A 114,489-nucleotide genomic window follows, 5' to 3' on the forward strand; every position below is an offset into this window, starting at 1 on the left:
TATACATAGTGTCTGTACAATTGTCCGGATAATCGAAATGACATATTACTGAAGATTTGTCTGATTTTGTATTAAAAAAGCATTTCAGAAGGCAGCACCGGAATGCTTTCCAGATTTTTTCAGAGCTATATATGTATTTCGACATATTTAATACATCATATAGAAGTTCATCAGTTACTGTGTCTCTACATTACACACATTGTGTGGTATCATCACCCTTTCCATCTCTATGAATACCTTTCCCTCTTTTGATCTGATAGTCATGTATTGTGTATGTTTCTTTTTTATCCTCACTATAATTAGTGCAAAGCAATTTTTATGCGATAGAAACTCACGCCAACCAGACTTAATCACACAGAGAACACACACTTATTGTGAACAGTAATTTGCGATTGTTAATAAAGACAAAGTGGCGATCTTACCACAGCAGTCGTACATGTGAAAGCGCTGACCGGGTATTGTTTAATGCAAACAAAATCTAAAGCTCTTTTTAAACACATTTCGTCCATTTGGAGTTGTATTGAAACTATTCATCTTTCGTGAATTATTATTTTAACTTGTTACAAAAACGATAAACACTTTTCAGATACCCGTATCAATCATTAAACACATTTCATGAATCATAACGATAAAGGTAAATCAGACAAATCACTACACTATGGTATTTTCTAATTGCCCCTGTATGTTGTCACAAAATCACTATGCTAATGTTATTATATTTGCGAGCAACTATTCTGCCCTTTTTTCCCATTATGCAGGCCACCAGGTATAGAAACTGAGATTAAAACCATAATCGGTCTTATCAGACTTAATCAAAAGTATGGGTACCATTCAATCTCGATACATTTATGAATGATACCGAAGAACAAAGTCAGAACTCGTATAATTTAGATTTATAACATTAACTTTTGTTGTATTACCGATGTTACTTATATGTTATCTGTCCGAATACAAGAATATCTCAGGTTCCATCAAATTTATTTAATAACGCTACATGTAGACATGTGTTCGGTACAATAATGGCGATATTCTGGGTGTGCAGACAAAATCTCATTACAGTGTGGAATTAGTTTTAAAAGGGTAAGGCGGCCTAGCATACATATCGCGTTATATATGTATATATAAGTAATTCAGTGTAAGAACCAGCTGAGCAAATAAATCGCATACTACACTATCCCACAGAAAAGAAAATTGTTCGGGAGACCCATAATTCACAAATAAATAAATGAATAAATTTGATATTCTTAATAGATTTAATAATGTTCAATACTGGATTTAAAAAGAACATGATGGATATATGCATATTATGAATCGTGATAGTATTCGAACTTTATCATACATTTGGATTGTCAGTATCATCTAAGATGAATAAGAAATTTGAAGACATGAGCAGTAATAATGCATACACACCGACTTCAGATTTGTATTGTTTGTCGATTTTAGTACAATATAACCACCTTTGCTGCTTTGCAGTATTTAAAGTGAATATCATTTGAAGTTATTGATAATTATTATGTCAATGCAGGTAAAAGTAAAATTCTTACATCTTTAATAAATTACTATTTCAGCAACAATTCTATGCTAGGTTGTTGTTTGTTTTACATATAATGTATTGAATGACATCGGCAAACAAGTGACAGGCCACGCCAGGCTTACTTATATATGACACACGAGACATAAATATCAGTGATCACACCAGTAAGTAGTGCAATTATACATCTACAACAAAATGTCTCTGTCTGCAGATTATATACAAAATGTCGACGTTGAAAGCAGCCATGTATATAAGTTACATTAAGTATAACATAAATTCGTTGATGAGTATGTAGATGTTCTGTTTGTTCTCGCAATTGTAGTCGATTGTTAACATTTGCGTTAGTTTTTAGCCCATCATCTGATGATTGTTGGCTTTTCAAGCAAAAATCAGCCAAAAAGAATCCCTCTTGCATCTGATGTTATTTCCCTAAACTTCCTTTTGAAGTTCCAATATTTTCGTCCCTAGATAAATAATCTCTAGTCCTCAAAAAACGAAAAACACATTAAAAAGAAGGTTTATATTCATTATTCAAAATATAGCTAATGTATTACTAAATTTACAAAAGCTCCTACTCACTTGTGTTTTACTGTTATGTATTTAAAAAAACGCATTACTCTAAAACATAACGTACTGATTATATCAAATGTATTAGTTTTTATGTCACTATGTACTTGTCACCATGAAGTGATAATGTCCCAATACTAACATTCGATGACTTAATGAATTGATGTAGTGATATTGACGTAAGAACATTTTGTTATCTCCTTTTTATATTAGCAATGCAAAACAAATGAATCCATAGTCAGCGTAAGTCTGTTTTAAAAACATTTCGTCCATTTTGAGTAGTATTGAAACTATTCATCTTTCGTGAATTATTATTTTAACTTGTTACAAAAGATATAAACACTTTTCAGATACCCGTATCAATCATTAAACACATTTCATGAATCATAACGATCACTAAACTATGGTATGTTCTAATTGCCTCTGTATGTTGTCACACAATGACTATGATAATGTGGGAGCCTGAAGTTGGTTCCGAGTTCCGAGTTCCGAGATGATGCTGACAATTCAAAGGTATGATAAAGTTCGAATACCAGCACGATTGAGAAAATGCATATATCCTTCATGTTCCTTTTTAAATCTAGTATAGGACATTATTAAATCTATCAAAAATATCAAATTTATTCATTTATTTATTTGTGAATTATGGGTCTCCCGGACAATTTTCTTTTGATATATTTTGAGTTTTGATTTTGATCGATTCCTATCAACACTTTATTCCCTGTCATTGTCGAGTCATTGATGGAGGAAACAGTGGTATAGTGCAGTATGTGATTTATTTAACACTGAATTACTTATATATACATATATAACGCGATATGTATGATAGGCCGCCTTACCCTTTTAAAACTAATTCCATACTGAAATGAGATTTTGTCTGCATACCCAGAATATCGCCATTATTGTACCGAACACAGGTCTACATGTAGCGTTATTAAAAATAAATTTGATGGAACCTGAGATATTCTTGTATTCGGACAGATAATATATAAGTAAAATCGGTAATACAACAAAAGTTAATGTTAAAAATCTAAATTTTACAAATTCCGAGTATGTTCGTCGGTATCATTCATGAAATCGTAATTGAACGATACCAATGGCATTGATTAGGTCTGATAACACCGATTATGTTTTTAAATTTCAGTTTCTATATCTGGTGGTCTGCATAATGGGGAAAATGGGCAGAATGGGTGCTCGCAAATGTATTAATATTATCAGGGAGCTCGAGTTCCTAGTTCCGAGTTCCGAGTTCCGAGTTCCGTTTAAGTAAAACGAAACTACAATGTAATAGCTTTACGGGTTTTGGTCCCAGTTCCGAGTTCCGTTTGAGAAAAACTGAAATACTATGTATCAGCTTTATTAGTTTTGATCCCAGTTCCGAGTTCCGTTGAAGAAAAACGAACTACTATGTATAAACTTTGCGGGACTTGGTCCAAGTTCCAAGTTCCGTTTAAGAAAAACAGAATTACTTTGTATAAGCTTTACGTGTTTTGGTCCCAGTTCCATTTAAGTTAAACGGTACTAGGAACCAGTTTTACGGGACTTGGTCCTAGTTTTCAGTTCCGTGTAAGAAAACCGAAACTAGGAACCAGTTCCGAGTTCCGTTTAAGAGTTCCGTTGAAGAAAATATTCTATGTACTTTCTTTCAATATGAGATAAGAATCTGAAGAAGAAAAACTGTATGTGTCAATGGGTTCAAAGTCAGTTATCAGTCACGTATACATTTTACAGGACTTGGTCCTAGTTTTCAGTTCAGTGTAAGAAAACCGAAACTAGGAACCAGTTCCGAGTTTCGTTTAAGATAAACACGAGTGGTGTTGTAAAGTTACGATAAATTAGTGTGTTGTAACCTCTAAGAAAGAATATTTCAACGCAGTTTTCTTTCATGGTACATTTCTTTATGTTTCCACTTTCGTAAATGAAAGTAGCTTGTAAACACAGCTTTCTAGATATCGCGAAATGTGAGTCCATGGAGGGAGATATGAGGTTTTATTTGTAGTTGATGTATCAATATATGTGAAATTAAAGTACACAAAAAAAGCAATAACTGCAAAGTATATTTCATACACCATTTTGTTTTTTAATATGGCTTCTACTGTTGAGGTGAAATGTCTATATGACGACTGGGAAAACATCTTTAACTGGTATTACTGAAGTTTTATTCAACACAAATATAAAAATTACAATTTCATTGAATAATATTGAACAGTTGTTTCATTGGCATTTGGAAACATAGAAATACGCGGGGTAGCAGGAAACTTCTAAGGAGCTGTTGCCAAAGGCTTTACTTGTTATTCGCTGTCAATGATCAGACTAAATGATTAGATTATATCTACAATTTGTGATATCACTAATTCGAATTGATGGTATCATTAAATGATATAACGATATCATTTAATGAATAAATTATATCAACAATTCGTATTGATATCACTTTATTCCTTGAATTAATGATATTGCTTTGTTTCCCGCGAGGCGGGGGAATCTTTTGATTGTATTTGAGTTTTGTAAGTCAGAGCTCACATGATCTGCTACTGAAAATATTAAATTTATTCATACGTTTGTTTCCGTGCGATAACTTATATTCTTGTTAACAAATCGTCTCCATATTTGGTACAGAGGTTCCCTGAGAGGAGGGGATGTGCAGGCTTGTTTTTGAGGTCCACAGGTCAAAGGTTACATGATCTGTTACTAATTTCTTTTTCATTTTCTTTCTTACAGACCAATTTTTAGACATCCTTAGTCTTACAGATACTATATGAGGAGTGAGGACGCATAGACTTGCATTTTAATTCCGTAGGTCAAAGGTCTTGTTTTATGTTACTTTTATTATTATTTTCATTTTTTCCGCCTGAATCCTGTCCGATACATTTCATGAAATCCGTCAGTGGGAATCCCGATGAAACTTTGTAGGAATATTATTTGGCAAGTGTAGATGTGCCTTTTGGCATTCGTCTTTTTCGATCCCCCTACCAATATGGCCGCCTTGGCATCTGAGTGGTCGAAAAATTGGTATGTAAGAATTTTGAGGGAACAAAAACGAAAACCTTTTACTGCGCGTCCTCCAACCCGACATGGCCGTCGTACGATCTGACTGGCCAACATTTTAACACGGTCTAATTTAGATGGCATTTCGTGTGAGTTGTATTAAAAGACTGACTTTAACCGCAACATTTCTGTCTGGCGTTTTGTGAACTTTCCGTAACAACTCCCGTTCCAAATAGACCTTGTTCAATTATTTATATCATGAATTCGAACTAATGATCGACATTAACTCGATTCATTCATAACGCTTATTCAATTAATCAGATAATATCCTTAATGCGAATACTTCGAGATAATAACAATTTGAACATGTGAATTTCTAGATCATCCCGGTATTATCCCGCGACCATCAGATCAGTCATAGGGACTTTGATAATAACATTAATTAACGCGAGGATCAACATCATGTTACAGAGGAATTAATGATATCACACATTAAAATTAGTAATATCACTAAATGCCCAAAATTCTTGATATCATGAATTCAAATTAAATTTATCACTTATAGTATTGCGATATAATGATATCAATATATTGATGAATGAGTCAATATTGTGTTTGTGATCGAAGCACCCAACTGCTGATAGTTTGATCAGCATTATTTCATAACTGTTGCAAGGCCTCGACTAATTACAAGACATTATCTTTGTTTTTAGAATAGAACAGTAAAATGTTGTTACCATGTTTTACAACTTTATCATTTTGCATTTGAAATGAGCATTAAACTGGTCTATTAAGTCCAATTAAGATTCCGACCCAGTGGTAGACTTAACAGCGCTTTGTACAGTTTCACAATTGATCTTAAGATTTCCTCAATCTTCAGGAGGGCAAATGGACACAGCAGACATGTGAATAGAATGTTAAAGAATTGAATTTGAATTGATACCTAAGTTTTGAAGCATTGCTGTTAATTGAATCGGTTTTAAGGAGAATTGCTAAACGTTGCCTTCTTTAAGTTAGACACATTTGATCAGATTCGTTGTGTAGCCGGGCTCTGTTTCAAAGTCAGTCAAATATATTTGTCTTGAAGCATATTCTTATGCATGTAATTAGGAAGTTGTCAATTAATATGTCTGATGTAGGTAATTGTCTCTGGTACTCCGGTCCCTTCCACGACTCAAACTGGTTCCTTGTTCTGTATAACTTAAACGGAAATGGAATTGGATGCTATTTTAATACAGCTAAAACGGAACTCAGAACTACAAACAATATTTTCCTAAACGAACTTATTCTAATCCAGACTAGGGGTTCATATTTAGGTGACGTACATGCAACATTTACTTAAACATAACTGGGAACTTTATCCTAATCCCTTAAAGCTTTAAACGGAACAGGGAACTATATCCAGTTCGTAAATGGACCTCGGAACTGGTTCATAGATAGAATATTTTAAATGGAACTCAGAACTGGTTCCTAATTCCGTTTATCTTAAACGGAACTCGGAACTGGGACCAAAACCCATAAATCTCCCTCATAGTAGTTCCATTTTTCTTAAACGGAACTCGGAACTGGTTCCTAGTTCCGGTTATCTGAAACGGTACAAGGATCAAAACCTGCAAAGCTTATACATAGTTGTTCCGTTTTTCTTTAACGGAACTCGGAACTGGGAGCAAAACCCGTAAATCTGCTACATAGTAGTTCCGTTTTCTTAAACGGAACTGGTTCCAGTTCCGTTTTAGATTAAAAGGAACTCGGAACTGGTTTCTAGTTTCATTTATTTTAAACGGAAGTGGGAACAAGTGCCAAGTCCCGTAAAGTTTATACCTGACTGATAAGTGTCCTTACTCTCATTGACATATCATTTTCTTTGTCAGATTCGGGTCTTATATTGAGATAAAGTACGTAGAACATTTCTCTTTATGAAATTTGGAAACTAATTCCTAGTTCTGTTTTTCTTAAACGGAACTCGGAACAGGTTCCTAGTTCCGTTTATGATAAACGGATTTCGGAACTGGTTCCTATTTCCGTTTATGATAAACAGAACTCGGAACCAGTTATCTTCAACGGAACTCGGAACTGGGACCAAAATCCGCAAAGCTAATACATTGTAGTTCCGTTTTACTTAAAACGGAACTCGGAACTGACTCCTAGTTATCTTAAACGGAACTCGGAACTGGTTCATAGTTCCGTTTTACTTAAACGGAATTCGGAACTGGTTTCTAGTTTCATTTATTTTAAACGGAACTGGGATCAAGGACACAAGTCTCGTACAGTTTATACCTGACTGATAAATGTCCTTATACTCATTGACATATCGTTTCTTTTTCAGATTCGGGTCTTATATTGAGATAAAGTACGTAGATTATTTTCTTTATGGAATTTGGAAACTAATTCCTAGTTCCGTTTTTTCTAAATTGGAACTCGGAACTGGTTCCTACTTCTGTTTATATTTAACGGAACTCGGAACTGGGACCAAGCCCCGTCAAGTTTATACATAATAGTTCGTTTTTCTTAAACGGAACTCGGAACTCGGAACCAACATCAAGCTCCCTGATAATGCTATTACATTTGCGAGCACCCTTTCTGCCCATGTTCCCTATTATGCAGACCACCATGGCCAGATATAGAAACTGAAATTTAAAACATAATCGGTAAATCAGACCTAATCAATGTCCATTGGTATCGTTCAATTACGATTTCATGAATGATACTGACGAACATACTCGGAATTTGTAAATTTACATTTATAACATTAACGTTTTTTGTATTACTGATTTTACTTATATATTATCTGTCCGAATACAAGAATATCTCAGGTTCCATCAAATTTACTTAATAACGCTACATGTAGACCTGTGTTCGGTACAATAATGGCGATATTCTGGGTATGCAGACAAAATCTCATTTCAGTATGGAATTAGTTTTAAAAGGGTAAGGCGGCCTAGCATACATATCGCGTTATATATGTATATATAAGTAATTCAGTGTTAGATACAGCTGAGCCAGTAAATCACATACTGCACTATACCACTGTTTCCTCCTTCAATGACTCGACAATGACAGGGAATAAAGTGTTGACAGGAATCGACCAAAATCAAAACTCAAAATACATCAAAAGAAATTTGTTCGGGAGACCCATAATTCACAAATAAATAAGTAAATAAACTTTATATTTTCAATAGATTTATTAATGTCCTATACAAGATTTAAAAAGAACATGAAGGATATATGCATATTCTGAATCGTGCTATTATACGAACTTTATCATACAAGAAATTTGAAGACATGAACAGTAATAATGCATACACACCGACTTAAGATTTGTATTGTTTATTGATTTTATTACAATTAACACCACCTTTACTTGCTTTGCATTGTTTAAGGTGGATATCATTTGAAGTTATTGATAATTATTATGTCAATGCAGGTAAAGGTAAAATTCTTACATCTTTAATAAATTACTATTTCAGCAACAATTCTATGCTAGGTTGCTATTTGTTTTACATATAATGTATTGAATGACATCGGCAAACAAGTTGCAGACTACGCCATACTTACTTATATATGACAGATCACACCAGTAAGTAGTGTAATTTTACATCTACAACAAAATATCTCTGACTGCAGATTATATACAAAATGTCTACGTTGAAAGCAACCATGTATATAAGTTACAATATGTATAACATAAATTCGTTGATAAATATGTAGATGCTCTGTTCTTTCTAGCAACAGTAGTAGAATGTTGGCTTTTCAAGCAAAAATCAGCCAAAAAGAATCCCTCCTGGACCTGATGTTATTTCCCTCAACTACCTTTTGAAGTTCCAATATTTTTGTCCCTAGATAAATAATCTCTAGTCCTCAAAAAACAAAAAAACACATTAAAACAGCAGGTTTACATTCATTATTCAAAATATAGCTAATGTATTACTAAATTTACAATGAGAGCCCCTCCCCACTTGCGTTTTAAACAAAACCCATTACTCTAAAACATAACTTACTGATTATATCAAATGTATTAGTTTTTATGTCACTATGTACTTGTCACCATGAAGTGATAATGTCCTAATACTAACACTCGATGACTTAATGAATTGATGTAGTGATATTGACGTGAGAACATTGTGTTATCTCCTTTTTATATTAGCAATGCAAACCAAATCAATCCATAGTCAGCGTAAGTCTGTTTAAAACACATTTCGTCCATTTGGAGTAGTATTTAACCTATTTTCATGAATTATTATTTTAACAGTTACAAAAGTGATAAACACTTTTCAGATACCCGTATCAGTCATCAAACACATTTCATGAATCATAATGATAAGGGTAAATCAGACAAATCACTACACTATGGTATTTTCTAATTGTCTCTGTATGTTGTCACACAATGACTATGATAATGCTATTACATTTGCGAGCACCCATTTTGCCCATTTTCCCCCTTATGCAGACCACCAGATATAGAAACTGAAATTTAAAACATAATCGGTGTTATCAGACCTAATCAAAGGCATGGGTACCATTCAATCTCGATTCATTTATGAATGATACCGAAGAACAAAGTCAGAATTTGTAAAATTTAGATTTTTAACGTTAACTTTCGTTGTATTACCGATGTTACTTATATGTTATCTGTCCGAATACAAGAATATCTCAGGTTCCATCAAATTTATTTAATAATACTATCATGTAGACCTGTGTGCGGTACAATAATGGCGATATTCTGGGTATGCAGACAAAATCTCATTCCAGTATGGAAATAGTTTTAAAAGGATAGGGCGGCCTAGCATACATATCGCGTTATATATGTATATATAAGTAATTCAGTGTTAGATACAGCTGAGCCAATAAATCACATACTGCACTATACCACTGTTTCCTCCTTCAATGACTCGACAATGACAGGGAATAAAGTGTTGATAGGAGTCAACCAAAATCAAAACTCAAAATACATCAAAAGAAAATTGTTCGGGAGACCCATAATTCATAAATAAATAAATGAATACATTTGATATTCTTAATATATTTAATAATGTCCAATACTGGATTTAAAAAGAACATAAATTGTTATATGCATATTCTGAATCGTGCTAGTATTCGAACTTTATCCTACATTTGAATTGTCAGTATCATCTAATATGAATAAGAAATTTGAAGACATGAGCAATAATAATGCATGCACACCGACATAAGATTTGTATTGTTTATTGATTTTTTTTACAATTAACACCACCTTTGCTTGCTTTGCATTGTTTAAGGTGGATATCATTTGAAGTTATTGATAATTATTATGTCAATGCAGGTAAAGGTAAAATTCTTACATCTTTAATAAATTACTATTTCAGCAACAAATCTATGCTAGGTTGTTGTTTGTTTTACATATAATGTATTGAATGACATCGGCAAACAAGTTGCAGACTACGCCATACTTACTTATATATGACAGATCACACCAGTAAGTAGTGTAATTTTACATCTACAACAAAATATCTGACTGCAGATTATATACAAAATGTCTACGTTGAAAGCAGCCATGTACATGTATATAGGTTACACTATGAATAACATAAATTCGTTTATATGTATGTAGATGCTCTGTTCTTTCTAGCGACAGTAGTAGAATGTTGGCTTTTCAAGCAAAAATCAGCCAAAAAGAATCCCTCCTGGACCTGATGTTATTTCCCTCAACTACCTTTTGAAGTTCCAATATTTTCGTCCCTAGATAAATAATCTCTAGTCCTCAAAAAACGAAAAACACATTAAAACAGCAGGTTTACATTCATTATGCAAAATATAGCTAATGTATTACTAATGGAAGCTCCTCCCCACTTGTGTTTTACTGTTATGTATTTAAAAAAAAACCTCATTACTCTAAAACATAACTTACTGATTATATCAAATGTATAAGTTTTATGTCACTATGTACTTTTCACCATGAAGTGATAATTGATATGTCCTGATATTGACACTCGATGACTTAATGTTGATGTACTGATATTGACGTAAGAAAAGTTTGCTGTCTCATTTTTTATATTAGCAATGCAAACCAAATCAATCCATAGTCAGCGTAAGGTAAACACTGTGTCCCAGGAAAACTCCTAAAAGAGAGGCAAATAATTCATGAATGAAAAGACTGCACTGTATCCCCGAATACATATAATCCAAAATGTAGGGAAGATACCACATTGGATGTTTCTGATATACACAACGTAGCGTCATTGTCACTCTTAAAAAATGATCGACAGTGTCTAGAATGTAACTGTGAAGGAATATAATACTCATATATATGATATTAAGTTCGAAATACACAAATAATACATGATGAGCTGAATGAGCAAGAACAAAACACACTAGTTGTACAACAAAGTCATGGAGATAGGAAAATTGGTAAAGGGACTAACATTATCCTGACAAAAATCTTGAAACAAATAGTTTCCTTGAAGACGAATTCGTCCAATAGTGTTTCCTATAATATTTCAACGTATTTCTTGTCCGGACGAGATGTCTTCACTAGCATGCAGTGCTTTCAGAACTTTGATCTATATGAAGATTTATGGGGGGTTGACTAATAGAAGTTGCGAAAACGAGACAAAATTCGATAGTAATCGGGGTTTGAATTAGACAAAATGCCGTTTAAACGTGCATTCAACTTTATGAGAAATATCATTTTTTATGTTTGATGTCAAATTTCACAGAAACTAACGAAAAGATTCATACAATCGATATCCGATTACGTTGACCGATATATAAATGTAATTTTAGTACAATTTTCCTTACAAACAAATAGCATTTTGACCTTATAAATACTTGATAAAGTGTGCTTGTGAGTATTTACGACTTTGGTACAAAATGGCCTCGTTCTGGCATGTCCGGAACGGAACAAGTTTTTCATATGTACTATCAGGTACCCCATGGATATGTCTATCCGGGCATTAGGTAAAGGATCGATTTCCTTCATGGGCGGTTTTAGAGCATTCCTGCAACAGCACCTTTGCATCTGATTTAATACAATATCATCTATATCTAGAGTATACTTGTAATTCTCTTAGTTTCGAGCGAAGCATGGTGACGATACACGAGATCAGCGATATCCCCTGTAGCAGCTAATTACTTTATTATGGGATTATAGTCTAGAAATTAACATGAAAAATGTATTCTTTTATAAAGTTTCTTTGAAGTCAAAAAATGTTGCTTGTTTAGCCTCAAGGCTAAATTACCAGTTACTTCAGCATTCACAATATAAGATTATCACCTGAGATTTTCTTTACATCAATATTTAACCAATCGCATACACCAATATTTAACCAATCGCATTTCAGAAAGTACTGTTTAGAATGTTGAGGCTGATATAAAACAAGCGTGGTTACTTGTATACATTCATATGCTGTAACTTATATTTTCCAAAGATATATTAACTATGACGCCATTACTTTTTCGTCTCCTCCTGTTGGGGACTTTATTGCTGAGGGTAGCTGGGACTAACTTGCTAGGGAATGGTGACCTAGAGGCGGCTAGCCTAGGGCCCTACTTGAGTACATCTGAATGCTCTGTGGCAATTAGTACCACGGAGAAACATGGTGGAGCGCAGAGTGTCCACATCACCGGAAGGTAAAATTAGTTTCATCATCGTTTTTCGTTTTCTTCGCCTTCTTTTCTTTGCTATGGTACTTAGAATATTCATATTTATAGCGAGTACTACTTCATGTTTAAATTAGTGTCATACGTGTTATTTTTTATTAGCATTGTGTATTGTAATGTTGTGAGAGGCCTTTGGTGAAATAAAAGTCAATCAAATGTGTTTGAATATATAGCAAAATAATATGTGTTATATAAGTTTTCTTGCGTCAATTAACACCTATTGTTTTCTACCGGTCCGGCCTCCCAAAGTTAATGTTGCCGCCTTTCCAGTAAATAATCCCTTTGATTTACTTCGGCTGTAATAAGTCGTGAGGTGTCGCTAGTCTTTTCTCAGTATCTGTATTTCCTTGTATTTCACGATAAATTGTTGACTTGTAGTATTTAAGGTGTTCACGCAGTTGTACTAATATTCCTTGTCATCCTCAATTTTCAAATTTCTTCTTTGTTGTTTTGTTTCATTTCCGTTACTTGATTTTGTTAAGAAAAAATATGTTACTATTCACAAATGAAATATTAAAATATTTACAAGAAAATCTTATCACGCCTAGTGCCATAATTTGTTCGCCAGGTAAGTTTAACACCTGGCATGGTGTTTACGTCACCATAATCATGTTTGCGGATGTCACCGAAACGCCTTGTGGCATTAATCGTACTGCTGGGTTTTGAACAGGAAACAGATTGATAGAGATGAGAGTGATTTAATCTGGTGTTTATATAACAGCGATCAGTCACTAGTCTGGATATTGTTATGATATATAAGCCTGCCAAGTGCTACTGTTGTTAACAAAAGTGAATTGCTAACTATTGGGCTTAATTTGAATTGAACAAATTATTTTTTATACGAGGCTGATGTGAATTGCGTCGGGTATTTCACTTTTTGCTGAGGGTCCGCTTTTGATGGAATTTCTAAAAGTGGTTTCTAACGAATACAGTATATGGTTGGTAACCTTTATCATTCATATCTTTAAGGTTACAGTCTAATATACTAAAACATCCTATAATGTTTAAGAAGTTGTCAGTATATATAAAGAATCATGCTAGATCTCTGCCAGATACTTAAATGCTTTTTTCCACTGCAAACGTCGATTGATACAAGAATTATGATAGCTTCCTGACGTACCTAGTACACTTGTACTATTGATCATTTTGGCAACACGGATACAATCACAGGTAGAACAAATGAAATGAAATATGTATAAACAATACGCTCCAAAAAGGGAAACTTATACTTTATTTGCAACGCAACAATACAAACATGCACTAGCACTTAACGAATGCTGGTCCTAGGTTTGTATAAATAACATATAAAAACATATGTATTGTAATAAAAGATGAAGAAATAAATATAATGATAAATAAAACGGGGAAAAAAACCCAAGAATGTTATTTGGTGAGATCCTAAAGCGATATGCTGAGATTATAAAAACCAAATATTTAGGTATGAGTATGTATTTCAAAAGGTAAGCCTTGTATTTGTACCAAATTTAAACTAATATTCACATATACTAATATTAATAGTTGCTATCTTAACCAGGCCTAAGCAAGAAAAAGAAAAGAAAATTAGAATGAATTGTTTATTTATTGTACAATATAAATCACACACACTGACAATTACGCCGATAACAGTGTCTAATAACGATCGGGTATCAGAAAGTAACATACTAAAGACAGAGACATAATTCGACACAGTTTCTTGTCACACCTTTTGTTAACACCAAGCTGTGGTTTGATTGGACATATATTTCCATTGTTTTGATCGTAACGTATAATGTTCTTGGCGCAATGTGATGCCGTTACCAACGAAAAAAACTGTATTTCAAATGTTAGTACTATAAAATGATATTCTTTTACTGTATGGAACACATTATAAGCAAAATCTTACTTTCGCTTTCATTTTATATGGACTTTATTAAACTCAATGAGAAGTTTTCATTTCTCCTCAGCCAGTTTCTTGAGCAAATGAAATGTTACTCCTAGACTCTGTTCATCAAGTCATCATTGAGTAATTATATTATATTCCATTCTGACAGGACTGCGAAATGGGCCGGCCTTGGATATAAACTTGGCCTCAGTAATGGCATAGCTTCAGGAAAAATATATGCATTTTCGGGATACCTGAAATTGGAGAATCTGGCTCAAGGATTCTCTTACCATAATGTAACAACGACCGTCAAACAAACATTCAATGATAGTAAGTATGCATCCGAAATGGACAGTTCGTAAATTTGGAATCTATATTCAATTTCTACCTAGTAATTATATCATTACCTCACTACACACCATCACTCTATCACAGCATTTGGTAATGCGTATCTTTACTTACAGACAGCCAGAAGTTCGAAATGCTGAGTTTGCAGCCTCTTGTCCGAACGGGATCCTGGATAGAGATAGGAGGCGACTTCAAACTTCTAGTGGTAAGATTACAGTCAATTAATCATATATTTATTGATTAAGATATCTATGAATAAGTAGTGTTAATACATATTAACTTTCTGCTTATATTCACAAGTAAAACATTTATAATGATTAAAATCCTCGATTTTCTAACAAACGGGTGGCGGCATCAATGATATAAGAAATGTTATACACAGAAAAAGATAAGTCGAAAACACCAAAGAAACATTAAAAATGGGCCAAAAACGATAAAAGCAATGTCAAAAAGAATGATCAGTATCTTTAAACTTTTTTATCTGATAATGTTTAATTAACATCAAAGAAAATCATTGTAGAAGGTTTTTATAAGTTTGATATAATAAAGAAATTATGTGGAGATGATTCGCAAGTTTGTTAAAAGTTTTCCAATATTGAAATTATGCTATTTTTTTCATTTTATTTTTTTATTATTATTTTCATTTTTTTTTCAGATATCAAGGAGATCAGGATTTACATACAGATACAGCAACCGGAAGTCAACTACTTCTTTGATGACGGAAGCCTTGTAGAACTCCTTCCTGATCCTAACTGGCGGGCTACCGCGGAGGAAAACATTGACGCCAATCGGAAGGCTTCACTAGAAATTATGTGAGTTTGAAGATTGATGTCTATTTTAACTCAAAATCGATCGCAAAAATAACGGATAGTAGAAACGGAACCTAATCGTTAATTTTGCCAAACCTGTTATAAACATTCCTGCTTCAAAGTTCTTTTCAATTGCATCCATAGACAATTACCTCAAACCTGCCTGGAATGATCCTGAGATCGTCTTGAATATGTATTGTTATTTTGCGGGTCGGGCTCAAATTCAAGATGGTCGTCATCTTGAAAAATACATTTTAAATTCCCCCAATTTCACTAGTGCCATTGAGCTAAAACCTAGTGAGGATGCTTAGGAAAGAAAGCGTGCAAAGTTTTTTGTTGTTGTTGTTGCTGCTATTTTACGTCAAAATTTCACAATTGCGGCAACGCCGGTTATTTTGTAATGTAATGCAGAATCACTTTTCCCTGAATAATACCTGTTTTGAGCTTCTCAATCGCTACTATTAGGATATAGCCCTAACTCATCTAAAGTGATCCTTGGATGGTCTTGACCAAATATTTTTATATTGGGATCGGTTTGGAATCTAATATAGTCACTATGGTCATCATCTTTAAAAACAACACAATTTAAGCTTCTTCTCCCGTTACACCAGTGGGATTTAGTTAAAACTTACAGAAATGATCCTAGGTAGTACTCACAAACTATTACTAAACTGTGCTGTTACATAATCGTTTGTTTAAGAATTTGAATATGTGTTGGTATGCAATACTGGGATCATTTATGTTAATTGCGCAAGTCCAATTAGTTACATTAAGCTGACTGACTTATAGATATGTCACTGTCTGAAGGCAAAGTGTTGAATTATATGATAATTAGGTAAACTGTGTGCATGATGTGGACATTCAATTTTGATAACAGAGGTGTTAATATATAACCTGTGGGTGTCAAATAAGTTAACGAAAAAACTTATGAGTATGAATGGGACACTCCATTATGATAGATGCACCTTACCTATAGGTGTCCAGTATGTTAACACCTGCACACCGAGCAGTCCAATATTAAGAGGGCTATGTCAAAGTATGTTATAAGCCTCTTCACGTCCAATATGTCAGCCTAACGGCCTCCAAACGTTCTTTCTACCAACATATTGAACTTCTATCAGTTAATCTATAGTTAATTTTCAAACTGGTCCAAAATCCGACATGGATACTTCTGTCGCCATTTTGTTATACAATACGCAATTTCCGAGTTAGTCTCCCCTTGCGAGCTCATTGTGAAAAAGAGATAAAATAGGCTTTCAATTTGCTGCTAAGTAGGACCAATATATATACACACCGTTAATACATTATGCAAGGATCAGTGGAAGTAAAATATTAGCTTGATGCGTTTCAGACTTGCGTAGCATATCTCAAATTTACTTGAAATATAAGTACAGACATCTTGTATACAGAGAACTAAACAATATGAAATTATCGATGATTAACAGTTTATCTTGAAAACCCGTTACACACAACAATATTAAAAAATAAATAATGGGTAAATATTGTGATTTTTTAATACAGTGTACATATAGGGTCACTCCAGCTAATGTATAGGAACAACGTTGGGACGGGACTCGTACAAAATGACGAGAGCAATTTGACAAATCTTGCTCGAAGCCAGTCACGACTTCGTCTGATCAGCGATCTACGAATATTGATATTTTTCCTGCTTGACAACTGGAGAATTTTATACTTCCATCCATAGATATTTGGCGAATTCATTATTTTTCCCCGTGCGCATTGCAGCCGGGCACACAACTGAAATGCGCCAACAGCATAACCGCAAAGAAACAACAACTAGCCTACCGATTCTAGTCGTACCACCCATGTTGGAGCACTGCCTCCACCAATAAAAGATGGCTACATGTCCGGGATGATACCTCCCGCGGAAAGTGGAAATTAGAACTCGGAAATGGCGTATTGAACAATCATAGTCTTCGCAAAATATGCACATTATAAACTACTTTTTGATTCTATCAATTAGATACAATAACTACTAGGTATGAACCCAAGGTAGTAAAATCACCATTCCTTGTTATTTGTTTGGCAAAACATACACCACAATTATTCTCAATACCTTACTGCTGGTGATGATGTATATTCCGTACACTCGCATTAGGGCCTTATAGTCTGATGGACGTATGCTATATATGTAACTTCTCAGCGAGCGGAGCGCTTTTGAACGTGCAATGTTTCTGTAGAATGCATAATGTGACCGATCATTTGATCTTACTATCATGTTAAAAGAACAGCACCTTTAATTATGACATCACCTCATTTGGTTCTAATTTTCCAAATGTTAGACAATATAGCATGAAAACGGGAAAAGAGCATTAATAAATAGAAAACATTGGTTTATAATTTTTTTGGAAAAATTCATAAACATGCTCTTCATCTACAAATATAATGCTATATATTTCAGATCTCTTACGGAACCTGGCATTTCTCTCAGTGGAATCGACATAGAGGTATGCTTAACAAAACCTTTCTGTTTATGTGTCTGAGGGGTACTTATCATATAGCTGTTGACCTATTATAAAAAAAAACATCAATTGGTATATTATATATGCAGGTGTTATATATAAAGTATACAATAACATACAATTTAATAATAAATGAATAGATATATTAAGTATACTGTAAACACGTTCCTACGACAATACACTGTTATTCAACTATCGGACCATTGTGTAGACATGCTGACAGTTGAATAAATATATCGATATACAACTAATTCTATGTTACATTCAGGTATTTTGATTGGTTGAAATTTTGAACTACTTTTTCTCTCGCGTGTCTCGTGTCAGCTCATCTTTTTTGACGTCATCTGCCATCGCTTCGACGTAATGCAATCTTGTCCAGGTTGTTACTGATATACAAACTGCTATTGAATCTTGATCTGTCGTGGTATCGGAACCTGGTACGTTCACCTCACTCATTGTAAAATATTCATGATCCATATAATAACTTGTCGGAAAGGTAATTTTAAAAAATCTTCATATTTATGGTTTATTGTATCAGTGTTAAACACAAAAACCGTCGGTGATGTGAAGAAAGTCGAGATTGATTTCAAAATGCTATCGGAACAAGTTACCGAACCTCCAAGATCAACTTTAACTCTGCCACTAACGGCGATTAATCGACAATATTTGGCGGGAAGCAGATGGCAGCGCGCCACATACATACTTGCGTATAGTCCGCGATTATTTATAGTCTCTGTACTACAGAATTACAGACATTACCCTCGGTTTGTTATAGAGTTAGTCTTTTGTGTTAGGCAGAGCAAAATAATTGTGAGTTTGGACATGGGACCGCTGTCAAGGCTAGTCTATGGACGGATGCATCCTACGGTTTCTACCGAGACTTCGTTACCAAAACATTGAAATCGGAGTGGGCCGTTATAGAGAATGACCTCAAGTGGAGGGGTATGGAGTGGACCCAGGTAACTTAGATCTTATCATTTTCTGTTTCGTTGTGCATGTACCTCACATAATGACAAGGGCCAGATTGTATATATAAAGTCTACAATGACTATCAGTTAACATTTCCCACAACCAAAAGACAATTATGGATAATTATATTGGAGACACTCGTCGTTTAATGATACCATTTAGTGACCTTATTATGGAACGTTCTTGACCCATTTAAAAAGAAACTAAAAAGAAAACCTGATGTCGAGTGGCAAATGTCTGCCGATGCTATAGAAAGCCTACATTAACTGCCAGCACGGACCAGATGAATGTGCTATATCCGATGGCAACTGCGTTCATGCTACAATATACGCAGTGAAATTGACGTTCTCTTTTTTTGATATAAAATCAACAATATTTGAAATATAAAATGATACAGAAATGCATTCAAACTACTCATACTAATATTTCATTTTACAAATGTTTTATTATTTCTAGGGAACCATTAAATTTACTGACGCTAATGCAACCATAGATGATCTTTTGAGTAAAGGGTAAGTGACTGTTTGATATATACTTATCTAAGGCTTTTTTATATACCAAAACAGTTGATATGTTTAATTAAATTGATGTTTCCTCACAAAAATATCTGTTTTAATTGATATTTCATCACAAAAACTTTATCTGTTTTAATTGATGCATCCTCATAAAAACATCATCTGTTTTAATTGATATCTTGTCTCAAAACATCATCAATTTGTATTGATGTTTCCACACAAAAACACCATGTTTTAATTGATGTAACTAATCAGTATATACTGAACCTTGAATATTATGCGATTTCTGTACTCTGACGATCGATAATTATCATCGGTACGATGATACGATGATAATGAGTTATCAGAAAATCGTCAATCTCTCCTTATTACCAAACCAAGATCAGGTATTGTTTAAAATTCATTTATTCAACTTGAGAGTCGTTTCTCTCAAACGGGACATGATTTTTGTTTCACGAGAATATCGAATATCATATGACATTTAGACTCGATGGTATATGTTTATATTTTAATGTTGCTTCCAAAAAGCATTCTTTGGTATATTTGACCGATTATAGCATATGGCATTGCCATTGGCTCTCATTTCCAAACATGTGTATGAGAGATGTGTACATCCTTAATCTTTGAATATATTCAATACCAAGGTTGAATAACAATTTTGTTTGTAATCATAGAATATCTGTTCGTGGTCACAACATGTTTTGGAGTGTAGAGAAAAGGATTCCAAAATGGGTACAGAGCATTACAGACAAGGACACAATGAAGACGTTGATACAAGAAAGGATCTCAGATGCGATCAGCTTGACCAAAGGGAGGTAAATAGTTAACTCAAATGAGACAGCAGTAACCACTCACTATAAACAACTTAGGTTTGAGTTCAAGAATTGCACTTTATTTGTTCATGTTTGTTATTGGAAACAGTTCACAGAATAACGTTTGTGTAATGATATCGTAAGTGAATGGTATGGGAACCGCCTGTCAAACTTCTAAAAATATCTTTTATTTTACTACCATGCATTATCAGTATCACATGATTTTCGATCCATAAAAATGCAAACTATCTATCAGACTGGCGCATTGGGATGTCTGTAACGAGGCTCTTCACGGTGACTTCTACGAAAGGAAGACCGGAAACGTAGATATCACCATGGATATGTTCCGGGAAATGCATAAAAAGGAGCCAAGCACACAACTGTTTCTCAATGACTTCGCTGTAGTGAACTCGGGGACGGTACACGACGGTATGTCAGTTATATCAATGGCTAGTATAAACGACACAGAAGTTGATTATGATAGATATTAGGTTCTTAAAGAGGGTCGAACATATCGCACTTGATATCGCACAAGAAAGTAAAATATTGTCAAACGAGAATATAATGACTTCACATGTATATATATATTTTTTAATTTGAAGTCCTCGTTTATAAAAAGTATGGAATGTAACATAATAAATTATTAAAGGGAAATAATTAAAGTTGGGTGCGTTGTGAGCTGATTTTGGAACGAATACAAAATACAAATAAGTAACTTTTTTTTTAAATACTATTATTATTAATCTTATCCGAAAGTTTGTTTGCCGATTATTTTTAGGCCTTAAGTAATCAAGCTAAGAGTTTCCTGGACGCCCAAGTTCCACTCCATGGAGTCGGACTACAGAGCCATCTACCTCCCAGTGATATCGACATCACCCAGCTGAAGGTAAACTGCCTCACCTTTGGTTACTTGTATTCCAACAACTTTGACAATTCACATTTTCATTTCAATTCTGTATAAATGTTATTCAGTATGAATAACATACATTGTTTATATACATACATGTATATGTTTATTACCCTAAAATGAAGATACCTCACGAAATATATGTGATTGTAAGAATTTGAAACATACACATCGAATCCGGTAGAAGTTATATAACTCAGCCTATATGATATTTAAGAGTGTGACATGGCGATGATTACATTGCAACCTTCTTCAGACTAATGACCACTGTAAAGCGTACTAGCACTGACAAATGTAGTGTCTGAGATGGTCAATAGACCCGATTGAGTGTTTAGGATGTTTCGTCTCTATCATGATCATATCGACACCAAATTCGAAAATAGTATAAGTCTACAGAATGATATGATGTACTGTAGTTGTATCTCGGATACGCTTTGTTTAACACTTGGTCATAGATGTGCGAGAGTGTATAGCCCCCTCTCGTCCCTGTTTAGTACTGGACCGCTGAGAGGTATCCATACGGCCTCCCTGGCCAGCTGTCAGGACAGGTTGTATTCCTTGTCGACAATTTTTGAATTATTCCAGTCAATTGCGTGATTTTGCTGTATACAATGGTCTGTCAGTGCCGATTGATTGAGCTGGGGCTGAGATTACTTTCTCTATAATCTGGGTTTTTTTTCGTCTTTGGATTCCATGTGTTTCTGATGTTCCAAATATAGACACTGAATCATTCTGTTTATATTGCATGCTCCTTCAGTATCGCTTAGACAAGATTGCAGAGGCTGGCCTTCCTATGTGGATCACGGAGATGTCTGTTACCAACACTAACGACACCGCTAAGGCCCAGACGATCGAGGACGCTCTCACTCTGTACTTCAGTCACAAGATGGTGAAGGGCGTGATACTGTGGGGATTCTGGTCAGGGGCCATCTACGACACAGAAAACGCCCTGGCAACAGGCACAGATTCTATAACAGTAAGAGATTGATTATTACGGTGAAAATCTTTAACAATCAAGACAACTTCAGGACAGTGTACCATAATATGATTGCACTAACGCTGGGAATTCTTATTGAAAACCTTTAATGGCATGATAATGTCATTAATGCAAATTAATGTAAGGCGTTAATCACTACGTGCATTTTCTGTTTGAAACGATCACTTCTAAACTAAATATTTTCGGTTAAAACGTTTTAAAAAGAGTAAAATATCACTAGAGTTTATACCTGTTTTTGTTGAAACGCCAGTATAAATAGTGTTTGCGAGTCGTTATCACACCGACATTGATAGATAATAGTCAATCAAATATTGAGCCGAAAATTTACGATTTCATTAAATACAATGAATACGCCTTCAACTGCTTCACATTGTTTAAGTTGAACGAAGCCGGGCAGAGATACGTGGATCTTGTGAATACAAAATGGAGGACAAACTGGATAGATCCTGTCAGGGCCAACGCCTCATGGGAAAGGAAGTGTTTCAAGGGAGACTACACCATCAGTGTCAAAAAGAATGGAGAAACACTGAAGACATTTGACTTAAGTCTGACAACAGACAGAAAACTCATACTTTGGCTTCAAGGAACAAGTACGTGAGAAAAACAAAATAGAATGAAATGCATACATGCTTTTGTATTATCATAATAATGAGAATACATATTTTTGATATATACACACATACAACGAATTAACACAAATATCACAAAACAAGATGCAGGCAAACAGCATACTATACGCTAGCAAAATGGCCCAGCACCTATTTATTACTGTGAACGTTATTATTATGGCATTCTTCAATTTTATGCATAACAGGATTTAAACAGATAAGCGCGATAATGATTTTGAGTACATACATTACTTATCATAGAAAACATTTTACAGAAACTATCATTTGTACAATAATTTAGCGGGATGCCTAATGCGAGGAATATATTAGTATATATTATATTATATATATTTATTTTTGTAAAACAAAGATTAGCCACTCGACGCGGACGTGTAATTTTGGGTCCATTATACAAAACGTATGAAATATTCAATAATGACAGAAAATAAGAATCATATCAAAGTTTAAAATATCAATTATCGTACTTTAACAATTGCTGTAATAAAAAAATTGTAATCGGTGCGAAGCTTTACTAGTTGATTATATGTATTTACTTAGATTTTAATTTCTCTGTTCACAGCTGGAAAACCCTTGATAAAGGAGTGGATCGTCTGAGGGTTCATCGCAACCAGAACGGAATCCTACCAAAATTACAATTAAAAACGTAATAAACAGCTGGAAAACCCTCGATAAAGAAGTGGATCGTCTGAGGGTTCATCGCTTCCAGAACGGATTCCTACCAAATATTACAATAAAAAACGAAGCAAACAAGTTCTAGTGTATTTCTTTCATTGATACTCAGTACCATAACGTTCAAAGTCATTTTCCTAAACACTGTGTCTCTTTTACTCTCGACACTGCTGGATAACCCTTTACCTACCGTAGTCAAACTGATAAAAGCATGTTTTATAGAGGTTATCAATATGGTTTAAACAGGTTTTGAAATCTTTATCTCTAGAGATGTATAAGATAAGCGTAATATCTTATGTATACACGATTTTTTTTCTTCTTCTAAAAGTGCAATGTACGCCACAATACTATATGCAATGTATACCAATACAATAATAACTGTTGATTTATTCATTAATTCAACGTTTGTCATACTCCGTCGCGCTTACAATTATTATTCGTTGTAAATTGTCTATCAATGTAGGAACAAGACTCTAAATTGTAAAACTGTTCAACACCTTCAGTTGTACGCCTATAAACATTCTTCCTTAGATATTTGTTCCGGGCTTGGTCGGATGAGCTCAACTTTTAAACATTTCTTTTCGCTCCTGTAGTCTTTTCGTTAACATGCTTGTATTCACTATGGCAATATTTGGTCAAAGCAAATCCAAAATTCTACTCTACCACATGAACTAAACCTACTGTTAAACTTCAGAGCAGTAAACACCTGAATCAGAATAAATACCTTGTTGATCCATAATGATAGTTTAAATATTACCATCTACAACTCATCTACTGGGGTTTCTGCTTTGTGTGTACTTAAACTCTCTATCTATGACGAAATTGTTAAACATTTAGATAAAGGTAAAGAAGCAAGAATGGTATTTTGCGATATTAGTAAAGCTTTCGATAGGGTTTGGCATGATGATCTAATTAATAAATTAAAAAGATATGGTATAAGTAACAATATTTTAAAATGGTTTTCATCTTATTTAACTGATAGAAGACAGAGAGTGGTCATTGATGGATTTAAATCTACATGGAAAACTCTACAGGCAGGGTACCTCAAGGTTCAGTTTTAGGTCCTTATCTGTTTCTACTATATATTAATGATGTATGCGATAATTTAGTGTCTAAAGTAAAACTTGTTGCTGATGACACTTCCCTATATGTTTTAATTGGGAGGGACAGACAAGAGGCTTCCACCATTCTTAATCAAGATTTGGAAACAATATCAGTCTGGTCGAGGAAATGGGGTATTATATTCAATCCTGATAAAACTGAATCTGTCTTATTCTCGAGAAGGTTAGACTCTGAGACTTCACACCCTGATTTATACTTCAATAACTCATTGATAAAAAATGTTCGTACTCATAATCATCTTGGTTTAGTATTTAACAATCATGCAAAATGGTCTGACCATGTTAACCTTATTGATGAAAAAGCTTATAAAAGAATAAATATTCTCCGAATGCTTAAATATGAAATTGACAGACACTCATTGCTTTTAATTTATACAACATTCATTCGCCCTATATTAGAATATGACGACGTAGTTTGGGCAAATTGTACTGAAAGAGAGTGTGAGCTCCTAGAGTCGATCCAACTCGAGGCTATACGCATCATTACTGGTTTGAGACGGGGATCAAGTCATGCTATTTTGTATAGAGAATCTGGTCTTATTCCACTTTCTAAGCGTCGACATCTTCATCAACATATTCTGTTTTATAAGATTTTTAATAGATTATGCCCTGCTCATTTTAGTGAATCTATTTTACCTGATGAACACTAATAATATTGCTTACCCATTACGTCATAATAGACTTTTTGATGTACCTCAGGCTAGAACAAACCTTTATAATACAAGCTTTTTTCCTAAAATCATGTCTGAATGGAACAATCGAACTTGTCTGTTTCCCTCAATGTCCTCTTTAAATACCTTAAAGCGTGAATTCTTACAACATCTTGACTTAGATCGTGATACACAATGTACTACTATTCTAAAAACGGTGGAGATCGAAACATTAATATAATTTTATGTCAGTTAAGAAATTCTGTGAGTAATCTAAATGCAGATTTATTTAATTCTCAAGTGATCACATACTGCAGAATACACAATTATTTTTATTTGGTTCTTTTGATGTGGATATTATTTTAAACAAATCCGTTCTTGACTTGGTTCAGAGATTCATTGTCGATACCAGACGATTTTCTTGACTCAATACTGGAAATTGTAAATTTATCATAACTGTTTTTTCTTCACTTTTATAAATATAGCACAGGCTATTGATTGTGAATGGACTGTTTTTTTTGTCTGTTGCTATTTTTTTTAAGTGATTACAAAGTATGATCAGTCAATATCATAATGCAATTTCCCGCTTGAATTTAGTAATATACATGTATTGGAATCTCTTTGCAGTTATTAGTTATAGCATTCATATTTATTTTTGGTATGTACATTATGTGGTATATATATATCATAAGGAGAGGACTTTTATAGGCTTGTCCTCTTGCCCAATTCCCTTTGTCTGTACATTCTTGACAATAAAATATTCTGAAATCAAATCAAACTCTTGCTGTACTGGGATTTACGTTGCGTAGATATCTGATTTTCTGCTTTGTGTCTACGAGGGTTTCAGTTGTGTGGATAACTTGGTTATCATCATTCAGGTATCTGATTTTCTGCTGTGTGTATACGAGGGTTTCAGTTGTATGGGTACATTGGTTGGTATTATTTAGGTACCTGATTTTCTGCTGTGTGTATACGAGGGTTTCAGTTGTATGGGTAAATTGGTTGGTTTGATTTTCTGCTGTGTGTATAATAGGGTTTCAGTTGTGTGGGTACATTGGTTGGTATTATTTAGGTATCTGATTTTCTGCTTTATGTATACGAGGGTTTCGGTTGTATGGGTACTGGTTTGTATTATTTAGGTACCTGATTTTTAGCTCACCTGCCCGAAGGACAAGACGGAATGAAGGGCTGCCAAGTTTGTTCAAATACATGAAATTAATCTACATTTAAGGTCACATTGGTCAAATAGGCTCAAATCTTTTAATGGCTTCTTCTCAATAACCAAGGGGCCCAGGGACTTGGTATTTGGTCTGTTGCATGCTTGAGTAAAAGACTGTTCAAATGAATGACCCTGACCTGCAATCAAGGTTACAGGGGTCAAATAGGCTAAAATCTTTAAATAACTGTTTATCAATAACCAGGATTTCCAGGGACTTGCTATTTTGCCTGTGGCATGTTTGGGTGAAGGATCTTGTCCTACATTTAAGGACACAGTGGTAAAATATGCTTAAAATTAACATAATCTTAATAACCAAGATGCGAATGGAGTTGATATTAGGTCCATGTCATGCTGGGATGAAAGACTATCACGTTTGGTCCAATGAATGACCTTGACTACATTCAAAGTCACAGTGATCAAATAGGCTTAAATCTTTTATTGACGTGTACTAAATAAGCAAGAAACTCAGGAATTTGATATTTGGTCTGTAGCTGGCTTGCGTGAATGGCTACAACATTGTTTGTCAAATGAATGACCCTACATTCAATGTCAAAGGGTTAAATAAGCTAACAACTTTTACATCTTCTGAATAACCAAGACGCCAAGGGAGTTGATATTAGGTCCGTAGCATGCTGATTTGAAGAACTACCAAATGTGTTCCAATGAATGACCTTGATCTACATTCAAAGTCACAGTGGTCAAATAGGATAAAATCTTTAAGCAGTAGTTTCTCGATAGCCAAGAGACTCTAAAGACCTGATATTGGGCCAATAGTACGCTGTAAAAAGGCTTACAAAATTTACATGAATAAACCTAGCTAACCTTCTCTAATTATTTAATGAAGTGACAATCAGCATTAGTTAGTATCTGCATATGAATAACCTAGATCAACTTCAAAGTTGGTATAGAAGCAGGTGAGCAATTCAGGACAATTGGGCCTCTTGTTTGCCTTATGTGTACGATGATTTCTGCTGTGTGGGTACCGATGATTCTTTTGATTGCGTACAGGGGGTATTGTTTTGTGAACGTTAGTTTCAGTTGGGTGGGTACCAATGTCTATATATTGTAGGTGAGTTTCCATTGCGTAGACACCGATGATTCGTTTGATTGCGTACAGGGGTACTGTGGTGTATGCATGTGAGTTTCTGTTGTGTGGTAATCGGTGATTCTTTTGATCACGTACAGAGGTACTGTGGTGTATGTACGCAAGTTTCTGTTATGTGATCACCGATGATTCTTTTGATCACGTACAGAGGTACTGTGGTGTATGTACGTGAGTTTCTGTTGTGTGGTAATCGGTGATTCTTTTGATCACGTACAGAGGTACTGTGGTGTATGTACGCGAGTTTCTGTTATGTGATCACCGATGATTCGTTTGATCGCGTACAGGGGTACTGTTGTGTGTACGCGAGTTTCTGTTGTGTGGGTACTAGGTTTTTGATGTATAGGTTTTGAAGACGTGATACATAATTCGGGACATACAAAGCATATGAACTTGCCTTCTTGTTAAGTTAAAGAAAAATTGTTTAAAAATTAAAAAAAGGGCAGGTAATTCTGTATTCTCATTTTCCATTTGGATATTCCAAAACATCTGGACAAACAGATTCATTACACTCTATGTGTTTGTCTGACGGGTTTGAATTATAAGATTACCAATTTTGTTTTTTTAATCTTCCCAAAATATCATTTGCTTTGTTTCAAGCAGTTATCGTGATTAAATTTGAAGAAAAAAAAATACACTTCAGGTTCAATGATAATCTTAAATAGAGTGGTCAGTCTACAAACGATATAGCCTTCATGGTCTGTGGTTAGTATACGGTAAACACCAAGAATAGTAATGTGTAAATATGTATTTACCCTCTAAGCATGCGTGGTCAGATAAGCAAAACAGCCTTCGGGACTCGTAAGTACGTACGTACTGATACACGAATGACTGACCTCGTCCCCTAAAGCAAGCCTGAGATGTGGTCTGGAAACAAACATGCTTAATAGGCGTGATGTTCTCATAACAAGGTACCCAATATAGTAATCGTTTGAAATTTAAATGAAAATGTCCGACCACAGGAAGACAACATAAAAGTGTTTTAATAAATATAAAGGAACTACCCTGGCATGGCATCTATTTCCCTCCGGACAAAACATTAAATGACCTTATAATCGAACTTTGTGTGGCAGTATATATCCTGATGTTGAACCAATCAAATTACAGCAAGCAGAGACAGTCCACCACAGAGGTAGTAGTATCACATAACTATCTCCATTTACAACTATTTGCTGTACCAACGTATGGCGTCCATAATAGTACAACTACTTTTGTTGGGGATTTTAGTTCTAGGCGCGACTGGGACAAATTTATTACAGAATGGAGACTTGGAGGCGGCTAGCCTAGGGTCCTACTGGAGTAAATCGGGATGTTCCTGGGCCACTAGTACCACGGACAAGTATGGCGGGGCGCAGAGTGTCCACATCACCAACAGGTATAACAGGGTTGCATTACACTAGGTTTGTTGTACAATGGAAGTTTACAACATAGTCCTTGGTAGTTAGATATTGTATACCTTTTCCTCATTCTGGGGGGCTTTGCTGCATCAAGCATGGTGTTTGAAGCTTGAGGGTATTTTGCTCCACTATGCTTATTATAAAAAAATTCTTCACGTTTTAGGTTTGTGTTTAGGGTTTTATTTTAGAGATTGAATTATAGGTATTTTCCTAATCGAGTTTAATTTTGTGGTCTAGTTTAATTCATATTTGAAATTTAGATCGATTTCAGTAAGTTATATATGTTTTGAATCATTAAGTTCTCTTGACGTGATTATTGTAACACTGGTCTAAGTGAATATAATTTATCAGCACCCATGGTGGAAAAAAACCACCCTTTTTTCTCTGTTAGTCAATTTGTTAAAGAAATAAAAAAAAAAAAAAAAAAAAAAAACCACATGAAATGAATCTGAAAAACAAGTCTGTATACAGTACTGTAAAAAGCATACGTACATGTGTTGACGTAATCCTGTTTCGCTTTCTGCATCTGCCTAACGGAAAACAAATCCGTTTTATAATACAATTATTATAGAATATCACCGCGCACCGTTCACAAACACCACATGGCCACAAATGGATAGTTTTCATATATTTAGTCAACATGCAAGAAACTAACATTAATAAAACAAAAGTATTAACACTGATTTTGAAATGAAGAAATTATATAAATTGTCCGTTATTTTGATAAAATAATATGCAAAATAAGGCTTCTAATTCCGGGTGTTCTCGCGGGTAAAGCTTTATATTTATTTATAAACTATTCGCTTCGATATCTACGAAATGGTATAAACTGAAAGATTGTGACATACGTTTGCATTATATTAAACAAATATCAACAACCTTCTGAAGGCAGTTAATATTGTATTGGTTAAACCAAACACATACAACATATATGATACAATAGATACGTTTGTTTGTTGCTATGTTTGCTGGGGTTATCGCCCCGTGAACAGTCAGAGTCATTTTGAGGCGGGGTCTCCTTGTAGTGGTTGATGACTACCTCACTGAACAACATACAGGAGGCCCGTCGAATGCCATCCAGAGCAATAAGGATAGAATGTCTTGCCGAGAAACAAAATCCACATGGATGAAGAGCGTCAAACCATGCATATCGGATCTTCAACGGAGGTTACGTGGCCAGTGTTGTATTAGACTGAGCTCTCACGGCCACCGCAATTGGTACATATAATAAGGATTTGAAAACAGCACTATATATCAACACGTCTTCTTTATTAAAACAGGTCCGCAAAATGGGCCGGCCTTGGATACACACTTGGTCTAAGTGATCACATTGCTGCCGGAAAAATCTATGTATTTACTGGATACATCAAATTGGAGAACCTTGCTCCAGGATCATCTTACCATAATGTACAAGTGACCGTCAGACAGACATTCAACGACAGTAAGTATTTAGAAACTAATTGATAATACCTTAGTTCCTAATATATAATAATGCATATTAAGTGTTTACGTGCTGATTTGTCTACTTACAGACAGCCTGAAGTACGTAGGTTTGAGTTGGCAGCCCCATGTCAGACCAGGATCCTGGGTAGAAATAGGAGGGGACTTCAAACTTCCAAGTGGTAAGTTAATGGTCACACAGACATATATAGGTAAGAATTTGACAGTTTGTCGATCTAATATGGGTTCTCTCAATCAACTCGTAGGTATCATCACTTCAGCACTAGTCACTGGCAGGTCCTAAGTACATCCTGAAGGGGGAGTGCCAATACAGGCCATTCTGTCCTTTAGTAATAATTTTAGTTCAGCTAGGGGAGGGGGGAGGGTGTTGAAAAAGAGGGCAAAAATGACAAAAAATGTCATAACTAGAAAAGTTGTAGGTCACAGTGACATAGTTTAGCGTTTGTCCTATTTTGATATGATATCCTTTGAATTAACTACTGAAAACTTCCATTTCTCAATCCCATAATAACTCGACAACAATGCTTATCAATGTATGGAGATCATGATCTGACATCCCTCCTTAATTAAGCTATACTGTGTATAATTTGTATATAAAGGCGATAACATATACCGTATGTGTCTTTTATTCATTTCTTAACCGAGATATCAACGAAGCTATATTATTAATAATTCACAAGTAGCATAAGGAGAAAATATGGCCAATCTCTCCCCTTCTTCAAAATCATAATCAGTAGCAATACCGCGTCTTACAAAATACTATTAGTCGGTTGATTCCAGTATCACAGACAGATTAAACAATGGATATCCTGAGTAATATAGTTTATTTCAGATATAAAGGAGATAAAGATTTACATACAGATAGCGGAACCGGAAGTGAACTACTTCTTCGATGATGGAAGTCTGGTAGAGCTCCTACCTGATCCTGACTGGCGGGCTACTGCAGAGAAAAATATTGACGTTAATCGGAAGGTCAAACTAGCTATAATGTGAGTTTCACGGCTATTTAATAGATATTGAACCAATAACGAAAATGAAATGTATTGGTAAAGAAGATGGTCATGACAAAATAGCACGTGCACAAAATGTAATGCTTCGAAAAGTATGACAGCATTTCGTTTTTGAAAACAAATGAATTAATAAAGACGTATCGGATCCACAATGTAGATTTAAATCATAAATATCTAGTTTCATAATATTTCAGAACCCGTAAAAAGAAAAACATTTCTCTCCAGAATTTCACCATAGAGGTATGTACGGCAGCGTTTGTCTTTAAACACGTGTCTGTAAAACACTTATTTTATGCCCATAGAAATTTGGTTATTTATAAAAGGAAGTATGTCTATATAGACAATTGATGTTGGGTATATTGCATGTACATATGCTGTATCAATTATTAGATCAATTTTGAAAGTGTTAATTTGGATGATAAACTCTACTGGTGGACTGAACATCTCATAGAATGTGTCTGAAGGACACTTATTTTATATGTGTCGATCTTCGTTTATTCATAAGTAACTATAACCATGCGAGTTTATATGCATGATGAAACATCATATTATGATTAAATATAATCTAAATATAAGGACCTCGTGTAATAGGTGGAACAACGTAGAAGTGAGTTTGGACACGGGACTGCTGTCAAGGCTAGTCTATGGACGGATGCAGCTTATGGTTTCTACAAGGACTTTGTTTACAACACACTGAAGTCAGAGTGGGCCGTTATAGAGAATGCCCTCAAGTGGAGGGGTATGGAGTGGACCCAGGTAACTTAGACCTTATCATTTTCTGTTTCGTCGTGCATGTCATTTATAGTTTTAAAATGGTCTTCCGTAGTAGTCGATTGAACACATTAAAACAAATATATACACACTTATAAAATCATAGGTTAAATGAAGGACAAATAGCCATATGGTGCAGTTCTCACTATTTGGCATATACTGTATTAATTATCAAATTGATATATACAGGTGCTCTAAACACTAATGTCTTTTGTACAATACCTTGAGACCGTAATACCTTGAGACAATAGTGCTGTTTCGCTACATGATAACCGTACGGTACACCTTTATAGGATTGCAATTCACTGTGAACAGATAACGGTTTGCCACAAATCGGCTCATAGTCCTATAATTATCTATAATCGAGGCGGGGGTCATTGCCCGGACACGCATACCCGATTGACGGACGTCCAGACGTATGACAGAACCCGATTCCCCATTAACAAATGGTATACAGTATATATTCAATCCAAAATAATTATATAGCGATCAAGAAACCATCAAATTATCATTTTCTCCAATGTACGATACTGAACGAATACAAATCACATAATTACTAATTGATAATGATATTTTTTGTTTTATTGTTACAGGGGAATTTAAGATTCGACGACGCTAATGCCACAATAGATGATCTGTTGAGTAATGGGTAAGTGAATCAATTATTTAAAAGACTGAAAGTTGTATTTAAAAGAATGACATTATTAAAGACCAAATTTACAACAAGTTCCGCTTCTTCTCATAACAAATGCTAACTATGGAATATCTAAACACCATTCAAAATTCGTCATATTTATTTATGGTTAATTGACTATGTTAATTCGTCCGTATATTAATTCCAGATTGGACAAGTTTCTTGACAGTTCTACAGTTTGATACTATTTGCCTAAATGTTTTACATGTAAAACTATAATAACATTATCCAATTTGTGAAAATAATCGTGTAAGAAACAAAAGGTTTTAAAATTGTAGAGTGTCAGTTCGTGGTCACAACATGTTTTGGGGTGTGGAAAAATGGGTTCCAAGCTGGGTACAGAGTATTACAGACAAGGAAGTAATGAAGGCGACGATACAAGAAAGGATCTCAAATACGATCGCCATCACCAAAGGGAGGTAATTATTGTCCGGGTAAATTTTGTTAAAAAAAATAAGTAAATAAAACAAAACAAAAACAAAAACAAAAAAACCCACTCATATTATAGATACATGACATTTTTTTGTTCTTGTTTTGTTTTGTCTTTGTTTTTGTTTTTTCATGATTATAATTATATTATATCTTGATCATACTATTTCCAAGTATCCTTAAATGTATTGTTATCCATATATAATCTATCAGATTAGCCCATTGGGATGTCAATAACGAGGCTCTACATGATGACTTTTACGAGAGGAAGACCGGAAACGTAAATATCACCATGGATATGTTCCGGGATATGAACGCGGAAGAATCGAACACAAAACTCTTTCTTAACGACTTTGCTGTCGTGAACTCAGCGCCGTACACAACGGTAAGGATTACACAATAAAAGAACATTATCTCTTCTTCCAACTAACATCCTTCTAACATATTTTGCGATGCATTCGACATCCTTTTGTTTTGCTCACAAACATATCGTTTTTGCAATTTATTTTATATGCTGAGATACATGAATATTAGTAATGAGAGATTTCCAAATACGCCTAGAAGCCATGAAGGTGGTCGGTATGGTTTTTGCCATGATTTTCATCTTCCATATAACGTCATTGGGGCTATAAATATATCGTATTACCATTAATTGTCGCTATTTCGCGGGCTATTGACGATCCCTGAAATAATTAGACACGGAAACATTATTATCCTTGAACAATCCAATGTTATTTCGACAGTTATGAATCTTGCTCTATCAGTTCGACATCATAAGCAATATTCGCGAAAAATATCTTATAACCAGATTGTATACTTTAATTTTTTTTTTTTTTTTTTATTCTTTTATGAAAATCGCGAAAATTTTGACCCGTGACACTAACCGGCTATATGGTATATTCCATTTACGCATAGTTCATTCTAGATACTGACCAGAGTACATCAAGCATAAAAGTGAGGTTTAAATCACGCCAAAGCTTATATCGCAGACGTAAATAAAACACCTCTATTAGATGATAATGGGTAGTTCAAGTTTATCCTCACCCTTCACATATCTCACCCTTTAAAATATACAGAAACATAAGTCGGAAAAGAATTGAAATTGATATACATTTTGTGACATTTAAATTAACGTAGCATCATTAAATTAATATCGACTTTCTGTTTCCAAAATCTAGTATATAAAGATAATACAATGAAATACGGACTGGAACGTGGTCACAAACTGCATGACCAATAAAGGATCTAGAAACGCTGAGCGCATCTCATGACATTGGGGTATACCTACTCTGTCATTTTTGTTTGTATAGAACATGAAAGCCAATTGGGGTCATTTTATCAATCATCAAAACGTCACACGAAAAGGCAAAACAAACAGAATATAAAAGAAATGTCTGTATAATATTAAGATCCTGGAATCGTTTTGTTATATTTCGCGAATAAGCTAGTGATTTGGCCAGTATATTGCAGGATAAAACATGTAAATCATGAAAAACAATCATCTAACAAATCATCGTTTATTGACGGTTTTTCTGTTGATGTTCGAATTTATAGGCCATAACGAACCAGGCCAAGAGTTTCCTGGACGCCCAGGTTCCAATCCATGGAGTAGGCGTACAGAGCCACCTACCCTCCAGTGATATCGACATCACCCAGCTCAAGGTAGTCTCACTTAATGTTTGGGAAATTTGAATTCCTGCCATATATATTTATATAATTAATGCAGTTTGAAAACAAAGTTTTAACATCTTCCTGTTTCGATTTTTATTTGGACTGATTCTACATACATGTAAATATTCCATGAAATGTAAATAATATACGGTGATTAGTGTGATATAAATGCTAATGAGTCTTTAGTACGGGGAAAACCAAATTAGAGAGAGGGAAAGATATGTATCAAGAAAAGCATTTAAGCTGTCCAAAAGACAGGTGTGTCAGGTGGCACAACCAGTTTATAGAGAGGGAATATACTCGTGTACTTTTAGAAGAGTGTTGACGCAAAACAAAGTGTCATTGAATTACTGTGTATGTTTTTTTTGGCCTATATAGATAGAAATTGGAAATTTTAATTGAAAATAACACGATTATGAGAAAATTTGGTATGATTGTGTTCAAGTGAGTCTTTCGGAGAGGGACGAAAAAATTGAAAAACTCCGTGATATGTCCAAACTATATGCACATTATTTTAGTATGTAAAATTACTTCTATAACTGTAAACATAATCTGCCCATCAAATCAACATTATTCATGCAAGAAAAAACTATACTAACTTGTGAAATGCATGTCCTTCAGTACCGCCTGGACAAGATTGCGGAAGCTGGTCTTCCTATATGGGTCACGGAGATGTCTGTCACCGACACTAACGACACCGCTAAGGCCCAGGCGATCGAGGACGCCCTCACTCTGTACTTCAGTCACAAGATGGTGAAGGGCGTGCTACTGTGGGGGTTCTGGTCTGAAGCCATCTACAACAGAGACAACTCCCTGGCAACAGGCACAGATTCTATAACAGTAAGGCCATCGTGAAGTCAGATCTAATCACAGAACGTTTTTCTATACCTGGGTTCAATGGATAGCTCATTGGGGTGTTTTTACGTCAGATTCTGCGTCTGGGTAAACTCGTTTTATTGGACATAAAGATCAACGAGGGGGTGTAGATTATACAGAATGTTGATTAAAATTCTTATCATATCTAACAATCGCTTCACAAAAACTGTAACAACCTGTCTCTGGTATATCTGTGCTAGGGTAAACCTAGGAGGGAGATCATGCTGGTCGCCAGGCCAAGTCATGTGGAATTTGTCGCCAGACGCCCCCTCTATTTTCGATTGTTATCTTCATGGTCACAACTAACATTGATTTGCGATTATTAGATTTCCTGTTAAACTCTTTTTTGGAGCTATGTGGGATATTTTAAGATTTTTGCGAGGACATGTACACGTGTACAGTTACATACTTTGTATATTTGCACTTAAAAAGACGTGATGGTTGGAAGGTAACGAAATTGTAGTATGCTATAGAATAGTACCGTGCAACAGTACTTACCAATTTATCACTCGACAATAATAACATACATGCAAAAAAATAATTTTAGTTGAACGAGGCAGGCCAGAAATACGTAGATCTTGTGAATACCGCCTGGAGGACTAATTGGACTGCAAAGTTGAAATCCTACAAGAATAAAAGGTATTTCAAGGGCGACTACTCGATCAAAGTCAAGAAGAACGGTGTGACACTGAAAACAACTGCAATAAATTTAACATCAAATCGGAAATTGATACTGAGGGTTAAAGGAACAAGTAAGTATGATAAAATACAATGAAAAACAATAATATCATTGTATCATATTGTTGAGTTATTTGGCTTTTGTACCTTCCCTGCAGATTCTGAAACTTTACCTATTTTATTCCATCGATCCTCTAAGGTATCAACACTTTAGGGCTGCGAAACAGCAGAATGATTCAGTTTATTTCATTTTGTCTCTATATTTTCTAACTTTTGTACAGGACGCTGCATTTACCTTGTATATATATTGATCCTTACAGAACATATGCATCTAACATACACACCTAACATTCTCGAATCGAGCACACAAAACTAACACTTACTGTTTGAGCATTGATCTCATACACATCAATATGAAACGAACACACATATCTGTAATAACAACCACACATAACAAACCTAGTACTCATGTATACAATAAATGCATATATTTAACACATTGCCTTGATATATCAGTTGGATATTACAAAAATACATCACAGGAAAAAAACAAGTATATACTCATAAACGAAACTGTAACCAAAGCTTTCATACATACATACATACATACATACATGCAGGCAGGCAGGCAGGCAGGCAGACAGACATTTTATCTATAAAATATAAATATATCTATTTATTATAATGGATGTGGGAACTTCTGCATTGAAAACAACACAACAATCTATATTTATGTTTTATCGTTTCCTTAACAATTCTACATTTATTTTTATATCGTTTCCGTAACAGTTCTATATTTATGTTTTATCGTTTCATTAACAATTCTATTTTTATTTTTATATCGTTTCCTTAACAATTCTAAATTTATTTTTATATCGTTTCCGTAACAGTTCTATATTTATGTTTATATCGTTTCCTTAACAATTCTAAATTTATTTTTATATCGTTTCCGTAACAATTCTATTTTTATTTTTATATCGTTTCATTAACAATTCTATATTTATTTTTATATCGTTTCCGTAACAATTCTATTTTTATTTTTATATCGTTTCCGTAACAATTCTATATTTAGTTTTATATCGTTTCCTTAACAATTCTATATTTATGTTTATATCGTTTCCTTAACATGTAATTATTTCTCTATTCACAGCTGACTCTCCAAAGATAAAGGTGAAGATTCGATGAGTACTCACGCAGACCAGCACGGATTTCTACCACATTTAACAATAAATGTCTGATATCCATATTTGGGTTTTGTATTTCAATTAAAACACGGAGACATTACGTCATAATAGCTTTCGTCTGTTGATCTTGCATGTTATATCGGCAATGTCTTCTTTGTCTTTTCATAAGAATTATTCTTTATCGAAACAATATATATTAATTGCAATACAACTAGGCTTGAATTAACACAATGATATTTGTATTGACTAAATGAATTGCTATCTACATTAGTGAAAAAAAACCACAGGCATGATACAGGTAAAGTGAATGGTGAATGTTTATTTGATAATTATTTTGTAAACAATGGAAATTTAAGAATTTAAGACCACTATGACTTAAGTGTTGATACAACATAAAATTAGAGGATTGTACCTTGATTTTTGGTTTTTGTTTAAACAAGAACAAAAGGTGACGCATTTTTGTATAATAACATCTCTGAAAATTGGCAGTGTACAAGATAACGAAGAATGGCGACATGATAACGAAACAACATTTTCAACTCGAAATCGGTCATACAGACCAGGGGCTCTGAGAGAGTGAGCGTCTTATGCTTTATCGACCTTCCCGCCATATAAATCTATGTCAAATCCGGGTTAAGTCACATTCTCAAAATGAGAACTTGAGAGGTGACAAAGAAACCACTGGACATATCAACAAGTATTGAACAAGTCTGACTTCATATCGTATGAAGAAATATCTGTGGTCAGTCAGAAATTTAATCATCTCACGTTTTTTTTCTTCGGAGTGTTTGCTTTGGGCCGTAGCCGTACAGCTAAACATAATATCCTCCGCCTTTCCTGGAAAAAAATATCTCATCACAGGAGAACGAAGATGTTCCTTAAATTTGAAATGGAGAATGGTAGTATAAGAAGTGGGAAAATATAGCGTTTTGATTGAAGAAAGGATGCAATGTTCAAGATTAATAAACAAAATCTTTGGGAGTTTTTCAACATCCATAGTCTATTAATTCAACTTCTGAAAGAAACAGTGACCAACTAGGACCTCGCGCCTTACTTAATTGTACTATGAATATACAAACAGTGTACAATGCCACTAAACACTTATTGATATGTTGTTAAAAAAAAAAAAAAAAACTAATGACGTTAATGCATATCGAAAGACAATCCAGATGCAAGATAATATCAGGTGATGGAACTCGTGTCACAGAAATCAAAACGCAAAATAAGTTTATGGTTCAAAGTGTTTTATTAGTAAATGTGAAGTAAGTGACAAACTGAATGCAATGTCCAGCTACTTTTCTCTATGTATACGAGTACGGATATTGGTGTGCAACATATGTCCATGACACAAAACGTCATACTCTGGCAGTGTCGAAACTGGTAACAATGATGTAAAATTATACTGGGTGGAATAAACGCAGTACTATGATAGATAAAGAACAATCAAACTAGATATGAAACAGACAAAACATATTTTAATGCATATCGGTTGGTCAAAAGGCAGTACATGTATATACTATTTCATATGGATGATAGTGAATCGATGACATAATCCAAGATAAAAACAGGATGCCGTGTATGTTGTATGAATTACTAAGAATAAAAGGGAGAATTTCGAAATGGAACACGAGAAGGAAATTGAAATAATTGAAAAACTCGGTGGTGGTGATGATGATGATAATCATCAACGAAAATTTACAGTTAGGAGGAAAAGGGTATGAAAATGTGAATTTTGAAACTCCTCGTTGCGAGTTTTAAAATGTTAATACAATTTATTTAATTATGCACACGTTAAAATGTATTTATAAATAAGTACCAATAATTCAGTAATATTCGAAGGAACATTTTTTTTTTAAAATAAAGAAAAATGTTTTTACTATACAGTGATAAAATGGTGAATTCAGGAATAAGGAAACTCTGAGAGAAAAAATCATCTTCATAAGTTAAAAATAATATTCGGATATTACTGATTTGTTATTCAAGAATACATTGTTATGTACATTGTATGTAATGTTTAACTCGAAACAAGAGATGAGGTAACAATGTATTGCAGCTTAACATAATGTCAGTTTCCGATTAGGCGATATGACAGTATGTTAGCTTAAAAAGGAAATGCACCTTTGTATATGTGTTTGAAGTCAAATTCGACAATCTAAGTATTAGAATGTGTCATTCAAACATTTCATCAATTCAAAACGGTGGCCGAGTGGTTAAGGTGTCCTGTCAAGTGTCCTTAAATGACCCTGGCTGTTAAAAACGTTAACAAACCAAACCAAAACAAACGTTGAACTTCATTGATATCGTTTTTTTTAATAAAGAAAATGGCTTTAAGATAAGATAAGATCAGTTTATTTCTGGTTCAGGACATGTTATAGTCCTCTATACCAGACTAAAAAACACCTTAGAGTTTCCTCTTCCTCTGTGTCTCCGTGACGCGTCTTCCCATAACACCACGGTATTACAACATTCCTTGTTGTATATACCATTGAGTATTTTGTATAACTCAATCATATCTCCTCTATCTCGTCGATAGGACAGTGTTGGAAGTTTAAGTTTTTTCAATCTTTCGCTGTAGCTGAGGTTTTTCATCCCCGGAAGACACTTTGTAGCCCTGCGTTGGACGCCTTCTATCATATGTACAGATATGTTTGCTTCGGTATGGATACCATACTGGGCTAGCATAATCAAGTTGGGAACGTACAAGGCATTTGTAAAGAGGAACAATTGTTTTTGTATACATAAATTGGAATGTTCTTCTTAGGTGAGCAAAGATGGAATTTGCTTTCTTTTTTTTTTTTTTTAACTTTTTCGCTTTGTTCTGAACATTTGGAACATCTTTTACAAATATCATCTGCAAGACTTTTTGTGACAATTTTTGCAAACTCTGTTAAAAACTATTGGAAACGTCTCGAAAGGGTTGCCAATTGAATAAGAACTCCTCGCAGCGGAGTGAACGTCTCAATTTTAGTAATGAGTTCGATAGAAAGTCCTTCGCCACTATGGAACATTTTCAAAACTTGTGAAAATATCGCAAAGCTATGGGGGTATTCCGCCTAATCGGGAACTATCATGTTCCCATCAATGCAACACCTTTGTAGACGATGAAGTTGATCGTTGTATGTTTTTCACCAAAATAGTCAATGGCTATTCGGTCCATGTGTATGCTTTACTTGCTAACTCGTGCCGGAAGCTTCAAATTACAACGAGACTGTTGTATATTTATGCTGAAAACGTATCCCTTCTCACGTTTAATTAACGAAGATAACTTGGCAGACTGTATATAAAACCACATACGTATGTATATCGTTCATCCTAACAATTTGACAATCCTATCGATATTTACTTACCTGTTTTCATATTTCCTTATATAGCTCTTTGCATATGTGTGAACATCAAACATGTAATTTCTTTCTTGTTTGATCCCTTTAGAAATACTTAATTTCATTATTACCATTTATTTTTTTGTCGTTTTTGTATTTATCTCTGTAGCCATTTTTAAGTCTTCAGAACTGGGGTAATCAAGATTTGAATGAATGAATTAGTTACGAAAATCCAACCTGGGAACTGTGTTGATGTACTGACATTGAGTTCCCTATGACACGTAGTGCTGTATTTGCGCCCGATCCTGAAAATAAAAACATAGTAACAAACCGTTGTCACAATGGCGGCTCACTGTTGATACAGAGAAGTACATTTCCTTCCAACTTCTAAAATCATTACACATTTTGATTTTTAACGTGGAGGAACCAGACAGAAATTGCACTTGCAAACAAATATGTAAAAGTGGATAGCATATGGCACCTTACTATAGCACATAGCGGTATAATGTTTGCATTGAGAGCCAAAAGTCGCTAGAGTTCGAGGTCCAGTGCAGGTAGTGTACTCTTGGTGCCGTTGACCACTCCAAATGAAATTAAGCTATAGGGGATTGAGAGGCTTCATTGGAGCTAAAGAACCTCGGATTGTGAATGTCTTCGGGGGCGAAGGCTCTGAAGACTGTATTGAATGGGGGCGTAGTATAAACATCATGTGGAGTGTAGGTCACTTTACTATAGCTGCTGGGGCCGCGGTGGCCGAGTGGTTCAGCTGTCCCGACACTTCAACACTAGCCCTCCACCTCTGGGTTGCGAGTTCGAAACCTACGTGGGGCAGTTGCTAGGTACTGACCGTAGGCCGGTGGTTTTTCTCCGGGTACTCTGGCTTTCCTCCACCTCCAAAACCTGACACGTCCTTAAATGACCCTGGCTGTTAATAAGACGTTAAACAAAAACAAACCAAAATTACTATAGCTGAGGCTAGCGGGGATTTCCTTTAGACTAGTGGGGTTTTTTTGTCATGAGAGCGAAAGGTCTCTAGTTCGAACTAGAGCGGCCATTATTAAAACTTATTATAAATATATAGGCATTCATTACCGTGGGTCAATAGTGCACGGACGTATTTAATACAGACCTCATGCTTTTTATAATCTACGTATTTCTGTATCGACTTTTAGTTTTATGGTTTCGTCATTATGTCGGTATTCTTTGCTTTCTAGTTTTTATTATTTGTGTAAAATACTAAATGACAGAAATAAGCACTTTTACCGGGATGACAAGGATACCGTGGTGAAACAGGATACGCCTTAATATTGTGAATTAATGATCTCATTCGGTAGTAAAGTCAGTGATATCAATTAATGTTGTGTCACATAATTGAATAATGTATGAAATCTAACCTAGTATATCTTTCATAATAGTATCTGGACATATATTTCAGTCTACTATTGAGTATTGGATGTTGAGTGCAGTTGAACAGATAATGAGTTCGTCGCCATTTTCTCTTAAATCACCATAATTACAGTACATATTCTATTTTCACGTGGAACAGGTAAATTAGCCCACCTTCATGTACCACCAGTACTTACGGTAACTTAGTATAGGATCTACATATGTTCTTTTACCAATTGGTTATTACAAGTAATAGTTCGAGTTCATGCTCTCAGCCAGAACATTGTCAAAATTGCATTAATTATCAGTGTTTTTTTCTCGAAATCGCGGTTTTACCCACAGGACTTGATACGTACCCTATGATCCGATCCATATATCACTTACATGTACTTGTACATTGTATATATATAAGTGATCTAGGGCCGGATCGGACCACGTCTACGCATTGGATCGGACCATGTTATTTTTTTTTTTATCTTAATTTTATTTCATTTATATATTTTATAGAAACATATCAAGCTCTACAATTTAACTGGTTAGTTACCGATGTTGTCGGAATTGGCCATGTTGAAGAATCTTATTATATACTAGAACGAATATCCATACCCTGCCTACACTGCTCTCCGGCAGGGTATGAAGTCCCTCCCATTGCCGATAGTGTAGCAAGCCCCGATGTGATTCACATCGGGCAGTATTAGCGGTGGTAAAAATTTTCTCGGATAAAAAACCACATGTAAATTGATGATTCTGGTATCTATTATTAATATTCAAGCCACAAACCTGCACATTACGTCAATTGTTTGACAATAAATAGTAAAATCCAAAACGAGCAAGACACACGGAGATTTCAGTTCAAACATACCGCCATCTTTGATACAAGTGTAAAGGTCAATTTCCTTATAAGGAAATCAAAATAAATTGATGCTAATGAGGTTTCCCGCGAGATTTCAACAGAAAAACATATTCGGAGTAATATATCTCAGTAAGGAAGGTCAATTCATTCTGAAATTATTTAATTACGCAAAGCAGAGACCTATATAGGTCTCTGCGCAAAGTAAGATTTGCTTTCTTCACAAGAGTTACAAAACAGAGGTTAAATATCTCTGATAATGTATTTATTTATCGTAGTAGCTTCATCCATATATGGTCACGGGTTCCATATTTGGGTCAGCATCCTCGCGAGAGTTCTTCGAGAAGTAACATGGCGGATCACGGAGACAACTCCAAGCAGTGTGATATCAGAATATGTGAAATAAAGATTTCCAGATTAGACGGTAGGTTAATACATTGCAAAATTGTTAGAAATGTTTAATTATACCAACTATTACTCCAAAGTTAAACGATATCCGCTATTTGTAGCATTTTCGAGGTTCACTGTTTTGCTACATTACGAGCAATGGGAGGGAATCGTAGCTCTGACGACGACCATCTGTCAGAAATTGTCCGTCCGTCGTCCAGAGCTACGTTATCGCAGCTAATTAAATACATGTACCTGTATGTACAAAATGTACATTAAATTCCTAATTTACTGTATAGTAAGATTAGAATTCACTGATAAGAGCACAGCTCTTACGCGGCCGAAGGCCGCGTAGAGCGAAGCTCTACTAACCATAACACGTGTGTAAGCAATACAGTCCAATACAATCCTATACCCCTTGGACTTTGAAATTGTGTCCCGCGGGAAAAGTCTCGCGCCTCCATGCAGGCAGCCATGTTTTAATTCTCGTTACCTGTATGGTGAGACTTGATCCATTTCTTTCTGATCGACATACCTCACCGATATTCACTAAAAATTACCTCATTCTTTACATATTGATATAAAAACTGCCTAACCGCCGGTATACCGACTATCTTCCATTTCTGTTATGACTGATGACATGAATGTAATCGGCGAATTTGATTGGATGAAAATATTTGGTTTGTTACCAAAAATAGGAACGCTAAGTGCAGACGACTAAATTGTGATGCGCTTGAACTGCCATTGTCGCAAAAATAAATTTTATGATAGAATGGAAATTTTAAAACACTTAGATACATTCTATACTTTTATTTTTACTTTGCACACTAAATTTCCTGTCGCAGACGACAATATTCGCCAGACGACTGCAGGTTAACCCAGCGTCATAGAAATCTACGTCGGGCCTATCCCATAGCATATCAAGTGTAGTAAGTTCATGCAAGGTGTCTATATACACGTACATGTAAACAAAATGGAGTTTTAACTTACAATCAATACAGTTTAAATCAATAATAACAACAATTATTTTGCCAAATTTATCAGGAGAAATGGCATAGAATTCTAGTAGAAAATATTCACTTTCAAAGCTTAAAATTTTTAGACTAACTTTACTGCCGATCGCGCGGACGGCTGGAGATTAAGCTTACAATGCGTGTAGCTAGTCTATAAGATATGTAGGACCTATGTACTGTACGTAAAGATGAAAATTCACGTGATCATTTGCCCAGAATAGACTATTGTCGAAAAAAACATTTGTAATTTTCACTTTTAAAAGTTGAATTTAAAATAATAACAAGGCCTCCCTTTTAATTTGAAAAAAAAATGCAATGTAGGCTAGATGTTTGATCTAATTAGAGGTAGATTATGAAATAAAGCCAGTCTGTCTTAAACTTAAAACCGGGTATAATATTAATTCTAAATTCAAGCAGGCAGATTTAAACATGTAAATATTCATTGTGTGTTTACTAGACTTTTTTGGCGCCAATTGCCTGAAAATGTCCGGATTTTTAAGTGACCATTCTTATTTCAAAACTCTGTCCAAAGTGAATTTCAGGTTGAATTCTCATAACGACCATTCTTATGTAAAGTCGAGTGTGGAATCTGAACAGCGACAAATAATATCTATACAAAGAAATGCAAAAAATAGTAATAGATCTACCACTGAGAGACAAAATGACCAACGTATCGTCCAAATACAAGACAGTAGATTTACAATTCAAAATGTTCCTGGGGATGGGAATTGTTTTTTCCATTGCCTTTGTCTGGGTTTGTCATCCAATCATTACCCTCATACATACAGGCATGAAATATGTACATATGTCATTTCAAATTAGACACAATGGAAAGATCTGGTGTCTATTTGCCATGGCTCTGAGGTTATACACCCTAGCCAATACCACAAAAAAATGATACAAAACAATGGATGGGCAACAACAGTCGAAGTCAAAGTTGCATCAATCATTTTAAACACAAACATAGAGGTGCATCTACAAGGTACAAAGTTAGACGAAATATCAGGTCAATATGTTCCATGTTACAACACGGAGTCCTACACCGTAGATGGCAATTCAAGCACTATCAACATACTACTTTCAAACAACCATTACATGCTCATGACAAGACAAGATATACCTGAAAGCAATCTGAACGAAAACACACAAACATCTCAGACTCGGACTGTAAGTAGTAGAACCATAAACCATAACGAAAGGAAACGGCCAGCATTACAGAAAAACGATAAAATCGGTACAAAAAAGGCAAAAACAGCAGGTAGGCCTACATGTATTTCTGGTTCTGACAGTAGCAATGCAACCCTGTATGACCCATTGTTAGAAGATTTGCAGTACAAATGCAGAAAACTGGGCATACATTATTAGCTCGGTACAACAAATAATGCTCGTGTTTCACAAAGACAAAAATATGCAAAAGTCCTGAAGAGGACGGAAACAAAATTAGGTATAAAACTCAGCGATATCCCCAACCCCCCTCCGTTAAGTGACGATGCACATTACAATTTGGCAATGGACGCCACAAGAGCGTTTGAGTTACAACAAATGGCTTACAAGTTCACACTCCGTTGTATTTGCAATGAACGGAGACTGGAAATGAAGATGGGCGGACCTGACGTATGTCGTCGTTGCAGTAAAGATGTAAACCGAGTAAAAATGTTCTCCATGCAAAACAACATGGACCCTGGCCCAATTCCACCGGAACTGAAAGGATTGACCGTAGTTCAGCAGCAACTCATCTGCAGAATATCACCTGCAATAAATGTTCACCTATTAAAACATGGTGGGATTGCAGCAAATGGCCACTGCGTGACATTTCCGCAACAGGTGAATGAGCCTGCCCAAATACTCCCAAAACTACCTTCAGAAATCAATATCATTAAGGTAAAGAAGCAAGGTAAAAATGGATCAAACAAAGACTATCGCGTCAGGCGTTACAACGTCCAAAAGGCTTTAATATGGCTGAAACAGAACAACGTTGCTTACAATGACATCATCATCAGCAATGAGCGTTTGGACACTCTTCCACTGGATGGCGATATCGACCTGCAAGACTTGGACGTGGAATCCCCGCATTGCAGTGACGATAAAGGTCAAGCTGAGGATCAAACAAACCCAGGCTAAACAGATGGACTAAGTGATTCATGTGTTATGCTTCCAGAGCCAGCAGTAGACATTCAATCTAAAGTGGAAGAAGTCTTGCAAGAAGTCATTGGTCCCGACCATGATCCCGTCAGGATAAAGAAAAATGTTATCAATATACCTTGGCCTTCAAGAGGGGATAAGCCGATATCCGAATTTACAACAAAATATTTCTTTACACTAGCATTTCCAAGTCTTTTCCCGACAGCCTCTGCAGATTTTTACATCAATCGTCCTCACACATGCCACTCCATGTCTGAATGGGCGGATCATCTTTTATGGTACAAGGATGGTCGTTTCGCACAACACCAATATTTTAAATTCATTGTGCATAACATCATCATGCGAAAACGCACACTAGAGAAAACTACCTCCACTATGTCTTGACACCTTGCATGAACTAAACTGTTATATACATCATGATAGACCCATGTATACTGTCGACGGACTCATCATCATGAATCAGAAACCATTACATAAGTACTGTAAGTATTTCAACAGAATCATTGAATTTGTTGTTATATCAGTTCAATCACAGGAGTTTGACGACTTGTTTTGATCATGAATTAAATATAATGTAACAAACCAAACCATTTTAATAAGTAGAAAATGTCACACTCCTGTTACTAGTGTTAATGTTATTACTAATATCGTTACTAAGTTTGTGTCATTAATTATAACTAGCTGCGCTCTCCCAAGGCTTTGCCTTCATTCATATTATCATACCAACAGTTAAAATTTCATATATTTACAAGTTTGTTTCATGTATTGTTTTTTTTTTTTTTTTTTGTCAAATAGAATCTCCATGTGTTACCTAAATCAGCTGATGAGAGCTTTGGGGGTGTGAGCACTACAACTTTGTAACACTACCTGCCATTAGTGAAATTGGAGGTGTGTCAATAAGAATAAGCCAATCAGAATCGTTGTTGCAAACGGTAACAAGGAACACGTTCAAGGACAAGATGGTGAGTGCTGGCATTTTTACTGTCTGGTGTTGACACTGGATTGATCATGAACTTAAGTTTAATTTGCTAATCTATTTCACGTTTTTCTTTTTCAGACTACATATACAGACAAGGGCGAAAAGGTATGTGACATTCGATAACCTTCACAGCAGATCTTAGTTCAGCTACATGTAGGCCTATCGATATCTGAATTTGGGTCAACAAAACACAGACGAAACTGCGTTAGAGAGTTAACTCGTGCGCTGCTTCTGTTTTCACAGATTGGCAATCAGTACAGTTGATCATATATGTAGTGAACTGTTCTTTTTTTATAATTCTTGCGTGTACAACATTAGCCCGCTATTATAGGAATGGACACGTAGGCACGTGTCACATCATTTTGAGGGAGTTGTTTCCCTTGTTCCATGTTTTGTAAGTTAGACCTCAACAGTCCAGTACAGACAGAATATTGCAATGCAATAAATTAGTTAGTTGTCAAGTGTTATGAATTCATTATCAACAACTGAATATGAAAACAGGAATATACCGTCAGTCCATTAATAAATCATGTCATAACAGTGAGTTATTTCTCTGTTTCTGGCATTATTTGTATAAAATTCAAAAATTGTATAAATGATTTGTATTTTCATACAACTTACATGTAAATGTGTCAGGGACATTTCTGTATAAACAATTATTAAACACATCACCACTTCCATTATACACACATTATACACATTTTTTTTTTTTTGCAGCCTGAATCAGGCAGATTTGTCAGCTTTGACCATGTGACTTTTTGGGTTGGAAATGCCAAACAGGTAAGTATACATGTAGCCTAGTATATGTGCATTTGTCAGTCCAAACAGAAAAAAGGTTGTTTTCTGTTATATATGTTTAAAAAAAAATGGTACTGTAGGATGTTTAAGAAATATAAAAATATCAGAATGTATTTTGTTATTACATACACACTGTACATTATATATAGGAGTAATAGGAGGGTGAAAATGGTTTTGACAACATTCTTTGAAAATGGTATGTTTATATTAAGTGTATAATATAGGCAACATTATATAGGGTCTGTACCTACTAGGAAACAAACGCTGTGGTTCACTATGCCTTCTATTGGCTATGAGATAAGATGCAATGATTCCTGACATTTGATTGATATATTTATCATACTGTAATATCACCAGGTGTTACAGTGAGTATTTTGATAATACAAGTAATAAAAAAATAATAATGGAATAATTTTCAAATATTGTGTATCATCAGAGTTTGTTTCCCATGACGTATAACAGATGTTAGAACAAAACAATTCCATATTGTACACTACAATAATGTGATTCAGGACAAGACAGTGTCCCACTATTGCATTTTTGTGTTGTAGGCAGTGTCCCACTACTGTAATTTGTGTTGTAGACAGTGTCTCACTACTGTAATTTGTGTTGTAGACAGTGTCCCACTACTGTATATTTGTTTTGTAGGCAGTGTCCACTACTGTATATTTGTGTTGTAGGTAGTGTCCCTCTACTGTATATTTGTGTTGTAGGCAGTGTCCCACTACTGTATATTTGTGTTGTGGACAGTGTCCCACTACTGTATATTTGTGTTGTAGGCAGTGTCCCTCTACTGTATATTTGTGTGTAGACAGTGTCCCTCTACTGTATATTTGTGTTGTAGACAGTGTCTCACTACTGTATATTTGTATTGTAGACAGTGTCCCACTACTGTATATTTGTGCTGTAGACAGTGTCTCACTACTGTAATTTGTGCTGTAGACAGTGTCTCACTACTGTATAATTGTGTGTAGATAGTGTCCCACTACTGTATATTTGTGTTGTAGACAGTGTCCCACTACTGAAATTTGTGATGTAGACAGTGTCTCACTACTGTAATTTGTGTTGTAGACAGTGTCCCTCTACTGTAATTTGTGTTGTAGACAGTGTCTCACTACTGTATATTTGTATTGTAGACAGTGTCTCACTACTGTATATTTGTATTGTAGACAGTGTCTCTCTACTGTAATTTGTGTTGTAGACAGTGTCCTACTACTGAAATTTGTGTTGTAGACAGTGTCTCACTACTGTATATTTGTATTGTAGACAGTGTCTCACTACTGTATATTTGTATTGTAGACAGTGTCTCTCTACTGTAATTTGTGTTGTAGACAGTGTCCTACTACTGAAATTTGTGTTGTAGACAGTGTCCCACTACTGAAATTTGTGTTGTAGACAGTGTCTCACTACTGTAATTTGTGTTGTAAACAGTGTCCCTCTGTTGTATATCTGTATTGTAGGCAGTGTCCCTCTACTGTATATATGTTTTGTAGACAGCGTCCCTCTACTGTATATTTGTGTTGTAGACAGAGTCTCTCTACTGTTTATTTGTTTAGTATGCAGTGTCCCACTACTGTGTATTTGTGTTGTAGACAGTGTCCCACTACTGTATATTTGTGTTGTAGGCAGTGTGCCTCTACTGTATATATCTGTGGAATAGGCAGTGTCCCACTGGTGCATATATGTGTTGTAGACAGTGTCCCTCTACTGTAATTTGTGTTGTAGACAGTGTCCCACTACTGAACTTTGTGTTGTAGACAGTGTCCCACTACTGTATATACCAGGTATGTGTTGTAGACAGTGTCTCACTACTGTAATTTGTGTTGTAGACAATGTCCCTCTACTGCATATTTGTATTGTAGACAGTGTCCCTCTACTGTATATTTGTGTTGTAGACAGTGTCTCACTACTGTATATTTGTATTGTAGACAGTGTCTCTCTACTGTAATTTGTGTTGTAGACAGTGTCCTACTACTGAAATTTGTGTTGTAGACAGTGTCCCACTACTGAAATTTGTGTTGTAGACAGTGTCCTACTACTGTATATTTGTGCTGTAGACAGTGTCTCACTACTGTATAATTGTGTGTAGATAGTGTCCCACTACTGTATATTTGTGTTGTAGACAGTGTCCCACTACTGAAATTTGTGTTGTAGACAGTGTCTCGCTACTGTAATTTGTGTTGTAGACAGTGTCCCTCTACTGTAATTTGTGTTGTAGACAGTGTCTCACTACTGTATATCTGTATTGTAGGCAGTGTCCCTCTATACTGTATATTTGTGTTGTAGGCAGTGTCCCACTACTGTATATTTGTGTTGTAGACAGTGTCCCTCTATACTGTATATCTGTAATGTAGGCAGTGTCCACTACTGTATATCTGTATTGTAGGCAGTGTCCCTCTACTGTATATTTGTATTGTAGACAGTGTCCCACTACTGTATATCTGTATTGTAGGCAGTGTCCCTCTATACTGTATATCTGTAATGTAGGCAGTGTCCCTCTACTGTATATTTCTGTGTTGCAGGCAGCATCCCACTACTGCGCCCGGCTTGGCTTTGAATTAATGGCCTACAAGGGTCTTGAAACTGGCAGCAGGGAAGTAGCCGCACATGTTGTCCGCCAGAACAAGATCATCTTTGTCTTCCAGTCCATGTTACAACCAAACAAACCAAAAGGTCAGCTTTACTTTTTCTACTCCGTCAAAACATCCATTTTATTTGTTATTGCTGACAGCTGGCAGCAATAATTTTGGCATTATTTAAAGCAAGCCATTGAGATCAAAAAATAAATACATTGTATGTATGTGTTTTTTCATATCTGACAAAGAAAATTCACTTTTGAGAGTCACTTAATTCATGTGGTCGCTAAGACAGGTTTTACTTTTTCATGTATATATAGAGAAGGGGGGGGGGGGGGGGGGGGGGGGGGGGGGGGGGGGGGATGTTGGGGAGGAGGAAAGTCAAGGGGTTTATAGTAATTATAAAGATTCTGTGTAGGTTCCGACAACAGTAAGTCTTAGATTGTACTTATTCTAAACATATCAAGAACAAATCTTAACATTATTATTTCTTCCTCTCATTTACTTTAGACTCGGATTCATTCCTGCCTTGGCCAACCTTTTTTCTATATTTGTTTTTTAAATGATTAAATTGAACTGCCCCATACAGCTTTTGTCCTTCAAGTACTTTTCATTGTGAAGATAATGGGGAAGATATATATTAAGTACATGTATTGCACTATAATCTATATCAGGGTATTCTAGTAATTGTACCTGTAAGATTGATAGGGTTGCATTCTGTGTACCATTTCTACCCATGAACAAGGAAATTAAACTCAGTTAATTAAAACAAATTTGAAAATTTGATTACAATTGAAGACCTGCTCAGAAGTTAAATACAATGTACATATGTACATTAAATATGAAACACAGAATCAGTGACTTTGTTTCCATTATATGTAAAACATGAAATTTAATCTCAATGAAAATAAGTGTATTGAGTAGTAGTTGTTAACATCCATTACCTATCTTTGTTTTAGAGATGGGTGATCATATAGTAAAACATGGCGATGGCGTTAAGGATGTGGCCTTCGAGGTAGAGGATTTGGATGCCATATTTGAGGTGAGATGTTTCTCATTTCTCTAACTTATCTATTGTGAGCGGAAGGTGAAAAAGGTATAGCATCAAGTAACAGCATTGCCTGCATAGTAAATATAAAGTCTGTTGTGGTTTTCTATCATTCAGCTAATCCGCTAAGTTCAATTAATATTCTTGCTTGGATGCTTTACAATGTTGTTTTGCCTGTCGAATGAACATCCACTTATGAATTCACAGAATATTGTAAAGCTAGTTTTTTTCGTGTGTCAAAAATTTTGCAATATTCAAGATAATTACATTTTAACAAATTTAAATTTCATGATCTTGCTATAGGAGGTTATCTAAATTTTTTTAATCGGAATACACTTGTACCAAATATTTTATAGTTTATCCACCTATGCTTTATTTAGTCTTGGACACTAATATGGTTCAATGAGATTCAATAACAGTTTATGCTTATAAGCACAAATTTTATGTATAACCCTGTTATATTTGCTATACTGTGTCATCATCTGTCCTATGTAGCATTTGCTATATTCTGAACAACTGCCCAAATAATCTTGGGTTAGTGAAGGCGGCCATGTCAGCTAATGATGGTACAATACATCTTACCCGCAATTTATTTTATTGAAAATATGTACCTAAGTCTTATTATTTCAAGGATCAAATTTTCATGACCATGTCTATGACCCGAAAATTAGGGAAATATCATCCTTGTGAAAAAAACTAGTAGTCAGTAACTCTGAAATGAATTTGATTTTAAATAATTACTTGTTTGTATCTGACAGAGAGCTGTACAGCGAGGTGCTATCGTTGTGAAGGAGCCCTGGGAAGAGACGGACCAGGGCGGCACCGTAAAACTAGCCATGGTAAAAACCTATGGAGACACGACACACACCTTTGTGGACAGATCTAAATACAAGGGTGTCTTTCTTCCAGGATACCGTGCTGCCACTTTCAAAGACCCACTCCAAGATCTGCTGTAAGTAACACCTCTATCAACAATATCGTCAATGTTTTGACATTTCAAGCTCCAGAAGTATATTGTAAGGATAAAATTATTCAAATTAGATTTGTGAAATCCAGTTTTCCTCTAAAGGAATTTATATATTCCTTGTTATTAATAGAGAATAATTAGAGAAAGCATGCTTTAGGTATATATATAGACAAACACTAATCATGAATGTACGAGTTTAAATCAATCCATTTATATGTAGCCCTAATAACCCCTGATTAATCTTTCCCTGCAGGTTGAGAAATTTGTATTGATTGGCTCTGACTCAGAAGCTTTAATGTTTAATGTTTTGATGTTTAATTAATTTTGATACACATACCTGTGGGAACAAACATATATGCTTCATTCTTGCCAAACCTTCCTACTTACGAGTGAGAATCCTAAATTTAGACATAGTTAATAAAGGTATAAGATATTCCGCTTCTTGTAATTACATGTAGCTGCTGTCCTTACCGAGTCACCTCTAGTCATCTTCGGCGGGAGGACTTTTCTCCTTTATTTTAATCCCTCTTGCACAGCACAGGTTGACCTTGGCACTATGATTTTATAAAAATCTCATTGCTTAAAAAAAAAAGCAACTTCAAATCTGTAAGTTTATTGTGTTGAATAGCTATGTTTCCTCTGGCCCTGTCAGGACACCTATACCAGATATCTATCTGTCAAAATGTCTATAAGTCTGGTGCATGGCCAGAAAAAACACAGTCTGGGTGTTGAATTGTCAAAATGTCTACACGAAAATTTGGAAAAGGGATCTTTATCAAACTTCACACCATTATAAAGGACAAAAATATCTCGGACACGCTGGAGTTTCAGGGTTGTTTGATCAAGATCAAGATCACTGTTACTATTTTTAGAAAATCCTTTTCAGCTCTCTAGCACCTGCATTCTTAAAGAATTTCCGTCAAATCTCACATTCTTATTTAGGAGATCAAGACAAGTGTGAGTGTCAAGGTTGTTTGGTCAAGGTTGCTGTTAATTTTTTGTAGTATTCAATATCAACGCTCTAGTGGCTCCTAGCCTGGAAGGAATTTCGTCAAACTTTAGGCACTTGTTAAGGACCATAATATCTTGATCAAGTTGAGTTTCAGGTTTAAAAGGTCAAAGTCATGATAATTGCTATTTTTAGAAAATCCAGGTGCATTTTATATAATTCCTTTCATAATACTAACATTTCACTTAAGTGGCCTGTACATATGGTTAAGTGCAGTCTCTGTGTGAAAGGAACAAATCATCATTACATTGCAATCGGCTGCAAACTAATTGTATACTTTTCATTTTCACAAATTAACACCAAAGGTCACCATCTTTATAAATCATAAGAGCTATAAGAGGCCATTAGGGGACATGTATTGCTTCATCAATATGTTCCTTATAATCATTATTTTCAGTCCAAAGACAGGTCTGAAGTTCATTGACCACCTTGTTGGAAATCAACCTGAGGAGGACATGGTGTCTGTGGCAGAATGGTAGGTCATTCAAACATTGTCATGTATACACTGATGCAATATTGGATTTTGTATAGAATGCTATTAAGATTTGGAAATTTTAAAAACAATTGATTAACACAGATTCTAAATCAATGCATATAAAATATCAATGTAACAGATGTTCCTGATAAAATCTTAGCGTGGATATTATAAATTTAATATTGAAGAATAAATCATTCAAGATATAATAACAACAAAACCTATACATTGTCGCTGCCTAATTTAGAATTCCGCTGCCATAAAAGTATCCCAGCTTCACAAATTTTAATTAATAAATTTATATCCACTGATTTGATAAAAAAAAACACTCTGCATTCTTACTTTAATATATATGATTTTTTTTTATGTATGAGGGTTTCTGTTGATGATCTCTTTGTGTGTTTTGAATTATTTTTGCAGTGCTGTATGATTTCTTCATAGACGTGAAATGCACGCTTAAAACTTACAACGGAAATGCAATAATATCATATTTCATATAATATTGATAAGTTTAATACATGACAACTGCTGTTCCCATACATTGTTATTGTAGTGAATCACAACTACATTGTACCATACACTATGATTCTAACCACCCGTACAGTCACCGGCAACCGTTTTTGACCACATGTTTTCTCTGATTCAAAGTGGTTTTGCATGACAATGCTACAATGTATCTCAATGATTGATTATTTAGTTAATGGAGATACATTTATTGACTTTAAATATTATATGAAACAAAAGCACTAGCGAAAATAAATAAACAAAGAAATAATGATGATAGTTGGTTGTATCATTAATGAAATAAAGATGATTTTAATAGTTCATGCTTGAGATTAAAACATACATGTAATGTAGAAGGAATATTTTAAAATTGAAGATCAACGTCAAAAGTTTCTCTTTAACCTTAACTACAGTATTTGTTTACACTTCAGGGAAAATCTTTTACATTTAAGTGTCAAAAAGCACTTAATTGCCATTTGGCTTTTTTTCACTTCACTTAAGTGCAAAAGATTTTTGCAAAAGATTTTTGCACTTATGTTGTTTCTGTATTTTGTCCTCGAACAACCGCCTTCAGTTGTAAACATTGCTTCGATAATAGCAACTTCCGCAAATCGTAGAGTTGAGTTTGACCACTTTGAACTTACGACCTTTGAGATAAATATATTAAGGAATTGATGCAAAAGAATTGTTGTATGTGTAGCTGATGTGTTTTTTTTTTATATTTTCTCAACTCAACTTTCCTTCATGCTTGTAGGCAACGTATTTACTTTCCTCCGCCTACAAGGGACTTCAACTATACAATTCCGTATGGTGACTTCAATCTCTGACATACAAAATGTACTACAATACAACTTTTTTTTGTTTGGTACAGGTATGAAAGAAATTTGATGTTCCATAGATTCTGGTCAGTGGACGACAAGCAAGTTCACACAGAGTACTCGGCCTTACGGTCAATCGTGGTGACCAACTACGAGGAGACCATCAAACTACCAATCAATGAGCCGGCTGCAGGAAGGAGGAAGAGTCAAATCCAGGTATGTTAACCTGATGTTTACAGGGTATGGAAACACAGCCGTACATTGAGTAGTAAAAAAAATGTCAGATCATAAGCCACTACTCTTTCATGTTGACATTTTTTTAAATCTGAATCTCCCATTTTTCTGAAGATCTCTTTCGGAGTTGTTTCTTGAATCAGCACTATACTGAAAGTGTTATGTACATTTGTATAGCTCAAAGTCGCAGATTTAACCTTTTTCAGCTTTATAAATGAATGCTAATCAGCTCTCTTATATATTTCTACATTAATTATAACAGTCGATTTCATTGTTGTTTACTCTTAGGAATATGTGGATTTCTATGGCGGGGCTGGAGTACAGCATATAGCTATGAATACAGACAACATCATAGAAACAGTAAGTTATTTAGAATTGAAGCTACACTTATCAGTTTGATTCATAAAAAGAGTACAATTCCGACGTTTGGATTTATTAATTATATTTCAGATAACTAAACTTAATGTATGAATTGGTCAGAGAAGTCATGCCCAAACGTCCCCCGGGGGATTAATGATGCTTTTAAAAAATGCATGTGGTTAATTTAAAAGACAATGAATGCAGAATCAGGAAAATTTTCTCATTGATTCTTGTTTTTTCTTATTCATTATACAGTAGATAATAAGTTAAATTCCATACAAGATGCACTTTTCTTACTCTGTAAAGAACTATTTACAGTGGGGCCCAAAGTTTCACCCAAATCCCTTATCATGAGGAAATTCCTTATTATTTTTCCAAATATAAAGGAACGAATCATTTAAGGAAAAAAAATAGTTAATAATCAACATCTGTAACGTTTTTCTAAGGGAAAATAAGTTAAGCAATTTCCAGAAGATAAAAGAATGGTGATGAAACCATGTTGGTTTACCCGTGTACAATGTAAATATTATACGTATTGTACGGTTATATATAACTTATGAATAAAATTTGAATGACTCAATAATTGAAATGTTAATTTCCAGGTTACACGCATGAAAGCAAGAGGTCAAGAATTTCTGGAAATCCCGATGAAGTATTATGATAATCTTAAACAGAGGTTAAAGCACTCCAAGATCAAGGTCAAAGAAAACATGGAAACAGTACGTACTGGATCTCTTTGGGAAAGACTATCTGAAATCTAACAGTAAAATCATGAATACAGTAAGATGATAATATCCTTGTCAAAAGGATTGCACGATGTAAACACTAGAAAGAATAAATCCGGTGAATTAACATTTCTTTGAATATTTGAGGTTTTGAGAAAATTTGGTTTGTTTAAATATTACAGCTACAAAAACTTCGTATCCTGGTGGACTTTGATGAGAATGGCTACCTTCTGCAAATTTTTACAAGGATGATGCAGGATAGACCAACTCTTTTCTTGGAGGTGATACAGCGGAACAACAATCATGTTAGTATACCAGTATATATATATATTCTATATATTTAGTTACTGAGCACATTTAGGGGAAAATCTACTAGTGTATCCTAGTTACCGAGGACAACCATGAAAAAATCTACTAGTATATCCTAGTTACTGAGTACATTGAAGGAAAAAATCTACTAGTGTATCCTAGTTACTGAGTACATTGAGGGAAAAATCAACTAGCTTATCCTAGTTACTGAGTACATTGAGGGAAAAATCAACTAGCTTATCCTACTTACTGAGTAGTGAGGGAAAAATCAACTAGCTTATCCTAGTTACTGAGTAGTGAGGGAAAAATCAACTAGCTTATCCTAGTTACTGAATAGTGAGGGAAAAATCAACTAGCTTATCCTAGTTACTGAGTACATTGGGGGAAAAATCAACTAGCTTATCTTAGTTACTGAGTACATTGAAAGAAAAAATCAACTAGCTTATCTTAGTTACTGAGTACATTGAAAGAAAAAATCAACTAGCTTATCTTAGTTACTGCATGAGTACATTGAGGGAAAAATCAACTAGTATATCCTAGTTACTGAGTACATTGAGGGAAAAATCAACTAGCTTATCCTAGTTACTGAGTACATTGAGGGAAAAATCAACTAGCTTATCCTAGTTACTGAGTAGTGAGGGAAAAATCAACTAGCTTATCCTAGTTACTGAGTACATTGAGGGAAAAATCAACTAGTATATCCTAGTTACTGAGTAGTGAGGGAAAAATCAACTAGCTTATCCTAGTTACTGAGTACATTGAGGGAAAAATCAACTAGTATATCCTAGTTACTGAGTACATTGAGGGAAAAATCAACTAGCTTATCCTAGTTACTGAGTACATTGAGGGAAAAATCAACTAGCTTATCCTAGTTACTGAGTAGTGAGGGAAAAATCAACTAGCTTATCCTAGTTACTGAGTAGTGAGGGAAAAATCTACTAGTATATCCTAGGTACTGAGTACATTGAGGGAAAAATCAACTAGCTTATCCTAGTTACTGAGTATATTGAAGGAAAAAATCAACTAGCTTATCCTAGTTAATGAGCACATTGATTTGGAAATCCGACAAGAATATCCTAGTTACTAAGGACATTCATGAGGAAATATACCATTATGTCCTTGTTACGGAGGACAATAATGCAAGAACAATGATTGGGGATATCTACATTGTACATGGTAGTTACTAAGCACATTGAGGGGAAAATCTACCATTTTATTCTAGTTATTGAGCATAATTAGGTCGAAAATCTACGGGCTTTTCTAAGCTACTTTGATGTTTATTATTAATATTTCATATTCATTATTAATATTCAAGGAAATTATAGGTATTGATTTGCTTAGTAAACCCACATACAGAGACTTGGCATGATTTTCTTATCTATGGTCCATATGTAGGCATTTAATATGTACAATGCATATATTGTATACATTTATATGCACCGTGATTTCACAATATACATATAACAATTATATATGTACATGTATCTTTGGTTGGGAATTTGTCCATGTGAGGAAGAAGTATGTTTAATAAGATTTTCAGATGAGTGGTCATGTTTATTACAGATAAAAAGTAATATTTATTTTTAAAAAAGGAACTACCTAATTGTCTACTAGTAAAGAACAGATGGGTATAGGCTAGAAAATGGAAGTGAATAATGATTCCTACTACAAAATTATATATTTACCTACAATTTATAACTCCCTACCGCTGAAACCGGGGGAACTATTGGTTTCCTATCCATCCATATTGTATGTACATGTACGTAACGCCATCAGCGCTCTGGCATCTTCATTCCCCAAAAGCTTTTGATTACATTTCGACAATGATAAAGGACCATGATATCTCTGATAACTTCGAGTTTGAGGAAATTTGATCAAAATCAAGGTCACTTGCTAGTCTCGGCCGGTAGGGGGCATTGTTGCTTTAGCAATACCCACTTATCTGCTTAAATAAAGCAATACAAAAGTAACTTCATAAGGAAGGGGATGGAGGGGTTACTTAAATTTAGGTTCAAAATTTAAATGAATCATCAGATGGTGGGCTATTCAAATCGCCTTGCGTCCGTGGTCCTTCCGTCTGTAAACAACTGTTATCGCTATTTCTGAGAAAGTACTGAAGGGATCTTTCTCAAATTTCATAGGTATATTCCCCTTGGTGTGTAGTTATGCATATTGTATTTTGGGACCGATCAGAAAACAACATGGCCGACAGGCAGCCATCTTGGACTTTGACAATTGAAGTTTGTTATCGCTATTTCTCAGAAAGTACTGAAGGGATCTTTCTCCAATTTCATATGTAGGTTGCCCTTGGTCTGTAGTAATGCATATTGCATTTTGGGACCGATCAGAAAACAACATGGCCGACAGGCAGCCATCTTGGATTTTGACAACTGAAGTTTGTTATCGCTTTTTCTGAGAAAGTACTGAAGGGATCTTTCTCAAATTTCATTTGTAGGTTGCCCTTGGTCTGTTGTTATGCATATTGCATTTTGGGACCGATCAGAAAACAACATGGCCGACAGGCAGCCATCTTGGATTTTGACAACTGAAGTTTGTTATCGCTATTTCTCAGAAAAAACTGAAGGGATCTTTCTGAAATTTGATCTATAGATTGCCCTTGGTCCCTATAGTTATGCATATTTCATTTTGGGACCAGTCAGATAACAACATGGCCAACAGACAGCTATCTTGGATTTTGACAACTGAAGTTTGTTATCGCTATTTCTCAGAAAGAACTGAAGGGATCTTTTTCAAATTTGATATATCGGCTGCCCTTGGTCCCTTGTTATGCATATTTCATTTTGGGACCAGTTGGATAACAACATGGCCAACAGACAGCCATCTTGGATTTTGACAACTGAAGTTTGTTATCGCTATTTTACAGAAGGTACTGAAGGGATCTTTCTCAAATTTCATATGTAGGTTCCCCTTGGTCCGTCGTATTGCATTTTTGGACCAATCTGAAAACATCACCGCTGAATCTCAAATTTCATACATAAGTTTCCCTTTTTTGAAAAGTACTGGAAGGATGTTTCTCAATTTACACAGATTAGTAAGAGGAAGGAAAAAATAGAGAAAAGATCAATCTGACATGGAACCTATAAAGATCATTCAATGGTGGGCGCCAAGATCCCTCTGGGATCTCTTGTTATTAATGTATTTTGCAATACATTATCAACAGCACATTTTCTGGAAGAGATTTTTATTTTCATTTTCAGGGATTTGGAGCTGGAAACTTCAAATCATTATTTGAAGCTATTGAGTTGGAGCAAGCAGAAAGAGGCAATCTGTGATATTGTTATGGGGCCAGAGTGGGGCACTGAGGAGGTCACAGTGAGGTCATGATCAAGTCAAAATGTCCTGTGTGAAGGATGTGCTTCATCTTGATAAACGAAGGAGATTAGATTGATGGAAATAAGACACATATGTATGACATATCTTTGTACAGACTTCAGTCTGATGTCTTATGCAGTTATCTATTCAGAAATCAAAACATTCAATATTTTTATGATGAATCATGTTTATTTTGAAATCAATGTTATCAATGTGAATTAGTGGATGTTTTGCTGGGAATGGAATCATGGTATTTTATAGGTACATCATTAAAATGATGTTTTCTTTGGGAGAGAGAGGAAAAAAACTTAATTAATCATGCTTTTCATTTTTTTTCTCTTTTAATCAGTGTATGTGAACCACTCCAGTATTACCTTTCGGATTTTTTGTAGTTGACCATTGTATGTGTACAGATTTGGTTCTTGTGTTAAATCGGAGTTAATGTGGGTAGTTTTTCACCAGTATAATTATGAAGAATGAAAATAGTATTCCGTAACCTAGTAAAAAAAAAACACCCAAAGATACCTACATGTCATTTATCAAGTCAACCAGAATTACTTTCTATATTTACTGTGATACCGGTAAACTTCACTAGTAATGATAATCAGTAGTTCACTGGTGTCATAAGCAATACAAGAAATCCATTATAAAACGAACTTTTATCATGTTTACAGAGAAGTGTGCCTCTAGATATCCAAATAATAACGTGAGATATTGATACAAAAGTTGTTAATGCAAAACTATGAGACTGATCAAGGATGAAAGTTAAGTATATTTTCTTATTCTAGTCAAAATAATATAAACTGTTCATAATAACATCCATATACCTTGTCATTTATCAAATACTGTTGCCATTTTAGTGAGATCCTACTTAAGTATATGATAAAACTGGTCAATTGGTCATAATTCTGTAGTATAAAGAGACAGATTTGCTTGATTTATCGTAGATATCACATTCTATATACAATTTTTAACATAAATTTAGGTCATTTACACTTAATTGGAATGTGTAATCAAAATGTTTTTTTGTACCTGGAAGTTCCATACAATTAAACATTGTATTACTTTACAACGTTCAGAGTATTACTATTGAAGAGCTATGTACAATGACGATAAATCCTTAATTTAGGGAAAGTCATATAAACTATATAAAAGAAATGGCAATACAGGAATGTTAAAATTAAAATAATCTTCTTACAATTAAACAAAACAGATAAAATGATATAAATCACCAGGCACCTGTAAATTTGATTACCGCTGTCCTTTAAAAAAAGTAAACTATATCTTTGAGTGATGGCTTTATACCGTTATATGTAAATATAGATACTTTTTCAAACAGAAATTATGCTTTACCTACTTTAAGAAGGTTTGTGTGTTTACGTTTACGATGAGGATCCAGTCATGTCAGGTTTCTCGGCTTAGTGAACAGTAAAATGTTAAATGTTCTGTATCCTCACATACTGATAATCAAGTAAGCATCAGTGAATCTTTACAGTTAAACTGGCGATGTTTCGTATTTTGAAAATATTCGATTAAGCTTGGCATCAATGCAATATGAAATAAACTTTAAAAAAAAACAAAAACAAAAAATCAGGGAATCAAGATTTTTTTGTTTGTTTTGGTAATGTTAACTTTGGAAGTGAAAGGACATTTATTGATTAATACATTATATTTTATTATGAATTGCAAAGGGGGAAAATCAGATACGTGTATTTCATTTTCAATGCATTGTTGCGACAGTTCCTGCTGATGAAACTTGATATAACTGAAATCTATTCATCCTCAGCCCTGAGGCAGCTTGAAAGAGATGGTGTATAGTACTGTAGGCCGGCAGCCCTAAGGCAGCTTGTAAGGACTGATGTATGTAGACCTCTGTCTACTAGGCATTCCCGTGAATACGAAATTAAATGTATAACTTATTATCGTATATAGCCCTCTACACTATATCCATCCCGAACAATCTTTGAAATTCAGTGCATGATATGAAATGATTGACCTAAGTTGAATATGATAATTAACAAGAGGTGTCAACGGAGGATAATTTGCATTATAAATTACCCAGCAACACCTGTGTCCTGATGTATTTGTTTATTGGTTGAACTGATTTTAAAGCACAATTATCTTTTGATGATGGAAGCTCAAACGTCCTTTGACTGTCGTGCTGTCTTGTATTTTTTTTATATCTAAAGAAGGGCTAACATTTGACTATGTTCCTCATAAGGACGTTTTTCAGAATTATTCATGTATATTGATACATTGATGTCATGTTTAATTATATTACTTAAATACCCTTTGTTAGAGACATTGTAAATTTGCGGTTTCTCTTATCTTGTATTGCACTGTCTATATATCCCCAACGCTATGACTGATCTATAATCAAAATCCAAACTGCTATTGTATTAAGATCTCGGTGAACAGTAAGCAGTGAAACGCGTTCTGTAAAATATATCAATTTCATTCTGCACCAATTTTAAATTGACGAAAGTTCTTAAACTGCAATTATATTAAGATCTTGGTAAACAGTAAGCATTGAAATGTGTTCTGTAAAATATATGAATTGTATTCTGCACCAACTTTAACTTGACGAACGTTCTTTATGAAATGTACTATATCTTTAAGAAATGGTTGTGATTTTTTTTATGTAGTCATCGAGTTCCACGACCTAATCATTCTTTACTTTTTTTCACTGTACACATAAAACATTAAATTCAGCTTGATAGTTAGTTCGAGTTTGTTGCAAAGTAGGCTGACTTTTCTTAAAATAAGCTAATACTGACAAGAACTTTGTTGGGACAGTGTACATATATGTTATAGGACTATTATGTTATTTTAATTCCTTTTCAATCAAAGTTTTAAGAATCTCGGTTGTTTCTTAGTTTTTGTCTGTAATAAAGTATTATTTTTCCTTGAAGATTTGTTACGGATGTATATATATATTGTTAACAACAATTATTGTGCATTGCTATTTCCTTTTATCATTCCATATCATATTTCGCTGTTGTCGCAAATACACGTACATGTTTCATTATCATTTCACACCTCTTCATCGTCTGTATATAGTATGGAGATTAATTCTACATTCTACTCCAGTAGGCAGAATATGTTGCTTATTTTCTATTCCTCGTATAGTCGTTTTTCCTTCTCTAAGAATTGAAGAGTCGAAAGAAGACATTTGAGTTGCAAAATTAAAATAGAACAAATATGATACATGTCGGATAGAGTCACCGTATTTGAAAGTAAATACAACACTCAAGAAATATTTTTTTAAAGTCCGATACGATACAGTTGTGATTTCAAGGAAATGTTTTTTATGATAATTGCATTCCTGGCCTTGCGTCTCGCTATGTGGTATTGCTGGCCTTGCGTCTCGCTATGTGGTATTCCGCACTTCCAACACTTCTTCCCAATGTTACATTATGTACGTAAATCGTAACTCGATATTTTTCAGTATCACACGAATCTGTAACCTATGTCACTTTATGATATTATACCTAACAATCAGAACGGTTTCCTGTTAACTTCCTTAAGATGACCAAGACTATAATTTGAACTATTTTGTTGTGTGAAATAAAACCGGAGATTATCATGGACAAATTATAGTTCGTTATTTGTGTATATAACCATTTTAAAGACACCCATTTTTTTTTTATATAATAGCGTCAAAATGTGAATGCTAAATCCACGGTCCGTATTTGTTTTAAAATTATCATATAATACATAATATTGGCGGGTAATTTATGTAGTCTCATAACCATTCCATCGATTTGGTGTCGACCACATGTCATCACCTGTACATATGTATGTGTATATCATTATATTTTCCAATGGCCGACAAAACATGAGAACCCTTCGGATTAACCATTACAGAGATCAGATTTGTACGACGTCTTTGAGTCTATTCTAAGGTAAAACATCTTTTATTAAATATTTTTGGTTAATTCTAAGGGACGTGTTGCCTGGAATCGGTATGTAGATTGCATGGACGTAACACTGTTAGATTGTTTAGGTAAATGTTCCTACCTGAAATACGGCCAAGTTCGCAACAAACTGTTATTAGTATTCTCAAAATTGATTATTAAAAAAATCACATAGATTTCCGATATGGCAAACTGTACTCGTATGTCAGGTGCCACAGGTATATCGTTTTTACAAAATACGATGTTATTTACGTATGTTTTCTCCATAATATGCAGTGCTATCCCACTCTTCCCATTGTGTAAACGTGTTTCCTGTTGGATAAATATTCTTAATCAATTTGATTTGAATTAAATCTAATTTAACTGGAAGCTCCTATAAATGGTTGGGATTCAAAAAGCTACAAATGGTGAAGCTGACCCACCAGGGGGTGAGGGGCGGGGCCAAAAGGGATCAATTTGGTTATATTGCTATTAAAGTATTCTTCCCTGGAACTAAGCGATTGATGTCGCTCATATAGGACTGATATCATCTTAAGTTGATGGGGATTCAAAAAGCTAGAAATTGTGGGGCTGATTCCCAAGGGGACTGTGGGGCCGTGCCAAAATTTGCCTTTATTGCTATAACCGACTTCTTCTCTGGAGCTAAGAATTAGATATCACTCATATTTGTTAAAATGATTGATGGCTTAGAAATGTTTGAGCCCTCTTCCCAACTTCTCCTAAGTAAGCTCTCACACTTCTCCCTTATATGAAGGCGCATGTTAACTTTCGCAAAACTTCAAAGCATACGTACAGTATTGAATGGAAGATCAAACACCAGGAAACAGTATTTCTAATGTACATGTAACTTTTGTCATAATGACTCATGGCGGGAACTGTTTAACGTAATCAAGAATCCCTTCGACGCCCTACTGTTTTGTCCAAGTTGTGGCTTGATGTGCAGATTGCTGCTGAACCGAGATCTGTTACGGTGTAGGAAAACCATGTAACGACTTGTTTGACATGGATTTTCTCGATGATTTTGATATTGATGACCTTATCGCATCAGGAGTTCACAAAACATCTGACGGTTTCGTGAAAAAAGTAGAGATTTCATTCGGGGCTGGTAACCGTTTGAATTAATATATGTCGCAAAGATTGCACTTCTGTTATTATTCAGACCTATATGCGATCGCACATTTACAATAAGCATTGATAAAAATACCGTCTCGCAGAAATGTCAAAGACCAAGGGTTTTTGAACACACCGACAGTGACTGTGATTAGTCGATGATGTTGATGATGGCAGCGCGTCACACACGTACGCACATGTACAAGGTAGTCCGTAACTATTTACTTTATGGATTAAAGAAAAACGTTTGAAAGACGTCTGACTACCATTGGTTCGCCAATATACTTTTTCATGATAAAATGAATTTGAAAATAATAATTACTTATTAAAATCTAATTATTGAATATTAATGAGTGACCTTTTTACATATTATAATATCACCAGCCTTACCTGCATTTGCCAAACACGTGTGAATCAAAATGCCTTCCGCCTTATGGTTATTAGTATGGTACTTCATTCTCATTAGTTTTTTTCTCTAAAACTTACAAAAGACACTGACGTTTTGTAGCGTAAAATTACCATCTCGAGTGAAATAACATCTTTATTTCGTACAATCTGTTAAAGGTTGTACGATACAGGAACTCCTTTTATGAACAAACTCCAAAATCCATGAAAGTGTTCCGCTCGTTGGAGGCCGCGAGAGGGAAATATCTGCAGAAGTGTTTTCTTAAGGACACTTCACGCTTAATTCAGTCTAATATATATAGATACTGTCCGAAAATAAGTTAAACCACAGACACATTACTAATAAGAAGATCATGAATAGACACATTTCCCTACTCTTTCGAGTTCAAAATATCAGTGTGTAAGACACCTAAATTATGTTCTTACACTACCTGGATACCTGGATTATCGAAGGTGCTTTCATACCGGTGCAATATACAAAACTAGCACATTATTGTATTGCTATTCATGAATAACTGATATAATTTAAGAACAAATAATCTATTGTATACATATGTGAATTGGGGCCTTTTTGTACTCTTTGTGTTGCAGAAAATACTGTATATGACATTTTATCTATTGACTACGTTATACAGCGTTTACGTTGACATAGGAATGACATTCACAGTAACAAATTACACAAGTGTAGCTACTGTAAAATCTATAAACTTGTTCATCAAAGAAACTTTACAATTTTACCTTACAGAATATATACCTTAGAAACGCTGTATTTGTTAAAATGGAAATTGAGTGTGTACACATACGTTGGTCATCAGAAAGTTAAGATTATGTACATGGAGGGACGCAGCTCTCCATCTGTCAGAGAGAACGAAAACCTCAGATCACGTTTAATCAAAAGATATTATTGGAAAACCACCTGTTCAATGTCATTCAGTTATCAAGTGTTCATAATATTAAAGATAAATGTTTTTTTAGGGAAATTCATCTTTGAGGCAAATAAACAAGAGTATCATAAATGAATAATAACATAGTATTCATTCTCGGTGCATTGCCCACGAGAGTATATATATATATTATACTGACTGGCCAGTGGCCTATAATATGAAGTAAACTTGAAACTTGAACATGTGTTTAGAATTAGTCTATGAACTGTATGGATTACGTTATACTTGATTTTTGAACTGGTATATGAACAGAAAGGAGTGTATATATTACCTTATTTTTTTTTTTAATTTAGTCCATAATCAACATTATGGATTGCAGAATACTTTGGAAATGGTTTATCCTCTTGGCGTTTTGTGACGCAGATATTTTCCGCAAACACCTGTTTGATAATATCACTTTATCCAATGGATCGGTGTTACGTATTTAGGAAATGGTCGTCATGGGTTCTAAATAAGCTCACGCGCAATGATAAAGCATGCCCTTTTCAACGAAAGACCGTCGTAGAATGTGGTTGGCGTTAATGAGCTGAGCGATTATTTTTAAACACCCCTTCTCAAAATTGATCTCCATCAAAGGAAGCCGCCGTCTGCTTAGTAATTAGAAGGACGATAAATTTTAATTGAAACATTTCTTGTGGAGACACTGATAGGAACGAAGGTTTTCAGACAAGGCATCAGGAGGGGGAAATCTGGGGCTAACCAATTACCAATTACTTTGTCATTAAAGTGAAAATACAAATATTCCAAATATTTTTTAGGTTTATCACTCGCTGTCTGTGTTTTGAACATGATTAAAATATGTTCATGTATTCTGTTAAACAGGCATTTGGCCAATTATTTTAATGTTATAATAACATATGATTTTTTTTAGATAAAATTTTATCTTAGATTTAAAATGCTGCATCATTTTTATGAAGTCGTGTGTGCAGTTACGAAGTACATTTCAGCAGATTGGAATATGATTAAGAACAACGAAACGAATAACCAGAGTGTTGTGTCATTTCCATTCATTTCTTTGTACAATTAGTAGTTAAAATACAAATTGAAGTTTCATTGTTTCAGGATTTCGTTCTTCTCGTATGCTGCATTTTGACAATGGTACGGTAATTGACATTTTACACATTCTTAAATTCAGTTGAATATTTATCGTAGTATAATAATGTGCTATTCTAATTTAGATGGGAATCTAAATATGTTAGCCTGTCTTAATTGAAATGAATGCCATTAAACAACAATTTGTTTTTAAATTTTGGTATAGAAATAACACTAATGCCATCCACTGCTGAGTTTTCAAGGGAGAATAAGTTGAACTATTTGAATTATCTAACACACTAAATATATCCCTTCTGTACCAGAAGTTAATCGGTACCAGAAGTATCGTATTGTTTATATATCCAGTTCCCCCATGATGTATAATCAAAATGTCAAGGTTAAAATAAAGACACAAATATTGCAGACAAACATCGTTTTAACATATTTTATTATCTAAACGGAAATGGCTGCCTAATTGTTGTGATTATGGGATTAAAAAAGCATTGTTGCTGATTTTCATGTCCTTTGGTTATTGCACATTGTGACAAGAAAAGCTTGAGCCACCCGCTAATAACGAATTTTGTGAGGATAGTCATTAGCGTTGGCAATCGTTATTGGGAAATCCCGATGGTACTTGGCAATGATCACTTGTCTGACAGCTCTCCTTGGGAATCATAAAATAACGCGTGTATTTTTCCTGCACTAAAACAATAAACCTTGACTTCGTTAAAGTGATTGATACGTGAAATTCCCGGGCCTAACGGAAAGTTACAATTAAAATCCCATTTCCTGATGTCAATTTATTTAAACGTTTCTAGCGATGAGTAGAAAGGAAGTGAAATGACCAACGATTATGTAATGGGAGACACCAGGGGAATGTAAACATCCTATGTATGTTTTAAGATTTTACTTCATTTACTCAAGATTGTTGTTCGTAAATGTACAAAACATGACACAATGATCAGATAATGGCGTTGACAGTATGATATCACTTATGTTAAATGATTCTTTTACAAATTAGACACACACATATACAATAATGTTTATAAAATATGGGCTTTTGCAATATAGCTTACATAACAGCAATTTCCCATTGATAAATCAATTATGTTATTCGAATTTTAACAGTCTTATGGACCGTTTTGTCTTGACATTTGGACAAATCATCGTATATCACAACCAGTATTGCTTTATGAATGACGTTTTGTTGACTACACTCTGTCACATAAATCTGACAAATGACCAATAATGGATGTGTACACCTAGGCGGGAGAAGAAGACATGCTCCTATATAGAAATGGAAAGTTATATTAGGGACTTTTCATCGATATTTATAATAAGCACAGTGTATAAACTAGCCTTAAATGAATGATGACATGTAGGCAGCCGGGGCGAGATTTCTGACGATTCAGTTGACCCTGTCATGAAAACGTTGACTATCATAAAGGGTTTTAAAGCATTGGATTGCTGTACAGACCGCTGCAATGCCTGCACTTTTAACACCGCCAGACGTTTAGTTCCTTAACCTAACAGTTGTTTTTGCCAAACATTTCAACAAAATCTCGGGAATATATTTGTTTTATATTCTCCACAGCCATCATTTGCATTTCAAGGTCAAAAGAGTATCAATGTTTATGCTTTTATAAAGTCAAATCTGGTCAAACAAACGCTCGCACTACCTACTATATACACTTGTGAGCATAACGTCATGGTTATTTCATTGTACGTGCAATATGTCTGTTCCACGTGAGCTTTCTGTGTTCTCTTGGGATTTGCATTTTACGTTGCATGTTTTGCCGAAATTAACAGGTAATAACTCAAATGCAAAAAGCAAGACCCATGGATAGTCATGATACATATTGACAATTGGTCAGCTTACTTCCAGAATAGTGATTTCTAGGCTGGTAAAATATCACTGGATTTGCTATTTACACGAACCTTAAAGCTGACAACGCAAGTTAAAAAGCTTTCGCTTTGAAATTAAAAAAAACATAATTTTTGAAATGGTTTGGAGATGTTCCCTATGATGAATATATATCTTCCGGTAACCGTTTCAAAGGAAGTGGCAGACACTTTATAATTAGTTGAAGTCTGCTTGAATAGGAGACTAGGGATATGTGCCTATTGAAGCGCGATAGCCTTAGCTAGTTAATTAAGTATTCGCATATACTACGACAAGGTATCATCGCGATCAAATCTATTGTCATTTCCGATGTCTATACATACTGTAGTTTTCTTAAAAAAAAAAAAATGTAATATCAACATTGATATCAAATCCTCAACCACGCAAAATGGTTTTGTCATGAATATGCCATATCAAAATGGGTTTACAAATATCCAACTGTCTGCCATATTGTAGAACGCCACATTTGCATTCGAATCTCTCCGATTATATTTTATGTATATAAACGTAACTAAACGGTAAACTCCATTGAACTGTTACATCCTTGTTGTCTGAGTGTATCAAACGTACGGATTGGTTCAATAGTTAATATCAATAGTTGACAACCGCTGAAATTTATGGATTTGTCTCCTCTCCTGTTCTCTAAAACACACTTTAAGGACCAGATACCATGATGGATTCTACTGAAATGGTACACCTCTATACTCTTTGGTGTTCTTATGAAAAAATCATTGCCTATACTAAGATTTAATACATTATGATGGTTTTAATCTCGAATATTCACCAATATTTTCCAATATTTTCCAATATTCGTTATAAAACGTATCTCCGTACAAGAAAAAACAAACAAGAATGCCATTTATTTGTAAGTAATATTTAGTGCTGACTACGCTAATTATTGTTTACTTATCCGATAATAACCGAAACTCGCCATTAATCGCCAATTACTTGGTTTAATTGTTGGGCAAAGCTATATTTCAATATATTAAATACTTGTGTGAATTACATATAAATAAATGACAATCGTTTTGTTGTGCTATTAAATGTTATTTGTTAAAATGTGGTATCAATGACGCCGATATGTGTCGTCTATTAAAACAAGACAATTTAAATACACCAAATTCAATACCTGACGACTCAACAGACGTCATCAAATATGATAATGTTCAAGTCCGAAAGTTGTTGCTCGGATACAAATTATCGGATTTTTCAGGTATTAAGCAGAAATGATTAATCTTATCTCTTATCTTAGCATATCATAATTGCCAAACAGCAACATGGCATCGATCGAATTGGCTCGGCCATTATTACTTGTGACACCTTTTATTGTAAAAAAAAAAAAAAACATACTAGCCTAACCCCGTTCACAGGGTCCCCCGTCACCTCACAGGTGTCGTGAGGCACTGACAAGTCCTAGAAGGACAGACCTGACAAGTCCTAGAAGGACAGACCCTGACAAGTCCTAGAAGGACAAACCCGACGTATGAAGCAGTAAATTTAATTCCATTGTCCGCTGTATCTAACTCTCAACCTGTATTTACAGTCTTCACAGTTATGAAAAAAATACATGAGTAAAATGTTTCCTACTTTAGACTTTGTCTATTCAGCCCAATTCTACAGTACGTACGACACGTCCTGGTTATATTATAAACGTATCTATAATGTATAATTCTGTGTTAAATGCGTCTGAAGATTGGGCTGGGGAAGACATGTTGAGTAGACCAATAATAGACTAGTGATAAAATCTCGTACATCACATCTGATTTACATGTAGCTGTTAATGTTAATACTTTCGGTTGTTGTCTGTGATGCATTTTGGTCACATGGCAGTAATGCATTCGCCATATTGACCTACATCACATGCACATGGCCGCCGATAATACACGAAATATCCTTGTATCAATCTCTAAGCGGATTATGATTAAGAATTTATGGCTTTTAATTAGAAAGGGGCATATTTTCATTAATCTCTGAAATGTTGATTCAACTACATTTATCTGTTAGATGACATATATGTCAGGAAAACCTAAGGTTTGTCTAAGATTTATCCCCCTTTGTTAGGTAAGTTAAATCCCATTGCTATATTGATTTATCAATGAATACTAAATAACTCTATTGATGTGAAGGGAGGAAAGCTTCTAAATTAACCCAATGGCCCTGATCCGTTATTGTTCTGCATACTAGTTAAGAGGTTTTTTTACTAGTTAAAGGTCCTACAAAATGCATGTTTTGTTAAAAGTAAAAATGATATGATATTTACCTTGGTATCAATTAGTTGATTAATCGAATAATGATTAACAATGATATTATATTTCGGCTGATTTCTCTGCTTATTCAATTAATCGTAATTGTTTGCATAAGCTCAATGGTTTTATATATTCTGAAGTTGTTGTTTGAAAAGCACCTCAAATGATAGTAAATATAGTGCATTTCAAAGCGACAGAAGTCATTCCATCAAAATATAATTTGAAGTTCAAAATACGTTTTGGAAAACCGGTAAAATTCGCCAGTGACTTAAACTGATATTTGTAAAGCTGTTTGTGAGAGCAACATCCTTCATATCTGACGGTAGAAAAACACATCTTAATATGTTTATCGATACAGATATTGGAACGAAAGGAGATGAACCCATTTGGTTTAACTTTTGTCTTTCTTGACAATACTTACGCATTGTATGGCCTTTCCTATTTTATTGATGTAGTTTATTCAGTCGTAAGACGTTTGGATGATTTTGCCCTAGTTTTGAGTATAGAGGACAGTTTTGTCAGCGTGATTACTTTTCTTTTGTCTTTACTTTAGCGTGACAAGTTTAGACTTCTACATTGTATACAACATTGCAATTTTTTTAGATACTTCCATATTAAGTACGCCATCATTTGGCCGATATCCATGATTCCATATTAAGTACGTCATCATTGGGCCGATATTCATTCTTCCATATTAAGTAATCCATTCCTTGGCTGATATCCATTCTTCGATAAGAAAAAAAAGTATGCCATTATTTGACAGATATCCATTCTTCCATATTAAGCACTTCATCATTCGGCCGATATCCATTCTTCCATATTAAGCACTCCATCATTCGGCCGATATCCATTCTTCCATATTAAGCACTCCATCATTCGGCCGATATCCATTCTTCCATATTAAGTACGCCTTATTTGACAGATATCCATTCTTCCATATTAAGCACTCCATCATTCGGCCGATATCCATTCTTCCATATTAAGTACGCCTTATTTGACAGATATCCATTCTTCCATATTAAGTACGCAATTCCTTAGCCGACCTCAGCTACTCCAGATCAGGTACGCCATTCCTTGGTCGATATCTGTTCCTTCTTTTTATGTCTAAAGTACGCTGCCATTTCTACTTCCTTTTTCCCCACAACTTAACTCGCTTGCAGATGTCAGAATATTGACACTTGTAGAGCTAGTTGTTGTTGAGAATACACTTTTCCAGTCATTTGGCGGATACGTGTCCTGTTTACAAACTATACGGAGAAGGAACATAAACACGAAGAACACTACTGCCCTGGTATGGTGAAAACAATATGACATTGACAAATGTGTCAAAAAATCTGAGACGAAGCAAATGCGTACATCGTAATGTCAATGTTTTTGTCTATTTTATAGTATTTAGGTTTGAAATGAAACAACCAAGTTATACAATTAATGTAAGATTTTAAAGCATGGTGTGTGTGGTTGTAGTCTGGGGACAGCTATAATAATAACATTCTTCAACAAAGTTTTAGTCTACATTTAATAGATCAAACTAATCTGATACATGTAATTGTACCGCGTGTCTGTGTTCATATGATTATTACGTACTCACAATAATAGCCATGCATAAACAAGATGTTTAAGTTAGGTATCTCAATTTTATTCTCATCTGATCGACGTCAGCCGAGTGATCTCCGACAATAAACTCTCTATGAGTAGGAATCTGACAGTAACTATGAAGGAGATGGGTGGAGACCTTAGCGCGAAAAGAATTCTAGCCTAATTCAGGAGCAAAATATATAAAAAAAAAGTGAAATCTGGGTCTTATTCAGTGACTCCGTGCTGCATCGACCTAACTTCAAACCGAGGCGGGGAAGTGGTACCGGCGGTCCATGTAGCCACGGGACATTAATCACTTGTCTCTGCCATCACGTCACTTGACGAACGGCAGTAAGCTTCTCATTTCTCCCTGGATCATGTGCAATGTACGTGTAATCCCATCACGGATTGAAGTAGGAATCACCTAACCTTTGTAAATTACGTAATGTAAGTCTTGTTGGGAAGTGATCAAACACCGTATCATTAGGGATAGGTGTGTTTTCGTCTGGTCCATGTGGTCTTAACAGACAACCTCTCCTCTACACTATATTCGTACATACTTATTGATACATTTGTCAGACACTCAAATGCACGTACATGTTTACCCCATACAGCGACGAATGTTTCTTGTTAAGCTCCTGACGTGTAATTCTAACCTTAACAGTTAGTTAAATGTCTAACTCTTACTCTTCGTACTTTTAAAGAAATTAATAGAAATACATTAACAGTCATTTCATTTTTTTCAAATTTGGCAATTACCAATTATCAGAAAATGAATATTATTACTCAAGAATATGAACGCCTCGGCAGGTATCTTGCAATCATATAAGTTGGACATGCCTCGTATTCTTCCGATCTTTCATTGTGTACTCTTTTTAAAATCTTTGAAATAACGATAATGGCATTGAAACACCTGTTCAACTTGACATTGCGTCGTGGAATAGACGTTCACGTTCACGTTGGCTAAAAATAGACAATTAAGTAGCGAAATCGTTTCATAACAACAGGTTACATCGGCTATGAAAGGGTTTGGATTTCTAATTCGTTGTTGGCTCTTCAAATCATAACCCACTTCATTGCAAATAAAACTAATTCCGTTTTGAATGTAGAGCATGTGATCATCTTAGCTGTATCTTTGTGGGTGCTCCTCCGGGAGATAAAACAAGTGGTTTACTACACTCAGACGTTTTTGTCTTATCTTGTACAGATAACCGTGTACTAAAACTCGTGTTGTAATTACCCCGCCCGAGTTAATGGGACAGGGTTACTTCCGGTTAAACTGGGGAACGAACCTACTCAAGGACGTGAAGACGACTTGGACACTCTAGATGTCGGAACATCAGGCAACAAATGGTTTGAGAATTAGATCTTCATTACCCTTAGTTACTGCATTATCAGAGCTACATGAACTTTAAGATATTAATGTATTTTCTATATCACGTATGTGTATTTTATGTATGAACTATAATGAAATATAAAACGAGCCCTGCTTCATTAGGGTCATTTTTAAAACGAGGCCGTCTTAAAAAAGCACACTCACAAGTGTAAATAAGTGTATACACAGACATATCGACAGCAAACTTTGAGCGTTTTAAGATACAAAATAAAACATGATTAAGTTTACTCATGTATTGAACCCGTCCACTTCCGTCTACGTGAAAGGCATTCCTTTGAGATCCGTTAATGGTATAGTATTTCTGTACCTCTCACAATATCAATATCATGTGGAGTCAGTACATTATCACATGTTTATGAAATGAGATTTTATCAATGAAATAGAACAGTCAGAAACTGTAATTATACCGGCGGGCATGTCTATGGCGTTGTCGATGGTCCCACTCTCAATCATCAAACCTGTAAGCGTTGAGTCATATGCATTCGAATGTTGATGTTACAATGCCGATTATTTGGATCAATTTCCATATATAGGTATCCCTACTGTCCTGTGGCCAGTGAAGCTGTCCCTATCACAAAGCTCGCATAGTGCATATGTACTCTAGTTACATTAAGCTGTAAATCCATGAGTTTTAAAGGACTTCCTCACGATACAATTATATAATTGTAAAATTGTATGTCATATCCATCAAACCAATGTCATCTTTTTGAAGATGGATTAAGAGGGCTTACGAATTGTACATGCCGTCCCAATTACATGATCGTCGAGGCGACTTAATCTGGGATTATCTTTTCTCTTCATTGCAAACAACTTTTTTTTTCCTCTTCTCTCTATCGACACTATCTCACATTTTATGTTTGTGTCTCTTTTTCCCTTTTTTTCGTTCCTTTGAGGACGGTCTTTAGTTTTGTTCGCTGGTCGAGATAAAATATGGCCTGGGGTTCTGTTCCCTGGTCGAGATAAAGGAAGGCCTTGGGTTCTATAAAGGAAGGCATTGGGTTCTGTTTCCTGGTGGAGATAAAGGATGACCTGTGGTTCTGTTTCCTGGTGGAGATAAAGGATGCCCTTGGGTTATGTTCCCTGGTCGAGATAAAAGAAGATCTTGTCTTCCATTCCCTGGTTGAGATAAAGGAAGGCCATGGGTTCTGTTCCCCGGTCGAGATAAAGGAAGGCCATGGGTTCTGTTCCCCGGTCGAGATAAAGGATGGCCTTGGGTTCTGTTCCCCGGTCGAGATAAAGGAAGGCCATGGGTTCTGTTCCCCGGTCGAGATAAAGGAAGGCCTTGGGTTCTGTTCCCCGGTCGAGATAAAGGAAGGCCATGGGTTCTGTTCCCCGGTCGAGATAAAGGAAGGCCTTGGGTTCTGTTCCCTGGTGGAGATAAAGGATGGCCTTGGGTTCTGTTCCCTGGTCGAGATAAAGGATGGCCTTGGGTTCTGTTCCCTGGTGGAGATAAAGGATGGCCTTGGGTTCTGTTCCCTGGTCGAGATAAAGGATGGCCTTGGGTTCTGTTCCCTGGTCGAGATAAAGGAAGGCCATGGGTTCTGTTCCCTGGTGGAGATAAAGGATGGCCTTGGGTTCTGTTCCCTGGTGGAGATAAAGGAAGGCCTTGGGTTCTGTTCCCTGGTGGAGATAAAGGAAGGCCTTGGGTTCTGTTCCCCGGTCGAGATAAAGGATGGCCTTGGGTTCTGTTCCCTGGTGGAGATAAAGGAAGGCCTTGGGTTCTGTTCGCTGGTCGAGATAAAAGAAGATCTTGTCTTCTATTCCCTGGTTGAGATAAAGGAAGGCCATGGGTTCTGTTCCCCGGTCGAGATAAAGGATGGCCTTGGGTTCTGTTCCATGGTCGAGATAAAAAAAAACAAAAAAAAAACGCCTTACAAGTGTTCTGTTCCCTGGTCGAGATAAAGGAAGGCCTTGGATTCTGTTCCCTGGTCGAGATAAAAGAAGATCTTGTCTTCTATTCCCTTGTCGAGATAAAAGAAGGCCATGGGTTCTGTTCCCTGGTCGAGATAAAGGATGGCCTTAGGTTCTGTTCCCTGGTCGAGATAAAAGAATATCTTGTCTTCTATTCCCTTGTCGAGATAAAAGAAGGCCATGGGTTCTGTTCCCTGGTCGAGATAAAGGATGGCCTTGGGTTCTGTTCCCTGGTCGAGATAAAGGATGCCCTTGGGTTATGTTCCATGGTCGAGATAAAGTAAAGCCATGGGTTCTGTTCCCTGGTCGAGATAAAAGATGGCCTTGGGTTCTGTTCCCTCGTCGAGATAAACGAAGGCCTTGGGTTCTGCTCCCTGGTCGAGATATAAAAAATGCCAAAAGAATATTATACGGCTATGCCGAAAAACAAAACTTTTCTGTTCATCATTCGGGGATGTATCTCGTCGTACGCGGTGTTAGATGACGTTCTATTTTTAGATTTTTATGACATACAATTGTACTTTGCTTATGAATTGTTGACGTAACTGAGAAGATTTGGAGGAAATTAAATGAAGATAAATCTATAGCGGAATATAAAGTTTAGCCTGTTGAAAGTTGTATATATAAACAAAAACATAGCGAGGCTTTAACAAATGATGAACAAACTCCGGCCAATTGATACATAGCAACTAACGAAAAACCTAATCCAATATCGCGTGATTAATGAGTACGAGAAAGAAATCGAATAACTTTAAAAACACTCGACACACATATATATGTATCGGTATATCTTCTATCAGTTTAAAAATATTTCATTACATATGTCATATATATAGTTTACTTCTTTTAGCTTCTATTACATGAAGCTGTTCAAAGAAAAAATTAGTATTTCCAGGCAAAATCTTAACATTGAAATATGTGTGCTACATGGTAACATTTCGGCCACTACACACTGCTGATACTGGTGTGGTCTTACCCTCGGTCAACGTTAACAACAGCGGTTGTATCCCTTGACCCGCTACAATTACATTACACAACTTACAGTACACTGGTTGGTTTGGCTTGTTTGGTTTGTTTTTGATTAACGTCCTATTAACAGCCAGGGTCATTTAAGGACGTACCAGGTTTTGGAGGTGGAGGAAAGCCGGAGTACCCGGAGAAAAACCACCTGCATACGGTCAGTACCTGGCAACTGCCCCACGTAGGTTTCGAATTCGCAACACAGTGGTGGAGGGCTAGTCATAAAGTGTCGGTACACCTTAACCACTCGGCCACCGCGGCCCACATGGAATCGCCACTCGGCCACTGGTTGGTGTTATATATTAACTTTATATATTATCTTTTGTTGACCTTTGTTTTTTTTTTTTTTTTTTTTAGAAAGAACAGATATTGGTTTGGTTTGGTTCATTTTGTTTAACGTCCTACTAACATACTTACAGCCAAGGTCATTCAAGGACGGCCTCCTGTGCATGTGACATGCATGCGTGTGGCGAGTGCGTATGTGTGTTTTGGGAGGCTGCGGTATGTCCCTGTTAAGTCTCCTTGTGATAGGCCGGAACTTTTGCCGATTTATAGTGTTACCTCACTGAAGCATACTGCCGAAGACACCCAGTAGCACACCCCACCCAGTCACATTATACTGACAACGGGCGAACCAGTCGTCCCACTCCAAATATCCTGAGCGCTAAGCAGGAGTAGCAACTACCATTTTTTAAGACTCTGGTATGTCTCGGCTAGGGGACAGAATCCAAAGCCTTCCTCACAGCGGCGAACGCTCAACTAAAAGCCAAAAGTGAGGCATTGTCAAGGGAGACATTAGGAAGAAGAAAGTTGTTCAGAAAGAAGAGAAAAGATAAGATCCCAAATTTAGTCGACTCTTACGATCATGCAATGGGGGCAGCAGGTACAATTATTACGCCCTATACCTGCAGGGCATAGAAAGAACAGAGATAATCTCGATAGAAGAGATTTTTATGCAATGAAATACTGTAGTTGGATAATGCGCTCTAATAAAACAGAGATTTAAAGTCAAACACAGAAATTGCTCCTGAAATGTTCTTGTGTACACCAAACAGCTGTTCATGCCAAGCTTCACTGTTGGTAATCTTCGTGTATACCGTATATAAATGATAATCGTGCTGTGATTGACTTTTATCGTGGTTATCTTTATTCAATTCGATTTGGAAAACAAGTGGAGAGTATAACACTCAGTGACCATATAGTTGTCTGTCTCAGGTCGTATAGATCTCAAGTACTTTATACAAACGCAATTCCGGAATTTAGTGGTCAAATGGGTACATCCTTGTTATCGGTAGCCTACATGTCGGGATCATGACCTGATGCGTGTCAAGTAGTTTTGTTTTGTTTTTTGTTTTTTCCTCTTCATCTGAGTCCACATATTGGTGGATGAATCCTGGGATGACGAATTATGACGAAATAGAAAGGACCATGATGAGACAATACCGAAGATTAACAAAGGTAAACATTGACCATGACGAACTCTCTCGGAAAAGAACATGTCCGCGCGCCATGACGTCATGGCGAGATTTATAAGAATCAGATGTTGTTTACGTCACTTGGACGTTAGGGTAAGCGACCATCATATGATGAGGCTTTGTTTACTTTGGCGTCCTGTTATTATTATTTGCTCAGCCTTCAAGGTCCTTATAACTGGCCAACTAACAACAGAGAGTGTGTCCAGGGGGTCAAAAGAGGGAGACTCCTTACTGTACAGAAATACTTTGTAAGTAATCACAGAACCACTTTGTATTCATAGACTTTATACAGTCGCTGAACATCGTTAACTGGGGTATCTATTCGATCTGTTTCTATGTGTACGGGGTACAGCGATGCTGAACCCCGGTACCGCCCCTGTATATATGCGTTTCAACTCACTAGTGACCTTTGCTAGCCCCGATCGTACACTGACGATAGAGTTTATTTTCCTCGGCCATTATCTCTGCCCTGTGGCTTTCAACCAAGGTCTATCAGCAAGGCAACAGGGCGCAGTGGGATTCATCTGGTAAACAAAATATTACCTCGAGAGCAATAACATTACTATCCCTTCCTCAGACGGATCATGCAACAGGTGACTAGAAAAAACTTAAACGTTCATGAATTTATTACTGATTCATTGCTTAAGGTAATTTTACTCAAATCCTTTATTGACATACATCTTGTATTTCAAGTGTCTTTTCGATTTGTCAGAGATAAAAAAAACCTTGCTCTTTTCAGTGGTTAAGTAATAATTAAATACGTTGATATACTTAGTCTGTCTCTAACACAGGTGTGAGACCACCTATCAACTCCTCCTCGAGGTCATTACCCCCAATCAACTTTTCGATCGTGTTTTAATCCCGTTCTAATTAGAGATGATGCTGATTAAAATTAGACAATTTCTTTCTAATCTTCCTTAAATACGAGTTACGGTCGCAAAGCTCCTAGATTTCCCTCTAGTGGTTCACTTTGGCAAATTAAGGCCTCGACCTCAGTACTTACCAATGAATCCGGCGACTGAATACTGATAGCTCATCACGAGCTCGCGAGCTGCAAATTATGTATTTATAAAAAAAAAGCTCAAACTCATTTCAAATCTTTTAATCGCATTTGATTTTATAAGTCTAGAGATGCATTCACTTTGTTGAGAATACAAATTTTGAAAGTGCGTTCTCCCTAATTTAATGCTCTCTGTCACAAATATCTGGGTCGTGTTTGTTTCGTTGTGTCTGAAAATAGGCTGTCCCTCGCGCTCATGGTTGTTTATACCTCTAGAAGGTCCCACCGATCTTAATAGTTTTCACTTACAAAGGTGGGGGGGGGGGGGGGGGGGATCTATGCTGTTTATAGAATGACGTTTAAAGTGACCATGTGCCGGTAAGTGATAATGAAATATAAAATCAAATTCAGATCTACTGGGAGACACCAGATTTGTGTTTGACTTTTTATTTCATTATTATATATATATTATTATCAAATTCTTATTTCTTTATTCATGCCTTTTTATTGATTATTTTCAATTTTAATTTTCCGTGAAAAATCGTTTTAATTTCACTTAATTACAATTACTAAAATTCTTGTGAACGTTTAAAGGTTAATACGCTTCTTGTATTATATTTCCTTCTCTTGGAAATATTTCTATTATTTCCCATCCGGGAAATTTCTGTGGAATTGTTCATACCTTAATGGCTTTATTCGACGGTTTTTGACATTTACAGAGTTACTGCCTCTTTTTATTAGCATTTTAATTTGTTCTCGTAACTCAAATTCCACCGGCCACTGAGAAACAGTACTATTGTTTTCTGATTTGTAGATACAACCTCCGTATAGTGGCGAGGCAAGCCTTCGTATAGTGGTGAAACAGGCCTCCGTATAGTGGTGAGAAAAGCCACCGTATCGTGGTGAGGCAAGTCTCCGTATAGTGGCGAGACAAGCCACCGTATAGTGGGGAGACAAGCCTCCGTATAGTGGCGAGACAAGCCTTCGTATAGTGGTGAAACAGGCCTCCGTATAGTGGCGAGACAAGCCACCGTATAGTGGGGAGACAAGCCTCCGTATAGTGGCGAGACAAGCCTCCGTATAGTGGTGAGACAAGCCTCCGTATAGTGGCGAGACAAGCCTCCGTATAGTGGTGAGACAAGCCACCGTATAGTGGCGAGGCAAGCCACCGTATAGTGGCGAGACAAGCCACCGTATAGTGGCGAGACAAGCCACCGTATAGTGGCGAGGCAAGCCACCGTATAGTGGCGAGACAAGCCTCCGTATAGTGGCGAGACAAGCCTCCGTATAGTGGTGAGACAAGCCACCGTATAGTGGCGAGGCAAGCCTCCGTATAGTGGCGAGACAAGCCACCGTATAGTGGTGAGGCAAGCCACCGTATAGTGGCGAGACAAGCCTCCGTATAGTGGCGAGACAAGCCACCGTATTGTGGTGAGACAAGCCTCCGTATAGTGGTGAGACAAGCCACCGTATAGTGGCGAGGCAAGCCTCCGTATAGTGGCGAGACAAGCCACCGTATAGTGGTGAGGCAAGCCACCGTATAGTGGCGAGACAAGCCTCCGTATAGTGGCGAGACAAGTCTCCGTATAGTGGTGAGACATGTCTCCGTATAGCGGCGAGACAAGCCTCCGTATAGTGGCGAGACAAGCCTCCGTATAGTGGTGAGACAAGCCACCGTATAGTGGCGAGACAAGCCTCCGTATAGTGGTGAGGCAAGTCTCCGAAAAGTGGTGAAACAAGCCTCCGTATAGTGGTGAGACAAGCCTCCGTATAGTGGCGAGACAAGCCTCCGTATAGTGGTGAGACAAGCCTCCGTATAGTGGCGAGACAAGCCTCCGTATAGTGGTGAGACAGGCCTCCGTATAGTGGTGAGGCAAGCCTCCGTATAGTGGCGAGACAAGCCTCCGTATAGTGGTGAGACAAGCCTCCGTATAGTGGTGAGGCAAGCCTCGGTATAGTGGTGAGACAGGCCTCCGTATTGTGGCGAGACAAGCCTCGGTATAGTGGTGAGACAAGCCTCCGTATAGTGGCGAGACAAGCCTCCGTATAGTGGCGAGACAAGCCTCCGTATAGTGGCGAGACAAGCCTCCGTATAGTGGGGAGACAAGCCACCGTATAGTGGGGAGACAAGCCACCGTATAGTGGTGAGACAAGCCTCCGTATAGTGGGGAGACAACCTCCGTATAGTGGGGAGACAACCTCCGTATAGTGGTGAGACAAGCCTCCGTATAGTGGTGAGACAAGCCACCGTATAGTGGGGAGACAAGCCACCGTATAGTGGTGAGACAAGCCTCCGTATAGTGGCGAGACAAGCCTCCGTATAGTGGCGAGACAAGCCTCCGTATAGTGGCGAGACAAGCCACCGTATAGTGGCGAGACAAGCCTCCGTATAGTGGCGAGACAAGCCTCCGTATAGTGGTGAGACAAGCCTCCGTATAGTGGCGAGACAAGCCTCCGTATAGTGGTGAGACAGGCCTCCGTATAGTGGCGAGACAACCTCCGTATAGTGGTGAGGCAAGCCTCCGTATAGTGGCGAGACAAGCCTCCGTATAGTGGTGAGACAAGCCTCCGTATAGTGGCGAGACAAGCCTCCGTATAGTGGGGAGACAAGCCTCCGTATAGTGGTGAGACAAGCCTCCGTATACTAGCGAGACAAGCATCCGTATAGTGGCGAGACAAGCCACCGTATAGTGGTGAGACAAGCCTCCGTATAGTGGGGAGACAGGCCTCCGTATAGTGGCGAGACAAGCCTCCGTATAGTGGCGAGACAAGCCTCCGTATAGTGGTGAGACAAGCCTCCGTATAGTGGCGAGACAAGCCTCCGTATAGTGGGGAGACAAGCCTCCGTATAGTGGCGAGACAAGCCTCCGTATAGTGGGGAGACAAGCCTCCGTATACTAGCGAGACAAGCCTCCGTATAGTGGCGAGACAAGCCACCGTATAGTGGTGAGACAAGTCTCCGTATAGTGGGGAGACAACCTCCGTATAGTGGGGAGACAACCTCCGTATAGTGGTGAGACACGCCTCCGTATAGTGGGGAGACAACCTCCGTATAGTGGGGAGACAACCTCCGTATAGTGGCGAGACAAGCCTCCGTATAGTGGCGAGGCAAGCCTCCGTATAGTGGGGAGACAACCTCCGTATAGTGGGGAGACAACCTCCGTATAGTGGTGAGACACGCCTCCGTATAGTGGGGAGACAACCTCCGTATAGTGGGGAGACAACCTCCGTATAGTGGCGAGACAAGCCTCCGTATAGTGGGGAGACAAGCCTCCGTATAGTGGGGAGGCAAGCCTCAGTATACAGTAGTGGGGAGACAAGCCTCTGTATAGTGGTGAGACAAGCCTCCGTATAGTGGCGAGACAAGCCTCCGTATAGTGGCGAGACAAGCCACCGTATAGTGGCGAGACAAGCCACCGTATAGTGGCGAGACAAGCCTCCGTATAGTGGTGAGACAAGTATCCGTATAGTGGCGAGACAAGCCTCCGTATAGTGGGGAGACAAGCCTCCGTATACTAGCGAGACAAACCTCCGTATAGTGGCGAGACAAGCCTCCAATGACAATGACAAGACAATTTGTTTATTCTCGTAAACAGTACAGTGTAGAGAATAAGAATACAGAGAAATGGATAACAACGAAACATGGTAAAACAGGGTTGACATCAGTATTCGTATAGTGGCGAGGCAAGCCTCAGTATACAGTAGTGGCGAGGCAAGCCTCCGTATTGTGACGAGGCAGGTCAACGCGACAAATTCATAAAAAAAAAACAATTGTCATGTTGATATCGCAACCCAAACTGGGAACATGTATTTACATATACTTTGGTTTTCTATGGGTTATTGTACATATAGTCGAGAACATTGAAGGCCATTTTTTCCTCTCCTTTTTTGATACATTATGTCAGTCTGGTGACCGATGTTATAAGTGTCAATTAATTAAGCTGAAGGGGCTGGAAATTTCCCATTTTTTGCTGATCAAGTACTTGTTTGTTTACGGGTTTATCGCACCTTGAACTGCCAGGGCCATATTGAGGCGAGGTCTCCTTGTAGTAGTTGGTGACTGCCTAACTGAACAACATACGGGAGACCCGTCATATATCATCCAGAGCAATTAGGGTAAAGTGTCCTGCCCAAAGACACAACCTTAACAGAACAGACCGGCCTGTTCTGTAGGTTCCAGAGAAACACAAACCGACAAGGCCAGTGAGAGTCGAACCTCGCACCTCGGATCCTTCGTGTGAAGTGTCGTGGCCGACACTTTAGCCGACTAAGCTATCGTGGTCCCTAATCCAGTACAGGCGGTGTCCTAGCTTTATACTATGTGACGAACTTTTTCTATATTTGTTTTTTCCTCTACCAAACCAAATATTAAACATATGGTGGCTCGTTAGGGCCAAGTATCAAATCTCGCATTCTCGCACTCTCGACCGTATGTCGAAAACGCGAGAAAGCGAAAACGCGACGGCGAGGGAGCGAAAACGCGAGAATGCGAAAACTCGATGGCGAGTTGTCGCATTCTCGCGTTTTCGACCTAAGGTCGAGAGTGCGAGAATGCGAGATTTGATACTTGGCCCTAACGAGCCACCATAGTTTTATAAACGTTTTTAACCTATCGCGTCAAGTTATCGAATGCATGGACATGTTCCCTCGTTTTAGGTGCGTTCACTTTGAAATGTAGAGGCAAAGGCCTTCATTTGTCCTTCCAAGATAACGCACAGAAAAAAATCTCAGCTTTTGTGATAAAATCGTATACATCTTCTAACAGTTTTTAATGTATAACTCTTTATACATAAAGGACCATTTTTTTTAAATGTTTCATTTTTTTGTGATATTGCTGACTTAGTTACATCATATCAACGAGAAAGTAGTGATTCGACTTATTTGTTTTAGAAGATGAACCACGGGGATACCACTAGGAGATATTCATATCAACGTAGGGAGTTACTAGCCAGAAAAATAATCAATTTAGACAGAAAAAAATCTTCATAACCAGCACCGCCTTATACTCACCTGTTCGTTATACACTCCCCCTTACCATTAGATGTGCGATACACGTCTTTGGGGTTCTCATTGCATCACATCCGTCCTGTGAATGGTGGACAGGCGTACATACTAATATCTAATAAGGTACATCAGTGTGGATATACAAAATGTATATACATACAAGGTTTATCTTTACACTAACCGTACACGTAACAATGCGTGCGAGTTTCAAGACCCGACCGGTTTCTTTATCAACATCTGACTAAATATGTAAGCGAGACTCATGTTTACCTGTATGTCTTTGTGACGGAATGGTAACTATGTTATCACTTGCCATGGCACATTTCGTCTATCGACATAGAGTGTATACACTGTATCGAATAGACACTCATGGCCACATCAGTGATAGGCAAAATGCTAAAATATTGGAGAAAGAATAAAATAACAAAAATCAAAGAAGCCATCAATATCAGGAAAACCAAAAATACAAACAGAGATGAGGGGGCCCACCAGTTAAGTTACATGTACGACCCATTACTGTTTACACCCGATCAGTAGTCTATCAGATATGTGTGTATAGATGTAGCTACCATCGCTCACAGTCAGTCAGAGCTTGACAGTGAGACCAGTCGGTCTTGAAACGTTGAAACGAAACTCGTGCTTATCGTTACGTATACTGTTTGTGTAAAGATAAACCTTGTATACTGTACATACTGATCACTGGACTGGGGGTATACACAATAAAACGTAATTAAGGTCCACGGACAAAAATGTAAACAATGGTGCTCTTTTTATGTAACAATGTATCAAAAATAATAAATAGAACCCTTACATGTTTAACAGATTCCATGGATATTGATATTATAGCACATATTAGTTTAGTAACTTTGTATTTTGTTATAATTATAGTTATCATCTCGATTTTATAGCCAGAAATTAACGAGTTATTACGGTTTCTTTCCTACGTATCTAGTGTCTTGAGCTAGCCTGTCTTCAGATTCCTCGCTAGCCCTCTGACCTAGTGTCTTGAGCTAGCCTGTCTTCAGATTCCTCGCTAGCCCTCTGACCTAGTGTCTTGAGCTAGCCTGTCTTCAGATTCCTCGCTAGCCCTCTGACCTAGTGTCTTGAGCTAGCCTGTCTTCAGATTCCTCGCTAGCCCTCTGACCTAGTGTCTTGAGCTAGCCTGTCTTCAGATTCCTCGCTAGCCCTCTGACCTAGTGTCTTGAGCTAGCCTGTCTTCAGATTCCTCGCTAGCCCTCTGACCTAGTGTCTTGAGCTAGCCTGTCTTCAGATTCCTCGCGAGCCCTCTGACCTAGTGTCTTGAGCTAGCCTGTCTTCAGATTCCTCGCTAGCACTCTGACCTAGTGTCTTGAGCTAGCCTGTCTTCAGATTCCTCGCTAGCCCTCTGACCTAATGAGACCACTGGCCTCGTTAAGTACACTGAGAGGACACTCCATTCTTTGTTGTAAACCCTCAGATCACTGTGTAGACAAAGAGTTACAAATAATCCTATACGCCATACAACCTCGTAAAACATATACGAGTGGATTTTGTGATTATTTTTAATACCAAGTCGGATGTTTTAGAAAAAAATGCAATTACCAAATGAACTGTTTATTTGATTAAAAAAGACTTTTATCTGGAATTCTGAACCCTGCTGTGTTTCCCGCTCTAACCTATCATTGTAATTGTATATGTTAAATATATATATATATATATATACAGCCTTTTACTCACTTAACTTCTTAAAACTTTTTATGTTCAGTTGCATATTTATAACTCAATAAAAACTTGAAAAAATGTTTAGCCGCAATATTAATATGAAATTTACCGTTAACCATGAAATTTAAAGTCTTAAACCTATATTTACGTAGATCTGTGTGTATTACGAGTAAAGGCTAGCGGCTGGGTGTGACTAATAATACGCTCGACTATCTCTTTATAGAACAAATTATAATTGCCTACATTATCAGAAACAAGGTTTAACGTGTACAAAAATAATATAACATTATACAAGTTTTACACTTACTTCTCAAACTGATATACACCTGCATGTTTTTAACTATATCTTGCAATTTACTAAGAAAAAATCCATATCATCCAAATTGATGTTCGAGTTATCTATATACATGTAAAATATGGAACTATTTTCTGATCTGTTTTTATCTCGGAATGTCTACTTAGACAGCGCCATCTACATATAATCGTCTCTACTGTCGGCATGATTATTTCTTATTACACTGCAACGTTATCCATGTCCAGTAGATCATCAGATATATTTGTGTTGGCAGATTTTGTATTGCTTTGCCGAGTGGCTGTGGAAAACCTACGTCGTTTTGGTGGAGAGAACTTGGCACCACTGACGTAGGGAACGCCATGATATCACAGTACTTCACCAGTATATAAACCCGTCCCCCACCACTACCACTGACGGAGGGAACACCATGACATCACAGTACCTCACCAGTATATAACCCGTCCCCACCACTACGACTGACGTAGGAACACCATGACACCACAGTACCGCAACAGTATATACACCCGTCCCCCACCACTACGACTGACGTAGGAACACCATGACATCACAGTACCGCAACAGTATATACACCCGTCCCCACCACTACGACTGACGTAGGGAACACCATGGCATCACAGTACTTCACCAGTATATACACCCGTCCCCCACCACTACCACTGACGTAGGGAACACCATGACGTCACAGTACTTCACCAGTATATACACCCGTCCCCCACCACTACCACTGACGTAGGGAACACCATGACACCACAGTACCGCAACAGTATATACACCCGTCCCCCACCACTACGACTGACGTAGGAACACCATGACATCACAGTACCGCAACAGTATATACACCCGTCCCCACCACTACGACTGACGTAGGGAACACCATGGCATCACAGTACTTCACCAGTATATACACCCGTCCCCCACCACTACCACTGACGTAGGGAACACCATGACGTCACAGTACTTCACCAGTATATACACCCGTCCCCCACCACTACCACTGACGTAGGGAACACTATGACATCACAGTACTTCACCAGTATATACACCCGTCCCCCACCACTACCACTGACGTAGGGAACACCATGGCATCACAGTACTTCACCAGTATATACACCCGTCCCCCACCACTACCACTGACGTAGGGAACACCATGACGTCACAGTACTTCACCAGTATATACACCCGTCCCCCACCACTACCACTGACGTAGGGAACACCATGACATCACAGTACTTCACCAGTATACACATCCGTCCCCCACCACTACAACTGACGTAGGGAACACCATGACATTACAGTACTTCACCAGTATATACACCCGTCCCCCACCACTACCACTGACGGAGGGAACACCATGACATCACAGTACCTCACCAGTATATAACCCGTCCCCACCACTACGACTGACGTAGGAACACCATGACACCACAGTACCGCAACAGTATATACACCCGTCCCCCACCACTACGACTGACGTAGGAACACCATGACATCACAGTACCGCAACAGTATATACACCCGTCCCCACTACTACGACTGACGTAGGGAACACCATGGCATCACAGTACTTCACCAGTATATACACCCGTCCCCACCACTACGACTGACGTAGGGAACACCATGGCATCACAGTACTTCACCAGTATATACACCCGTCCCCCACCACTACCACTGACGTAGGGAACACCATGACGTCACAGTACTTCACCAGTATATACACCCGTCCCCCACCACTACCACTGACGTAGGGAACACCATGGCATCACAGTACTTCACCAGTATATACACCCGTCCCCCACCACTACCACTGACGTAGGGAACACCATGACGTCACAGTACTTCACCAGTATATACACCCGTCCCCCACCACTACCACTGACGTAGGGAACACCATGACATCACAGTACTTCACCAGTATACACATCCGTCCCCCACCACTACAACTGACGTAGGGAACACCATGACATCACAGTACTTCACCAGTATATACACCCGTCCCCCACCACTACCACTGACGTAGGCAACACCATGACATCACAGTACCGCAACAGTATATACACCCGTCCCCCAACACTACCACCGGGAACACCGGACATCACAGTACTTCACCAGTATATTCACCCGTCCCCCACAACTACCACTGACGTAGGGAACACCATGACATCGCAGTACCGCAACAGTATATACACCCGTCCCCCACCACTACCGCTGACGTAGGGAACACCATGACATCACAGTACTTCACCAGTATATACACCCGTCCCCCACCACTACCACTGACGTAGGGAACGCCATGACATCATAGTACTTCACCAGTATATACACCCGTCCCCCACCACTACCTCTGACGTAGGGAACACCATGACATCACAGTACTTCACCAGTATATACACTCATCACCACCACTACCACTGACGTAGGGAACGCCATGACATCATAGTACTTCACAAGTATATACACCCGTCCCCCACCACTACCACTGACGTAGGGAACACCATGACATCACAGTACTTCACCAGTATATACACCCGTCCCCCACCACTACCACTGACGTAGGGAACGCCATGACATCATAGTACTTCACCAGTATATACACCCGTCCGTCACCAGTACCACTGACGTAGGGAACGCCATGACATCACAGTACTTCACCAGTATATACACCCGTCCCCCACCACTACCACTGACGGAGGGAACACCATGACATCACAGTACCTCACCAGTATATACACCCGTCCCCACCACTACGAATGACGTAGGGAACACCATGACATCACAGTACCGCAACAGTATATACACCCGTCCCCCACCACTACCACTGACGTAGGCAACACCATGACATCACAGTACCGCAACAGTATATACACCCGTCCCCCACCACTACCACTGACGTAGGGAACACCATGACATCACAGTACTTCACCAGTATATACACCCTTCACCACCACTACCACTGACGTAGGGAACACCATGACATCACAGTACTTCACCAGTATACACACCCGTCCCCCACCACTACAACTGACGTAGGGAACACCATGACATCACAGTACTTCACCAGTATATACACCCGTCCCCCACCACTACCACTGACGTAGGCAACACCATGACATCACAGTACCGCAACAGTATATACACCCGTCCCCCAACACTACCACCGGGAACACCGGACATCACAGTACTTCACCAGTATATTCACCCGTCCCCCACCACTACCGCTGACGTAGGGAACACCATGCCATCACAGTACTTCACCAGTATACACACCCATCCCCACCACTACCACTGACGTAGGGAACGCCATGACATCATAGTACTTCACCAGTATATACACCCGTCCCCCACCACTACCACTGACGTAGGGAACACCATGACATCACAGTACTTCACCAGTATATACACTCATCACCACCACTACCACTGACGTAGGGAACGCCATGACATCATAGTACTTCACCAGTATATACACCCGTCCCCCACCACTACCACTGACGTAGGGAACACCATGACATCACAGTACTTCACCAGTATATACACCCGTCCCCCACCACTACCACTGACGTAGGGAACACCATGACATCACAGTACTTCACCAGTATATACACCCGTCCGTCACCACTACCACTGACGTAGGGAACACCATGACATCACAGTACTTCACCAGTATATACACCCGTCCCCCACCACTACCACTGACGTAGGGAACACCATGACATCACAGTACTTCACCAGTATATACACCCGTCCGTCACCACTACCACTGACGTAGGGAACACCATGACATCACAGTACTTCACCAGTATATACACCCGTCCCCCACCACTACCACTAACGTCGGGAACACCATGACATCACAGTACTTCACCAGTATATACACTCGTCCCCACCACTACCAATGACGTAGGGAACACCATGACATCACAGTACTTCACCAGTATAAACACCCGTCTCCCACCACTGCCACTGACGTAGGGAACACCATGACATCACAGTACTTCACCAGTATATACACCCGTCCGTCACCACTACCACTGACGTAGGGAACGCCATGACATCACAGTACTTCACCAGTATATACACCCGTCCGTCACCACTACCACTGACGTAGGGAACACCATGACATCACAGTACTTCACCAGTATATTCACCCGTCCCCCACCACTACCACTGACGTAGGGAACACCATGACATCACAGTACTTCACCAGTATATACACCCGTCCGTCACCACTACCACTGACGTAGGGAACACCATGACATCACAGTACTTCACCAGTATATACACCCGTCCGTCACCACTACCACTGACGTAGGGAACACCATGACATCACAGTAACTCACCAGTATATACACTCGTCCCCCACCAATACCACTGACGTAGGCAACACCATGACATCACAGTACTTCCCAGTATATACACCCGCCCCCCACCACTACCACTGACGTAGGGAACACCATGACATCACAGTACTTCACCAGTATATACAGACGTCCCCCACCACCACCACTGACGTAGGGAACACCAAGACATCACAGTACTTCACCAGTATACACACCCATCCCCACCACCACCACTGACGTAGGGAACACCGTGACATCACAGTACTTCACCAGTATACACACCCATCCCCACCACCACCACTGACGTAGGGAACACCGTGACATCACAGTACTTCACCAGTATATACACCCGTCCCCCACCACTACCACTGACGTAGGCAAAACCATGACATCACAGTACTTCACCAGTATATACACCCGTCCCCCACAACTAGCACTGACGTAGGGAACACCATGACATCATAGTACGTCACCAGTATATACATGTACACCCGTCCCCCACCACTACCACTGACGTGGGGAACACCATGACATCACAGTACCTCACCAGTATATACACCCGTCCCCCACCACTACCACTGACGTAGGGAACACCATGACATCACAGTACTTCACCAGTATATACAGCCGTCCCCCACCACAACCACTGACGTAGGGAACGCCATGACATCACAGTACTTCACCAGTATATACACCCGTCCCCCACCACTACCACTGACGTAGGGAAAGCCATGACGTCACAGTAAATCACCAGTATATACACCCGTCCCCCACCACTACCACTGACGTAGGCAAAACCATGACACCACAGTACTTCACCAGTATATACACCCGTCCCCCACAACTAGCACTGACGTAGGGAACACCATGACATCATAGTACTTCACCAGTATATACATGTACACCCGTCCCCCACCACTACCACTGACGTGGGGAACACCATGACATCACAGTACCTCACCAGTATATACACCCGTCCCCCACCACTACCACTGACGTAGGGAACACCATGACATCACAGTACTTCACCAGTATATAAACCCGTCCCCCACCACTACCACTGACGTAGGGAACACCATGCCATCACAGTACTTCACCAGTATATACACCCGTCTCCCGCACTACCACTGTTTTCCCACACTATCGCTTGGTTTGTTAAATTACAATACATAGCCTACATTGAATTGACACGAACAAGTGAAAATGATGGACGTATCAGATTCATGATTCGTATTGACATAAAATGTATTCCAATCGACCAATTTTTTCCTCGTAGTTGACTTGGATATACAAAGTGTACACGTGCAGTAGTAAGATTCGGTATAATCTAAACAACATATACAAACGTAATTTAAACATAGTTAGAAAAATATAATCCTTCAAAAAATCCACAATGGGATATTTTAGAGTTATTCATATTGAGACCAACAAAACTTGCCCCCTCACGCACACGTACAGACCCATTAAAACACTGATATTAACAAAATATTACTCTTAACATCTTCACTGGTAAAGTTCACCTGACTAATCCTTATCTAATGAGTGTTATCACACAAGCCTTGTCCCTATTCTACTCTGTATTTCATTCTCACTCGTGTATTGAGCGTATACCTAGTACCTATAGCCAGTCAATGATAGGTTTTACATACATGTGTAACATACATGTAACATAAAGTTTGATATCGTCGTCCAATATACTGGCCCACTTTACATCTTGATAACATTGAATGGCTCTAATGTCTCAAAAGAGGTGTTGCATAGTGGTATTTTAAAATCATCATTCAGTAGTTGTTATATATTATGTATTTTATATTTCTGAAAAATTGTTTGTATTTTACGTCATTCTCGAGTCATATATAGCTTAATTAATACATAAAAGTTAAGAATTAGATTCTTTAATATTACAGGTGAACCAAAGCACCATTTAAAGGACGAGGTGGTAAGGCACGTGTCAAATGGGCACGAGAGGATGTGCTTTCACTTTGATATGGAATGCAATAGAACTTACATCCAAATAGATACAGGTAGCTTGTATATTTTGGTGTCTGTTTTGAAAGTTAATTAAGTAAGCATTTTCATTAACTTGAAAGTAACAAAATCTAATTTATTTCAGCTCTTGTTTACTGATTCTGGGCAAAAGGTAAGAATAAGGGACTTTCCATCTGAGACGGAACCATACTATTGAGCGACTTTAAACTATAATCTGCCGTTCGAGTGAAGCTTTTCCATAATCGGCCGTTCGAATGAAGCTTTTCAATAATCTGTTGCGTGTTTTCTTCCTTATTGGAAAAGGGATGCAGAATATGTGACTGTTTCCCATTTTCCACAGTTCCTGAACGCGGTTGGGACCTGACGCAATATTTCTGAGAAACAAGGACAACTTTTTACAGTTTTGGTTTGACGACTTCGAAAATCTCCTACAAATTGCACAAGGTGTCCCGCTTAGCAATATCTGATCAAATGCCACGTAACCTGTTAGTCAGCCATTGAGACATAAGGGGTGATAACTCCTGTTAAATATCAATGGTTGCCAACATACCACTGTAGAATTGTTTGTGGTAATGAACCGTAAAATAATTAACTCGCTGTAATCACGTGTTATCATTCTAATGAGGACCATGTAATGTTTATTGCGCAAGCGCCGTTACGAGTGTCAGTGTGTAGAAATGTGATCAGACTATCAACAGGCTATGAACAGGTCTAATCGATAGGCGTCAATACCAGTCAATCTCCGACATATTGATTGGGTGGTCGGTCAGGTAGGGGAGAGATATAGCACGTGCGTGTCATACCGTGTACGACAAGTTTTGTCCTCGATCTGTATACATACCTGTTTACCATACGCTTGTATCTAAATATTAATGATTAATAATATTTAAATATCACCATTGAGGAATGGATTTGTTTCTCTCCCCGTTGGTAAATGTTTCTTTGTATTTTGACTGATATTATCAAATCGTGAATATCTATAATAACAGTTTATGAAATCAGGCGGTCGATTGAATTAAGAACAGTTAATTATTTACAGATTAAGAACGTTTAAGTTCACGACACATATTTGTGAGGACTGATAATATCAAATCGTGAATATCTATTATAATTGCTTATGAAATCAGACGATCGCTTACAGTTAATTATTTAGAATGTTTCGGGGATAAAGACCTACATGGTCTATCAGTCAGAACAACTCGGTTTTACACACGCAATCTACACATCTGTATATTTACCCCCTCGTACCTGTTTTATTTGACATGGTTTTGGGTGTCATACATGTACTATTGTTGCCTATATGGTTACGGTAAAGTAAGCTCCATCGGGCCGGTATTTGGTATAGAGACTCGTTATATGTTTATGACAGATACGAATTGCTATTTAACTACTGTACCTTGATTTATAGACAAAAAGTCTTGACTAACTATCTGACAAAGATCTAGAGTACACAACTTACAATGTATATATATGAGTGGTCCTGGTTAATCCGGACACTTCCGTTTCCGAACAAGATTGTCCGGATCTCTAGTTTTCTTTACTAGGACTCGCACAACTAAATAATTTACTATATGTTATTACTAGTGACCCCATCCCTTTATTCGCTCGTTTGAATTCAAATGATATGAAATTTAAATCAAATTAATGTTTGAAGTTTTTTCTATCGGATAAATGTTGTTATTGTATAGGTTTAATGGCATATTAGAGCACACGGGTACTCGAAAACAGTAACCCTGACATTACGGTAACAGTACACTGGGGAACCCCCACCTGGGGAATTCCCGCCTTTTTACACCTCGAATCCTACGCCATTTTATCTTCAGTAGGAGTGTATGTTTTTGATTTTCCAAACCTCAAGATCACACTTTATTCTCATATATAGAAAGTACCCATTTCATATGTTATTTACTCAGGAAAACAGCTACAAACCTAAGAAACACATTTTCCTCAGGGACTTGGTTCACACCAGCTGATTGGCTGATTTAGTTGTGTGAGTCCTACTACGGCCGCACAGATTTTTGGACTCACAGTATATTTTACAACAATTTCAAAAAAAAGTTATACTAACTTATGTTAATCACTCCTCTGGGCCCGGATGGAAGCGCGCTAGGGGTATTAGGGTGGGAGGAAACCGGGACCAACGTGGTCGGGCAGGTGACTCTTACCTTTTCACGTCCGATTGGGGACCCGAACTCATTGGTGAATGGTAGGTATATGTCACCACTGTGCCATCCGATGACACTGACCAGCGTAACGGTGAACTGGTCGCAAGTGTCTAGAAAATATGACGAATGTATGTTTGTATAAATTGTGAAGATATTAACAGTTGAGTTTGAATGATATTTACAGTCTCCGCCCACACCTTTCCCTCCATTCATGACTTTAGTATACAGTATGTTATATATACATGAGGTATACATGAGGAAAATGTCACCGATGTAAGTAAGATATGTGTTTTTATAGAAATTCGTATCTTCAAGTTTTTGCTTGAACGAAGTAAAATAACTAACAACTCTTCATAACGACATTGTTGTTTCAATATATGACCAAATCGTGTTCTGTGTAATCGGAGTTATGTGCCCCTTGTTCTTGAGTGGGCACACAGGTGGTAGCTCAGCCAGATAGACAAGCTTAGCGTAATGCTACTTTGGATCAGAAACAAACGCTAAGTAGAACATGATGGAGGGTTCTATAACTTAATCACTACAACTAACTAGAGCTGATAAGCTAATGATTTTAAGTAGTAGCTGGTTAACAGTTTTGGCAGGTGAAGTGCTAAAACTATATTGGCCTTTTATCGTTAATGAGCGAACACCTGCGCAGATTAGTGTAAAACGCATGTTTAAGACTAATGAATGAAAAACAATTCTATATAAAATTATCAGAATTTCTCATTAAAAGGCGATAGGAAGCTTTGTAAAACTCGAAAAGTACTCACGCCATCATTATTTTCCAGGAAATTATTTGCAAGTTATAACAAGTTAGATGTGAGAATGATACCCCAGATGTTTAATTTTACCTTCCGAAAAACGTTTTTGTTTATCGAAAGGAGAAAAGAGGCTAAAATAAATATCTGTTTTGGCGAAAGTGAATTGCATAAACTTCGAACCTTAAATCCAAACAAAACCGATTTTGATTATATATACGCTAATTTTTACTTGTATGTTGAGATATAATTCTTATGATTTCACTACTATTATATCAGTACTTACAATGCAACCCCTTTGAACAGCTATCAGCTTTAAAACAAATCAGATCAAAGTTGTGTAGCCAACTGACACAAATGCCAATCAATTGAGATGTTCCCTCAGAGTGAACAAAATGAATAAAAAGGAACATGTTGGTGGAGAGGTTCCCTCAAAGTAAACAAGGTCAGATGTTGGTGGAGAGGTTCCCTCAAAGTAAACAAGGTCATATGTTGGTGGAGAGGTTCCCTTAAAGTAAACAAGGTCAGATGTTGGTGGAGAGGTTCCCTCAAAGTAAACAAGGTCAGATGTTGGTGGAGAGGGTCAGATGTTGGTGGAGAGGTTCCCTCAAAGTAAACAAGAACAGATGTTGGTGGAGAGGTTCCCTCAAAGTAAACAAGGTCAGATGTTGGTGGAGAGGTTCCCTCAAAGTAAACAAAGTCAGATGTTGGTGGAGAGGTTCCCTCAAAGTAAACAAAGTCAGATGTTGGTGGAGAGGTTCCCTCAAAGTAAACAAAGTAAGGTCAGATGTTGGTTGTCGGTGTCGATTTAAACGTTCTCTCGGAGTAAATGGATATCTATTTAGACGCTGTTTGAGCGGAAATAAAATGGATATCCATTTAGGCGTTGCTTAAGAGTAAACAGAATTGTAACCATTTGAACGTTCTCTCAGAGTAAATAAAATGGATGTCCATTTAGACGTTCTCTCTGAGTAAGCAAGAGTGTTGTCCTTGTTGCAGGCGACTTTCAAGTTGAGATATTGCTGTAGACATTACGGGGGCTCGGTGACACAAAAACATTAAATTATACTTATTTTCCTATCGGAAAAGAAATAGGTAGACAGATACTAAGCCAATTTACTGGTTTGTTATCAGATTGTGAAATATATAGCTTGCCACTTAGGAACACCATTGCTCAAAATGGGATGTTTATAGTTCACATCTCGTTTGCAGACGAGACTGGCACCTCTATGGCCGGCAGGGGGTGCTTGTATCTAGTACAGCACCTTAAAGCCACTAGGGGGTGCTGATGTCAGTTCACATCGGTGTTAACATAATGGATTTCACACCTAGAGTATTTTTCTATTATTTTAGATTTTGGGTGTTGACGCCTTGCTGACGTAAATGCTCATCATGCGAGTTAGTTTATGTTAAAGTACCAATCCACTGGCATCGCGTGACCTTCTCGTGTAATTGTTTTTTTTATGTAATGTTTATGAAACAGTACCTCGGAAAATATTGAGAGTCTTAAAAAAGAAAATACTGACACGAGTCAATGATAGTGCAACCACTTGTATTGTATTACTCATTTATAACCATACCCACTCGTATTGACGTTAGTCATTCGTTATCAGAACTTTGTGTTTTATCGTTAACAATTCAAATCGACACAAGTCTATGACAGCGAAGCTCTCTGTTCTCACATCACAAATGTTTGTACATTTTGTATCCATCTCATTGACATTACGTATATTTGTAAGGAGGCAAACTTTACTTATATTCAATCAATTAGATGTGGAATGTAACATGCTCGCAGATTAAGTGCAAGTGATGAACTAACACTCAAGAAATAAATGGAAATGATGAACTAACACACACGTAATAAATGGAAGTGATGAACTAATACACACGGAATAAATGGAAGTAATGAACTAAATTCAAGAAATAAATGGAAGTGATGAACTAACACACACGTAATAAATGGAAGTGATGAACTAACACACACGAAATAAATGGAAATTATGAACTAACACAAACGGAATAAATGGAAATTATGAATTAACACACACGTAATAAATGGAAATTATGAACGAGCACACACGGAATAAATGGAAATTATGAACTAACACACACGGAATAAATGCAAGTGATGAACTAACACACACGAAATAAATGGAAGTGATGAACTAATACACACGGAATAAATGGAAGTAATGAACTAAATTCAAGGAATAAATGGAAGTGATGAACTAACACACACGAAATAAATGGAAATTATGAACTAACACACGTAATAAATGGAAATTATGAACTAACACAAACGGAATAAATGGAAATTATGAACTAACACACGTAATAAATGGAAATTATGAACTAACACACACGGAATAAATGGAAATTATGAATTAACACACACAGAATAAATGGAATTGATGAACTAACACACACGTAATAAATGGAAGTGATGAACTATCACACACGTAATAAATGGAAATTATGAACTAACACACACGGAATAAATGGAAGTGATGAACTATCACACACGGAATAAATGCAAGTGATGAACTAACACACACGTAATAAATGGAAGTGATTAACTAATACAAACGGAATAAATGGAAATTATGAACGAACACACGTAATAAATGGAAATTATGAACTAACACACACGGAATAAATGGAAATTATGAATTAACACACACAGAATAAATGGAAGTGATGAACTAACACACACGGAATAAATGGAAGTGATGAACTAACACACACGTAATAAATGGAAGTGATGAACTATCACACACGGAATAAGTGGAAGTGATGAACTAACACACACGGAATAAATGGAAGTGATGAACTAATACTCACGGAATAAATGGAAATTATGAACTAATACACGCGAAATAAATGGTGAAACGATGCTCCAATACTCACGAAATACAGAAAGTATATGGATTACGTGCACGTGATGTACTGATACTCGCAGAATAAATGCAGGTGATCTACTAATACTCACGCATTAAGTGTATGTAATGCACTTATACTCACGGACAAACTTCATGTGATGCACTTGTATATAATCACTGACTAAGTGCACGTGCGGTACTAATAATACTCACGAAAAACGTGCAGGTGATGTACTTATACTCAAGGAATAAATGCACGTGATCTAATACTCATGGAATAAATGCATGTAATATACTATCTTTTTGCGGAATGATGGCACGCATTGACCTCATTAAATTCTATCACGGTATAAGTGAACATGATGTACTTATAATCCAGGAATAGGTACACTTGAAGTACAAATACCCACGAAAGACACATTCATGAACTTTTTTGAACGTTAAGTTAGCTCTATAAATGAGATAAAACAGTGACAACCATAAACAAGCATCAGTATTATTATAAATATCTAATGATAGGGGAATGATATGTTGATAAACAGATATAGACCAAGATTGATACTTTTACAGAGAACATCTGCCAGTGGAAACCGCATACACAACACACAATTATGTTTGAAAACCTCCTGTAGTCGCCTCCCAGATATGGTTTACTTACATCGATCAACTTACTAATTATTCGTGTAAACAATAAACATTTGACATTTCACATACTGGAGTCGTTATATCATCCATCACCATTGACTCCCGAGGAGTGGGGTGAAGTTAGCACACTCACGGAGATTATCGGTACGGACGCGGAATGGAGGAAGGAGAAGTGACGAAGAATGTGAGAACGAAATATGATGGAGTAACATTAAAACACGTGTAATTTAGCTAGTAATTACCTATTACACCTAAAACAGCATATAAACATTTTCAAAGTCTCCATTGTTGCTGAAATTCTCTTGTATTGAAAAAGGTTAAACCGGTAAATCATATTTTACACGCCAAATTAATCGCCCCCCTAATTACAAGGTCCCCCGACAAACCGTCACTACTGTCCCTAATCTTAGGGCTGTGGTAACATATCAAGTGGCAAACAGACCTCCTGGCCTTTGTTTTGGACACTGGGACTATTTCGTGCCAAAGGTCGCTTTCTTGCGCTCCATCGGTTACGTATAGTGAGTGAGGTGGCCGATCTACACAGGCCTATTTCACCTATCGTTAATCAGCTAATTTATGTTCCGAAAGTTGAAAAGAAAATTTCTTTAAGTGTGAAATTACCACTTATTAAATAAACTGATCATTAAACTTTGCAACATTGGTAAGTAATGACTCGGAGAAAATGTTAAGGAATTTGGCGATAATCACACGATGTCAATGATGCACATCATAACGCAGAATCGTAGTATGAGACTGGTGGTTTTTTTTGTGCTGAGATCTTCAGATTTTACTAATGTTGTATGGTGTGGGATACAATGACATCTGTGAGACATTACATCAGATATTCATCAGTGTGTAATACAATGTATTATTCCCCGATGTTGGCTTTTAGTATAGCAAAGATTAAATTTTGTATTAAATTTAGATGAGATGGGGTTTTTTATCCATATATTGTTAGCTTGTAAATTAAGAGTTGGATATAATCTTTCTTTCCGTTTTTCGTGTATATTGCTAAATATGCCTTGAATTCTTCAACCATGTATCATATTCTTTCAACATCAGAAGAAATAGCTGTTTAATATTACACATATCATAATAATTAGACTTGGTTTCATAAGTTATTTAAATATTGTCACTCACAACATACAATCCACTTTGTGACAATTGATTATCGCAGTACAAGGAATCTGGTCCCACAGCTGTGTCGTTTGGTGAGAAACGCCTGGCAAGACATTGAAGTCAGCTTCCGGTTTAAAGCCTATTTTCGTCGTCGACATGAAAAAAGAACTAGGATTCTTCTTCAAGATAAAATGACTCATTCAATAAAATCGCCATATAATATTGATATTGTGAGTATTTTGATCGGCAGATTCTACAATAGTAGATTACCAACAGACACCACATATCTCTGTATCAAACCATTTATTCTAGGCTGCCGGATGAAGACCATTAAAGATGTGCGGCTGATACATCAGCCAGTAAGTAAGTATTTTTGAATTGTTACCATTGGGTGATGATAGTTATGATGATGACGATGTAGTGATAAGGTAAATAAAACTAATAAAGACAGAGTTTAGAAACTCGTCGCAATAAAGCGCGCAACTCCTATTTTCATTAACACTTTTACAGAACCACCCACGTCGACAGATATCTATATATGATATTTATGTATATAATTTGCTTTCAGGCGTTGAGACAATTTTGTCTTTAATCAATAATACAAATTGTGTACTTTTTTCCTGTATATAAAAATGAAAACACAATTGAAATCAAAGGGAGCAGATGGTGGTGGGGAGGGGGAAGGTTAGAGGTAGTTAATAACATCATTAAAATACATAGTAACATAACGTAACCCGGTACCACACATGGAACCCGTCATGATGCCTCTTGTCATCATATGGCCCTGTCATGTCATCTCTCGTTGCCACGTGTGATGTCCCCCGCCACCACATGCGGAGTCCGTCACGATGTCCCTCTTAGTCACATGTATATGTGGTACCCGTCATGATACGTTTTGTCACCACATATAGAACCCGTTAGATACCTCTCGTCGCCACATATGGAACCCGTTAGATACATCTCGTCGCCACATGTGGAACCCATAAGATACATTTCGTCGCCACATGTGGAACCCGTTAGATACCTATCGTCGCCAAATAAGGAACCTGTTACATTTGTAGATACCTCTCGTCGTCATATAAGGAACCTGTTAGATACCTCTCGTCGCCATATAAGGAACCTGTTAGATACCTCTCGTCGTCATATAAGGAACCTGTTAGATACCTCTCGTCGTCATATAAGGAACCTGTTAGATACCTCTCGTCGTCATATAAGGAACCTGTTAGATACCTCTCGTCGTCATATAAGGAACCTGTTAGATACCTCTCGTCGCCAAGTTATTCAATATTCCTTAACCTAAAGAAATGCCTTAACTTGATTTCTAAAGGAAAGCGTTATAACATTTAAGGGATGTCCCTTAACTAAGATTCGTGACCTTAGATATATCACTCTCGTCTCTGGTCATCCCATATGGTACATAATGTCGCTCATCAAAACATCTGATATCCACATGTAGTACCCGTCATGTCTTTTGTCACCACATGTGGTACCCGTCATGTCTCTCGTCAATACATGTGGTACCCGTCATTTCTCTTGTCACCACATGTGGTACATGTCTCTCGCCACCACATATGATATATCTCGACCTCATATGACATCCACATGTGGTACCCGTCAAGCCTCTCGTTACCACATGTGGTACCCGTCATTTTTCTTATCACCATATATTGTACATGATGTCTCTCCCCCACATATGGCATTCGTCATGATGTCTATCGTCACCACATATGCATCTTATATGATGTCACCACATGTGGTACCTGTCATTATGATTCCAATTAAATCAAAATCGTTTACGTCACAAGCCGTCAAATACGATTGAATTATCGTAAAAGGCGACCAAATTAGGTATTTGATCTTTTCTTTTCTTTCTAAACAATTTCTACCTAATGTCTCCCTTAACACTGCCTGGATTTTGGCCTTTAGCTGAGCGTTCGCCCCTCTGAGGAAGGCTTTTGATTATGTCCCCTGCCGAGACACGTCATTCTAAAAGTGGTAGTTCCTGTATTGTGTGATGCTCAGCATTTCAGAACTGGGACGATGTGTGCTGCTGGGGCAGAAAACCCGTGCAGGAATGGAGAATGTGACTGCTGTATCTCACTGAATGTCCTAAGAGGTGACTAACACAGGAATGGCCAATTTTCTATCTTAGACACTCTAGACATATATAACTTCCTCTCGAAAATAAATGTTTATCTTTCTCTATGCAAAAGCATACTTTTTCCTTAACAACATGTAAATCTAATCGAATAAATAGATGATTGGTGAACGGAACAGCAATTACAATGTGATATACAGGATACATGCATACAGAAAGCTGGAAGGTTCTTTGGAGGAAAGGGAAGTTGAAGTTGCATGTATTAGAGCATTGAAAGAAAATTTCAAAACTTGCTATTATTTTACATTGTCGAAGTCATCTAAAACACAATGCGACGAACAATGGGCTATTTAGGAAACATGAATTTATTTGAAAATGATGAAAATTATTTTTATCCCAGAGTTGAATCCATCCAGTCGTTTATTAGCACACCTGCCAGAGAGAAATTTTAGTCGCCATATCTATACTTGAAGAATTTATAGCTGAATTTGCCAGGAAGCTTTCAATGTACACTTGATGACATCAAACATGCTCTTGTGCTTAGAAGGAACATAATTTGATACGAATGTGATAAATATATACATCAATTGATATTAGCTGCTACATCTCCGGCCTATGGTGATGAAAATAGCCGAACTTTCTTCCATTAATAAAGAAGTAAGTAATAGAAACATCTACACATTAAACTATACACATTCCTAAAGGTTTATTAATGGTAGGTAAGATTGCTCGTGATTCAGACATTAATGAGTTACCAGCACTACAGACAACTCTCGTGTTTCAATTTGTCTTGGTAATTACCTTGTAATCGCGAGACGAGGTTTACATAAACGACGCACGCTCACTTGTTCGTGCCCCAGCACGTGCTGTACCAACAGGTGCGTTTCAATCAAAACACGTTTCCGTATCAGAAGTCACCATTTCTGGACGAATGTGCAGATTTGAAGCTACATTGTATATAAATTTGACTCGATCAGTGTTTACAATGTCCAGATAAGCACCGTAAATTGACGCTGATGTAAACCGAGCAGGTATACCATGGTAAATAGACAGTTTACACTGAGGACCATTACATCTATCCAAGCTAACGAGTGTTTCTTTATCAGAATTAAAACCCTACTTCACAAAAGTACCTTATAACCCTTAATTTTAATTAAATTACACAAGTGTTTATTATTTTTCCTTGCTTGTCGGTTTATTTCATCCAGTTAATTTAAAGCCACTCCAAAGTAGAATTCTCGATATCTACATACAAACTGTAGCTATGTCAAGTCCGACGTGGACATTGTCTCTGTATACGGAAGCTATCACTAATATTCATCATATGAAATAACACAGTCTGGGATATTGGTTTAATGCAGTGCTGAAGTAAACAAGGACTGGGTACCGATTTTGACTTTCCTGTAACGAACATAACGAAGATACACGGGCCACTGATAACTTGTAAAGTCGCTAGCTATAGGCGTTCAATACTTCATATAGTCAACATCGACTATGCTGCAGATGTCCCTTTGTGCGTTTTCAGTTTTTTAGTTAACTGGGTGTAATGTGCCAATGTGTACAGTGATAACCATGTACATGTACATGTACCTAGTGATCAAGACTAATTATTGATTAAATATCTACTTTTATCCATTGTTCATTACCATTAAACAAGTGTCCTTTAACCATGTGATCTCTTCAATATGGAAAATATATAATACCATTATAAATAAAGTCGAGCCACTATCAAGTTGTACTCATAATGCAGTCAGAGTTGTAGCGGTACAGGTGGAATAGAGTACCGCAGCAAGCCAGTCATCTCCCAATACACTCGTCTGGAACTGAGGATACAGCACTATCCAGATAAGATATACCGTTTATGAAGTACAATTCTAAAATTATATCGCAAGTTCTGAAGAGTTAGATAACTTTTCATTAAAAAGTTCCGACTAGAGTGCTGGTTTCAAGTGCATGTATCATATACTCAAAGGAACGGTCGCAACTCTCATGGCGGGAAGGGGCATCTCATGGCGGGAGGGGGCATCTCATGGCGGAAGGGGGCATCTCATGGCGGGAAGGGGCATCAAACAGTGAGGACTGGTCTACAGTCGTGTTGTCTCAGTATACACGTGCAGTTTCCACGTGACTATAATAAACAATGATATTGAACAGTAGACTTAATACAGAATATGGATTGGTTTATTTTGTTTAACGTCCTATTAATAGCCAGGTTCATTTAAGAGCGTGCCAGGTTTTGAAGATGGAGGAAAACCGGAGTTCCCGGAGAAAAATCAATTAACCAAATTGAGTTTCGACCTCGCGACCCAGGGGTGGAGGCCTAACCTTAACCACTCGGCCACCGCAGTTCACAGAATACAATTTAAACGCTTTTACGATATCTCCATGTTCACTATATTATTTGGCGAGGGTCTTTATTTTAGGGACGCTACTTGATATATAGTTTGACATTGATGTTATTAAAGGGTACTAATTCTAAGTCATTTGTTATAAAGAACGTCATGGCCGTTATCGCATTGTATCTAATTGAAAACTTATATTAATAACGCGTTACGGGTGCTGGTGTGTAGGAGCACCCTGAGAAAAGCCCGCATGGTCGGGCATTAGACCCCATACATGTCGGATCGGGGAATCGAACCCCAGCCGCCTACGTGAAAGGCAAGTGTGTTACCACTGTGCAATCCTTGTATCTACATCGCCTTGTACGAAGATACTAATCTGGACTCATAGATCAAACTGCAAAAACCAAGGAACGAAATCGTGACGCAAAAACCAATCAGTACTCCAAGTCGAAACAAAGTTAAAGAATTAGGGCAAGGTCGTAACGAAACGACAGCCTAATGGTAGCTACCAAAAACAAAACGGAGGGTCAGTCATAGTGAAATCTTGTGAACTTTTCTATTTGTAACTTCAAATGTTTAAAGGTTTTGGTTCATCGACAATTTTAGATCAACTTCCGCTCAGATTCTGCACATCGTTTCATGTTTTTGCGGTCGACGTATAGATGTCGCTTACACAGATAAGATAAACATATTTCATACATGAACACATTGGAATCAATGATATTATTAGAACTTAAACATTTGACTACTGTTAATGGAATTTAAATGGCGATCTTTCTAAATCTATTGACAAATGGAAAGTAACAGCCGTGATTTATTACTACCATGTTCAAGTGTAAGTTGTGAGAGTTGATGATTTTGACACATAGTAATTACACATTACTGATATTGGAAACCTTGGCATTCACTTGAACACGTCTGACACTAGTACAGCTGTGTCGTTATAGAGGAAGTGCATATCAATGCTCTGGATATTGCAAGCCTGGTCTACATCCTATTCAAATAGAATCTACTACAGTGTTGATATCTTGTAAACAAACATTTTTGAGAAAGAATTTTGATTTGCCTCCTTCAGACTTTTACGAGCGTAGCGTCATTAATGAACTAGCCAGCCTCTGTTTCTGGCTGAAATCTAGCTTATCTCCCCCTAGTTTGAATAAGGTTTATATTAGTACCGTGTGGAATATTTCAAATTTTATCACCTTTGACTCGACAAATTATGAATGATTAGAATTATAAGATAGTATCTTTTGAACATTAAACATGAACAGCTTGCACGTGTAATTGCTCTGGAATGTGCAGAAGTGGCAATTTCCCGCGCTATAAGTGACATTGATACACATCTCCATCTTGACAACATGCCTTACGTTAGGTTGCAGACCTCTGGGTGAATAACCGTTCAGAAAATAAAACAATTTTTCTAAATGAAGTTTACTAATCAGTAATAGCATAGTATGCTATTTTGTCAAAAGTCAATAATTTAATTGTCATTGATATTGTTTTTTTATTTTACTTTTTTTTTTTTTTTTTTTTTTTTACTTATATATATATATATTTTTGGTGATAGAGCAATCTAACAATTTCTGTTTTAATTTATTCTAATTTAGATTTGATCATTTTTAAGATATTTTAAAGTATTTTCTCATTTGTAATAAAATATGACATACTCAACTAAATACTGTTTAGTTGTTCAATAACGGGGCTAATATTTCGCAGTTGTTCAAATCGGACCTAGTTTGCGGATATTAAATTTCCATCACGTAAACCTTGTAAACATTATACAGTGAAGACTTTTCGAAAATAAATCCCTGCCAATATTACCAACTATATACTGCAATAAAAAGTTTATGATTTTGTCCAGAAATGTTATGCTACTCATATTTTCAATCTGGGGTAGACAGAAACACTCTTCTATATACATGTACTTGCACAAAATACATTATCTTAATTCAAAACAATTTGAAAACCTTAATTATTCTGCATTATTCATGAGAGATGGCGTAAATGTGCTACATGTTTGCTTAATTGCCTGTGATATCCCTTACTCCAAAATAGTACCGATAATTAATGTTGTGGGGAGAGTGCTGGTTTGTTTAAGTTTCCGTCTAAAACCATCAGTGTAGTTCACGACTACGAGAGGAACTTAAGATCACACAAAATATCGAAACAAAGGTAAACAACAGAAACTGAGGGGGCACAAAAAGAAATGGCCAAAAGAAGTACAGACATTTGGACGACATACATAATGCAGAGAGATAATGCAAACTGTTAAACTGTTAAAACAAGGAGACATACAACAAAAAATTATCACGTAGAAATGACGGGAATTTAAATGCACTCGTTCAAGAATTTATAGAGGTACATATTTGAAGGCTTAACAAGTTGTTTATCAAAACCACTCGTTGCGATTTTATACACCTCGCTGCCCCCGTAACAAGCTTCACCAAGTCGCTGAACGTTCCAGAAAATACTCTGCTACATATCAAAACGCATGTTGTCAGCTAGAAATCACTCGATATTCATCTTTGTGATATTTTAATCGTAGTGAACCAGACATTTATTCGTCGTGTTAGCTGTGATGCGCATGTTAAACCGATATCAATACACTTATACATATGGAATCTAAAGATCAAATCTAGAGAAACCAGCAAATCTTTGGCAATGTTTTTGGTCTTATCATACTGTTACTTTGTAGAGATTACCCGAACTATATGAGCGAGGCATTTTATAAATGGAGACATGAAAAGAGGGGTTATTCGAGGTCGGTCTCTGATTTTGTGAAATTATTTGGCAGAAAATAGGAACATTACACTTAAAGCACACAGATTTGAAAAATTAGCATTGCAGATGGAATAAAAAGAACGTTTGAAGATATTATGACAGAAAAATGATAAATATACCATGGATGCCAACTTAGATGAATCAAAATCTCGTCGACATGATGATTGAAGCAGGTGAAAAGTTAAAACGATCGCAAACCTAATGTACTGGAGGTTGTAAATGGCAAGATTCCAAAAATAGAACAGCTTTGTGGAATTGTATGAATACAATATAAACGTTCAGAGTGACCATGCAATCGTTATGTTAAATGGAAGAAAAGTTTTACCATACAAGTTTACGTAGTTCTGTATACAACTTACAGTAATTTGTTAATTCTACCTCCCGTAGTTTAGTAATCAATTTTATTAGCCAATTCAATCTTTATATTCCATTTACTCACCAACGTTATTAGACGATTCACGCGTATAAAATTATTTGTTTAATATTCAAATTATCAGATGTCCTGTCTGTGTATTGTGTTCTAGGGTTAACATCCTGTTGTCTATACTGAAGATAATTGACTGTTGTTAAATCAGCATACACGAATGTCGACCAAACTTCAAAGTAATGTCAAAAGTCTTTGCCCAAGCGTCAACCCCTTTAAAGGAAGAATGGAGTCGCCGCCTAAGCGTCAACCCCTGTAAAGGAAGAATGGAGTCACCGTCTAAGCGTCAACCCCTGTAAAGGAAGAATGGAGTCACCGTCTAAGCGTCAACCCCTGTAAAGGAAGAATGGAGTCGCCGTCTAAGCGTCAACCCCTGTAAAGGAAGAATGGAGTCACCGTCTAAGCGTCAACCCCTGTAAAGGAAGAATGGAGTCGCCGCCTAAGCGTCAACCCCTGTAAAGGAAGAATGGAGTCGCCGTCTAAGCGTCAACCCTTGTAAAGGAAGAATGGAGTCGCCGCCTAAGCGTCAACCCCTGTAAAGGAAGAATGGAGTCGCCGTCTAAGCGTCAACCCCTGTAAGGAAGAATGGAGTCGCCGTCTAAGTGTCAAACATAGGTATATTTTTGTACTCGCCATATCATTCCATTTATCTTAAGAGCAGGCCGATTATAAAATCACATTTTATCATGATGAAATATCATACCAATGATACTTTCATATTTTCTGTTTCAATTTATAGTCTTCCTTTCCTGCTATTTATGGAATACTATTTATATCATATGTATGAAATGAAAAGTTATATTTGTTTATCCTAATACAAAGTAACTAACGACGCCCTTTCATTATATACAATGCATCAATATCTTATCTTAAGACACTCTTTTATACAATTAAGGGTTTGCGGAGTTTAGATGACTCGCTTCTTCATTTATACAAATGAGGGGCTGTAGGATGTTAGATGACTTGCCACTTCATTTGTATAAATCAGGGGCTGTGGAATTTTATCCTTTTTTTCAATTTTTTAACATTGTTCGGTAAAAATTAGTTCTATGTGGAAGATGCAAATAAATTGAGTATGGCAAGAATGTAATATCCGTTGTTATTGACTTATTTGTGCAAATATATGATTAGAAATGTCAATTCAATCCTGCTTCACATATCGAAACCTACGTGGGGCAGTTGCCAGGTACTGACTGTAGGCCTGTGGTTTTTCTCCGGGTACTCCGGCTTTCCTCCACCTCCAAAACCTGGCACGTCCTTAAATGACCCTGGCTGTAAATAGGACGCTATAAACAAAAACAACCAAAACAAACCAAAAGCTTCACATTTCAACGCATTCACGACAACAATGAATAAGTACTGTTTACTCAAATTGCAGTTACGTATATTTTATCGTAATACATAATCTGCATTTATTTGTTCCATTAGGACACAAATAGCGCCTTCTCGTTTTAAAGTGGCTTGTGTTTATTCAGCACGCTTATTGAAAGTTTACGTAGAAACAAGTTGTTGCTTTTGAAAACATAATTATTATGAAATTTTAGCACCAAGGAATTTATAAATTATCTGAACATTTATCATCAATTCATTAATTCTGAACATAATTTTTACTGTCATTAAATGACAAATTGTTTAAAATAGCAAATAAACATTCCATTCTGAGATGTGTACGAGGGTTCCTTTGTACTTGTACAGCGCGCATGCAGTGCGCGAGTTCTCCTAATCTAGAATCAAAATAGGAATGTAGCACGTGCAGCGATATACCCGTATATACCTGGTTTATTGTGGAATCCGAGAAACGCGCTGTCAACTGTAAACGAGTTTGATATGTAAGCTGAAGATTTTTAAAAAGTGTTAGGGTATTGCTATTTTATACCATGGTGATATCTATTGATTTCAGCGGTTTAAAACAAGTGGCAGGTTCTTTATGTTCTTAAATAACCCACCGTGTTTCCTTTGAACAACCTGATTTTAGAGTAATCTTAATGTTAATTTATACCCAGTGGATAACGTGCCGTCCTGTCCTGTGATTTATATATGGGAAAGACAAATCACCAATCACTATCAGTATACTCTCAAACATGTAATTAAATCATGTACTTTTGTAGTACAGCGTTGTATTTTACATCAATATTGGTGCAAAGTGAGTAAGATTTTCCAAACGACAATTGGTATACTAAGGGGACCAATTTCAATTTCTTTATTAACTGTGGACCATATTGCCCATTAGTACATATTATAATATACACAATCGTAATATACGTGAACAGCAATACAAAATACAAAGTGGAGAACGAGTCTGTACATATAGCCAGGATCTTATTGGCTTCGAAAATAAGATTTGCATGATACAATTCACTGACATAAGTTACATTCAATAACTTTTATGAAATATAAAAGTCTATACTTAGTCAAATCATGTACTATTGGTTACATATAATATTGATATAATAACAGTATATTAAAAGCTATATATGTGATCCAAATCAAATACTGAGATCCAATTCCGGTGAGGGAGATGCGAGAGTGGTTGGCGATACCCCTACCATGGCAGAAACTCGCACATCCCCGTTGAGATCAGGCAGATCTGATTGTATGGTGAATTACTTATGTGTATCAAGTTGAAATATATGGAGCGAACATAGGGGGGAAAAATGAACAAGTTAAAGACATGCGGCTCGAATCTTATTAGCTTCGAAAATAAATTTGCCTAAACGAGTTAGCTCTTTGATATTATTTACATTCAATAACTGTATCAATTTAAACATTGAAGGTTTCTGCCAGTAATATTTTTAATAGGACGACGTCTTAAGTTATTGTACATGTTACATTTCAATATAAAATGGTATTCATCCTCTACTTCAGTCGTTAACTTACAAATTATACAATATCTCTTATGTCTATCAATATTCTTGTAGCGACCGGTTTCGATTGCTAAAGAATGCGCAGACATACGAATTTTCGATAAACATATTCTGTAATTCATAGGTATATATTTTGTTAAGTAAAATTGAATGGAAAAATTGTCCATAATATACTGATATAAAAAGCATTTCGAAGAGTTTTTCTAAGAGATCTCTTAAATATTGCCTAGCTTGATCAAAAATTCTTTGACGTATACAAGATAAAGTAGCTTTAGAATTATGTGATGATTGGCAGAGCCATACATCACCAAAACCTAAGAAGCAAAGTAGATCCTTTAACACATTGTACCCAATTAAAACATGATCCAGTGTTCTTAGTTAACAAAAAAATGTACGCAGTATTTAAAATGCAATGTTTCGTGTCAAGTAGTTTGAACCATGCAGTATTGTATTATCCTATATCTCCTTGTGTATTCTAAAGGGAAGCGACCAAGTTCCCAGTTTACCATTGCATTATTTGTAGATTTTTTAACTTTAAGTAATCTCTTATAAAAATGTAAATGGACCTGTTCAATATCTAACCCTTTGGTCGACCCCCAAACTTCACAAAAATAGAATAAAATGCTACTTTCATAGGTGTCAAACATACTCAGCATGGTTTTACAATTAAGATTCATGTTTACACATTTAGAAAACAAAGCAAAAATAGCTTTACGTCCTTGGTTAGACAATTGTTTTGTACATTCGTGAATTTATTATTGTATCTAAAGTTTACGCCAAGATAGGAGAAATCGTCAACACAATCAAGTTTTTCCTCGCGGTAAGACCATATTTCACAGTTACGGATTTTCCTGCCTTTACGGAAAACCATAACTTTTCTTTTCTCAATATTGACTGTTAGTTTCCATTAGTCACAATAAGTTGCAGGATCCAACTGCTCCCTTCTCTTGGCAGACTTGCGTTTCAATCGGAGGTTGATTGCATCGCCAAAATGATTAGCACAGTATTATTAAACACATACATTTCAAAGCCCAACCATTTTACCTATAGGTACATGCGTAATGATGATTTGGTGAAATTGACTGCATCTATGTCTCAATTATATTGGGAGGTGTTATCTTGTGTGTTTTTGTACCATCTGTCAATTAATGCGGATAAATTCAATGTTTGCCTGGTGATTCCGTTGTCACCAAAATGGATCATTCGAAGGATATGACATAGCCTGTATATAGACTAGATTTTTGATGAAACACACGAATCTTACCCTCTCGGAACAGCATTTGTTTTATTCGTGTATTATCTCCATGAAAGCATGCTTTATTCGTGTATTATCTCCATGAAAGCATGCTTTACTCGTGTATTGTCTCCGTGCAATCATCTGTTAACTTGTGTATTGTCTCCGTGCAATCATTTGTTTTACTTGTGTATTGTCTCCGTGCAATCATTTGTTTAACTCGTGTATTGTCTCCGTGTAAACATGTTTTACTCGTGTATTGTCTCCGTGTAAACATATGTTTTACTCGTGTATTGTATCCGTGTAAACATGTTTTACTCGTGTATTGTCTCCGTGTAAACATGTGTTACTCGTGTATTGTCTCCGTGTAAACATGTTTTACTCGTGTATTGTCTCCATGTAAACATATGTTTTACTCGTGTATTGTATCCGTGTAAACATGTTTTACTCGTGTATTGTCTCCGTGTAAACATGTGTTACTCGTGTATTGTCTCCGTGTAAACATATGTTTTACTCGTGTATTGTCTCCGTATAAACATATGTTTTACTCGTGTATATATGTTGTCTCGCATTATCAGTTTTGGGATAAAACTACGATTTTGTTTGCGTGTCGGTAACACTATTGAAAGACATAACTAATAATTATGTTCCTTTTTTTTTGCAATTACTGTTTCTGT

The 114,489-nt window shown here is 36.8% G+C and overlaps 4 protein-coding genes across 5 annotated transcripts; 3 read left to right on the plus strand and 1 right to left on the minus strand.

Annotated features, from left to right (window-relative positions):
• Positions 1–12,491: 12,491 nt before the first annotated feature.
• On the plus strand, positions 12,492–24,931 carry LOC117332263 (anti-sigma-I factor RsgI6-like). The gene is made up of 13 exons (XM_033891148.1): positions 12,492–12,694; positions 14,755–14,915; positions 15,050–15,138; positions 15,589–15,662; positions 18,165–18,210; positions 19,020–19,184; positions 19,651–19,706; positions 20,384–20,524; positions 20,778–20,958; positions 21,300–21,407; positions 22,186–22,404; positions 22,805–23,015; positions 23,614–24,931. Exons 1-13 carry the CDS (start codon positions 12,504–12,506, stop codon positions 23,646–23,648), a joined length of 1,677 nt encoding a protein of 558 aa, XP_033747039.1. The 5' UTR covers positions 12,492–12,503; the 3' UTR covers positions 23,649–24,931.
• Positions 24,932–28,909: 3,978 nt separating this feature from the next.
• LOC117333157 (anti-sigma-I factor RsgI6-like) lies at positions 28,910–38,091 on the plus strand. 2 transcript variants are annotated; one of them, XM_033892311.1, is made up of 13 exons: positions 28,910–29,190; positions 30,493–30,653; positions 30,745–30,834; positions 31,506–31,662; positions 31,878–31,923; positions 32,275–32,439; positions 33,048–33,103; positions 33,427–33,567; positions 33,791–33,962; positions 35,132–35,239; positions 35,870–36,088; positions 36,672–36,876; positions 37,953–38,091. In XM_033892311.1, exons 1-13 carry the CDS (start codon positions 29,000–29,002, stop codon positions 37,985–37,987), a joined length of 1,746 nt encoding a protein of 581 aa, XP_033748202.1. In that variant the 5' UTR covers positions 28,910–28,999; the 3' UTR covers positions 37,988–38,091. The 2 variants fall into 2 exon arrangements, with proteins under 2 accessions (XP_033748202.1, XP_033748203.1); XM_033892312.1 differs by lacking the exon at positions 30,493–30,653 and having other exon boundaries at positions 29,033–29,190.
• A 9,783-nt stretch (positions 38,092–47,874) lies between these two features.
• LOC117333158 (4-hydroxyphenylpyruvate dioxygenase-like) lies at positions 47,875–64,813 on the plus strand. The gene is made up of 12 exons (XM_033892313.1): positions 47,875–48,046; positions 48,142–48,168; positions 48,781–48,843; positions 51,384–51,534; positions 52,397–52,479; positions 53,244–53,437; positions 54,859–54,936; positions 56,312–56,474; positions 56,781–56,852; positions 57,455–57,571; positions 57,760–57,882; positions 61,105–64,813. The coding sequence occupies exons 1-12, from the start codon at positions 48,044–48,046 to the stop codon at positions 61,177–61,179; spliced, it is 1,149 nt and encodes a 382-aa protein (XP_033748204.1). The 5' UTR covers positions 47,875–48,043; the 3' UTR covers positions 61,180–64,813.
• A 12,005-nt stretch (positions 64,814–76,818) lies between these two features.
• LOC117332264 (KH domain-containing protein 3-like) lies at positions 76,819–77,535 on the minus strand. Its single transcript, XM_033891149.1, has one exon. It carries the CDS (start codon positions 77,533–77,535, stop codon positions 76,819–76,821), a length of 717 nt encoding a protein of 238 aa, XP_033747040.1.
• Between the last annotated feature and the right edge of the window lie 36,954 nt (positions 77,536–114,489).

Source organism: Pecten maximus, chromosome 8 (assembly GCF_902652985.1).
Source record: "Pecten maximus chromosome 8, xPecMax1.1, whole genome shotgun sequence".
NCBI lineage: Eukaryota > Metazoa > Mollusca > Bivalvia > Pectinida > Pectinidae > Pecten > Pecten maximus.

What these genes read in the sequence shown, in the direction of transcription:
- LOC117332263 (XM_033891148.1), top strand. Translation starts at nt 12,504, where the DNA reads ATGACGCCATTACTTTTTCGTCTCCTCCTGTTGGGGACTTTATTGCTG. An exon ending in GGGGTATGGAGTGGACCCAG is followed by an intron (nt 19,185 to 19,650) that starts GTAACTTAGATC and finishes TATTATTTCTAG; the next exon opens with GGAACCATTAAATTTACTGA. An exon ending in ACTTTGGCTTCAAGGAACAA is followed by an intron (nt 23,016 to 23,613) that starts GTACGTGAGAAA and finishes CTCTGTTCACAG; the next exon opens with CTGGAAAACCCTTGATAAAG.
- LOC117333157 (XM_033892311.1), top strand. Translation starts at nt 29,000, where the DNA reads ATGGCGTCCATAATAGTACAACTACTTTTGTTGGGGATTTTAGTTCTA. An exon ending in AAGGTCAAACTAGCTATAAT is followed by an intron (nt 31,663 to 31,877) that starts GTGAGTTTCACG and finishes ATAATATTTCAG; the next exon opens with AACCCGTAAAAAGAAAAACA. An exon ending in CAGGCACAGATTCTATAACA is followed by an intron (nt 36,089 to 36,671) that starts GTAAGGCCATCG and finishes AAATAATTTTAG; the next exon opens with TTGAACGAGGCAGGCCAGAA.
- LOC117333158 (XM_033892313.1), top strand. An exon ending in ATACAGACAAGGGCGAAAAG is followed by an intron (nt 48,169 to 48,780) that starts GTATGTGACATT and finishes TTTTTTTTGCAG; the next exon opens with CCTGAATCAGGCAGATTTGT. An exon ending in CAGACAACATCATAGAAACA is followed by an intron (nt 56,853 to 57,454) that starts GTAAGTTATTTA and finishes GTTAATTTCCAG; the next exon opens with GTTACACGCATGAAAGCAAG.
- LOC117332264 (XM_033891149.1), bottom strand. Translation starts at nt 77,535, where the DNA reads ATGGCCTTCCTTTATCTCAACCAGGGAATAGAAGACAAGATCTTCTTT.